Consider the following 144,179-nt stretch of genomic DNA (forward strand, 5'->3'; position numbering starts at 1 on the left):
GAGGAGATATCCAAGGCGTTGATTTCAACTTCGGAAATCACTTCGATAGGAGGAGTCGGACGTTGTCCAGGATGCTGAGACAAGGCTCCGTCGAAAGAAGCTGCCATGAACGAATGATGCTCTGGCGTGGACGTCGCTTCGGGTGTCGTCGTCGTGGAAGCGGCCGCGTAGAAAATCTGCACCGGAGGTTCGTCGTGGCTCCAAGCTATCAGATCCCCTTGCGGAAGCCAAGCGACCGCCTCGTCTTCACGGTTTTCTGCCTGTACGGAAAAACACGATTTTGTTTTATGTCATGGCCAAAAAAATGGTTGCCTATTTTGTCATAGATAAAAGGGGCTCATCAGCATTATTTAAATTTCAAAACAGCTATCGATTACACCAGGGGTCCTTAACCTATGGGGCATGAACAAATTTGGGTCTCAAGGGCTTCCGATATGGGTCTTATAAACGCAATTACCAACGAGTATTCCTGAGCTATGGGTCACGACGGAAATTTTATTCGCAATGTCTTTCCAAAATGAATCGTACTAATCTACTTTCAGCCGGAGATTCTTGAGCTATGGGTCATGATCCAAACTTGATGCCAAATGGCTTTCGAAATGGGTAGCACAAACCCCTCTTAAAGCCAGGGATTCTTGAGTCGGGCCATGAAAATTTATTTGCACTAACATTCAAAATGGGTCGTATAAACTCACCCATAGCTGAGTATTTTTGAACTATAAGTCGTGACCCAAACTTAATCCGCAATGGCTTCCAAAAAGGATCGTACGAACTCTCTTACAGCCAAGGATTCTTGAGCTATGGGTCACGACCCAAAATTGATCTGCAGGGACATCCGAAATGGGTTGTAAAACCCTCTTATAGTGGAGTATACTTGAGCTATGGGTGACGGTGAAAATTTTATTCCGAAATGGGTCGTACAAATCTATTTACAGCCAAGGATTTCTGAGCTTCGAGTCACGACTCAAACTTTATTTGCAGGTGCTTTTAAAATGAGTCGTACAAACCATCTTATGGCCTAGGATTCTTGCACTATGAGTCATGATCCAAATTGATTCGCAGGTGTGTAAGAGATGGATCGTATAAACCCACTTACAGCAAAGTATTCATTATTCATGAGCTCATTTCATACCACCAAGGTTCTATCGACCATTGTCAATTTTGGCCGTTATCCTGAATGAGAGGGCTATGGGTCACAATCAGAACTTAATTCGCAGGGGCATTCGAGATGGGTCATACAAATCCACTTATAGCCGAGTATTCTTGAGCAATGGGTCATTACCCAAACTTGATTCGCAGGAGCTTAATAGATGAGTCATTCGAATTCGATTATAGCGTGTTATAAGTGTACTTATTGTGTTCACTCATTTCGAAAAACAAATAGTCCCATGGGTCACGAAGCTGATCTTGTTGTTGATTTCGGGTAGCGGCTGAGAAAGGTTAAGTTCCCCTGGATTACACCGACTTGTGAATAGCAACTGACCTTTGACGAGTAGAGCTCCATAGATGGACTTTCCTGCTGTTGTTCTTGCAAGATGCGACGATGGTGATTATCCAGATACCACACGTGGCTGCGGCCCCTTGATTCGCCCTTCCTGAACTGGGAGCGTATGGACAAGTTGTGCCTTATTGCGTTCTGTAACACAACAACTGCCATCAAAAGACGGAAACACATCACGAAAAAAAAATGATACATAATCGCAATATCATACATCTCCTCCTTTTTTTATTCAAAGTGGAAAGAATTCCAGACTAAACCAATGCGAGTTATTAAATAACGGTCATTATTACGCCAAAAACCAATGGGGATGCGTAGCCCATAGTACATACTGATGGCAAAATACCGAGTCAAACGTCTTGCAATGTTTGCATACCAAAGCAAATCCCCACTGGAATTTTTACTTCTCGTGGAAAAAAAACACAAGATGTTAATAGTACATCCTGCATTTTATAGGACTCTGATTTGCATTTTTCCAGTGATTTGCTTTCGGGAAGCGCCCTCTAGGCTCATCCTGATTATAAAAACTTTGAAACGTTAAGTTCTTTAAGAATAATGTCAGTACTCACCTTCCATTTTCCGTCTTTGTTTCTGAAGAAAGGATACCTTTCACTAAAAATAAGAAAACAATTAACGAAGTGCTTCTCAAATATGGAATAATGATATATTTTCTAGCTTAATTAGTTACATATGGTGGGGGAAAAAATATAACCTATTGGAAAATGTATGTATATATAAAATGAATCGTGAAAAAAAATTGTCTGTGACTATAGAAAGAAGATAATTTCCCTGTCGCTTCCTCATGATGTGAGCAGGTTTGATATATTTGGGTGACTTACTAATGAAGTGGGGCAATGTGCACGTATCCCCCCGAATAAAAGGGTTGCGTTCCCGGGTTCTTTCCGAAAAACTGTTTTCAAAAATTTGCGGTCGAATCACAATAGCAAAGGCAGTAGAGGTTTTTGTTAGAGAGTGCACACAACAACCAGGGGCGTCGGAAGTGTTTGGAACTTGTGGGTGCGCGTCTCGATCTTTAAATAGGAAATTTTGACGTCTGAATCAATTCAGGATGCTCAGACCGATGCCATAAATCACCATGGGTGCTCCTGCACCACAAGAATCGAAGCCACCGTTCCCAGGTTACTTCTTTTGGTCATTCATATGCAAGGGTATCGATGCCATAAGCAATATAATATAAGTGGGTTGGGCCTTTACGTACAAAATTTTTACTTCTGAATCTTCTCTGGGGGTGCCGAGACCCATGTCACAAATTACCGTGGGTGCTCGAGCACCCACAGCACCCCCGGCTCCGACGCCACTGACAATAACACTTTACTAGAAGTAAATATCATATTTTTCTGACAGATTTGCTGCAACCATTCGAGGGTGCAGGGTATTGGTAGGCCTTCTCCTATGGTGCAACCTAGGTAACGCAAATTCTGCCACACGTTATTATACCGCTTGATCATTGTTTGGCGAAGTATAACCTTGATGGACCTTGCACCAATAAAACACAAACTCTGAAGATGCCTATACATCCCCGAATGGCTGATAGCACATATCGCAGCAAATCCGCCAGAAAAATGTATTTGTTTTGGTGAAGAGTGTTCCTCCGCACTCTCCAAAAACATCCTTTGCTGTTGCGATTAGACAGCACATTCTATGATCAAAAATGCTTGTTTAGGTGTCTTATATCACCCCTTAAAGTTTGTCCAATAAATTTCGAATCGCCTTGTTTACACCATTGCTACACTAGTTGGGTCATAGAGTGGGGGAGCTGCAAACCACGACCCCGACCAACACCTTCTATAGCAGAAAGACTCCGCGCGAAGCTTTGACGTCACTGAAGTCGTCCATTTTACCTGTAACCATTGGATATAGCAGTCTGACGTATGCGAAATCTTTACCTTTTTTGCAGTATCCAATGACTATAGGTGAAATTAAGACGACTAGAATAAAGACAATTTCTAATGACAATGGACAATTTCTATAGGTTAAATGGACGACTTTAGTGATGTCACGAGCTTCGCGTGGAGGCTTTTTGCTGTCGAAGGTGTTGCCCGACCGAGTTCACCGCTGTTTTCCTCAGTCAGATGTATTTTAACAAAGCTTGAAAAAGGCTTTCCGCACACGCGTCGCGTTTTTAGAGAGAAATGTTTCCAAGAGGGGGGGGGGGGGGGGGAGTCGCATCAAAAAAAAAAATCGAGAAGTTAAGAAAGAATGAAGGAAATATGTATTTTTTTTATGCGTCCCTTCTCCTTCTGAGGAGGGTGGGGCATTTGCATTGGAAAATTCCTCATGGAAGTTACGTTTTCTCCGACTTGTCGGTCACACACATGGGACGAATTAGTGGCGTAAGTCGGCGTATCACTGTTATGCCATGGCGAAGAAATAATGTTGGAAACGTTTTTCTTTTAACTTACTGAAGCCATCGGTAAATGCCGTGCACAGTCAGACCGCCGTTCTCTCCAAGACATTTCTCGATCAGCTGTGGGTACGTCATGGGCGGCTTTTTATTGGTCCCTGGTCGATTCGCCATCCGATTCGAGATAACCGAGTCTGCCTGACGTTTTTGGATGACGCCGCATTTGCCGCGGTTGAAGATCGGCCGAACTCCTAAATAAGTTAAAGACACGTTGAATTAGGACTTATAGATTGTGATACAATAAGTGCATACGTTATGAAAACATTGTTTGCAACCAACCAACTGATTACCGAACTTCAAGGGAGGCATGCAAACGCATGGGGGCAGTCAGGCGCGGTTCCAGGACGATGCGTCGGAAGGAACGGCTTATTGTGCAAGTTCATTAAATCATCCAGAATTTATGAAAAAGTCAAATTTTTCCCCATAATCACTACCCCCTCCCCTCCCCCGCGATCGGCGCTTGGGTGCAGTTGACGGCAACACAGATTCTTCCACTATGGAAGAATCCCAGAGAACGGTCTGTGTACACCAGAGAGATTCCTAATTTTTTTCAGATACAACCCAAAACCAACAAGATTAGCTTCACACTACCCATGGGACTGTTTGGTTTTCGAAATTAGTGAAATCAGTGACGCAATAAGTGCAATTACAACAGATCTAAGTGGATTTGTACTACTTATTTAGGAAGCCGCTGTTAATCGAGTTTGAGTCGTGACCCATAGCTCAAAAATCCATGAGTGTAAGTGAATTTGTACGAAACATTTCGGAAGCCCCTGCGATTCAGGCTTGGGTCATGACCGATAGCTTGAGAATCCCTAGTTGTGGATTTGTACGACCCATTTCGAAGGTCTAGCGAATACAGTTTCGGAAGGACCCATAGCTCAATAATCCCTGTCTGTAAGTGGATTTGTACGACCCATATTTAAAATCCCCGCGAATCACGTTAGGGCCACGACCCATTGCTCAAGAATCCCTGGCTATGAGTGGATTTGTACGACATATCTCAAAAGCCTTAAAAAACCCTGGTCTACACTATCTGTCTGCTGGCAAGCCCAAACTGCCCTGGGACAAATAACTCATCCGTACCAGAGGGCCAGGCTCTTATCCGGCCAAATGAACGTGATCTGGAGATCACAGACCGTAACTCACTAACGGCCAATGCCATACTATCATAAGAGATACCATCATGTTTTGTTTTTTTATGTTATAAATTCATTATAGAAGGACCCCGTGAAATGTCTGGCTTGGGACCCGCCAAAGATCCCAGGATGTGATCTTTGGCGTGCCCACTACATTGCCTATTGAACAGTGAAGGTGTGCATTTCGCTGCTCAGGGACCACCCTTTCCAACACAGCAGCTACTGCACCAACTTGAGGGCAGCTCCGTCTTAAGAGCATCATGTTATTTATTTATTCATCATCCAACGACAGAAAATATCCAGTTACACAGTTGGAGAAAGTAAAAAAAAAAAAACCATTGCACAAAAAATAAGTAAATAAAGCATAAAAGAATGCGTAAACTAAGCAAATAAAAATATAAAGGATCGTACGCCCAGGTAGACTAAAAAAAACTAACCGACGAAAAATTAATCATGGGCCCCCCGGGCCAAATGATTTTTCTGAGGCTCTTACCAGGCAAATTCTCGAAAATTTCAACCAAAACCTCATTTTTGTGAGGCCCCCTTTTCTTTTGAGGCCCACCCGGGAACAGCCCTGGGGGCCCATACGCCCCAGCATTCCTCTCCCACCCTCCCCCCTCCAATTAATATTTTCCATCATTATATTCCATAATACAGTAAAACCTCTCTTAATGGATACCCCTCAGATGCGGTCACCCTCCCTTTTTTTACGGATTAATTCCTTTGTCCCGCTGGTGTCCGCAAAAGAAAGGTTTTACTGTATTTATAGAAATATTGGGTTTGAACCATCCCACTATTTACAATAACTTTACACCTATGAAGGGACATAAGCGAATGCAGACTCCTTGTAAGGAAATGGGAGGGGGGGGGGTAGAATGTCCATCTCCGCCCTATCACCTGTGCCAATAGGAAGTACATCCAGGGTTGTCTAACGCGTAGACCCAATCGGAGTGGGGGGGGGAAGACCCATGATAGTACGGACTACGTAGGCGTACGCAGGAATTTCTCGGTGGGGGGAGGGGCGGGGAAGAAGGGATTTCTTCGTTTTTTTCTTCTGGGGGGGGGTACGTTTTTTCCCTGAAAAATAACACTATAATTTCGGGTCGATGGGGGAGGGGGTATGCTTGAGTACGACGATCTGATACTACGATGTCTAACGCGCGTGGAATCAACCAAAACTTCTTTGGTAGGCCGATAACAGTCCAGCACTGAGACTGGAAAAAGCTTAATTTATAAGACAAAAAATTAGACAACGTAGCTTGGGCCACCTCAGGTTTGACAATGATGATTGGTGGCGGTGGTAGTAGGCTGGTATTCCGAGATGGCAAAGGAAGCTTCACACCAATACTTTTCCCCGAGCTTCACCCCCCCCCCCCATGATGTTGTTGAGTCGGCCCTGCTTCAACCATTCACTCACACTAGAGATAGATTAGGAGGTGCTGGGTATAAACTCTATTTTGCTCCTCTTACTAGAGGGAACCATGGTCCCCCCCACATCCTACAGCAGGGGTTCCTTGGCTGGAATCTTTGACGAGCACTAGGGTAGCCTTTTCACTGCTCTCTATAGTGTACACTGAATTCATAGTGTGAAGAACAAAAAATGGTAAGAATCCCCCCCCCCCCCAGGCTAAAGCCCTGTCAGCCCTCATCCATGTGGAGGGCATGCAGGGATTTCCTGGTCTACTTCACAGCCACTCGCTTCATTGTTATCACAGTAAAAGTCTCTTAACGGACACCACTCAAATGCGGTAACCCCTCTTTTACGGCAAAATAATATTTTCCCCTTATACAACAAAAGTAAGCATTTCAAATCCCTCATTAACGGTCACCCCTCTTTTACGGACGAATTTTTTCTCCCGCAAAAGTGAGGTTTTGCAAAACAAATTGTCTAATTTGTTTTGGAATTTGTTGTTCCGTCGGACCACTTGACAACCTCTCGTGGGCCACGGGATCTGCGAACCCCTTTTTGAAAACCGTTGTTTAAGGATGCTCAACTTTTTTGAGACTGTGTGCCACTTCATTGGCCTGAAAAACTGTCGCGGGCCACTTGAGGGATCTGGTCACCGTAGATCAAGTGATACTGTAAATGTGCCGCGGGTCGCTTAAGTGATCTGGAACTGCGCCGCGGGTAAATAAGTGATATGGAACTGCACCAAGGGCCACTTGAATGCTTTGAAACCGTAAAGCAGTCAGTTCACTCAAGTGATCTGCAAATATGCCACGGGTTCTTTAAATGATCTGGAACTATGTCGCGGACTATTTAGACACTCTGGAACTGTGCCCGTGTTACTCAAGTGATCTATGAATGTGCTGCGGACCACTTAAGCGATGAGGAACTGCACCACGGGCCACTAAAGTGATGAGGCACTGCACCACGGGCCACTAAAGTGATGAGGAACTGCACCGCGAGCCATTTAAATGATAAGGGACTGCACCGCGGGTGACTTGAGCGATGTGCAACTGAACCACAGGCCACCAAAGTGATGCGATATTGCACAGCGGGCCACGTAATTGATGGGGAACTGCACCGCGAGAAATTTAAATGATGTGGAACTGCACCGCGGGTCACTTTTTCTTACCCGTCAGCTATTTTTCGGTGTCGATAACATTTTGGACCATCCGTCCTCTTTGCTGTTCCCTCCGTCCCGTCCCGCTAGAATGAACCCGCTGTAAATGAGTCACGCTTAGCTCATTTTAAAAAATTAGGTTTGAGATCATGGACCCACATCAGATGAATCCGAGGGCCACATTCGGCCTGCGGGCAATGTGGGTTGAGCATGTATGCTCTACAGCAACATTGCCAATATTTTAAAAAAAAAACTCGTATATTCAGAAGCTACATAATTCTACAAGAAAATGCAAATAAATCGGTTCATAATTTTTTTTTTTATCGAGGAGGGACACGGTACTTACCAGGCTTGCGTGCGGATTTGCCATCATTACAGGACTGAACAGGATTACGTCGCTTGATGGGGCGGTGGTGATGATGGTGCCGTCCATTCTCTGGACGGTGACTGGTGCGATCTTCTTCTTCGTCGTCCAAAGTGTAAGGGAACAAAGATCCAACTGGGAAGTTTATCAGCCATTCCAAATTATCGAGGAGCGTTAGGTCGTCGCCGTCGAAATCGGTCGATCCTGGACCCATATTGGACTTGATGCTGGATTCCTCAAGGACCTTTGGTTTTTCGTACCGTTCGATGACGGTGGTGGTCCCGTCATTGCCGTCGTCGTCGTCATGCATCGCGACACCGGGGTTCATGGTGGTGGTAGCGACGTCGACGGCGCCTTTGCTACGAAGCCGGACGACAATAGGCTGTTTCAGGCGATGTCTAGGCGCGGCGGACGACGCTGGAGACGACGAAGGCCGCGGCCTGGAACTCGAGTCACTTTCAACTCGAGGAATTAGTTTGAGGAAGTGGTCACTTCGTTGACATTCCATGTCACTGATCATCGCGTAGAAAGACACGATTCCTTACCCGTCAGCTATTTTTCGGTGACGATAACATTTTGGACCATCCGTCCGCTTTACTGTTCCCTCCGTCCCGTCCCTCTGTAATATTCATTTCATTAAAACACTCGAAGCGAATATGTTAACTCTCGGCTTCTCGAACTGTTCACTTCGAAAACAGGCACTGTGTAAATAAACATACTATAAATGCCCAGGTGAATCGTATTGGAACGTTACAGACAACATGGTGGGCGAAAGGGATCGGTCAAGCCAACATTGACATTGATATTGTGCTCGTCGATTTCATTTCTGCCGGTTTCGGTTTGAACTGCGCGTTACGATATCATTTGTTGATTCAATTAGAGCGGGAAATTTGAAATACGATTTTTATATTTTGCGAGTATTCACATGCTGGATTCCTTTACCGATGCAAGTTAACGATACCTGGTTAGGGTTACCAGATTCCAAACTCCAAAATGAGAACGCATGCCTGCGCCGCCTTGATGAAGTTACTCATATATATCTGTTCGTAACAGATGGCGCCACCTCCTTAAAAAATCTAATAGTTTTCCAATCAAAAAAGAATTTTTTTTCCTCTCTCTCTCTCTTTCTTTCTTTCCGCCTTCAGTCTCAGGCTAAATGCCACTCATCCATTTTGGAGCAGGAGTAAAAACGGACTATATCTGCAATAAAAGACTTTCAGCATCCCTAAAATGCTGAAAGTTTTGCCAAAAGTGTGGCTAGAACAGATAATTCTGAAGTTTTCTAAACATACGCCGCTTTTTTTCCTACATACGCCCTTTCGGGTCGTATTTTCGATCATCTGGAAACCCTAGATCCAGGGACATAGCGTGCCTAATCGGGACCCCGGACAGACTTTTCCTTGGGCCCTCCTTGAAAAGGTTATGAAAGATTGCAAATGCGAAATGAGTACATTTTCTGTGAGGGGAGCCCCCATTCTGCTCGTCAGCTACGTCGAAGCTTTCCGAAACTAGCTCCTCGGGCACGTCCGTTGAAAATTCGTCCCGCGCATGAAAAACTACTAAACACACTATTGATCAGTATTAACAAGGGTCCCCACAGGTCCCACTGTGCGGCAATAGTGGGCTCAAATCAGAGCAGAAGAGCCTATAACAGGGGGTTTCTCAAACTTTTCCAGCCTCGGAGCCCCTTCCTCTTATCAACGCTTAAACGCGGCACCCCAAAGCGGTTCAGCAAAGGATTTCTTCAATAAAACTTTGTCAGGAGCACCGCAGAATGGCAGCGCACAGTTTGAGAATCCCTGGCCTATAACAGCGTTAAACGGAGCGAGGTGTGAGTGATCCAGTACTTTGTTTCTCGTGGAGCGCATGCTAGTCAGCGATCGTATATGGGTGGAGGCCCATATACAATCGTGCAACAAATCGCTCGATTCGTCGAATGACGTCGCAGAACACGTGTTGAGCGACTTTGTATATCAGTGTGGGCGTGTTCTGCAACTTAGACTTGCAACTTTTATCTATGAAAAGTCGCAGAGCATCCGATTGGTTCTGCAACTTTGTATATGAGTGTGGACGTACCCGAACGTGAGTCGAAACCGTCGTGTGTGAGAGTACAAACATAGGGGCCGTTCAAATATTACGTAAGCAAATTTTTAGCCATTTTTGACACCCCCCCCCCCTGTCAGAAAAATTTCGTCATCTGCTCTGCCCCTCTGAATCCCAACTCATATTTTCATAAAGGGTGGTTGATGCCGTAAGCATTATCCAAACCCCCCTCCCCCCTGTCATCAAAAGTCAGCAAATCAGAAACCCCCCGCCCCTATCGATGATGACGTAATACTTGAACGGCCCCATATTGCAAGATGATTTTCTGATTCCGACAGCCAGAGCACCGTTTACCAGCGCAGCGGGGTGAACCCAGTAGATGGGTACACAGCAAGAATATTTTGAAAAGCACTCATTTTCATACTTTGATCGGCACCTACTATCGGACAGGCGTGGATTCAGGAAGGGCGTTCCATTTTGTGTCGATTCCTTCGATTGCAAAGTATTTTACGATCCAGACCAATTTTTCCCATATTATTCGGCTCTTGGGTGGGGGTGATAGCATCTCCCTGCATCTGCTGTCGGAATCAGAAAAGTTGTCTGCACTTTTGAAACGACCCGCACCACAAACCGGAACTGGCACAAATGCGCAGAAATTTGCCACAACTTGTAGAGTTGAACAAAGAACCATTTGCGCCAAAGAACCATTTTGGCGCAATTTGGAGGAGCTCTTGCATCCTTGTAGTCTGGTTCTTGAAAGAAACACCATTGAACTGGTGCCCCATGCTGCCATCAATCATATAAAAACGCACCTGATATAATTCTTCAATTAAAATTGGTGACCGGTTTCCGACTGATTGTGACGTGTGAAAAGGGGCATTATGGTTATATACTGTATATTATGGGCAAAGTAAGTTTGAGTGTGCCGCGGAATGTAAACAGTTTTTGACAAAATACCGTAAAACTACGGATATTTTTCAGGTAAACAACCCACGTGCATTTTTTTTCCACATTTCATAGATGGCAGCAGGGTTTCTAATGTAACGTTATTTACTTATGTATGCGAGACTGCGTTGAATATATTAGGTTCCAAGACTGAGGACACATGTGCACGCATCCTTGGTCACTTACATATGTTTAAGATAGATGGCACCATTTTGGCAACAAAGAAAAATTGCTTTGCAACTAAAAAAGTACTTCTTTTAATACTTTTTTTTTCCGTTTGCAGCGCTTTTTACAGAAGGGATTTATTAAGATTTGAGTGTGTTTCACCCACTTTGCTTCTGAATGGAAGAAGAAAGAGGTAACCCCAGGGCTATCTAAGCACATGGGCCTCGCATAAACACAGCCCAGGAAGGGCGGCCTCCTCTGGTTCATATTGGGACTCCATGGTAGCAAGCATTGGTGGCATTATTTTGAAAAGTATGTAAATTGGAAGGTTGGTATTTCCAGCCAGGTAGAAAGGGCCCTATACTGTTGATATAGCCCTGGGTAACCTTGAATTCAGTTTCCAAATGCAATCCTATAGTTTGATTACCTGATATCAGTCATACAACATATACTTTTGAATAATACATTTTATTATATTAACTTTTATTAATAATATAATTTAAGCAATAAAAAGTTCATTATTTGATTACGGAAGATACTTCATCAAATTGTTAAGTTTTTTCACTTAATAGAGAGAGGTGGTATTTCACACATAAATAGGAGGTTTTGGGCAGTACTGTACCGAAGTTTGTAATATAATTGAAGTACAGTAAGACCTGTCTCTAACGGAACCTGTATTAAGCTGAAACATGTCTTCAACGTAAAAAAATCGTGGTTCCTTAATTTCACACACACACACACACAATGCCAGAAATACACATTAAAAAACTTGGATTAAACAGAACCTGTCTAACGCGAAAACGGAAAAAAAAAATTGTACCCTTTAACGGAAAATTTCACATAAACACTGTGTTTGGCGACCAATAGATCATACAAAATGTTAAAGTGCTCCACCGTAATTATTTACGCAATCTATGATTGCAGATGTGTGAGTTCTCTACATCATCCTCCCTTAGATTAGCATAAACCATTTCTGTACTTGATGCTGTGGTTTTCATAAGCCATACGTAGTAAAGCAGTTGCTTTCTGAAATTGTAACAGAAGTTTTCGGAAAAGTAAGCTTTGCCGCGGGAGAAATCAGTGTAAGCAGGGCCGGACTTAGGCAGGTGCGAAGGGTGCGGCTGCACCGGGCCGCTAAATTCTTAAGGCAGCAAAAGGGGATAAAAATGTTTTGATTACATTTTGACTTACACTTCTTAGCAAAGCAATAGCTTAAAATTCAATCCAAGATAGATTGATAACCGCTCACGCCCAGAGCTGTTGTGCAAGGCAACTTTCTCTCTTCATCACTTAGAAGGCTAGTCCAAGATAGAGAACCACTAAAGTTGAGGGCCTGGGTAGATAATCGGTCTTCTTGCCCTGAGAGCCCCAAATCTCCAAGTGCCTGGGGGCGCACTTGCAATTTTTTCACTGGGAAGCGGACACTTTTGTCCATATTTATTGCCAAATGACATTTTTTTTATGACTACGAAGGAGTTTTACAGTCATTCTCGAACACCAGGGTGCCCATCCTGGAGTATTGGAAAATCCCTGTTCAGAGGGGCCGCAATATATATTTAAATATTGGTTTTTTTTTTTTTTGCACCGAGCCGCAAAGTACTTAAGCCCGCCCCTGAGTGAAGGGTTGAATTTCCAAATGATATGCAAGACTTACGAAATTGTATGCAAGCTGTGTTCATTTTGTGATCGCAAGGCTGAGCAGGACCGGAATCAATTAGAGACGGGCAAAGGGGGTAACTGCCCTGGGGGCAAAATTTTGGGGGTGGCAAATTTTAGTTGGGGTCAAAAACACCGTTGTATGAAATAATCGAATCAATAGTGGTAGGGGGCGGCAAAATCATGTCGCTTTTTCCCTCACAAAAATCTAAGTTACGGCCCTGATGCTGAGGATTACATAAATATAGACGATAATGTGCAAACCTGACACGGCAGATAGACACCCTAATTAAAAATTTTTGAGGGTTTTAAAAAGAACGTAAATGTCGTTATTTTAGAAAAAAGTGTATAGGTCGGAATTTTATACAGATTCTGTCAAAACCTAAAAATACAGTATTTAGTAATTATATAAACTAGTTATTTACTTTATCTTCAATTAATTTATTTCAATCACACACGAGATCGAACACGAACATTAATTACATAATTTTACACATTTGAATCTTTATGAAGCGGAAACCTGTGTACAACGGAAAAAAAATCTTGGTTCCTTGCGATTCCGTTGAAGACAGATTTTACTGTATCAGGTTTGGCGAACTGATATTATATAGGTCAGTCAGCATACATTTTTGATTTTGTGTATTTGTACGTGGGGGTTCTTCACCATGTACCATATATAAGCTACCGACATGATAAGTACACTAGTTACAAGCCTGTGAGCAGTAGCAAAATTACACATCTGGTACAGGAACAAAAAGGTTGTGCACCCGTCCTTAGGGGTCACGTTCCACACTTTCGGAACCACTAATTTGCTGAATACAAATAGCCCACTGGGTTTTTAATCAAATTAGGACACTGAGATTGCAAAAAAAGTGGGAAATATTTCATAATTCATTGATTCCACAAAACAGATTATTCGAAGGGGGAGCAAGAATGCAAATTGAAGTTCAGCGAGATTGAAAGAATTTGAATTGAAGTTAACTGGAGGTGCACAAGCACTTTGCATGAGTGGCTCTTCCCCCCAAATGAAACAACTTCAAGCCACTTTACTGCGTCATTCATCAACAGTACGATCGAGAACTTCTCCAAAATAATCTGGCTTCTATCTCTGACTGGTGTTGACTATGGCAGATGCCTATCGATATTTCAAAAACAGTTTTCATGAGAGTTACCCGCAAATTACTTCGTCTTGAATACTTTTATCTATCGCCTTCCTTGGTTCCTTGAGGTTCCACAATGCGGCTGTCGCATTACATATCCTCCCTATCCGGCTTGCACCATCTACTGGCGCGTTGTGCTATGTTTAAGCCATGGCACGTATGTAGATTAATAAAAATATGCCTCCATTTTTAATGAGGCTCACGCCCAAAGGGCAAACAAAGAAAATTTAAGAAATTACAGAAATTCAAACTACCATGACATTGTGGGATCAGACAATTTTTTAAAACAGAGTTTGTCTTGAAAATTTTCAACGTCATTACAAATCTTGAATACTTTTACTCAATCAATAATTTAACCATACATCCCGAGTTTCTCAAATTAAATACATATTCATGATCTCAGCTGACCTACGTTGGAACAAACATGCTGATTACGTCTTCAACAGAGAGAAATGTATCAACAAACTTTTCTTCCTCCGGCGCCCCTTCAAATATTCCAATCGGGATATCACTCTCTCTCTCTGCTCTGCTACCAAACTTACATCTCTCCCGTACTCGCCTACACCTCCACTAATATAGACAAACTCGAATCAATCCAAAATAATTTCACCCGTTTCATCTATTGGTCACCTTTTGTTTCCGTGTCCGAACTTAAAAATGAACATAATCTCCTCCCCCTTGCTACTCTTCGTCTCATTTCCCGATTAACCCTTTTTTTGTAAGATCTATCACGGTCATCTTAACTTTGATGCCTGTGGTATATTCTTCAACCCAAACCATCCCACATCTCCAAAAGACTCGACCATTCCCTCACAATACGACTCTGAGCCGGCTCGCGGATCGATGAAGAACGCAGCCATTTGCGAGACTTGGTGTGAATTGAAAGACGCACTGACTTTTCGAAAACGCATAGCGGCCTCGGGTTGCTGCCCGGGGCCTCTCTTGTCTGAGGGTCGGATGATGTTTGTACACGGTGTCCGAGTCCCGAACCTACGCAAGAGAGAGTTAGTTCAAGATGTGAGGCCGCCGCGCCCGATTGAGAGAGGGCGGATGCTTACACTGACTGCTTCAAATACAGCTTTTTTTCCTCATACCATTGGTGAATGGAACAAACTCCCCAGTTCTATTGACAATTCCCCCGTATCACTATTCTTTTGCACAATATCAAAATATATCTCTCTCATTCAACCGTATTGTCTGTATTCACTTGTATAAGCCTAGTGCCAAAAATATTGTATGTATAAATAAATCAAAGCCATTGTCATAAACGACTGAACATGAAAAATTTGATTGAGTGTTATTGGTTAACTATGCTAACGCAAAAACATTAATAAAAATGCAGCTAATTAAATGATAAAAACACAGTTTTTCCCATTTTGGTTCCAATTTATTTACAAAAATATAATTTTTTTTATAATTACACACATATACATATGTATGTGTTTTACATCATTCAGATATAAAAACACCTCACAAAATATGTACAATAGTACTTTCGAATCCCTGATGGAAAAAAAGAAAACCCCTGATTGAACAAATGTCTCAAATCAACCACAATTTGAAAGAAACGGTACAAAATGAAAAATGATTAAATATATGAAGAGAAAGAAAAAAAAACCTTTGGTTGGGGAAAATATGAGCATTTTCATATCAAGCATCAGTTACTCTGGCTTATATTACAGATATTTTACATATAACAATGAATAAAATGAATCAATGAATTAACGAGCAACATGTTCATGAACTGTGAGAAGAAACTAGTCAAACACCAATGTCATTGTTTATGGAAGAACTTTTTTTTTTTTTTGCCTTCCTTGCCATGTCTGGAAATTTTCAAGACAATGGTAGTACAGTAGAAAAAACCTCAGATATTTTCAAACCAACAAAATAATTTTTTACATGAACATTTTCAAACATAAGCATGGACTAAGAGGTTTTACATTATATCACTAAAGCCAAGAAATAAGCCAATGCCGACTTTTTATCTAATTTTTAAAATCTTCAAAATCATATAACACAAGCTAATGTCTCACTTATCTCTTTTTCAGCTTCAAAGCAACCCCCCCCCCCTCCCTTTTTTTCATTTAACCCTTGAAATATCCAGAGGGGAAATATTAAACAAATGAGGTTTGGTACCCCCTGAATGCTATTATATGACAAAAAAAAAAATCAATATTTAAAAAAATATGGGATGGGATGTTGAACTTAAGGCAACACTCTGTATTTATAAGTTGAAGAATTCAGTTCCCCCACATAGTATTTCCCTTCAAAATGAAAAAGTAAAAAATCATACTTGCTTGGTTTGTCAAAAAAATAGGAGACATGTACACCTTTGAGCCATTCTGCTGCTAATTATAGACACTTCATGAACAGCTCACAAGTAAAAACTGAATGTTCAGGAGTTGCTTAGAAGCATCAATGCTGAAACAGGCTCAAAATATAAAATATACGCCTTCATTCAAAAATATGAAACTCACGTTACTTAAGAGCAACACTGCCAAATAAAGGGTTAAAGTGTTATACAGATATACTATCTACCAACATTTGTATGTCTGCACACCTGTAGGTCTTATATCCGATCAGCAGTGGGTAATTTTTGCAGCTGTGTAGGCATCGTGAGGATCCATATACGAACCCTGTCTGCAGCACAGTGGTAGTCAGCTGAAGTTGGTTTTTCAACTTCGGGGCATAAATGCAAGCTGGTGTCGTTTGGAGTCAGATCTTCAACACAGTGCTTGCATAACAAGAAAATTCTGACACCACTTTCACTCCAATATGTGGAATACAGATGGCAGCACCAGAACAACAGTATGAAACATGTTTCATGTTTCAACATGTACCGATTAGAAATTCTGTACAGGAATGTATATGAAGTGCATATATAGTTTAGTAGTAGTGGGTAATTTTGCTTCGTGAAGCAGCATAAAGGCCTTGAAGGCATTGGCAAAGATGTGTTTAGCAAAATACCAAGAATATTGCCCGGTTTTTCTCCTTATACTGGGAGCAATTAAGAAGTTACAAACCACTGTAAAAGGAACATGCCTGAAACATATTTTTGGTAACCACTATAACCAAAAAAAAAAGTAAGCATTCCACAAGTGCTATTAAGGCCATCAAACCATTGTTGCCTGATAGTCTTTTGCTCATTTCAGGCATTTGCCCAGCTCTGACAAACTTTTAAAGTAGTCTATCATTCAAGTCAGGCACTGTTTGGTATATATGCAAAACTTGGTGACAATTGGTCAAAAATTGTAGATTTATATTGAAAACATGCACACAGAAATCAATTTTATATATAGATTTTAACAGTAAGAAACTTAAAGCCCCCCCCTCCTTAGAGGGAAAGAAATTTGACCCCCCATAAAATCCTGCATATGCTACTGCTTGAATGTACCATTAATTAATGCAAGCCACTTAAGTATGCTAATGTTGGAGTTTAACAGCTGGGCCATTTGAGAATAACAAAGTCCAATGTCAGCTGTGACCCGTTGGCTATGACTATCGTTAATTTTACATCTGTCATGTTTGCATATTTTTTCAATGTAGATGTAAATAAAGCTTCCTCCAGTGGTTTCATAAGGGCAGCGTGCCAATATTTCTACAAAGGGATGCAGTCTGAGTACCTCTCAGCTTCAAAGGAGGGTAACTTTAGTTTGATATTATTTTAGATCGATCTTCGGCTGGCACAAGAACTATTTATTGTTTCATACTACCACAAATTGTACCAACTTTTCAAGAGTAATAAATAAATGTTTGAGAAGCCAAAGTAAGACCAGACCTCAATATTCTTTTGAATTCATCCCACATCTGCTTGATTTGCTTGACATTAAGACAGCTGAATGGGCCATGACAACCGTTTCATAACCATAAGCGTTCATACCGCTTTTATAAAAGCTTGATTTCTGTGATACGTTACATTGCCATCCGGGTAAGGACAATTGTTACTTCTGAAGTAGTGAAATAGAGTAGAAAAAATGTGGCTCAAGAAAAGATAAAAGTGTTCATCTCAAGTCATGGTAGTAAAAATAACACCCACTTGGTCACAGACCATGCTACCAAAAAATACCCAGACCAAAAACTACCTACTGCTGATATACCTGGGTTTCCATACTCTTATCAGTTGATAGTATACATTTCCCCCACATACGAGATGGGTTCAGGCCCCCCCCCCCGCGTTTTTTTTACAGCCAATCAGTCATAAAATTTTAAACAAACCACCAAGAATATTTCACAACCTGTGACCACTAATCACTCATGCAGTAATGTTACCAACAGAAACCATTCATGAAGAATGATATTACATAATACATCAACATATGCAAATTGAAATAAAGATATCCTATGCATGCAAACAGAAACTGCGCATGCACATTCTGAATAGTGCAGTGCACATTTCCCATCAGTCACCTTAATAATAGCAAGTACAACCTTAAACAACTTATGACGATTTTAATTATGCATGACAGGGCTTGACAAATTGGAAAGAAAAACCAAAAACAATTTAGGTACCAGCCAAATGTCTTAGCTGTCAATAATTCGACTTTTTTGGGACTTTGTAACTTCTCTCCATGTCAGAAGACATGAGATAAATTCAAAACTTCACGTCCTCAGATTCCAATTTCAAGGATGCACATAGAAAATTTTAGGCGACAATAATAATTTTTCAGTTGCCATGATGGCCTGGAATTTGTCAAGCCCGCCATGCTGCAGTACAACTTTTTACCTTGAGAACACCAAGAAACATTATGACAATAATGTTAGTTTCGTTTATATTAATTTGACTAATAATTCCCTCCCCATACAAATATATATTTGACACATATAATAAATATGATGATAAACATACACTCATCAGAAATAAAGGAATTAATACAGGAAACCGACATCTACAGAAATAATACTTGTTAATTGGATAAAAATAATTTACACACAATAATCAATAACTACACTTTTCACACTGACACAAATCACTCTTTGGTGAGAAACGATGGTTCCCCAAACACTTGTGAACAATTTAAACAACCCTACGAGAACAACTTGCTAATCAATTACGTGGAAACGAACTTGAACTAATTCCCAGTCAGAAAATAAATAAATTCAATATTCCTGAAGAGAATAATTTTTTTAAATCTCTCATATGAATTTCAACAGTATAACGGTTTATATACATACAGTCGCCACCACTATATTTTGCGAATCACACTTTCTTACAAACTAGCTCTCTGATCTCAGAACAATATGCCGGCTTTCTGAAATTGTCCTCATTTACAAACTTTTGATTCTATGAACTAGTTGTTGAAATATGTTTGTAAAAGCTAGCATCGACTGTATGTATATGTTACTGCCAAAGCCTGAAATCGGCCAGTCAGCGAAGTGACCAATTTCATTGCAAATCGACCCAATCAATATAAAAATTTTGGGTGTTGGCCAACCAGTTCAGGAAGTGGTTGGAGATCCCTGGCCAAAGTCCGAAAGGAAAAGGCATGATTCAGGGTCATCGCCAAGTTAGTATTTTATTTTTTCGTGATAATTATGTCCATGTTAGCTATGGCAACCCATCGTATTGCAGTCATGATGCAGTAATAAATTTTTTTCTTTAAAGTTTGACCAAAATAAAATTGTGTCTATATTATTACACAATTTTTTCTCTCTCAAATTTCCTTTTTTTTCTCTCTCTCTCTCTCGTCACATAGAGCTAATAGAATACAAATACTATCTAGAGCCATGTATCTCACATTGGTGATGAAAAAGGTATGTGTGTGTGTGGATTTGGCACCTACCGGACCATCTCACAAACTTTGGTCAGGGATTTCCAGTCACTGCGAATTGGCAAGCCAAAGCTCAAATCCAGGACTTCACAAATTGAAAAAATATTTAGGCGCCAGCCTAATTTCTTATGGACAAAGCATGGTATTTTACTCAAGAAAAACAGTCCAAAATAATGTTTTCTTTCACTTTTCCCATGTTAAAAGACGTAGTGCAATGAAATCAGAAAATTTTGTGTTGCCCTTAGACTCCGATTTAGAAATTTACCCCAATTTAGCAATCACATTAAGAAAATTTTAGGTGCTAATGGCGATTTTCAAGTCGCCATGGTAACCTGCAATCTAGGATTTGTCCAGCCCTGCCCAAATCATTTCTGAAAATCAGACTTTGGCAGTAATACAGTCAAACCTCGTTAGTGCGTCACCCGGTTAACATGTCACTCCGCTTACCGGGTCACTTTTTGGAAGTCCCAATTGTCCTCAGGCAGGAATTGGCACAGCTATGGCTTACTCCGTTTAACAAGTCACTCCGCTTACTAAGTCATATTTTTGCTCTCCCAAGAGTGACTCATTAACGAGGTTTGACTGTATATACATATATGTATTTTTAAATATGTGATTCATTAGTTACGCCATGAGCTCTCAACATCCTCTATTTCATACAGAACTTCTAACATTTGGTTGAAAGTCCCAGCTGACTGATGGTACATACTATAGTTAAAAATAATACAGTAGGATCTCGTTTACCCAAGCCTCGATTAACTGAGTTTGAAATTATCAGATGCATTTATCATAAATTGATTTTGAAAATTAGGTGCAGTAAAACAATGTGTGCACCTTGCATCGCAAAAATATAGTTCCACATAATGCTACAGTGTGTATCAAGAGCCTTACTGATCGAGAAAGCAGAGATTCAGACTAGTTTTCTCCCAAAATGGGAAATATATTACTTGGAGGGCTGTAGAAGCTAGAAATACAACATGGGATCTTATGGGTTGGGCAAGGGGATTTTTTTTTCTTTTTCTGATAACAGTTGCAACGAAAGACATAAGTTTGGAATACATTGGACTAGACAAACATCTTAAACCGGTTTCTTGCAAGGACCATGGACTCTCTCAAGCATTCAAGAGTGTTTGATGACAGGAGATATTGACTGGATTGCTTTAAACTGTAAATAAAAATTACAGTAGTTCATGTAACTTTATATAGTACTACAAATAATCATTCTATATTTTTATAATAGTTTCAATAATTTGAGTCTTGACAGTTCAAGGTTTCTGATAATCTGAGGTGCGATGGAAATTTTCAAAATTCCTTCTGAAAACCTCACTCGTTCTGTTATTTGCAGAGAACACTTTTTTTTTTTCATTTTCTCATTTTTAGTGGGCCCCAGGCAAGATTTTTTTTTGCCAGCACTCGTATTATAGTAAATTTATAGTGTCAAAAAAACTATTTTTAAATCAGCTCCCCAAGGCTGAAGCCCACTGTTAGCCCTCGTTATAAAGAGGACATACCGCTTCAATCTAATGAATTAAATAAGTGGATCAAAAACTAAACTAAAAAGGTAAGAGTGAATAACACATACATGGTCTGAAGAAGATAAGTTAAACCGTTGAATAATATATATATATATATATATATATATTTTTTTTTTTTTTTAATTTTCTATCACCTACTTGCCATAAACTAAATTCAGGGAGATTCTTCTCCACAATCTCCCCTAAAAGTTTCCGTTATTTTTTGGATAATCCAAGTTTTCATTATAATCGGAGGTAGTCTCAGTTCTGTTCACCTTGGATTATCGAGACTCTACTGTATTGAGTTGGAAAGTAACTGAGATAAGTTTCATGTAAACATAATTTCTACCATTTATGACTTTATTCCTTTATTTAACCTTCTGTTAAATTCTGTAATATCTGTATCATTTGAGGTTTCAGTTACCCGATTTTGCTCCAGTCCACATTAGCTTGGATAATCGGAAGTCCTATATACTGCAGATTATCTTTCCTTTCATAAAACAGAGGCCAACTTTGGACAATAACACATTTTGTATAGTTGAAACAACTTTCCAACAAGAATCAATGTATAAAAGAAAGTGTCTCAAGACTTGTGAAATTCTGTAAAACCTTTAGCATGACTGACGACAACAAATGGATGCAATAAAACACATCCTTTATGCAAGGTGAATGAAAATCTGAACATCACAAAGTTTAAAGTTACTGGAAGCAAAAACCTCTACACACATCCCTTGCAATTCATTACCATCAATCAATATGTTAAACAAGATCAATCAATCAAGCTAAATAAAAAAAATTATTCTTTCAGTGGACTGTAACTACATTTTACACGTGGAAATAAGAATGACATTCACATGGTTTAAAGCAGTTCCTTAAATTAGAACTTTACCATTTCATAAACACAAAATAGTCATACAAATGAAGAAATATATAGAGCACATGCAATTTTCTTCAAAACCACTAACCCCATGCTCGCTCAATTTCGGAAAAATTAGTAGACTAAAATGACCTCGTTTGATAGTGCCAATATCATCATCTGAAATTAGTAGACACATTTCATCCGTACAATTATGGCATGAAAAAGAATGCATTTGAATGATATGACGCATAACATGTTGTGACAAAATTTTTCAGTAATGTGATGCGAATGTTGTATTATATCTAAGGGACGGAAATATCAACCTAAATAAAACAATAACATGCTACCTTATCAGTCACTTGTTATGTAATACGTTCCTTGAGTGACAGTCTCATTTAAACTCTTTTTTTCAGGCTTTAAAAAAATCTTCCTCTCTCCCGGAAATTTATGCGCACATGTATGTATACACATAATATGGGTTGTATATATATACACCATTCTTTCAAAATTTTCTCTAGAGACGAACAACAAATAATAGATTTTTTTTATTCATGGATGTTCCCCCAGACTATGGCCGAATTCATCCAGCTGTTCTTGGTGACGTTTTCTGGATAACAACGTCAAATATACTTCATGAGTCCCAGATGGCTTCAAAGTTTTTGATATTTCAATGTTTGAGTTGTTGACCTGGAATGAAGAAAAGGGGGAAAAACCATCAATTGATGAACCTATCTGGAAGATGACAGCATTATCCACATTCCACACATTTCGATAGAAAACAATAACAAAATTTCATAAGAATGCATAAATGTTAAAAATAATGCATATAATAATCAAATCCCATTACATCGACAGAAATTTTCTGCAAATGAATCCTCCATACATAGGAATAACAACATAATAATGATTCGATATAACACTGACCTTGGTATAGTACCAGAATTTTGCAAAATATATGACCACCTTATTTGAGGTTTGACTGTGTATATTTTTAATTAAAATTAAATCTTACTAACTAAAATTAACTCTTACCAATTGAAGGGATGCCAAGAAATATCTGCACACTTCCCACTTTGGTTTGTCTTTGCAGATGTCTGCAAACGGTAGCGTCTGCTTCCGGTTGTTGTTCTCAAACTGGTCTATTACTCTAGAGCCGTATTCATGGATTTTGAAAACACTTCTGCTATTCTACAAGTAAAAAATAACAATAATAACATAAATAATTTGAAAAGGTTCAAATTAATATAATGTATGGTAGAATCTATATAATTCGGCCCACCCAGTAATCTGGTGTTTTTAGGCAAGCTTTCTTCAAGAGAAGAAGAGGAAAACATGTCTGTGTTCATCTTATTTAAATGGGTTTTTTAACTACCTCCCAGTAATCTGACAATTTGGGTGATTCGGCACAACCCTGGTCCAATGTGTTTCGAATTAGTGAGAGTCTACTATACATCTAAATTAGGAATAACAGATGAAAGCCAAATAAGATGGGGATAAAACAAAACTGAATACTATGATGAATTGTTTAAACAACCTGAAGTATATTGTCTAAAGTATAAAATGTTTATTTATTTTTTTTTTCTTGTAAAGTGCTTTTATTCATGAGGGTTTCCCTTACTTTCAAAGTAAATGTCTGATGGCAACTCAGTATCACATATGGTGTATGTTTCTCGATTCATTTGATTTGATTCATTCATTCAGCATCAACTAAATGAAAAACATATTCTATTGACAAGATTGTTCCTTGTGCAATTTGTGAATGCGTTTATTAGATGTGTTTCTGATTTGCATGACATTGCTTAGCAATTTAGACATTTTTATTCTTTCACAGATTTAATTAGTTTCGTTAAAAAACTCTAGGCTTTTTCACTTTTTGAATAGAAATTTCAAGTCCAAGGGTATTTAAGTTGGTACAACACCTATTATCATTAATGAATCAGCAATCAGGGCATAGAATTCAAAGCTTTATACGGCAAGAACTAATTTTTTTCAGGGGAACCCTACTGTTCCATAGTAATGCATTGCAAGTGCTTGGTGCAGTTATATCGAGGGGTTTAGCTCCTTATATTTTTTTTACAATTTCTTCCAGACAGAAAATCTAGAAATAGAACAGCTATCTTTCTGCACTGTATCTACGGATTAGAACATTAACAAGTCTATATTTACCGGATCTTTTGTATATTTCTTTTAGCCTAGAACCCATACTCAAAAGTCACATTTTAATAACATACATACCATACTAAGTTACCTTTACTTTAATATCATTAACCTTTTAATGGTCAATGTTTGCAATTGGATACATCAGTTCTATTAACTGTTTAAAGGCGAATGTTCCATAAATGAAACAGTTTTTATTTACAAAAATCAGATAAAAATTGATTCAAACATTTCTGGGTTTTTAATGTATATAGAAGAGAGTTCAAAGTATTTTTTGAAATAAATTCGGAAACTTCAGGTTGATATAAACATTTTTGGCAGAAATTGGACGTTTTTTGTGTGGGCATTTTGCCCCCATTTTGATTAAAATTTGCCAAAATTTCAATTTTGAAGTAAATTTAAAATTATTTTGTGTTTCTATCACTTAATATATCGTGATCAAGGTAAATCAATTAATTTCTTTGTACTGTCAAATGTAAAAGAGCTACGCGCGTTGACAAATGCATGTTCCATTTATGGAACATTGGCCTTTCAAGAGAGCGGGATTCTAGGGATATCTAATGTGCAGTGCGCTGCTTCGATTTTTCCCGTTCGAACCCCAGGGTGGGTTGTCATCATTCTACAAGTGTACAGGGGCTAATTCTGGGTAATGACACAGAGGAATGTGCTTTCTGGGGTGGATTGTTTGCATATATATTGGGTGAGTACTTTTTTATTCTTGCATTCTTAGAAATACATGTTTTTGTGTGACGCAGACTAATCAAACCGAGTTTGACAATCTTGGATAGCCTTGTGTTCAGCTGAGTGTAACCATATCAAAAATATATCTCACATTAGAAGCTGTAAAATATTTTTAAAAATATTTTACAAAATTTTATAAAGAGTTTATACTCTTTCAGATTCCAAATTAGAATGCGTAGATATATACCAATTACGTGCTAATGAAAATGGAAACATCACAGATAAAGATGATATTGTTGAAAATGATCTAGTATCAACAGTGCCAACTGATGTATGTGAAATGCTAGATAATTTTGCAACAACGAGGATGAGGTGTTAGAAAACTCCCGAAACGTGTTCTTCAAAAGATGTAGAACCGAAAAAAGGAGCAAAACATAAGGGCAACACTCAAGTTTCAAGAAAAAGCAAGACAGTTTTGAGCAACACGAAAAAAAAAAAAAATTATTGCATGGGATAAAAAATATTCTTTCTAGAATCTGATCAAAACCTCGGCTCTGGATTCCATTAGAAAATATTTGTCATATGACCATTATAGCACGTTGGATAATTCATTCAAAGTTATGAGAAGCGGATCTTATTTTGCATTTGAAATTCCAAAGAGAAGTGACAATGGACCTTCTACAAATGAAGGAGGGGTTAATTATTTGTCCACATCCACGTTGTCAACTGCAAAAAAGATGTCAGGTCATTTGATAGCCATTATATTGTGTCTGCAACGCAAGGACGACGTGCGGTTTGCCAAAAAAACACTACTCATAAATGCTACTAATGTGACAAACGGGTCCATCAATGATGTTTTCCTTCTTTCATCACGGACATTAGAAAAAAATTTGAATTTTCTGTGCCTTCATTTTTATCTTAAAAAAAACCAGTATATGTTACGAATTTGAATTCGTAAAAGAAAATAGAAACTTTCGTATGATAAATGTACTCCAGAAACAAATAGTTGTGATAATATAGGCGATACCAGTTTTCGCTTTCAACTCTCCCCAAATGCCAATGTTCCATTTACGAAACATTGTGAAAAACAAAGAAAAAAAATTTTTTTCTTCAAATTTCAAAGTTGATTTATGTATAGGCATGCAAAAGGACCTCCAATTCCAAATTTCAAAACAATAAGTGACTTTTGTTCATAGTTCGGTCTTTAAACGGTTAATCAGAAAAAATATGTTTTGTTAATGAAAAAAAGCACTTGATTTTTTTCCAATAAGGTTTAAGATTCCAAACCTAATCAACAAAACAAAAATTTCAATCATTTCAACAAACATGCTATCAATTTATTTTTTTTAAAATCGGCTATTTTTAAGGAGTAATAAAATTTAGTTTTTTTTTTGTTTTCAATTTTAATGCTGTTTCTTATAGACACAGGCAAGTCCAAAAAACATACAGGGACATTTTTTCCATTAATTTTTTGATTGATATGTTTAAACTGAAAAATCAAAAAGAGGAAACATAAGGGAAAAAAAGAGTAAAAATCAATGTAAATCTGAATTCGGCCAGTAAAAGGTTAAATGAAGGAAAAATTAAATTTAAATTTTCTGATTTAAATCAATGATTTAAAAAAAATTAAGTGGATTAATTCATGATTTTAATCATGACACTCATTCAGATTATCAGAGGAGAGAGATTTGGCAATGATTTAATGTTGTGTTTTTAACAATATACGAGATATTTTGTGACAGTGTTTCTCGAATGATAGGCCTTTACACTACTCATTTTAAGAAAAGAAAATAACATATTACAGGTAAACCCTTCCCCCAGCTCAATGTAACTGATATAAGGGTTTATAGCAAATGTGGACTCCTGAGGGTAAACTCATTTGATTTGCTCAGCAGTGAAATTCTACTAGACATACACACAAGAATTTTGACATTTTTCTTTCGAACTGTGCATCACTTCAGTTTGTTTTCCACTTTCGAAACTATACAGTAATTCCCATTGTCATTGTTTACAAGTGTTTTTGATCAAGCATTCAACTAAATTTCTGAAACTCGTCAATCCCTCCATAAGATAAAATTTCAATGGGAAAAAACAGCTTATGCTGTACACATGCATTAGGGAAATTTCACAAAATGTGAATTGATTTAAGTAATTGTAAATTCAAACACAACTAACAAATTTAAAAATAAATACGATAAACATGTTGGCATAAATCGCGAATAATGATAAATATTTTTATGGGCATTGTATAATATTTCATCATGTGTTCATAGTGTTTAGTTTTTATAATTGAATTTTTAATTGGGTTGCTGCATTTTAGAAGTACAGTCAAACCTTGTTAGTGCGTCACCCAGTTAACACGTCACTCCACTTACCGGGTCACTTTTTGAAGTCCCTGTTGTCCTCAGACAGGAATTGGCACAGCTATGACTTACTCCGTTTAACGAGTCACTCCTCTTACTAAGTCATATTTTTGCTCTCCCAAGAGAGACTCATTAACGAGGTTTGACTGTATATGACAACACATCCGTATTTGTTATGGACATCTTTTTCTCAGCCGCCTCGTTGGGCATTTTGCCTGTAGTGGTCTTGTATCTGTATTTGATTGTCAATGCTGTCATGTGTTTTTCAAACTATGAGTGAAGTGTAATGATCAATTATTTCTACCATTGTAGGCTTGTGCAGTGTTATCTGAAAAAATAACTTTGAAGAATAATTTTGTTCCTCTCAAAAATTTTAAGGGCCATAAAGTTTTTTGGAGAACACAAATTTTATTTATTCTTTGCACTGGGTCATGAGATTCCTAAGCGCAGCCCTACTTACCAACTTCATATGGGAATTTTTTATCGTTGTCACATATAAAAGTGATAAATATTATGAAATTTTTTGTTGCGAAACACTGTTCTGAAATACCTTGTATATCATTAAAAAAGGCAATTTCAAATCCTTCTCATTTAATAATTTCATTGTGTGTTAAGCTACATAATGAAATTTCTCAGAAGAAAAATGTCACTGTATTAATAACTAATACAAAAATAAGTTTTGTACCAGCTTCAGAACCACCACCAACAAAGTTTGAAACTAAAAATAATTCTTAAAAACAGTACCTGTTCATCAAGAACCGGTTTGATCCTTTGCTCCCATTTGCTGACCCTTTCATACAGTTCGTTCGTGGAACAATGTTCACGAACCTCACTAGCAAACTCGTCAATGTGCCGCCTCACACATTCTTCATAACTATTATTCAGGCCTTCGCCTGGAACAGGACTTGGAAAACCATCACTGTTTCCATTAACTGAAAATAGAGAGGGGGAAGAAAAAAGATTTGGAACTATACATAATTGTGAACATCATTTAAATATGATCTGTCATTGATTATGTCATCAAATTTTCCATCCGACTGTTCTGTATAATCAATTAAGTTAATTACTTTCTTTAGGAGTATTAATATTCTAAGAGTGGAAAAAATTAATAGACCTCGATTATTATACATGAGAAATTTTCTAAGAGATATGTTTTCCCAAGATGAGAGTAAAGTTCAGAAGAAAATTAAATTTCATAACTTGAGTTACTACTTCAGTGATACCTTGTCTAATAAATGCCTCCCATACAAATTTTTTGGCTAAAGAAAAGTTTTTCTACATTTTTCTGCCTCAGTTAAGGAATACCGGTTCGGCTAATAAACATTTTAGTTAATACGGAAGCATGCACTAACACAAAAATGAGTCCAATGAAGAATAACTGTCACTTGAGCCAGATTAATTTATTTCTACTTCAGAATCACTTTCCAGATAACCTCTTCGACTTTCCCTTTCAGAAATATTTTGAGCCATTTCATGTAAAATATATGATTAAGCTAAGAGAAAATGCATTAAAAAAATAATAATAAAAGCCTTAGACTTGAAAGGTTTCAGTGGATAAGGTAAGATTCTTAATACCAAACTAAGCAGTCTGAATATCCTTAAGAACTTATCTTTCCATCTGTATGTGTGAAAGAGAAATGGGATAAGTATATCTAACAATGTTTCTTAACCTTTTTATACCCAAGGACCAGTGAACTCTGTTTGAAACAATTCAACAGACCCACTAATTTTAACAAGAGTAAGGTGAGTACATGTCCCGTATTTAATGGGACATTTTTATTTCCACATATTTTCCGCTATTCCGGCTTTCTTTATTTCCCATTTTTTCAATGAAGCTCATTTCAATTTATTATGTTCACTGAAACCCTTAATGAAAATAGTTTTCATGACTTATAGATTATATTATAATTATGGCTATAATTTATAAATTCTCATCTCATATATTTGTCACATGTTCCACATTTTTGCAGTTAAATACATCTGAATTGAATGTGATTTCGAAAAGCCCTTCATTTTTGCACCCACATTGGCAATTTCTAAGTCCTTTTATCAATACTTTGTGATTTTGCTGACTTTTCATTCAATTAGAATTAAATTATCAAGTCTGCTCGTGGACCACCTGTGCTATCATGGACCATAGATTGAGAGACACTAGCATAGCATACCACTTCACATACTTCTTTAACTATGGCTTACAAGCCTGACTGCATAGTGCACAGTGTAAAATAAAAAAAATGTTCAGTTTTTAACTGTCCTTTAAAATTTTCTTCATTCAACTGTGAAGTTGTTTATCTCGGTCTTCTGTCAATATTTTTCTTTCTTTATAGTGCTTCTTAGTGTTTTATGAAAGTTACTTTGAAGTTTAGAACAGTTCTTGGAACGAATTACATAAATTTCCATAGAAACCTATGGAAAAATCATATTTTGGCTAATGAATTTCATTATGGAACAAATTATCTTCATTAGCAAAGGTATCACTATATATTAAAAATGAACTAAAACTGAATACATGATTTTTAAGAAGCTAGACTAGAAAAGAGATCCCCTAGAGCAGAGAGCAATACAAAAGTCAAACCTCTTTGAAAGACCTCTAATCATACTAAATACCACTTAACCTGTCAGCATGAGTCTATTTACCTTGGAGATCATCCAAATCATTGTCCAATGATGGTAAAATATCACAGGCATCATCACAATCATCTGGAAGAACTTCTGCCCCAAGATCATTGTCACCTGTATTATCTAAAACGTACGAGAAATACAGCACAAATATTGTCATCTTTTGAGCAGCATATTTTATTTAAATGCAGACAAATTCAATACAAATTTTGATCGATCAAAATCCTAATATAATAACTTGTACTACATTTTTATTTAAAACTTATCACTATGGTGACCAATGAGAAATTAATTGATACTTATGACCACCAAGACAATGTTTTGCTTTATTCTGCAACAAGCCCTCGGCAGGCAGAAAATGTTAAAATTGCCATAATATATTCTCAACACAGAAAAATTTTCTTAAAATTCTTCATGAGATTCTTCTACAACATACATCACAATTTTCAGCATGCTCTGCTTTGAGGCTCATGTCTCAGATCAAACATGATAGATAGCAATCTAAAAAAGCATCCATTATTATTTTTTTCTTCTTTACCGTAACGACAAGAAAGAAGTTTAATTTATTAAGGACAATGGTAAAATTTATGAAAGAGTTTCACTGCTTTCTACTATACAGCAAAAATTTAGAGATGACTGAATCTCTAATGTAACTTCCTTATCCGAGGAAATATCACAATTGTGGCAATGATTTTGTTTTTTCAAACAAAATTATATAAAAATCTAAAATATATCTTTCAAAATATTATTTTGTAATTAAAGGGAATTCAAAGTTCATCTGAAACTTTCAAATGTAATAATTTGATAAATCGCCTGCATTCAGAACATTTATTTATTAAAGACTCATTACATTTATTACTTTAACCAATGTGGTCACGTATCAAATAAAGCCTTCAATATTTTGAATTAAAGACTTTCAAAATGGTGAAATGCATATTGCCAAAACTTTTAACATCAGTGAAAAAAAATTGAAACAGCCTGTAAATAATTTTTAGAAACACAGTGGACTCTCGATAATCCAACCCCATCCAGTAATCTTGTGTTTTTAAGAAGGTTTTCTTCAAGCACAGAGGAGGAAAACGTGTCTATGCACATCTGTGTGCTGAAGTTTATATTATTCAAATGAGCTTCTTCAATTAACTTCCAGTAATATGGTGATTTTCATAATCTGGCACACCCTGGTCCGATATGTGCTAAATTAGCAAGAGTCTACTGTACACAAAATATACATTGCATTGGAATCATTACACAATAGTAACAAGAATGAGGTTCTAATTTATAAAGAAAAAATTCACCAATGCATGTATAGCCATATAACAAAGCAATGATCTTCAAAAACTACTATATAGCTGCTACAAGCCAAATAAATTTGAATAGAAATTTATTTTCCCCATCGAGAGAAATGCAACAAAACTTGCAACTCATATAATTAAATTGGTAATATATAATAACTCACGATTCCTTTCACAAGAAAAAAAAAATCATTTACAAGTCAAAAATTGAATTTATAGAGAGAAATGTCAATACAATTTTTAGGATTCACACAAAGTAACAGTAGACACATATCACTTCATGAAAAGCAAAAGTACTGCTTTTCATAAATAAGAGAATGGTACTGAGAAAAGCCACTTGGATAACTTTGTTAAAGTACTCATTTGAATCACTACATTTATTCAAAAATTTTGTTGATAATTTCAAAATACACTACAGAAATAAACATGATAGAAACGTTGATGTGCCAAAATTTCTATAAAACAAATATAGATAGATCTAACAGTAGAGATGAAATATGTGAATTATTCATTTTTAGAACACAAAAATACCACAAAATGCAGCGATTTTCTCGTGCTACCCTAAAGAAATTAAAGACATAAGAAGCTGCATAGATACAATAGAAGTCTGTTATAACGACGAATCACAATTTTCGGAAAGAATGTCCTTATAACTGGCTTTTTGTTATAAAAGCAATTCTTCACCCTCAGCTCATCAAACAATCAACAGCAAAACACTAATGACGCAGTGAGATTCTTGTTTTATCAGACTTTAAATGAATATTATGAAATAAAAAGAACCAATACATCACTGAGCAAATTTTCACTTTTTGTGTTTATCATCTGGTCGGATTCCTCATTTTGCTAAGTTTTGCCAGAAACGTAAATATGTAACCCCGATTAAAACTAATGTTAGAAAGCATTTCAGAAAAATGAAACTCCTAGAATAAACATTCAAACGTCATTTCTCAAATTTTGGAAATTCACACATTTTATGTTTCTGGCATGAAGGGGATGATATGTGAATGCTTATTTTTAAATCATAAATATAAAGGTGAAGTAGCTGCATCTACTACAATATAATACGGCTTATACTATAAACTAATGTTCTTGATATCATACATAAGGTGGCTGAAAAAAGATGCCCATAACAAATATGGATATCGAATACATATCTAAATTATATAAAAAATACAGCAACCCAATAAGAGCAATAAAAAACCAATAATTATGATAAAATATAAATATACTGCCCACATAAAAAATTGTAGTTGTATCCCCTAAGTATGGATAGCCGATCGATTTATCCTAAATTTTATCACATTTCTTTTTAAGCGTGTCAATCGTGTTAGAATTCACGACCCCTATTCCATTTATTCACAATTCTATTAGAGAAAAACTCCCTGCCACACTTTGACCTAGAATTGTCTATTACCAATCGATGCATCAAGAGCATGTGTGACTCTTCTCTAAACCCTTTTGACCAAGTCAATGTCCCTCCGCAAGTATGGTCTCCAAAACCTAATGGCATACTCCAATCCAGGACGAACTAAGCCTCAGAAAAGCGGAAAAATCACTTTAGGAAAATGTGAAAAGACCTTTTTAAGAATGAAACCAAGCATTGCATTTGCTTTTCAACCACCATCGAACAGTGTTCAGAAAACTTAAACCACTCGTCGACAAAAATACCCAGACTGGTGTTACTAGTTTGCATCCGGAATAACAATACCCTTCGATTCGTACCAAATATTTAGCATTTTCCCGTGGGGAGATGAAATTTTTCATTTCCCCTGACTTTTCAGGTTGCTAGGAACCCTGTACTATAAAGGAATCTAAGAGAGAAATAGAATTCACATATAAATAAATGCATCTTGAGGAAAGTACTACAATATCTCTCATTTCTTTATCACATTTGCATCTATAAATATGCAAATATGCGCAAGTAAAATACAAATAGTTAATAGTACCTTCGGTTTGTTCTTCATCTCTAGGTTCTTCCTTGCATACAATGTCACTACCTAAATTCTGTAAGAAGAACATTTAATAGAATCTGAAGCAGAGTGTATGAGTTGTTTTTACTTTTAGCTTGACTATCAGAAATGAGAATTATTCAACAAGAAAAATTAATTTCACTTCAAGAATAAAGTATGGGTGTCCCTCACTTTGCACTATTAATTTATTTTGCAAAATACTCGTGTAAAGAAAGTTGAATTTAGCATGGATGATACAGGGATGGGGGGTGTTCTCTTCTCACCGGGGTTTAAGCTGGATAAAAAATTCCTTTCGCAAAAAAGCGAAAATGGGAGTAAAAAAGGAAAATGGAGGGAAAAGCTTTAGCAAAATGCTGCAATTCTAATGTAATGTTCGTTGGTTGGACGTCTCGTTCCGTACCTCCTGTACGCATTTTTGCGAAAGTGGCTGCTACTTTTTGTGCATTCTACGATTTTCTTTCGCATTTTGCAAAAAAATTCGACCGTAGCTTAAACCCTGCTTCTCACACACAAAGACAAGCAAAAATATAACTCCCAGCACCAAAATCTTTTTTTTTCAATCAAGCTGATTAACTTTAACGTCTGAATGCCCTCAATCAGGTGATTAAAAGACAGGTTCTGGTGAGTGTGTAATTTCCCCTCCCCTAAAGAACCTGGTATGATGATACACTCGTAACTTTTCCCAATGAAACAGCTGAGGTTCAGCTGACATCCAGCAATCTTTGTCTTTATAGAAAATCTTAAAGAAAGCCACAGATTTGTAAATATTCCATTGACCACTGAGCGTGCAACTGTGGCCATTCTAGTCTAATTACGATAATTTTTTTTTTGGTTGAAATTCTTGGGGCATTGTCAATGTGTCACCAAAAGATGGTCATTAGTGAGCTCTGGAGAGCTAGATTTGAGCGACTCACCCACAATTGCCTGAAATTGAGCTTGTAAATGAAATTTTCAAAAAAGGTTGCAATGTCTTAAAATAACTTTTCAAAAATTATGATATAGCAAAATTACATAGAGAGATGAATACTTGTATTATTCTGCCGAATGCAAGATTCCTGTGATATAATACCCCCCCAAAACATGAAGCTCATTACTAACGCTCTACTCTTTGATTGTCGTTTTACAAGAATGAAATAATCACAGCTCAATTTCAATCCTTCTGTTGATATTTTTGGATATTCTGCTGCAATTCAGAAACCACAGAATTTGTTTTCTATTTGTGAAATTGAGAAACACCCTGTATATATATTTATTTATTTATAGAAAAATTTACATTATGTAAAATTAATTTTTGTCGAAACTCACTAATACCAGCACCATAGGCAGCTGTAATATGCAGTGTAGTGGAAAAAACATTGTTTAAGTTTCATTGTTTATATAGGAAAAACTGAAAACAAATTAATTATGTAAACTGGAAATTGAAAGCAATATATATATAAACATTGAAAATTTTAAAAATCTTAGAATAAAATTAATCAAAGGATTCGAAAATGAAAAAGTCGTAGCCAATGTCTAGGGGCCTCTCGTATTTTTATATTTTTATTTTTATATATTTTTATATCTTGACTGCAACTTTGCTTTTATTTCCAACTTGACAAAAAAACATTCCTTTTGGGTATTTTATTTTTCTATATTTTTTAATTCAATACTACAGCAGAAAATGTCAGGAAATCGAGCATTTAGGCTTTAGAGAAGGCCAAGGGATGCTCTCAGAAATGTTCTCTCCTCCCCCCCTCCTGGGATGAGAGTCCTAGACATTGGCTACGACTTTTTCATTTTTGAATTCGTTGATTAATTTAATTCTAAAATTTTTGAAATTTTCAATGTTCAGATATATTGCTTTCAATTTCCAGTTCACATAATTAATTTGTTTTCAGTTTATCATATATAAACAATGAAACTTTAACAATATATATACATATATATACTTAAAATCAAATTATTTGAAGAAAAAATGAGTACAAGATGAAATTTTATGAGAGTGAAATAGAACCTATGCAGTGGGGGAATCCCATGCATGGTTTGAAAAGAGTAGGCATTTCTGAAGGGTGGCTATGCCTGATTGCATTAAAAATGCCAACCCTTGTTCCCCGATGACTGCCTTCTCAACAAACACAGACAAAAAAATGACTATGAAAATAATATGTTGAAGAAATACAATACTAGAAAAAGTATATACAAATTATAAGCAAAATGAAGCATGAGAAAAATAGTGGTTTCTGTGGTTTTTTTGTGACATTTTTTGTAATCTCTAAAATATTCCCTGTAATTTTTGTATTCTTGAATAACTTTGTATTTATTTTTCTCATGCTTCATTTTGCTTATAATCTGAAGCTCTGTAGCCACCCTTCAGAAACACCTACTCTTTTAGAACCATGCATGGGGTTCCCCCTGATGACGACCCACTGCATAGGTTATATTTCACTCTCATAAGATTTTCCATCTTGTATTCATTTTTTCTTCAAATAATTTCCTTAAGATTAAGTATATATTTTTGAATGAAAAATTGAGCAGCATTAGCGCTTTAGTCATTTGGAAAGCTATATATATTTTTGCTTTTTCTTCATTCTATATATTCATATCCCTTAATTTTTGTTCCTACTATATATATATATTAACAAATAAGAAATAACTTAAACTTAATGAGAGTGATTTAAATGATATAATGCAGGGTTGTATGTTCAACCACATTTTCAGATTTTATCAGAGGGCCTGCCCAAAGAGTATGTACTAATTTGAAAAAATTGTTCAGACGGGAAATTTCATTTTCTCTAATTTGAATGTATGAGAGAAAAATGGTCTGATCACCTGAATATAACAAACTTCAACAGTTAAACAGAAGTTGAACAGCATTCAGGAGAATTACTATTAAAAAGACAAGCAGCATTAATAACAACATTATTAAATGCAACCAAGCTAATTAGAGGATGATATGCTCCAAAACAGCTTTGACCTAGAGCTCAAACTCAAGCAGTTGATTGGTGAACTGCTTACTCTTCTTAAGTGAGTATGTGGCTCTAAAGCTGTGTATTATGTATAATAAATACACTGGGAACCTATTTTTAATCACGAACAGTCAATAGCTGTTCAAAGTTTGATTTCAAATATTCTTATTTGTATATTAATTATAATTTATAGGGGAACAGGATTTGCGCTGCTGATTGCCATAGCGCGAAATGATGATAAAATACTTCACTTGGCAAATAAATAAAAGATCAAATTAGTCAAATTGAGAGTGCCCATTCGGCCTCATGGTCGAATCAGATAGTTGTTTTGGAATTCACATTTTATGACACGTCACACACACAGACAATTTGGCTAAAGTTCTCTCTCTTTTTTTTGTGGAAAAACATCATTTTCCACCTGATTAGCCAAATTTCTGCAATTGATAAAAAGTCAGGAGGAACACTGTAGGGGGACTTCAGTATCTCAGAGGGGAAAAAAAGTAAATGAAAGAAAAATGAATTAATTTGTTAAATTAATTAGAAAAAGGAAAAAATACAAATACAGCATTCAGAAATAAAATTATACTAAAACAAAATGTTGCATGCAAAAATTAGAGAAATAAACAAAACAAAAGGGAACTCCATCTTACCAATTTTTTACAACAATTTTGCATCAATTTCTGCTGCTCTTTAAGGCGCTCAAAAATCATTTGTTCGAATGCGGTATTTACTGTCAATTTATTGACACCAATGCGCATTTTCTTGGAATACTTATATTCAACACTAAAGACTGTGAAAAAACAGTGAAGAGTGATATTAGTTAACGTGATTGTTAAAACAAAGGGATAAATAAATAAACTTTGAATGCAAGTATTGAATCATGCAGGATTGTAATTGCAACATAAGCTGAGGAGAGGTTAGAAGAAAATTATACGTTTCACAGTGAAACGCAGAATTTAAAAATTTTCACTTGATTTTTATTACACAAACGTTTTAGTTTTCTGCTTGTTTGGTCTAGAAGTCAATTCATAATGAAATCATCAAGATCATGTTTTTTGATGTTTTCAAAAATTATTCTGATTTTTAAAACTATTTTGTCAGTCATTTACCAGCATGTCTATCATGTGTTTGAAACAAAAGTGAAAATATTTTGAAAATCTCAGAGATTTTTTTAGACTCTTTAAGCAACATTAATAAGACATCTCGCCTTCTTAAAAGTCTCACATTTCAGAATTGTCAAGCCCAGATGTTTTGTGAAGTTAATATCTAAATCAGGGTTCCCAAGCAAATCTACTTGATCATTTTCTCGACTTTCTCTGATCAAAACTCCAAAAGAAAAAAAACCAACCATAAAAACAAAAAAAAATTCAATTTTTTCCTCCACGTTTTTCTCCTTTACAGAACTTTGCCCTGACTTTTATCAAATATTTACATATTTCACTGACTTTTTCAAATATTTTACATTTTCTCTGATCATTTTTCATTTCCCTTGACTTTCCAGGTTAATGTGAACCCTGTCAATAAAACATTTTTTTGCACCTGCAACAAACTCGGACAAAAGCCTACTTCATTTAAAAAAATACGACATTTTCAAGGGTTTTTTAGTGATTTTTGCAGCGCTGCTTAACCACTTAAGTGATGCCAGGGATATTTTTTGATTCATAGCTATGTGATACAGGATACAAAGTGACAGAGGTGACTAAAATTGAATAAAGTGATGGTGGGAAGAGCAGAGAGAGAGAAAAATTATGACGACACCTGACTATGTGTCTCTTGTAGTCAGGTGTAAATGTCGTTAGTTTGTTTTAAAGTTGTAAAATATCAAATAAATAGCCGAGAAACAAACTAAAAACTCATCTAATGAAAGAAAAAAAGTGAAGTCTATATCACAAAATGCTAATAACACCATTTAGAAATGATAAAAAAATCAAAGATGTTACAAATTATCAAGCAACACACACATCTTGCACTTTTTCTAGAAGATTTCACATGAATTGACCCGGTAATATCGCCCATATATTTACATAGAGATTTCAAAAGACAAAAATAAATTACATATTTGAAGAGGTGCTCTTTCAGCTTCAAATCTATTATTTTTCATGCAAAAAATTACTATCACTGTCTGTGTACTATAGCCCTGCTCATAAAATTCTAGAACTGCGGGATTCATCTGTCATGCTTGGCTTTTTCAAATGTGTTCAGTCATTCAATTCATTATGACCATTCTTACAACAGAAAACCCATCTTCTCACTATGTATTAATGGCATTGACTGTTCATTCTATTTAGCAATCGACAGTGAATATGAATCGGTTGTTGAATGTTTTTGGCACAGAAGAATCCAAATACACACCTTTGTCTCATATGCACATCAGCAGTTCACTTTATTTCAATTAAGTTACTGTACATCAAATATTAATATATGTAGCTAACTATATTTTAGCAGGAAAGTTCACACTTTGATAGCGAGTCATGAAAATCCACCTCAGACATAATGGGTGGATTGAATTTTCTATAATTTAGCTGGCACTTGCTTTTAGGTCAGTTAACAGAGAATCTTTCTTTTAAATAACAAATTCAAGACTCCCACTCAAAAAATTAGAAAAAGTAAGACGCCCCCCCCCCCCACACACACAACATAATCATAGAATAATATTTAAAAAACCTAAATTTTTTTTCATAGCACACTATTTCAGTATCCTGCAAGATTAACTTGAACCAAAGCAAAATGACAGAAATAACTTGGTAACAAAAACAATTTTTGGCCAAAATAGGGTACTGGCAACCACAGATAGTTTTTTCTCCCCTCACAATATATATATCTCCACAGTCTGCTTGTGACGTCAGTAAGTAGTCCATTTTCCCTCAGAATATTCAGGGGAAAAAATTCCCTGCTCACGCTAGTATCATCGTTGTGAGAAAAAGAAATGATTAGGCTCAGAATTGGCGATTTCTATGCTCCACATCCAACTACTATGTGGTATTTGTGAGTCAATCAGGAAACTTCTACGCCAAAATAAGATGAAATGAAATAGGATGATGTGTTTCAAAATGTGGCAAACTTGCTAAGTAGTCTGAATGATGTTTACAGCAAACAGTGCAGAGGCCTTCTATCTCTAGGAGGTGCTGCCAGAACACCCCATTTCTCTAGGTTAAGTCTGGCACTCCCCAGTATTCTGTCCTCTCGCCATTATTATTTTTGATCTATATAAACGATCTTCCTCATTCCATCAACTGCCATATCAGACTCTTTGCAGATGATTGTGTCATCTACCAAACAGTGTGCAACAAATCCGACCAGGCATCTCCCCAAAATAACCTCAACATTGTATCGGAATGTGGTGCTCGTCCTGGCACAATTACCCCTTAATTCTTCAAAAACAGTTTTTTAATCACTTGAAAATTACTGGCAAAGACTTTCCCAAATTCTTCTTACACTATCAATAACTTTTCAATCGCTGAAGTTTCTAATTATAAATATCTGAATGTAATTATTTCTGCCGACCCCCAAAGCAGAATGTTTTTCATTGTTCTGCAACGAAACTTCAGCTGAGTGGAAATGTTCTGCGGTAAAAATCCCCATAATAGTGTTTTTTACACCTTTTTCTTAACATTTTTCCAAATTGTTCTGCGACGTACGTCGCAGATTTCAGCATATTCTGCTTGTTTTTAATCACTACTCTATTTGTTGAGCCCTCAAACTAAGTGAATGAAAAATTAATAAACCAGTTAATGGTCCACATACACCCCCAAATAACTTTAAAAACAATACAATTTCTGCTCTGGCAGAATCATTAATTGCAATCTACATTTGTATTATTTGAGATTATATTTCTGATTCCCTCCTCAATTAGAATCAATTATATGAATTTTGTTGATAGGTTTTGGTAAAAAAGTAGGATGAGTGGGAGCCCAGCAAATTTTTAAATGCAGGGAATTTTCAATATAACGACACTCTGCGGAGCAAGAAAAAAAATTATTATCGAAAAGCAGCGGTTAAACATTAGACCAGGGGCTCTCAAACTATGCCCCACAACACCCTGGTGTGTCTCGTACCTTTGTTAGGGGTGCAGTGGAGCGGCGACTCTAACAAAGGTTTTTCGAAGAGATTCTTTGTTAAACAGCTCTGGGGAACTCGCGGATAAGCATTAAATAGGGAAAGGGGGGCACTGCGGGTGGGAAAATTTTGAGAACCCATGCATTAGACTATAGAAATTTTCAATCAAGACGAAAAAATATTGTTGCAGAGGGATTTATTGTTATAATCAAGCATCGTTGTTGTGAGATTTCAATGTACTAAACTCAGCTGGTCATGTGATACTGAAAACTACAATTAAAAAACACATCACACGTGAAACATTCAAAACACTCGCAGCTACAGCATGCATTTGTTAGTAAAGCATAATGGATTAAAGTATCAGCATGTTAGTTCAAAGCTCCCTCTATACAATTTCATATGTGTATACATTTGAAAAACATTTGGAAAGAAAAGAACATTCAGCTAAAATGAATAAAAGCATTCATAGAAAAAAAATATATAGTCTGGTTTAATTATTGTTTCATTAACTTATGTTAACACAAATCGTTTCTAGAATTATTCAAGCGCAGTAAAAATTAGAAATTAGACTTGAATGTGCATTGAATAGGCATATCAATAGATTCACTGACCTTCAATACAGTTATGATACAAAAGAACTGTCAAATGTTCTTTGCTTTCTCTGAATGATACACGAGTTAAATGAACAGATGTTTAATTATAAAAGGAAAGATATTACTTACCTTAACATATATGATCCTAAAGAATAATAATCTGGTCATGATATGCCATGGTCAACAAACATAACAAATGTATTACAATACGGGAACAAATTAACATTGAAGCAAACAAACAGACCTTTTTGAAGACACACAGACGCTGTTATTCTTATCGTGAACGCATGGTTACAAAAATGTTCCAGCATGCATCTATAACTATGGCTTAGAGTTTGTGAAGTTATACATAACTGAAGAAGTCAAAGTGTCATTTATATTAGACACTATTAATGTCTCATTTGCCAACTTAATTTGTCTTTTTTGCCTTACCAATATCTGACTTTTAAAAAAGAAAAGAAATGCTCACACTCCCAATTAATAAACACACATCATTTTAGATTTCTCTCATTTTAGTAATTAAATTAAATTAAAATACCTTAGAGTCTCAGTCTTACTTCATTTTCTTTTTCTTTTAAGTAATCATTGCTTTCTCAGGAATATACATAAAAACAAGTGTCTTTTTCCTTCAAACTCACCTTTATGTTAAAAATTTTGAATAGTCTTAAATCTACCATTTGATTGATCAACCATTTCTAATATTGGATCTCTTAACTACACGAAAAAACAAATATAAGCAAAAGAAAAAAAAACACATTAGCACTCATTCAAATCATGAACAGCCAAAATAGAAAGAAGTTTGATCTCAAAGTTTAACTGGAACTCATTTGAATGGTCGAGCTCTTTATTGGAATGTTTCAGTTTCAAAACAATGTCTGTATCATGAGAAAATAAATGCAAATTGAAAAAAGTCCAGTTTCTGCACAAAGAAATCATTGTCTTACTTATGAACTGTAATAAAATAACATAAATACACCATCACCAGATAACACGTGATCAATCAGTATTATAAACCCTAAAAAAAATATTTGTTAGTTGAAAAAACAAAAATGCCCACAAGCCACATAAAACCCACACCAAAGAAAATTAACACCTATAAAAAAACCGAAATGCCCCATGATACACCCAGCAGCCAAACATTTTCATTTTTAAAGATCATTGCTTGAAATGAAATTTCACATTTTCAATAATGGTGTTTACTAAATTTCTCAGATTTTGTGTACGTAAAAATTATAATAATGCACAGTCCCAACTTACTTTTATCGGTAACAAAGTCTAATGCAGATTTTTCACTTCCTGTTGTCTTGCTGATGGGACGTTTTCGTAATTTTTTAGGCATTTTACGCACATTTTTCTTTTGTATCGGTTTAGCCTCTTTGTTATCAGAATCAGCGGTTGTAACAGCCCAGGCTGCCTTCTGAAATAAAAAGCAAAATGAAATTAAATGCCTCCATTATTCATCAGTAGAGCCCGGATTATGTGCATATGCATTTGCATATTTTGGCTTTTAAGATTAATGCATATAAATGCATAAAATCAAAGAATTTTCTGCATAAGTGCATATTTTTGAAGGTTTATTTAAGCTCACTAAATTTTTTTTAATGATATTTCAAATACATATCATTCATAATATTTTCATAATATCGGTTTTTTTCCGATTATTATTTTATGAATATTAGCCATTTTATTGTAAGGCTATTTTCTAGAGATATGTCAAAGTGTTCAATTTTTTTTTAGAAATAGTATCGAAATTCTTTTGTTACTGCCATTTTCATTATTTGAGCAGCTACAACAAACTGAAAATTAAAAAATGCCTGAATAAAAATATGCAGAAGTTATTTGCATATATGGTATATATATATATATTTTTTTTTTGTAAATGAATACATATACACTAAAAAATAGAAAAGATGAATTTTAAAAATACATCTGCTTTTTTTTGCATGGTGATTTTTTTAATGCATATTTTCTCATTTTTTGTACATATTTCAGAATTTTTGACATTTTCTAAGATTTCTACTGCTACTATTCTGGAGTGTTTAATGCATATTTTGGGATTTTCAGTGCATATTTTGCATTTTAAGTGCTTACTTTTGTACTTTTAAGTGCATATTTGCATATTTTTAGAGCATATTGTTACGATCTGTAGGCGATAAATGGCGCGATTTATTCGATGGCTCTCAGAAATATCGAAATCGGTTGATGCCGGTTTCGGTTCATCGGAGGAAGATGCTATTGGTGAGAACATTCCAGAAAGTCCCGCCCCTCCAGACATTGGTTCAACCCCCTCCGTACGGTAGCGCCGCTGACTAGGAAACTGTAAAATAGAATTTTGTGGAATGTTCTTTTTCTCGAAGTTTCTTCAGGGTTATAAATAGTGCGGCACTCACAAGACAGGCTAGAGGCAGACACAAGGAAATTCAGTCAATTGTGTTTAAACTTTGCGAGAAAGTTGTTAGCTCTCTGATTAACTTGTAAATACGTGTAAATTGCTGTTCTGTAAATAAATCTGTGTTTGTCTGCCGAACCGCTTCTTGTTTTGCAATCTCGAAGTCTTGTGGAAAATTATCCGGAACAATATTTTGTGCCACTTTTTTTGTGCATATAATACGGGCTCTATTCATCAGACTATAAAATGTATTCACGGGCATACAAATAGCTACATTCTAAGGGTAAACATTCTTTGAAAAATTTTATGCGGAAAAAGCAATACAGTAGACTCTTACTAATTCGGCATATATCAGACCAAGAAGTGCCGGATTATCGAAATCACTGGATTACTAGAAGTCAATTGAAAAAGCCCATTCGAATAATATAAACTTCTGTGCACAGATGCAGTGGCATGTTTTCCTCTTCTATGCTCGAAGAAAACCCACCTAAAAACCGCCAGATTACTGGATGGGCCGGATTATCAAGAGTCTACTGTACCACTAATGTGCCTAAGTAGAAAATACATAAACATCAAAATTTAATTCATTAAATGAATTAAAAAAATATTCCCATGGTTGTTTTGTAGTTTGTACAGTAAAGATACAAGACAGCTACTGTGTTATTTAAGCAAATAATAAACTTACAAAACATCCAGATAACGAAAAAAAAGCATACATTACAAGGTTATAGAACGCAACTAGGTAAGCAAAAATCACCATACAACCAATGCCCGGAACTCAAGTGGTTAGGTGCTGGGGGGGAGGGGGGCTACGTGCTGTGTCATGAAAAGATGAGAAACAAGACAGACAGAGAGAAATGTAAAAGACATCAATGAATTTAAGGAAAATGTTTCATTAACAAACTTCCAATTCCACAGAAGCATCACAGCAACTGTTCAAAATTGCGGTCACCAACAGTGATGCAGGCTTCTGGCACCTGGGTCATTCCATTTCACATCACCCGGCAAAATGCCAAAATGACGCCCATAGTCTCAGATTTCAATGATTTTTTTTTATTTGTTGCTTTTACCATCCTTATTAACCGTGTGAAATATTATTTGCATATCTCTAAAACTTTTTGAGAAATAAAATGTTGAAATTTATCAAAAAATGATGCAGACGACTTTTCCGAAGCTCAATTTTTAAGTGGAATTGTTTGAGAAAATAAATCATAACTTTTTCATACTTCTTTGAGATAAAAACTCTATGATGCGTACACACAGTCGATAAATGTTCAGAACTTCTCCACTCCTCAAGATCAAAAGATTGTTGTCCGATGGGTCCAATGATGTAATGGGTAACAGATTTTTCACTTTTGCGTAACACTTTTTATGACAGTCAGACCCAGTTTCTTTTCCAACACTATAAATTTCAAGTGTCTTTTCTGGCATTTTGCTTTGAATTCCAAAATGATACTAAATATTTAGCTGAAATGTAAATTATGTTATCATAAGAAATTTGCTAACCCTGGAGGCTACTTTATAGAGCACATTCTCTGTCAAGATCTACAAGATCATACTTGAGACTTAGGCAGACCTACATCATTTGATGGGTGAAAGACAGTTTAGTTCTAACACTTTTGTTTTAGTTTTCTCAATGAAGCAGCAGCAGTGACTTTATCATCACCTGCTAGGATGATAGTCTTGTAATTAAATAAGACACCAGCCGCCCTCTGAAGGACAAAGACCAGTGTGCCATAGTTTATATCTTCACAGAAGCTATTATTTTTTACAATCATCATCACATCAAGAAACATCACATCTAATATATCACCACCAAGCATTATATACATTAGGTTTTAATTCTACTCTCTTCCATCTGCCTCAGCTACAACAATCAGGTTGTATCTGATAATTATTTCATTCTTTGTGATTTGATGCCTCATATTCTGGCTTTTTATCAGTAATTTTAAATTATTTCTTGGGAAAAGACTATAGGCCTGCATTAAATATTATAATGTAGAATTTTTTGCCACACAAGTATAACCATTTCATATTTATCATACATATTAAATATATGTTTATTAAAATATATGCTGTAAAAATCAAATTTAAAAAAAAAATTTAACACTGTTTTGGTAAAATAACTTTATAATTAAAGTTAAAAAAACTTCAAAATACATCTATATATATGATTAATAATATTATCTGGATTTATCAAATACAAAATAATTCTTTATGCACAAATATAATATCATATTGCAAAAGTTCACCTTTGTTGCATCATAAGAAATATTTATACATCAATTAAAAGTGAAATTAATTATTCTTTTAATTATTTGGAATTTGAACACTTTTCTAGGAATCTGAACATGGTTTAATTTAAAAAATTATTTTATTCAACAATAAATGAATTTATCGCAAGTATGAATTTAAACGAAAACCTTTTTTTTCACCAACTCTGATCTGACACATTACATTAACATTTCTAATTATTTCATGAATCCATTTAATCCTAGAATTTTAAAATTTATTACTTGTTTTGAATTATTTGCATTAACTACTCATCAAACTGAATTTAGTGAACTGTAATAACTATATAAAAGTACATGAAAAATAAAATGTAAATTTCTTTTTATTAAGCATGAATCATTAAGTCAAAATGTACAAATTAATTAGACATATAAGTACAATTGTGTTTTGTTACTCAAATGTATTAACAGTCAAAATAATGTTTGCTCTTCTAAAGTCTTCTTTCTTAATATATTAACACAATTAAATTTTTAAAAAATTTCAAATTCATGCTGTGCATCCAAAAAAGTGTTTAAAAAATTGTGTTAAAAATAAAAAAATTAATTATTAATACAAAAATGAAATTTAAATGACTTTTTTCCTCTAAGGTTTACATTTTCTTTTTTATTCATAATCTGCTTTTTTTGTGAGCATTTTCGTGAAAATTTCTTTTGAATGTATTGAAAATCTGCAGTTCTGATATATTTTCATAAATAATATTGTTTGAATAGTTAGCCTTAGAGACGTCATTTGTGAGGTTAGAAAACATTTTTTTTCTCAAAAAGTTTTTGAGATATGGACATGAAATTTTGCATGGTCAACAAGGATGGTAGAAGTAATAAACAAAAAATAATAATTGGAATCTGGGATGATGGGTTGCATTTCAGTATCTAGTTGAATGATTTGAAATCGGAACGATCCAGTCTTATTTAGATGAATTTTGTGTTGAGAGCCAGAATAAACATATTAACGGTCAAAAAGCCATTATTTTTTTTCTCCAGTATTTTACTTCATATATTTAGGAGAAATTTAAAATAAAAGTTCTTTTGGTAACAGCTGTGCCTCTGGTCTAAAAATAAGTTAGAAAAATTGTATTTTTTCTGATGAAAAATTACACAAAAACAAAGTTTACATAATTTTTTTGCATGTAAATTTCAAATGTAAGTGTATGAATTATTTTCATTCATATTCTGTATGTTTTTGTGAACACTTTAGTGAAAATTTCACTTGAATATATTAAAAATTGAAAAAGTTACGATTTATTTTCTCAAACATGTCCACTTTAAAATTGAGCTTCGGAAAAGTCATCTGCATCATTTTTTGATAAATTTCGACAATTTTCTCAAAAAGTTTTAAAGATATGCAAATAATATTTCACACGGTTAATAAGGATGGTAAAAGCAACAAATAAAAAAAAAATCATTGAAATCTGAGACTATGGGTGTCATGGCCGGGTGATTTGACATGGAATAACCCACCTGTCTTGTAAGAAAACGTTGTTGGTACAATCTTTGGGCTTCCCTTGCATTGTCGTCTGCAGTCCTGTATGGGTACTGCAAATTCGTCTGTGCATACGCCGTGATACTGCGATGATCCACATCACAATGCTGATGGCTGCTGTGAACAGCATATTTATTATATTCGCTGAAAAACACCCTCTACAGTTTTACCCCTTGAGCTCTGCACAAGGGTTGTATGGTGATTTGTGCATGTTTAGTTGTGTTCTATCATCTCCTAACGTATGTGCTATGAGTTTTGAAATACCCTGTATATCAAAACAAACAAAAACTAAAAAGTCATACAAGTTCTTTTCATAAAGGTGGCTATACTTGAAACTGCAATTTTGTCAAAATTGTGGTTTGATCTTTTTTGTACAGACATGCTTGAGCATTTGAAGGAAGATTGAATGAATTTTGATTATGAATGCTTGCCCAAGCTGCACTTACAAAAGCAAAACTGAAGGTGTGTATAATGCAAATAGTTTGTGGCCAATATCAGCCGTCACACTTCAGTAAGCTCGGCTTGGGTACCTATACACAAGGACAAAACATTTTTTTTAACAAAGCGTTACGCAAATGCAACGTCCATCAAAAATGGTTTAAGTGTGTAAAACAATCACGTAATCATTGCAGAAAGCGTATCACACCATTGCAGTGCATAACAGAAAAACTGTCTTACCGCTTCTTCCTCGCGCTTTAATCTTTCTGCTTCTTCCTTTTTTGCTTTCTCTTCTTCCAGTTTTTGCGCTTTTACAGCTTGTCTCATGGACCTACGTCTCCCATTTGGAGCATCATTCTCAATAATCACAGATTGATTTGGTGTTTCTCTGGTACTACTGGGCACCTCTTCTGATCCACCCAAAGCAGCCACATTAGAGTCACCTGCTTCACTACCGCAAGGTCCTTCAGAAGCTTGAGTATCTATCTGAATTAAATTTGTGGACGACAATCCATTATTGCTGCATACCCCATTTAAGCTGAAGGGACTGTCAGAGTGATTAGGAGCTGTAATATTGAATAAAAATTTATTTAAAACTGGTGAGTAGAAATTAGAATAAATTTAGTTATTGATGTAGAAAAATAGGACAAAAATACAGTACAGTTTTAAGCTGAACTGCGGCAGAACCTCAGTTAACCAAGCTTCTATCAGCAAAGAGGGGTGCAGCCAGATTAAGGATGATTGATAATATGTTCGAATGAATGAATGAACAGCTGGCGGGGTCTGAACTGATCATGTGTTCAAGAAATGGAAACAAAATACACATTTAGTTAACAAAACAAGCAATTGGTAAGGGGAATTCAATGAATAACAAATTTATTAAACTGAATAATATCAAAAACTTGTTTTATCCAGCATGCTGAAAATCACTACACATTCAAAATCGAATAACTAGTCCTTCAATTATTCCAGCATGCCAGATTATGTATGGGAATACAGTAGCTAGATTATTATAACTTTTTCAATATACATGTATTCTCAAGTTTTCCTGTTTCAATTCAAAATATAGATTAGATATCTTACAAGAATCATACAATCTCAGTAACAGAATAACTAAAACTGAAATCTTGAAAAAATCGACACACAAAAAATTTTAATAAACCATATATCGCTGCAAATTTTGGCGAATACAGACATGCCAACATTGGCTTGAAGCTTGTCAGTAGTGATGAATGTTTAGCTTTGCCATTTTTGGGGGGGGGGGGGACAACAATCATAGTACAATAAAAAATAATCACTCAAAAACTCAATGTTTTTTAAAATTTTAATTAAAAGTTCATTAAATACAGCATCTCATTGGCACTGGAACGCAGAAGGCTCAGACCACATGAGCCCCTCCCCAACCTCTCGAAGCAACTTTCCGAGGTCGCCAAGTCCCTTAGTATAAATCATGAATATTCAATACAATCCTAACCTGCATACACTCTTGTGGACCATCTGTATATGGATGTCTATCAACCCCAGACCCCCCTCCATTTTCTTCGTATCAGAGCTCCTTCAGCGCCTAGGACAAAGAATTCTTTCCAACACAAGTTCAGCGAGGTCGACCATGCACTAAGCAGCAAATGAGGCTGGGTCTGGACCTGCCGCACCGAGAACTACTCAATAACCTGTTTTTAGCCCACAGCATGGGCGGTTTTGGCGGAAAACGGGTTTTTGCACATTTGGGCCATAGGCGGAGATTGACTTGGAAATCTGGGGGGAGGGGGGGCAAGGTCATTATTGCTGGAGGGGCACGATGATGATGATGATGTCAGCTCATATATACATTAGATCAGTCGACTCCACCTGTGACACTGGGCCCCCCCCCCATATCTCTGCCCATGATTTGGGCTCAAGTAGAGTGGCGGGTTTAGATGCAGCTTTACAGATTACATTCCGTGCACCGACAAAGCAGATCAGCTTAGATTTTGTCTTCTCTCTAACTCTCTCACATGGGTATTCATTATCATGGCAAAGATAAAGATATAAGAATAATAGATATAAGAATTTTTTAAGAATATAGGAGATGGAGTAGAAATTTGGAAGACTTAGTAGCTATGATAGACCAAATGAATGAATGCCAGAACTCTTCCATTGGACATTCCTGTTGCCGAAGCTATGATATACTGTAAATGTATTTTCAGGCTCCCTGTTATGATTCCAAACATAGGTCAGATTTTATGAAACTAATAAAATCTCATTAATAAAAAACCTAAAATTGAAATCTATGCAAAAAAAATCTTAATTAGGCATGCATAATCAAATATGAAGTTATCGTTTTAACTAACATGCACAACAGCCATCATCCTCCATCATAGAATCATCATGATCAGGTGTGGACTCCATGTCTGTATCTTCTGTTGCTGGATTCACACTGTTTCCGGTCATTGCTAGAAGATAATCAATGGTAGGAAGTAGAAGGCATCCCCTGCTGTGCATCGTACAAATGTTCATCTGGAAATCTCTCTTCTTTCCAAGTACATCCCCGTTCGCACTATGTTGAGAAATTATTTCAGAGAAATTAATTGGTGAATGTAAATTCATCAACTATGATGATTGCAAGCATACAGTAAAAGTTTGTTACTATGGACTTCAAAGTTGTAAGCCAATTTTGATCTTTTGCTCTGTCATGTCTTTTATTAGCAGAATACTTTGACTGTATGTATCTATATTTTATTATATATTATATTTTTGTAATCATTTCATTATTATATTCACAAATGAACAAGATTTCAATTGTGAAATTGAATTCTGGCTCCCACAACTGATTCCCTGAAACGTTTTTCGCATAAAATTCTGTATATTCATCAAAATGGAAAAATATGTGAAAAAGCATGATTCTGTTTTGAGTAGAAAGCTATGTATACCTGGGACAAGAAATTACCATGGACAAAGGAATCATTAATGAAATAAACAGAAGAATCAGGATCAGATGGAGTAATTTTGGCAAAAACTATAATTCTGAAGAGCCCCATATCATTATACCTTAAAAGAAAAGTGTTTAACCAGTGTGTGCTTCCAGCATTGACTTAAGGAGCTGAAACATGGACACTCACAAGCAAGACGATACTAAGACTACAGACTGCACAAAGGAGCATGGAAAGATGTATGCCAGGTATCACAAGGAGCTGCTGTGGTGGTTGAGTGGTCAGTGACAGACTCGCATCGCAAGGTCCCGGGTTCGAACCCCAGAAGGTGAATGTGGTGGCCATAGTGGTGGTTGGCTGAAGTTGGTTTTCTGTGGTTTCCAACTTTGAGGTGTGAATGCAAGCCGATCTCCCTCATTAAAAAGTCTCGCCGCAGAGAGCAACAGGCCTACAACAGTTAAAATCATCAAAAACATTAGACTTCAATCATAGTTCAAAAATATGCGGTAGATGGCAGCACTATACCAATCATCAAACAGAAACAAGTTTCACAACACGGACATGCACATTCCAACATGTGCCAATTCGTTAGAAGTTCCGCAGAGGAATATGGGTGGTTTAGTAGTAGTAGGTATCACAAGGAGAGATGGAAAATGAATAACACTGATGCGACCAAACAAAAGCAGCATTATAATTGGAAAATAATAGTCACTGGTCCGCTAAACAAAATATGTTCTGAATAATAATAATTTATTTTCCTAAATATATTATCATTTAGAAGAATTATAACCAACAACGGGTGCAAAAAGCCATAAAAAACAATTATAACTGCCAATGCTGATTCTGTGTCTTTATCGACAAAATAAAAAGTGTGAAGGTTTAAAGAGCCATTCCTTTTTGAATAACATTTTCAAAAAATATCTTGCAAAAGATGTATATGAATAGATGTTGGCTTCTGAAAAAGTATATTTTGAATGGTTTGATAAGATTCAAAGAGCAACCTTAATTAAGAAATAATTAAAATAAAATATCTTCATAAATATGAACATCTTTATGTTTTAGCTTACTCAGAAAAAAGAAGACATTTTCAGGTGTCAAAGCTTCCAAGACAAACAAAAAAAACTCTGGTATAATATGACCCTCTGGTGGGCGATGGAAAGGTCCGGGGGGATAGAAGCTACGGGTATAACATGGGATCCTGTGGGTTCGCTTGAATTGGGAGGGGGGGGGGCAATAAAAGAAACAAAATTCCTGAAGAGGGGGAGATTGGAACAAAAAGTTTGGGAAACTATGTTCTAGCGCAATGTTATTTTTAAAAAAAAATTCAATGCAGTAAAAATACTTTTTTGTTTCAAACATAATAAAATTTAAGTGACACATAAACAGTATACAAATACAAATACAACGCCACAACAGGCGAATTGCCCAACGAGGTGGCTGACTTAAGAACATCATGGATCCCCGAGCCATTTTTTGGAGGCCCTACCTACTACTGCTACACCCCAAATGCACCCCCCCACACGGAACCCCCCAACGAATCGGTACATGCGGGAATGTGCGTGTACGTGTAGTAAAACCTGACGTAAAGTTTGTTTCTGTGTAATGTTTGTTATGTGTAGTGCTGCCATCTGCTACCAGTTTTTTTTTTCTAACTATGAGTGTAGTGTTATGATTGAATGATTTATCGTTGTAGGACTGTTGCTCTCTGCGGCGAGACTTTTTAACAGGGAGATCGGCTCGCATTTGCGCCTTGAAGTTGGGAACCACAGAAAACCAACTTCAGCCGACCACCACTGTGGGGTTCGAACCCGGATCCTTGCATCGCGAGTCCGTCACTATAACCACTCGACCACCACAGCGGCATATGCACAGTAACATATGCACAGGATTTTCTTGGGAGAAGGGGTAATCTTTTACTCCCAGGAAGGGGAGTTAATTTTTCACTTCATGAAAACATGTTGATCTTGGTTCAGGGGTCCCCCCCCCCCGATCTTATTCCTGGGCACGCAAATATCGGAAAAATGATGGTTCTCATTATAGAAAGATATGAATTGCATGAATTGAGAACTCTATTTTTGGTACAAGATTCATTTCAAAAATTCATCCTGAATTAGAAAAAGAAGTTGTTTAATTTGTAGAAACATAAATGATTAGAATGGCATGCAAATGTCGGAAAAATGCTGATAAATTGAGTGGATGCTAAAGGATTGAGGCACCATTTAGTAAGCATACTGTATAATATGCAACATATCAAAACCAATTTTGTTTATAAATTTTTGAACTTCAGCAGAGAACACAGTTTTCAAAATATTTTTTACAGAAAAAAACATCTATCAGTTGACATTTAAATAACTGAGACAATATAAAATGACTGCATATAGGTGATTTTCTCATAAGAGATTTTTCCACAATCAATGTACCACTGGGGGAGGGGGGGCGCAAAGTTTTTCCCTACTAGTCCCAATTGCCACCACAATTTTTTCTGTGATTTGATTGTTTAATCAGTGGTCTCAGACCATCAATAATTTCCAACACCAAAAATTATATGATATCATGGAAAGAACCAAACATCTAAAATAGAAATATACTGGGACATATTGCAAAAAGGACAACAGACGACCATGAGTATTCTGGACTGGTACCCCCTGCTGTGTTAAATGTCAGAGAAGATGTTCTCAAACAAGATGAAGCACTGAGATCCGAAAAGTGGCTAGAGTCAACTGGATGGAAAGCATCAGACAAAGTAAAATGAAAAATTTAGAGACCTACATCCAGCAGTGGATTGAAAATGGTTGATAATGCTCAAAATAATGTATCCAACCGACAGACCAACTGAAATTCAGTTATCTCACTGCTCAATTCTATGGCTTTATGAACTCGTTAACATCCTTATGCTAAATGCTACATGATTAACTTTACAGAACAGCTATTTAAACGTATTCACAAGCACCGATTTAATTATACACATAAAAGTTGGCTTCTAACTAATACAAACAAGAGTTTGTCTTTTCTCTCAACTACTCAGTTTTGCTTTAGTGACGCTTTTATACAAGCAAGGAAAAGTCTAGACGTTTCTGCACCATTCTCATGAGATCCCATTTTTCCCTTTCAATAAATTTCTCCCTGCTATGATGTTGATAAATCATCTGAGTTGTCACTAAACTCGCCAATTTGCCACCAATCTAGCACGATTTACAGAGAAATGTGTTAATTTTCATTTTTACTTAAGATAATCACTATTTGAATAGCTTACCCCCGGAGGTAGTAAATTGTAACACAATTGACACGTTAAAATTAGCAGACAAAAAGAAATACGATAAACATGTTGGGGTAAATCGAGAAACTATCCATACTTAGAATAAGACAACCATAAGTATTCTTTATGGGCATTGTATAATATTTTATCATGTGTATATATTGTTTATAATTTTTGTTAATTGCATTTTTAATTGGGTTGCTGTATTTTTGAAATATATTACATCCATATTTTTATGGGCATCTTTTTCTCAGCCACCTCATTGGGCATTTTGCCTGTTGTGCCGTTGTATTTGTATTTGTATATATACACTATTTACAGGCAAAAAATGACATAACAAACGATAAATTAGGACTATTTACATAATTTTCATAACAATATTGTCACCTGAAATTTTATATGTGAGGTCACTAAAATAGTTTTCTGAGGATAACACAAAATTTTCAGAATTTGTGTCAGCATGTGCACTAACATAAAAAGGGGGTCAGTAAGCCCAGAAAAGAAGAAAAAATTATTTTAGGCTGTTTTTTGGCTCCTGGAAAATCTTACTGTGTGGGGTACCTAATTTTTGCACTATTATTTTTTTAAATTTGCCAAGACAACCATAGTGTTTTTTTATGGGCAGTGTATTATATTATATCATGTATATATAGTTTTTGGTCTATATAATTGCACTTTCAATTTAGTTGCTATATTTTAGAAATATGTGACAGTCATATTTGTTATGGACATCTTTTTTCAGCCACCTTGTTGGGATTTTGTTTGTCTTTCTATTATTGGTATGTCTTTTCACAACAAAAGACATTGAATTATTTTACCCCAAATGAAAGATACACAAGCACTTGCTGATTGGACACCCAATTGGTGCCTGCCACACGCCTAAAGGAAAATTCTATGGCTTTTGCTTGATTTATTCAGAGACATTTCATTTAACACTCGTTATTTGGTGACATCACGGGCAATTCAACACTCATTTTCTTGGTGACCTCTACGATCTATCACTTATTTTGTGTAATAGCTCTTTGGATTGCAAAATGAAATTGATCCTTAAAAAAATCAGTGACCCTCTTCTCGAATTGTGTGACCCTTTTCCCATTTCATGACTTTCCCCTGATGGTAGACACGAATAGAAAATAAATCAAAACAAACCAATTTGAAAAAGAGTATTATTTTCCACAGAGTATTTGCACTTCAATTTCAATGTATACAAAAACGTTCTTCATAAAGAATACATTCACTCACAGAGCTCAGAAGTAGTAAGATAAGACAAAAGAGGGGTTCAATTACCAATAGATCACCATGTCACCCTTTTCAATACTGTCCAGCGGTATCAAAGCCAAAGGAGTTGCAGGTAATTTTTTAATTTTTTTATCATCCGAATCTATGCTTTCGTTCAAGTCAATGTTGTTACATTTTCGGATGTTGTCCAAAGATACAAACTGAAAATAGAAAATGTTTGATTTGAAAAAAATAATTTTTTTTTTCCAAACAAGAGTACACTGTTTATCATTTTTATTACTTCTGTTTTTCAGAATGTCATTTCAGATTATGGGAAACAAGAATTCTATAAAATTAAAGAATATTCTACCTCCACATTCCTTCCCGCATGAATATTTTCTCGTCGTCTTGTTGTTGTTGGCTCTGATTGTTCTGATGAGGTTGATGCTAAAGCAGATCTGCTGAAATTTTAAATTTTAATTATAAATAACACCTTATAAAACAAGAACTAATTAACACTGAATCCAATTTCGATTTTTTTTTTTTTTTTTATGGCACAATGGTCTATCATGCTACAATTGTTTCATCACATAAGTTTAAAACGAGACCGATGAATCTTACCTTTAATAATTTGGTTAGGCAACTCTTGTTTTTGTATAATGGGGAATTTTTAGCAACACTATCACCAGTTCCACAATGACTGTTTTTTCAGAAGTTTTTTTTTGTTTTTATCCCCTTTAATCATTTGATAATTTTTGTCGCACCATAGTCATTTTCTGCACATGAGGGCAAAATAGGCTAATTTTTTTCATTTATGACCATGTGAATATATAAAACATAGCATATACCCACTTCTCCACCTCTGTTGACTTATACAAATGCAAATTGCCCAATGAGTTGGCTGAAAAAAAATGCCCATAAAAAATATGGATGCCAAATATAGCCAAAATACAGCAACCCAATATCAAAGTATATATCACAAAAGAAAGAACTAATAATACTATATAATACACTGCCCATAAAAAAATTATGGTTGTCTCATCCAAGTATGGATAGCTCCTTGATTTACCCCAATATGTTTAGCGTATTTCTTTTTCAAACGTGTCAGTTGTGTTAGAATTCACACAACCCCTGGAGGTAAGCTATTCTATTTATTGACAACCCTATTAGAGAAAAACTCCTTGTGACACCACGACATGGAACTGGTGTCCCCTTGTCAAGGCAGTAGAGATTGACGATGTATAAATAACTCATGGTCCATAAATAATCATGGTGAGTTACGTGGGAAAAATTTAAATGAATGGTGGCTGTGCAGCACATTCATAGTTCTATTCATTCACATGATTTGAAGAAAACATTATCAACAATCATAACATATTATTTTGTTACAGATCAAGTAATTTGAATCACTCATGTCATTGCGACATACATACACACTAAATCCTGAAGCACCCTTTCTGTTTTTGCATGCATGATACTGGAAAGAAGATAGTTTTCTTCTTGTAGCCACAGCTGTTTTATCTGAAGATGTCACTCTGCTATTTATACAAAGGTTTTTAACAAATGGCTAATGAGAAAATGAATACAGGAAAAAAAATTCAACTGCTTTCACGAGAAAATCGAACCATGTCTTCTTGCATGTGGGGCAAGCACACTAGACCACTTCTCTATGAACGCAACAAACTTCTTTTGGTGAAAATTCTTTCATGAAAATTTTGGTGTTACGAAATGAAAAGGAAGAAAACTGTTTTATGAAGCCCACTAAATGTATTTTAATGTGATTGCGGAAAATATTTAAAGCATGTATTGGTAGAGGGGAAAAAATTTTCAATTTTTACAGAATAATTAACATGTAATATAAATAGCAACATTATATGTATGAATAAAACAATCAAATGGAATAAAAAATTTAAACAATCTATTTATAGTCAATGAAATCACTCAGTTACCTGTTGGTATAACACAGCGGTTCTCAACCTTTTTTGACTCGCGAAGCCCTTTTTGACATACCATTTCTAAGGCGGATCCCCTTAGGCCTCATTTTTTGTTTATTTATCAAATTTACTGATTTATTCTATTTTCCTCAAGCTGCCGCTGTAATGTATAACCCCTGGGCCTCATGTTACCTTATTCCGATGTTTCGTCACCCACTATAACCTCCCTTGTTGACAAGCTAAAACTAGGTCCTTCCCCCGAATGAGACCTGGTTATGTCATTACGATTTTTTTTTTTATTCATTATGTCTCTTGTATGTATGATTATTCATTTATGAAATAATTATATTCAAATACCTTGTCTAATTAGCGGAGGGCCATAGACTTCCGCTAGTTCCGAACATCCTTTCTCTTGGTCTCACCAACAATAAGCCTACCGAAACTGTGGGGAAAGTCCGGCCGTCTTATTGCACTGATCTGTTGCCATCCAGAATTAGAGTACTCGAAGTAATGGTTTCTATGTGCTGATATGCAAATAAAAGAAATGACGTGACAGTTTTCTTGATGTGCCGGAAGAAATGCGTTCTTCCACTGTTCTCGGCTAGTATAAATGGGCTAGGATAAACCAAAAGCGTGGCATTCAATCTTCTAACTTCATTCAGTTCTGTCTATACTTACTCCACTCTTCGGAGCTGATGGGTGAATAACCTCTACTAACAACTAGCTGTTGTTGTTGTTGTAATGTTACTAATGTCGTAAAAAGGTGACCTTGAGCTAGGCTACTCTTGCTGGTTTGGGTAGAAACAGAATCTTCTAGTCAACTAATAGTTATTTACCATGCATTCTAGTCAGTTGGAAAATGTTTTTTTGAAAGAGCCAGGTGATCCATAAAATACTACATCAATCTGTAGGTATGTTCTACCAAGGTCTACAACATTGTATTGATGATCGTTAGCATGCTTCGTCGGTGGACGTGATTCAGCGAATTATAATAATTGTACAACTTCGGAAAGGTGCTCTGACTCCTATATGTACCCGAGGTGAACTTTCTCAAGTCATCAACATTATTTGTCTCACTTGAAAACTGGATACAACGTTCTCGACGTAGGACTTACAAGTTGTTCTATAATGCCTCACTGATAATAGGAGATGACCCTCAGCTGTATTGGGTGAGACCCTTCATGTTATTTTGCGAATCAGTTGTTGCCAATGTTGATTTTGGAACTAACATGTTTTATATTGGACTCTAACATGTAACTTGTTTAAAATGTTGTAACAATAAATGTTTTGATTTGGAACTTGCCTATTTCACTTATTATTGCCTGATGAATTAATTGGATCCTTGAATCATGGGAAGGTAGCATGTAATACGCTACACCGTGGGGGCTCCAGTTGAGAACAGCTGGTCTAACAAGCCAATAAACTTTCACATAAAACCAAAAGATGAGAAAAATTTAATTTGTATTTATAACTGAAGACCACAAAATTATCCAAAATTATGTCAGCATGTCTGTTAACATAGAAAGGGGCCCCTAAGTCAAAGAATACACTATTTTGGTCCTATTTTGTACAGCAAAAAAAATGCTCCAAGAAATTTTGTTAGCTAATTTATTTTTATAATTTGTCAAGCCCTGGCAGTCACATCAATTGAAAAATGTGTGGTACAAAAACTACCGAAAAAGCTAATTGTGAAGGGTTCTGAAAACACAGATGCACACCATGAGCCGCTGTGGTGGTCGAGTGGTTATAGTGACGGACTCACATCGCGAGGATCCGGGTTCGAACCGCCACAGTGGTGGTCGGCTGAAGTTGGTTTTCTATGGTTTCCAACTTCAAGGCGTGAATGTGAGCCGATCTCCCCGTTAAAAAGTCTCGCCACAGAGAGCAACAGACCTACAACGTAACAAATATTCAATCATTACACTTCACTCACAGGTTGAAGTACAGATGGCAGCACTGAAATATCAAGCACAACACTAGCTACACACTCAGACTGTTAGGTGCACTCACTTTGTTCCAGACTCTGCCACGAAACTGGGCTGGAAGAGATCTCGGCAACGGGATAAGTCCAGTGGCAGAGCCCCTGGCGTTCATTCAGATGGATTTCATATAGCCACCTTCTCTAAATTATGCTCCCAAACCAGGGTTGGGTTTTTGACGTCAAAAACTGGTTTTTGACATGACAAGTGTCAAAAACTGGTTTAAACTGTCAAAAACTGGTTTAAACTGTCAAAAACTGGTTTAAACTGTCAAAAACTGGTTTAAACCATCAAAAACTGTCGAAAACCGTCAAAAACCTAAATGAATGCCTTTTGATAATGTTTTGAACATAATAGGTGTACAACATGATGAAAAACTTACTTTTTGGCATATTACAATGCTTTATTTTTAAACATTAATTTATTACAATAATTAAAACAAAATATTAATTATAATTTGCACTTTTGAATTTTTCAACATATCTAGTCTAGAACATATAAAATATAATTTTATGGTTTATTTATCTAAGCTACTCATTACCTGTGTTCAATTTGTTAAGTGGATTAGAGCTGCTTATTCAAAATATGTATGATAGGGCATCAGGGTTAGGTTTTTGACCCCAGAAACTAACTCGGTATTAAAACTATCAAAATCTTACTGTCAATGATGTCAAATAGTTTTTGTTAACTTGATAGATATGTTAAATAACAAAATACTTACTTTTATTTAGATTAAAGGGTTTTATATTCAGAATTATAATTACTGAGGAAAAATATATATTTTGATATTTTAAATTTTCTGATCTGCCCAAAATTTTATTCCATATAAAATTTCTGACGCAGCATCTGTTAATGCACTAACTGAACTCATTTATTTTCGCCTGAAAATTTCTTAGATCAGTGTGTATAAATTCACACAGCTTTAAAGAGTATTTTCAACCAAAGCAGAGCTGACAAGACTTGATACCCAAAGCATTTGTTTTGCACGTTTGAATACAGCTTCAATTGGAAAACCATTGCATTATAAATACTAGTAAATGTACCATATCATAGTAAAAAAGTAAGAATAAACCAAGTTTGACATATACAAGCTAGCATTGCCAAATTAAATGACATTTTAGTCCTACAATTTAGTATTTTGATCGCTAGATATATTTCAATGTTATGTGCAATAAGAGCATTGTTTTAAGTATCAGTGGTTATCTAGATAATTTAATAATAACAGAAATCAACATTACATACATGATGTAATAAACTTTTTTAAACACTTATCTGTTGTAAAAAGAGTACAGCAGATAGTTTATATCAATGCATATATATAAGCAGTTGAAGAAATTTTGGAAGGTCAAGAATCATCTTGAATCAAAGAATGTCAAATCGTTCCACAGTTTTCCATTCAATGTTCATGTTATGCTTTATTCAAATTTTATAAGAAAAAAAACCATATATTGTCCAAAATAATTCTGTCGGGAGTAGAAAATTATTTTAGAATCTTATTAAATATTTATTCTTTGTATAACATAGTCACTTTAAACATTACATGCAATTAACGTGTGCATTTTCAATGGGAATTTTTATATCGAAAAGCAATATTTGAGGTTTTTGACAAAGGTTTTTGACGGAGGGTTTTTGACGTGACAGTTTAAACTGCGGTTTAAACCGTCAAAAACTGCCATGTGTCAAAAACCTGCCAACCCTGCAAACTAATCTCATAAAAATCATAACAAGCCTTGACTGTATTGAGGATTTTTGGTTGTTATAACGAGCCTTGACTGTATTGAGGATTTTTGGTTGTTATAACGAGCCTTGACTGTATTGAGGATTTTTGGTTGTTATAACGAGCCTTGACTGTATTGAGGATTTTTGGTTGTTATAACGAGCCTTGACTGTATTGAGGTTTATCAAATGATTTTGGGTTGTTATAACGAGCCTAGACTAATGAGTTTATCAAAAAACAACCCCCCCATCATTCCACGGAAACAAATGTTTTATTGAAAGGTATGGTATATTGAAGGTGTTATATGAAAAGTTCTGAAAAAAAAATTACCATCTTAAGAGAATTCTGTATTTGAATGGGATAAAAAAACTACATAAATTTTGATTAACTATTTTGTCATAATGTAATCAGTTGAAATGAAAATGCATGCAGACCTATGTATGAATGTTTGGAGATGTAATAAAACTTCTCTTTTGCAGACACCAGTGGGACAAAAGAAATTGTCCGTAAAAGAGGGGACTTATTAAAGTGTTTGAAACAAAACTTATGATTCACCTGCAAAACAGGGGTGACTGTTAAGAGGAAGTTTTGTTTTATATCAAGGAACCAAAGCAGAATAGGCTGAAATCTGTGACGTACGTCATAGAACAATTAGTGTTACTGCAGTACAAGCTGGGAGAATTTTAAGAAAACAAACTGTTGGATTTTTACCACAGAACATTTCCAGTCAGCCAAGGGCTCATTGCAGAACAATACAAGACATTCTGCTTTGAGGTATATCAAGGGTAATTGTACATTATATCACCTTAGAGCAGTGATGGGCAAACTTTTTTAGAAGAAAAACAAAAGAAAAAAATTTTGGCAGAACATACATATTCGCACATTGATTCATACCTTATTCCCCCTGCATTAGTCGGCATGCCATAAAACTCGAGGGACATCAGTTTTTCTAATGTTAGGGTCTAGTCCGTTCCTGTCGCACCAGGAAAAGAAAGGTTTAATACGGGTCACCATATGCATTTAGACAATTCAATGGATTTTTAAAATAAAGATACAGTAACTAAGGAATTCCCAGAATCTGTGACTCCAATTTCCTGGCATGCTGGTCTCGCTCTTTGTTTCCCGGCATGCCAGGTGCAGAGGGGAAATACAAATTGGAATTTTATTCTTAGAAATGAAGTGGCAGAATGTGTTGTATACTTTGAAGATTACCACGGTTTCATTGCAAATGAGACAATGGATTATCCTTTACAACTGTGAAAAAATAAATGCAGTAAGTACATTTTAACAACTTTAGATGCATATTTATTGCATTGCATGTATGTTCCATTTGTCAGAACTATATTTTCCATATGCAAAAAAGGAATCACTCTCCTTAAATGAGTTCTTTTTAAACAGTTAAATTAAACATTTCTACACCATTATTTTGAAAACTGTAGCAGACCGAATAAAACCTCTAAGCCATAGTTTGCCCATCACTACTCGAGAGGATGGATTCAGTTTACTTCCTTGCAAAGAAAAAGACAGGCAGTAGAGTTTGGATTGAATGATTTCTGTGTTCATTATAATGAAAAAAATAATACCATATCAGATGAAAAATAAAAAATTTGGGACTTATCATAACTCTCGTTACAATGGAATGGTCACAATATTGCATGGTCATTATATCAAGTGTCAACTGTAGTGATAACTGATACGATTTTAATAACAAAAGGAATTCAAAATCATAAAAATGAATAACAATTTCAAACAAAGACAGTGCATTATTTGCTAAAACAGATCAATTTACTTACTTTTCTTGAATTAATTGATTGTACAGCCGTTGCGCTAGATTATACAAATATTCCACCTAAAATTGAAAAAATAAGACAAAACTGAAACTAAGTAAAATGAAATAAATATAAAATTAACATTCAATGTTCAAATAAACAACAACTTAATCAATTTGAATAATGGTCCCAAAATCAAATTGGTCACCTTAATCAATCTGAATTGAATATGCTGTCCCATAAATTTGGACTGATATAAAAAAGCAACAACAAATAGCATACCATGCTGCGGTTTGTGCCACTGGACTTGTCTAAGAATAAGATTTTTTTGGGCACAATATAAAACAAAGTCAAAATTCTAGTGACAGATAATTCTATTTAGAAAAACCTTACAAAATATATGAGAAATATCTATATTACAACAACTTGGCATTACAGAATGGCAATAGATAGATGAATATCCATAAGGAACCAATTCTGTGTGCGTTATCAAATGGTGTGGTAAAGTTATCCATGTCAATACTATTGACACATTAGATTCATCACATATTACTTTACTGCACATCAACTCGTGTCATATATAGCCATACTGCAATTTCCAACCAATGGAGTTGGGTGGGAAATGAAGGCGCCATCTACCGGTAGTTGCTCCAGGCTTGGTAGATAAAGAATTTGTTTCCGACGTTTCAAAAAAAGTGAGATTTTAATGTATTCGCACAGCTGAAGGACCAATCAACTTTGTGCAATTAATGTATAAGTACGTAACATTGACAGTTCAGGTGGTATTTTTTCACAAATACAGATTTGAAATGCATTAAATTTACATTTCAATTTTTATATAATTCTAAAATGTATTTTACCAGATTTGAGTGGAACTGAGTACCAAAATAAATATGCATAAATGATTATTACACTTCCAAGAAAAAATATATTTCTCACCTTTTTACCAAATACGGATGTGGAACCCTGTATGAGAAGAGCTGCTTCAGCAAAATTAAATGGAACTCCAGCTTGAAGCTGTAGGCTTGCTGTCGCCAACTAAGGAAATAAATAAAAAAGAAACCCTCATCAAATGGGAAAACCAAATAAAAACTAAGTATGCTTCTGTATGAGGTTTTGAATTTTCTGCAAAGAAAACAAAGTTTTAAATTTTTTTAAAGTTCACTACAATAAAGAATTATACATTTATTAGCGCAAATTATTGGCCAATGAATCTTATGAGTGATTTTTTTTCCCTTCTCAGATTGAAAAAAAATGATTTTTTTTTTTAAATAACCTATTAAAAAATTGATTTTTAATGTTCACTCTCAAGCAGTTTGTTTATATGGTGATGCGAAACAGTCAAATTGCTTCATTACAGTAATTCACAGTAGATAATTCATTCTGGAATCACATCTATTAACTGAAACACTATTTCCCCATAGGTTTTTAATGTAAACTAGGTAATGTATAGAAGTAACTATCATTTTCCCCAGCATTCCGAGAAACAGCAAAAACCAGCATGTCAAAAATACTTTATTTTCGGGCATATTAGGAAATTTAAGTCACTGATTTTGGAAAATTCTTAAATGTATATATTTGAAGATCTATTTATTGAATTGGCTGAATGCATATTGTAATCTTTATTAAATCTTACTTTTCCCAGTATGCCGGGAATGGACCAAACACCAACATTAAGAAAACTGGTATCCCTCGAGTTTTAAAGCATGCCAGCCATGGGGAATGCAAACTGACCCAGGGATGTAGTCTAGACCTTTCTCATAGAATTGTGTTTTTATGAATAATTTTCCTTATTTTTGGTCATCAGGGTTCATACTCATTTTCGCAAAAAAATTTCTCTTGACAATTCCAGGTTTTCCAGTCAAATTTTCAAGAAATTCCAGGTAATTTTTAAATCCAAAATTTAATATACATTAATCATAAAATTATTTGAATCAATTAATTACAATTGTTTTATCATATAATTGTAGATTATTAATTATTAAATTTTTTTTCAATATGCACATGTATGCTTTTTGAATAGACCTGATGGAAAAATGGAACATAATCAAAGAATTCAAGATTTCACTTTTCCGCAATGTCAGTGTACTTTACTGCACATCAACTCCAGTCACATATTGCCATGAATATCAGTGTCTGGAAACATTGCTTTAAAAATTTCTCCAACATCCTTGAATCCATCATAGGATGAGTGGGACATCACTAATTTCAATACCCACAAGATTCAAGACTTCACTGTTGTTTCCTTTGTGATATAATTAGTCAAAGATGTGGTTAGTTTTGTTACATCACAATTCTTTGCAGTTGGCTTACACTCCACACTCACGTTAGCACCACAACCGAAAATTTACTAATATGAGGTTGTTTACAAAACTCTTCTAACTTCATATGCTTCGCTTGGCTCTGAATAGCTTGTCTGTCCATGTTGCTCAAAGCCGACATGACCTCTTTATACAGGTCAATTTCGACTGCTTCAATCCAATCGGCACTGAAGATTCAAGTTTTTATCAGCCCATTCTAGATTGGAAACAGTTTTCTTACCACTCATCATTTTAAAATAAAATATATATATAAATCATAATATACACATGCTTCATCTGGAGTCGCTAACTAACGTGAACCTACGAAATTATCGCAACCAAGCTTTCCTAATACTTTTTATGCACGTCTACGATGCACAGTCAGGATAGGTTTTCAGAAACACTGTATGCACTTATGACAAAGTCAGCACAAGTCACTTCTCCGAAGATTTACAAAATTCTAATTTCACCTCTGCAGTTTCTATGGTGTGCCCCCCCCCCCTTCTGTGCTCTATTGCAGGATTTATGGATTATCAATATTAATGATGGTTACGTTCTCGATTTCTCTTTGTAAAGATAAAAAAATGTGGTTTTTTCATTATTTGCCAAATATTTCTGTTCATAACTAAAAAAGTAATGAGTAAGTTGGGTAGTGGCTGTGTATAATTGATATGAACAACAGGTTGATTAGCCTCCATGTGAACGAATTTTGAAGGTCGTCATTAGAGGACGCGTGGGAGCCAATTGGAAATAATTTGTGTTTTTCAATGTGCAGAGTGAGGACATTCTTTTTTTGAACTGCAAGTTTTGAATGCGAAGTTATGGCGCCTAAAATAAATTCATTTTGGGAAGGCTATGTTGTAGCACTTTTCCACGCGAAGTTCAGCTTCAGTGCAATCATAAAACAGTGCAAGGATCATGGACTTTCAATAAGTAAAGGTGGAATTAACATCATTAGATGGAGAAGTGATTTGGCATTCCATGTAAGAAATCTCCCACAAAGGCTGTTCCGAAGCGAACCTGTCCTAAGGTCACATCAGCCATAGAACAGGTCGTCAGGCGTTTCGCACTACAGGAAAAACCACCAACGCAAAGAACTATGGCCAGAAAGGTAGGAGTAAGCCACGCAACCATATCCCAACTCATTAAAGGCAAATTGCAGTTATGGAAAGTGCGGAAAGCTCAAGGACACCTGCTAACCCATAGAACGAAAAAGGAATGCACGAAAGTTCTATGAAAATTACCTGGCAGGTAAAACAAGTGGAAATTTGTGGCTTCCCTAGATGAAGCCTGGGTCTACCTTTCAGACAGCAATAAAATTCGAGCCATCACTTATCGTCTTGTTCATTATAAGGGTCGACCAGAGCGGGTTAGACAATGTAAGGAAGCATTTCCAAAGGGATTCATGGTGGTAGTAGGATACTCATACAGAGGAAAGCTCATGATCCGGAAAATCGGAAAAAATACAAACGTTAATGCAGCCTACTTCCAGCAATTGGTAATGACACAAATTTTCACCAAAGACATACCCACCTTTGTACGAAACTGATACAAACCAGATTCACATCCACATGGACAAGGCGTCAAGCCATACAGCTAAAAGCTCATGAGCTTTTTATGAACGGATGGCAAAATCCACAGGAGTCAAAGTTATCTCAATGAACCATGTCCCCGTCAAGTCTCCAGATGCAAGTCCGATGGATTTTTGTGGCTTTGAACTATTTAAAGGGGCACTTGCAAACCGTCGTCCAAGCACAATCAGCGATCTATGGAAAATATGCAAGGAGGAGTGGGACAGAATTCCCCTCCCACAGCTTCAGAGAAGTCTCCTTCATTGGAAATTACGATGTCGTGCCATTGTTCGAGAACAGGGTGGCCATATAGAACACAAGTGCTGGTGGAGACATGGATTTTCCTAGGTGAATTTTATTTTCAAAATCGTTCACACGGAGACTAATCAACCTGTAAAATGAATCAAACATAAAATAATATTTCATTACTTTGTCACACATGCTTAATTTTTTACGCTTAAGAGCATTTATTGTGATGTGACAAAATAAGCAATGTGCAACATTTCGGAATTATGAAAGTGACAGAAATGTTTCACATATTAAGAGTCAAATCAGCTATTCATACATTTACCCAATTGAGATACTCCCTCAGAGTCTCTGCGATTTTGATTTCCCAATTTTTGTTCGGGTCCCGACATGGGTTAAGCAAATCAGCATATCTTGCATCATCGGGAAAGCGGCTTGAACACGTGGATGATTGAGACATATCAATGATTTACATACACACCTAATGTAATAATTAAAAAAAAACTGATTGAAATACACAAATTAAACGCTATGACATAACACATTCATTAATAAACAGGTATCAAATTTTTCCACTGTCATCCAGATGCGAAACCATTGCCACATATTGAACTGACTTTTTCGTAGTGAACAAAAATTTTATAAATAAGATCGGTATCCGAACTGCTGGGCAAGAATCCAGTGAGCTTTCCTCTTGTTCTACTGATATATTCAGAGCAGGGCTTGACAAATCCCAGGCACCAGGTCGTCATGGCGATGGAAAAAATTTGTATTGGGACCTAAATTTTTTCTTGTGTGATCAATAAATTGGGATTTAAAGATACATTAAATTTTCAGAATTTATGTCAGCATGACTACTAACACGGAAATGGATTTTCACTGAGTTTAAAAAAAATTATCAAAGACCTTGACTTCTAAAAATTTTGGCTGCCGCCTAAACTTTTCTTTAATTTGTGAAGCCCTGATTAAGAGCAGTTTCAACATCATAGACACCAGGGCAAAAGCAATGTTCTTCAACACTTAGCTAGAAATAACCATCAATGAATTTCCTACTCATTCTTAAAAATCATCAGCACCAAATCTTTTTCCTGCGCTAGCCTCATGGAATTTGATAGAATGGGAGAGACACCTACTGGAAAGCAGGGCCATCTTAAGAGCATCATGGGCCCCCGAGCCAAGTGTCTGAGGCCCTACCTCGTAAATTCTAGAAAATTTCAACTGGCTTTCATTTTTGTGAGACCCCTGGCCATCGAAGCACCAGGGGAGTGTTTTTATCAGCTGCAGACTTCTATACCACGCTAGCCAATGGGAGTTCAACCTCCAAGAAAAAATGAATATGATTATGATAACTATGACCAAAACAGCTTTATACAATGCTGTATTCCTTTTGAGTACTTTTTTTTGGCAAGTTCCTAACCGGAAGGCTGGCGCTTTTTTTATCTGGTGCTTTATTGGTGCTGAGGTTGCCATTTCTTTTTTCCTTCTACACCAAAACCGTGACTTACGTCACAGAACAATCTTAGGAAAATATTTTTCCGTGTAGAAAATTTTTATCGCAGAACATTTCCAATCGTGTGAAGGCCTGTTGCAGAGCAATGCAAAACATTCTGCTTTGAGGACATTTTCAATTTTATCAATGATTTTATGCAAAAATGTGTACAGGAGGTTTGAAACGAGTACACATCCGTTCATCAATAATTAGCATTTTGCTGAAGCTTCCCCCCTCCCCACTTCCAAATTGCTAAAGGAATTTTTTATCAAGCTTAAACATGGCGTGATTGAGATTCTACACCAATTTGTATGCGTAAATTTTAAATTCATTTAAAAAAAAGTCTTATATGGTCCCGCCCCTTTCTAAGGGAATGGTGGAAATCGCCAGCGATAGAGCCAGGGCCTTGTTCAACTCAAAAGGAAAAGTACCAAATCTCATCAGGTAGGAGGCCCCTTATCAGGGACAAAAGACCCTTGGGATATACTTGGGATTTCTACGGGAGGAGCTGCTCTGCACTTTTTCCCCCCCAGCATATTCTACTTAAAAACTTCATTTTTTCCTCTCCCCCTCTATTTTTCCTCATGGTCTACCCTAAAATATATCCTAGTAATACAAAGAGAACTTAATTAAGAATCACCACTCTAATGCATCAAGACTGCCCTCCATACAGAAACCTTTCTGGCACAGAGTTTTTGATAGACCCACCTGAACCAAGGCACCCATAAACGGGTTTTGATCTCCCACCCATATGGGCTAGATACCTATCATGCATTTTACGGGGAAGGGGGTGTATAAATTGATATTGTTAAGGGACGAAAAATGTCCGAATCCGGCTGTAGGCTCTATATCAAGTGCAATACATCATTCCTACTCCCGTATATGATTCCAGAGCTGATTAACTAATGGTTCATCAACCCATAAGGACCGAAAGTAGGTCAATTTTGATCAAAATACTAATAATGGTAGCTCTTAATATAATTCTCATTTTTTACATACATATAACACAAACGGGTTGTACAAATTAATCAACTCAATAATTACCTTTCACAAGATTTAGGAGATAAAAAATACCAAAACAATTTTTCTGTTTACATAAACAATAACGGACGCACTCTAGGCCTTACACAAACTTGGCCACCATCAAACTGCACGTGCACATCAAACTAACACAGCAACACAGTTTCAAATAACTCACAGCGTTGGACGATCCACGAATCTATAAAATAATAGCTCAATGATGTGCAAAATAATTTATTTGACTACTTTTAGTTAAATCATAACCGTTGATCTAGCGGAGTGGCCATGTCAACATCTTCAAACAGTTTTTGTTTACGATACGGTGGCAACAAATATGCTTTGACATTCCGCTGACCATATAGTATCCATTTCTCTAGTGATCACCCCGTGCTTGTTCTTCAATGTGATGGTGGTGATGATTTTGACAATGAAGCCTAATTTTTCTTTAATCTCTGCCATGCCAACTTTTTTCCTTTCATGAAATTGAATTTGCTATACTTCAATTCACATTACAGCTCCGTTTCTCATCCATCAACACGGCTCAGGATCATAGGCGGAGATGATAGACTTGGAAGTCTGGGGGGGGGGGGGCACGATGATGATGATGATGTCAATTCATATATACATTTATACATCAGATCAGTCGACTCCACCTTTGGCGCTGGGGGGAGGGGACAATGCCCCCGACGCCTCCCCGTATCTCCGCCCATGCTCAGGATCCCGAGAAGGGTGAAAGATCATGCCTTCAAACAGCTAAATAATATGGTCTGAGTACAAAATATGGTTTGATACCCCATGCCTGTAAAATTTGTTGCCCTCTCCCACTGAGCTATAAGTAAATCCTTTCCTTAAGCCTGGTTTTCCCAGAAACAGGTTTCTACAGCGCGTGCAGCGTGAAAACTCTGATTGGTCAAAAAAAACCTGAATTTCAAGTTTTTAATCAATTAGCGTTTTCACGCTGCACACGGCGCAGAAGTTCTATTTCTAGGAAAATTCGACTTTAAAGCCGGGTTTTCCTAGGAGCAGGTTTCCTATGTCGCGCGCAACGTGATTCGCCCAGCGCGACACGCAGTTCACTCACCAATAAGAAAAGCAGCATGACTGTTTTCCTACAGAGTGCAATACGCCTAACGACAGCGCTTTACGTCGGGCGTGATTGGCCGATTGCTTCTGGAGGAGTCAAATGCGTCTTGCGCAGCGCGTTTTGCCGATGTTCCCTTCATTCTTTGTGTTTTCTTTCTCTTCCCTTCAAATTGGAGCATGAAGACGACAGAGTAACTAATGCCGAGGCCATATACTATAATATAGCTGCCCTGATCTGATGCGCCACGCTAGGGAAACACAAACGCGTAGCGTAATTCTGTAACACGCTTCTGCCTGCATGAAATGGTCTAATTCGGTTCACGCGGCGCAAGAAATCTATTCCTAGGAGCAGGTTACCTGCACCGTGAAAACGCTGATTAGTTAAAAAACGTGAATTTCAGGTTTTTAACCAATCAGCTTTTTCACGCTGAGCGTACCGTAGGAAACCTTTTCCTAGGAGCAGGCTTTCTCCTGCGCGTCCAGCGTGGAAACTGTGATTGGTCAAAAAAAACCCGAATTTCAAGTTTTTAACCAATCAGCGTTTTCACGCTGCATAGAGTGCAAAAGTTTTTCTTCTAGGAATACCCGGCTTTATAGCTCAGTGCCCCCTCTTGACATATCTGCTTCAATTTTAAAGCTGGTTAAAAAACTGACTCAAAGCATCTTTGTCCTAGATTCACTGGCCATAATTTTTGCAATGTTCCATATTTTTCCAAACAAAACATTTTTAAAGCACAAAAAAACCAATTAATCTCATTCGCCAATTAATTATAATGAAAATTTAAAACCAATCATTGAAATTTCTTATCATTTCAAACTTTTATCATTTAATTTTTTTTTCTTTTGATTTTGAATGTTTCGATCTGATTACACAGGTTCTGCGTCTTCAGGGTCAGTTGCTGCTCGATCAATCTATTTTTAACAAGAGTGGAAGCGATATGCAAAAAAAAAAAACTTCCTTACTGCCACTTGCCATGTTGTTTATTTAACAGCTTCAAATTTTGCTCAGTAGACTAGGTGGCTGTATAAAATATCAATATCTATAGCTGTGAATCATGAAGGAGATCAAATTAACGAGAGATTTCTTCTTGTGGTCCATGTCAGTGATGTATCTAGCGGCGTTCAGTTCTATTTACCATCAAATCCCGGGTATGTAATGCATGTGGTGTGAACATTGAAGTGTAATGATTTCATACAAATGTATAGGGTGCCTCAAAATTACGCTATAATCACTGAAGGGGGTGAACAAATCTCAAGTAAACCATTGACACGCTACCGCTGAGGTGCTAGAAAAGACGTGATACAGCAATCACGTACAATTAATCAAAATTCCCAAAGGTATACCACTCTTTCGCGACTATTTTTTTTTTTTTTTTTTTTTTGTCGCCAGACCCTATTTGGCGCTATCTACTAGGATTACAGGTGGGAAGATAGAAACACCCAATACATAGATGTATTGGGTATTTAGGCACCAGAGAGGATGATTGTTGGATAAAAAAAAGAATAGATTAAAAGGTATTGTATGCCCATACTGAGTTGGCCTCTGACCTTGATGCGTGAAGGGAGGGTTCATTTTCCAAGGAGCGGAAATGGAGGAGAAAAACTCACTAAAAAAAGACGCCAACGAAAAATACCAACCTGCTTTTTCCTGCGACCTTCTTACCGAGAAGATAAATGGAATCGCGTGTGATGTTTCATGATGTAGCTAGAGCACCAACTCAGCATGGGCGTGCAATATACCATATATTGAGAATTAAAGAAATAGGAACAGCTATAGCATAGTACCCTTTTGGCGATGTCTTGATTTTTTATCTTTAGCGAGGGGAAAACAAAAGCATGATGAGAAGTCCTCAATAAAATGGAGTCATGCTTTCGAACGTCTCTTTCGCCAATGATAAAAAATCACTGAAAAGAAATAATAATATAGCTGTTAAGACTGTTTAAATGGTGATAAAAAAACTAATAAAAACAGTTAAACAGTATTCTTAGATTAGGTTACTTCTTAATATATGGTATACCTTTCTGTCGCCAAGTTTCAGCTGCATCAAAACAGTGATATGCTGCCGAAATCATCCTCTCTGTTGTTTTCAAACCTTATTTGTTGTGTGTATCATTACACTGGTAATTCTAGCAAATACTGCCAAATTGGTTCTGTGATTTAAAAAAATTGTCGCCAAACAGCAGTATACCATGCGTTGGGAATATACCTTAGATTAAATAAGGGATCAAGATTGAAAATTAAATATGCTTAGACCAGATATATTATTAAAAATAATTGAAAACAAGGATTTTTTTTAAAATATAAATAATGCAATGGTCAGGGCAGAAAAAACTCCGGGTTTGGTCAAAAACAGTCTTTGGATTTAATAAAGTCATTATTGTGGCATTTAAATTGTAACAGCTAGTACCCAAAAAATTAGTGAAAATAGAAGTATATAAAATAAACAACCTGAGAGGATCCAAATGCAGTCCTGAGAGCAAATGAGACAGTCGAATCCCGTTTTAATGAATACCGTTATAGCAAAAATCTCGTTTTAACCAACACTTTTCCAATCCCCCAGATAAGTTAACAGGGACAATGCAAATATCTGGAATTCTTTCATAACAAAATTTCGTTTTAACGAAGTGATTTCTCCGGTCTCTTGGAGTTTGTTATACTGTGATTCGACTGTATTCAAACTACAAAAAAATAATAACCAGCAACAAACTGAGAACACAGTATGTATGTACAATACATAACAAACAAAAAAAGGCTCAAAATGCTAATGGACTTAATTAATTAAAACTTCAAATGCCATGCTATATACAAAAGCCTATTATTACGAGTAACCTCACCTTCAGATGATAATCAACAGTAAAAAAGAAATGGCAACCCCTTGAAGGCTAAGGAAATAATAATGGACAGAGAAAGAAAGAAAAAAAAACACCAGCAGTCTAGAATGGAAATACCAAAAATGTTGCCAAAGAAAAGGGATTATAAGGCATTATCTAGTGTTTTTTTTCATCGGAGTTCAGTCTGCTCGTCGACCAACATGTACCAAAAATCTCTTTCTTCTATTTCCATGTAATAAATAACCTGAAAAAGAAAGCGTGAGTTAATTCAGTCTATTTCCAAAACAATGAGACATCCACCAGCTCTTGCGTCACCATATCCTCATTTTTCTTTGCAAAAATAAAAAATCCCTCGGCCCTCGCAATCCTAGGCTGACTATGTTCACTTGACTGAAATACAGGAAGTAAGTATATCATAAATGTTTAAATTGTCTATTGCTGCCAAATATGTCAAGAATGAGTAGGGTGACCATACGTCCCGTATTTCCCGGGACAGTCCCGGTATTTTCTGTTTTTTGGCTGTCCCAACTTTTTGGCAAAAGTGTCCCGGTTTTTCCCGTATTTTGCACGAAGCCTACTTGAATTTTTATTCTTTATTGAAGTCAAAGATTGATATTATTTTTCAACTTATAAATTAAATTATGATAATTACAACTATAAATGAGAATATTAATCTCCCACATTTGTCTTAGCGAACGTTTTTTTTCGTGGAATTCATTTTAATCCACTGCAATTAGCAGTAATGCTGCATTCCCCGCCATTGTGATTTTTCCGTTATTTCAACAATATTTGGCAATTTTGTTCGGTTTTGGTGTCATTTTTGGCGATAATTGGCTATGTCCTGTATTTTCCCGTATTTTGAATCCTAATTTCCCGTATTTCTCTCGAGAAAATATGGTCACCCTAAGAATGAGTGAAGTTGCTAATTATTGCTAAAATTGACAATTAAAGTGCTACTGAAAATCACAGTGGATTAAAACAAATTATACAAAAAAAAACAAATTATACAAACAACAATTATACAAATATGCAAGATAAATATTCATGTTTATAGTTGTGATTATCATAATACAATTTATAAGTTTTAAAATAATTATATATTTTTTTTTTATTGTAGTAGAGAAGAATAAAAATTCGAGTGGGTTTTGGTGTAAAATACAGAAAAATAGACATGTTATAAGAAAAGGCAAGGTGGCCATTAATTAAGGAAAATATGGGAATGTCTTGAGGGAGAAACAGGTTCTGTGGTTACCATATGCAAAAATCCCCATTTCTCCCTTTTATTTGTATGACCTCTTTTTTTGGCAGCGAAACATTTTATCACATGAGAAACTAAAGATTTTACAGGAGTAGGAAATCAGACCTGCATATTTTCCACATTTAAATCACTAAATAAGTTTTTCAGATTCATTCTTGCTATCAAAATTACTTAGATGGGATTTGTGTCGATATTATTTTAGTGCCATCCCATTTTTCTTTTGAACTTACCTTTTGTGGTTTATTTATAGGTTTATATGGTGATAATGGAATTTTACCTGCCAGAGCAGTTGTTACTCTTGGTAAGATTGTCAAGTTTCTCGTCATTTCATTTACTTGTTGATTAACATGGTATTATTTTACAATTTGTGATAGTGTATATTGCAACAATTACTGTTTTCAGAGACGGATTAAGGTCAGTTGACACACTGGGTGCAGAAGAAAATATTGAGATTCCCTTTTGAATTAGAAAAAAAGTGTAAATTTTGGATTTTGCACACTGAGCAACGGTGGGGCACTGGTTGGATGCAACAACGGTGGATGCAACGGTGGGGCACTGGCCCACCGTTAAATCCACCTCTCTTTGTTTTAGTCTCTGATACCAGTGGTTCTCAAGAACGCTAGGAAAAACTGAAAACAAGCACCACTCTAACAACATAAATATGTTAGGGCCATGCATATACATAGTCCTACACTCACAAAATACGTTCCAACGTTTACTGATTTGTTAGAAATTCTGCAGAGGAACAATTATGAGGTGCATGTTTGGTTAAGTGGTAACAGTGGTTCCTCAAAGTATGTACTGCAACGCCTAGAAGCAAGGCAACCTTCATGGGGGTAGACGAGCATCTTACACCACATCACTCGGGCGTAACATAACTTCATAAAAATACTGGAAATTGCAATCCATATGAAATATTGCCAATTATCTGCAAGAAAAATTTTAACTTTAAAGGTAATTAAAGTTTCTAATTGTTTAACCACAAACATTGTCAAAATAAGTAAAATTATCATAAGAAAAATTGTCAGAGACAAATAAGGTTACCAACTATCACTAAAATTGCTAAAAAAAGGTTAGTGACGGGAAAGAGGGGCTACTGGAAGTTGCACAATAGGTTAAAATGGAACTCACTAAAAACACGTGTTTGACAAATTATGAGCTAAATATACTTATAAGACTATAAATAATTATGATAATTGGAGTCATAATTATCATAATATAATTTCTAAGTAATGAAAATAATACGAGTCCTTGATTTAAGCAAAGAATAAAAAATTCAAATAGACTGCGTTGAAAATACCGAGGGGAAAAAGGACATTTTATGTAATTGTAGGTATGATCAAAATTATGGAAATGTCCCATAAAATACAGATCATATGGTCACCTTATATATTCCAGTTTCTGTCTGCTAGCATCAAAAATGCAGCATATTTGGTTCATAGACTGAAAAGGTTGTACACCCTTGGTTCCAGGGCTAATGGTGTGCTCATTTGTGTACCTTTTTGCACTCTACATAAGCGTTTATATCTAAATATTTTGGTGCTAAAATTTAGTTTTCCTTACATTAGTTTTAAAAGAATGTTTTTTATTCATCATAGCTCCTTCAACAATTCCTCTCTCTGATCTTTGAAATTTTAAATGATTTCTAGTATCTGTTAGTACATTACCATTTATTTCATTATGTTTTGCAAAATTTTAAGTGTTACCAATATTTTTGTAATTACAGAAGCAGAACCAGAGATCATCCAGAAAAAGGCCAAAGAGATTCCATCGTTGCTGTGGCTTGCACCGGCTCTTGGTGTTGATGTCGCTTTCATGATGGACATTTGTGCTCTTGTCGGGATACTCATATCCTTTGGCTGCATGATATGGGGCCGTATGAGAGACATGACTAATTTTACTCTCCTTTGGATGTTGTACTTTTCTTTATATCAAGTTAGTATTCAGAAGTCTTATCTCTTTTAAACATTGGACAGAAAAAAACATTTAATACTCAAACTTATGTTGGAATGATCAGAACTTGACATGCAATGTCAAGGGTTCCTACAACTTAGAAAGTCAGGAGAAAAAATGTGGTCAGGAATCAGATAAAGGTCAGAAAAATTTCTCAGCACTGCAATATTTCTTCAAGAGATTGTAGAAAACTATGATGTACACACATTCTCGTAATCACTTGTATTTATTAATTTAGTTTAGTTTCTTTTCCATATTTACAGTACCATGTTGCTTTCTACTGAGTGATATTTTTCATGTCCTCAATTTTATCTATAACCTTTCTTTTTTCAATTGATTAAATTTTTTTCCCATTTTAGAATATTTCACAAATTTTTTTGCATACTTAAAAATCACATTACTAAATTACCCGGGCTGCAACTGGGGGGGGGGGGAGGCAGGACCAGAAGCTGGGGGGGGTGTGCTGAATCCACACTTTAACTGCTCCTTTTACATTCCACAGGCACGTCAAAATGCATGCTTGCCTTGGCTGACACAGTATCTCATTGCTGCCCTGCTCAATCTAGTCTTGCACACGTGATCTAGGAATAAAAAAATACTTTGTAGTTCTATGCCTTTCTCAGTTTAATTCATCAAACTGCATTTAATTTAGAACTTGAAAATAATTTTTTATTTAATTTTAATGAAGTAGCTTTTAATTTAGAAGTTATAGTATAGCTATATGAGAATGAATACGAAATCAATCAAGATTGCGGTAGAAGAAAAACCCTCTAAGCTAGACTTATCTGAATGAACTTGATGAAACAGATGGGACCTTAAGAGGTATAGAAACAAGGTTCAACACTTCAATTAATTCTTAGAGTCCAGATATTTAAAAATTGCTTTGAATCTATAATTCTTATTTGCTGGCTAATGCGGTAATCAAAAAAAATAAAAATTCATCTCCAAATTAAACAGTTGAATATTCCAGTACTATCATTCACACACATTGTTTTGGATAAAAGAGGTAACATTTGCTGTGTGACCTAATCAAATGCAAATCTTGATATGATGCTTTTTAAAAAAAAATCTTCTATATAAATTCAACTTTTGGAAGAGTTAATAAGCATGAATACTGTATCAATTTCATTTTTTAGAAAATATTTGGCAATTCGATAGTCAAGGAAATCTTTCAGTCAAAAGTTATAGTAACCCTGAATGTGCAGTTTTTTTGCTATAGACTTTTAGTAATCTTAATATCTTCAGTGAATGAAAAGTTTTTTATTTAAATGGAAAAATTCCAAAAAGTTACAAATTAGTTGGAATTTCTCTTCTGATTTGTGTATTAAAAGCCTAATAGACTTTTGATTAATGAGCTGAAATTTCTAATTTGAATAGATAACTTTAAATAGCATTATTGCAGTTTATCAATCTGCTGTAGGCCTCCTAGCCTATTCGTGTGAACTTTGAAGGTTTTTCTTTCAATATGGTATATATCATTGGAAGATCCCAAAATTAAAAAATTATAATTTTTTTTTTGCAACAAATCAACAGCCGCTATGCGGTCATATAGGCATCATGCTTGGCTCTCATCATGAGGATCCATGTTTGAATCCCCCCATGAGCAGCACTGGGGTCAGCTGAAGTTAATATTGTGAAAAATTAAGTTTTAATGCTTTCAGACCTGCCAACTCTCCCGATTTTTTATCCTTTCTCCCGCTCTCCGAATTTGTTAAAATTTCTACAGATTTTGGCAGAAAATTAATTTTACCCAAGCTTTCACGTTGTGGCGTCAATGATTACCGTCATTGTTAGGGAGAACACCCATAGAGGACAGCCGTGGCTGTCCATCGAGTTCCATCGAGCAGTCTTAAAAACAGTCTCTGTGACCGCATTTAAGCAACTGGCAAAGATGCGACTTCGTTTTCGTAGCGTTTATCTGCAATCATTTATCATGGGCATGACCTTGGTTGCTGAAATTCCTGTATAATCGTTATTGTATTCCATTAACAGCGATGCGGTAAACACGTTTTTTCATCTGCAGCTTTGTAATTTGAATTTTTTTAAATTGTTTCTTCCGATTACATGTCTTCAGAAAGAAAATATAAAACTTTAAACTATATAAAGCTTTTAAGAGTTCATATACCCAAGATAGAATTACTGATAGCATTCACGAAAGCATCCACTTATATTTTATGAACAGTATGTAGATGTGATTTCTCTATTCTGCATGGAAAGACTGACATGGAATTATATTCTGCTTAAGAGCAATGCCAAACCTGCCTTGGGGGGGGGGGGAAATGTAACTTTTTCTTAATTGATTTTTTAAAAAAATCGAATGTTTTTTTTTGTTTTTTTTTGTGAATTTTTTTTCTGATCGAGTCTATGAGTGCCACCAGGAGGGCTCCACCCCCCCCCCCCCGGGAGAATCTCCGGATTTCTAGTAGATTTCGAAAGTTGACACATCTGTGCTTGCCAATTTAAGGCTTAAGTATTAGTAGTATAAATCAACAAATGGGTTAAACACTTTCTTTTCATCTATGTATTACAAGCAAATTTTTAATTAAAACAATCTATTTTATTGCCCTTCAAATTCTACATCTATAAAATATCTGCCTTGTCTCAAGCTTGAAGGTGAATGAAAGCCATTTTTATATAGAAAATTCTTTAAATACTTTTTCATTTTTATTCTAGATGGCACTCTTCTTTTTTTGTTGCATTCCATCGCAAACACGGGATACTTATTGAAATTTTTTTTCAGGTAGGTCAGACTTTCATGTGGTTCCAGTGGTAAGTTATGCGTATATAGTTTATACACAAATAAAACTTAAGTTATTTTGTTGATGTTAATATTCATATTTGGATTTCTCAATCTCTTGTATGAATTACAACCATTAAAATGGTAGTGATATATTCATGCAATAAATAATTATCTAAGTCAGTGTTTCCCCCAAAGTGGGCAATATTGGTCCCTGCGGGGTGTAGCAGCTATGGGTTTAGTATAGGATCCTATGAGTGAACTTGAGAAAGACATTTTTTGGAAAAAGGGGGGGGGGTGATATATCAAACAAAAAGTTTGGGAAGCTGCGATCTAAATGAAAAAATAAATTCTGTTATGCTGAAAACTTATAATTTTTCAATTCTACTTCAGAATTGTTTTGAACTGAGAAATTTATATGCTCATGATACACGAAGGAAAAACTTTTCTGGATATTATGCAGAGGGGTGAATTCAGAAAGAGAGTTTTCAGTCTCCTCTGGCAGTCAAACCTCAGTCCTCATACAGTCAGGGCAAATTTGCTGCCGTATATACCATGAACGACATGAAATTTTGTTTTCCTTCCCCCCCCCCCCATGCATTGGGGTATGATATGCTAAAGTATAGACTACAGTATAGCTACAATAGAGAGAGAAATATTGGACATAATATCCCGAAAAGTCTCTTTCCTTCATGTATCATGGGTTGAGAAAAATCTTTGTACTGTTGCCACCTGGGTGCCATTTGCTGCAGTTAAGTGAGGCTGCAAGATCTATACTTCTACTCGTCATGTCACAGTCCATGGAATATAAAAAGAAAGCAAAGTCACATGTCTCTCATAGTGTATACGATAATGTACTTGTTGGTACAAATTAGACCAGACATTACAATGCCTGAATTGCAAGAAGACTAGGGAGCGATTTCCGCAGAGACAGCAAACTTTTCTTCCTGAATTCGTCTCAGCATAATACAAAAAAAAAAAAAAAACTGTTTTAGAACTGTTTATGAATAAAAATGTCTGCATGCATAAACAATATCCTTATGTTGTAGAAAAGAAAAATGTGAAAGTTTGAGAAATGTATTTGTATTTCACCTTAAAACTTGAATTCATAATGACATTTATTTACTGCTTTCTCATGATACATGTACTTGTAATTCATATTGCTTTACATTTTTGCAGGGATATCTTGTTACTAGAAGCTGGGTTTATTACGATTTTAGTAGCTCCTTTAGGAATTCTACAAAGCATAATTCATACTGCTTCAATATCATCCTTGCCATATCGACCCCATGATACTGTAACCTTATGGCTTATTCGCTGGCTCTTGTTTCGTCTCATGTTTGCATCTGGAGTTGTCAAGTTGACTAGCATGTGTCCAACATGGTGGGGCTTAACAGGTAAGTCAACTAAATATAAATACAGTTGGGGACCTTGATTAACTAAATCTTGAGTTCAAGACAATTTTCATAAATTCAAAAAGACACATAAAATAGGTACCTTGCATTGTGACAAACTAGTTAATAGAATGCCGCAGCTTTTAACGAGCTGTGGGGTAGAAACTGTTTCAGAAGTGGGCGCTATCGAAAACTTTCAATGAAAAAGAAATTAATAAAATTTAAAAAAAAAAATTTTTACACATTCGTACACACACACAGATATACATTTGAAAGAAGCCAATTAATATTTCTATCAATATTGAGGTTAAAAATACTAAACACATAAGAACCTCAATATAACGAATTAAACTTTCTGTCCTTTCTGATTCCTTAAATCTGGATTTAACTATATTTGTAGTTTTCATTTTTGTCAATTTTAATTGTGTGATCTGTATTTTAACAAAAATTAACAACTTTTATACCATTTGAATCTAAGGTGCCAAAAGCAGCAGTTTCTATCTTGCTATCAAAAAAATTTGAGTTGTTTTTCTATGTGTATGTTCAAACATTCTAATTTTTACAAGATATACAGAAGACTGGATGTTGTGAAGATATTTATTATTTGAGATGTTAATTTTTTAAGGAAGGAAAAAACTCATCTCTGCCTCTACCGGGAGTCGAACCCGGGTCCCTCGATTGCCGGACGAGTGCTCTGGCCACTAAGCTACAGAGGAAATTTTTCCTTAAAAAATTAACATCTCAAATAATAAATATCTTCACAACATCCAGTCTTCTGTATATCTTGTATTAACAAGTGGAGAGCGACATTCATGTCATATTCTAATTTTTGTTATAGCTTTGCACTACCATTTTGAGAGCCAGTGCATCCCTACACCACTTGCATGGTACGCACATCACATTCCACAGTGGCTTCTGAAATTGGGTGTGGTAGGAACATATGTGATAGAAATCGGTATTCCACTACTCTTCTTTATTCCTATTCGTTCATTACGGATATTCAGCTTTTATAGCCAGGTATGTATTATTTATACAGCTAGACTTCTCTGTAATGTCAAGGGCTGGTCACCCACTGGAAGCTACTATGAGTGCAAAGAGGTCGCGTGTATGTGCAACACAGCTATAATAGTCTCACACATACATTTGACTTGTTTCGCTCCTAATAGCTTCCAGTCAATGACCGGTCTAACAATTTTATCCTTTTAGCCTTATTCACTAAACAAGCTTGCTTGTTATTATGTTACCTTGCTCATAAGTCCATTTTTATTCAGTCCATTCGAAGGAAGTTATATCAAGTATATTTTAACTATAATTTGTTATTGATTTTTTTTGAATCTTCCCTCCCTTGTGCTTTGATTTATTTAATGTTTGATATCGTTATTATTTACTTAATTAATCAAATAATAATTATTTTTCACCATAGGTTCTATTCCAGTTGATGATTATTTTGACAGGGAATTACAACTTCTTCAATTTATTAACAATCACATTATGCATCGCTTTGGTTGACGATGAATTCCTTCTTAATCTGGTTGGTCGATCATTACCAGGTGAATATTTTATGATATGAAGTTAATTTGTATTTCATTGTTTATTTTGTGTGATGGATTTGTTCTTACTGTAGTTTTTGGAGGATCAGCTATTAATGTACAATCTGCATCTTGGGAAAATTGCTGAAGAAACAAAAAATTTTATAGAATTTTAAATTCTGTACTAATTTTAATTCTACACTTGTTGCAGAAATTAAAGTAGATTCTCTTAATTTTTGAACTGAAACTTTGAACAAATTATTTCAGGAGTTTGAACACCAGACAGCTGTTTCGGTCGCTCATTTTCAGTCAAAACTGCATTCTTTTTGTAGATTACATCAACGAAATGTATAGGTTGTTTGATAAGCAAAGTTAAGAAAAATATATTTACTTTTTTCGGGAAAAATTTCTTTTCTATTTTTCAACATAAAACTCCCTCACTCGCTCCCACAATCTTCCAATTTCTAAATCTCGTCAGAAAAATTTGTTTTCTCTAAATCTTCAAAACAATCAACTACAGCTGCAGTGACTCAGACCATTAGATAAAATCTTTCCACAAAGTCACCTTTTTGAATTTAAGAACACTGAAAATACCTGCAGGGAATCGTGTGGAAAATATGGCTGATAATAGATAGGTGAAAAGCCCAATTCATGGAATTTGGTCATTGCATTGGTGTATTGGTGTGGTGGAGCACTGTGTGTAGAAAAATAACTTATTTTTTCCTTTTCCATCTTGGCCGTTTTATCCACCACAGCTGTTCCTTCAAAGTCAATCTAATTAGCCTTCATGTATGTAAAATGAGAGTGTTGTAATAAAAATATCAGACTTTTTTGTTCATGATTGGACTTTTTTTGTCAGGAACCAAAATTAATCTAATAAGGAAATATCCTGTGTGATGGGGTCAGAGTTACTTTAGCCAGGTTTGCTATAGCTGGGTGTATACTTATGACAAATTGCATCTTCCAGATTTTTCATACCAAATATAATTTTCATAACTGTCTTCCTTATGCAACAGGTGGAAAGAGTTCTTCTGGTGGTTCTGGATTTCAATTCACCAAGTTTGTTGTTGTTCAAATAGCCAAAGGTATTGTCTACGGAGGTCTAGCCTATTGGACTGTTAATTTTTTCTCCCTTCAAGTAAAACCTGATTGGACTATACACTCATCTATCAGTAAGTTGTCAGTTTTAAAAGATGTCATGTTTTATAAATGTATTTTAGCCAATTATTGGTTGTATTTCTTGCTCTCAATTACTGTATACCATTGTAGATACATATTATTTTCTTGTTGCAATGTGCGTGTGAATCTTATACATAAATGTGAAAGTATGTATGTTTGTTTTTTATGCAAATCTACAATGTTAGACTGATCGTAGCCAACTTTTGTATATATATTAAACAGGACTGGAATTGAACCATGGACTACTTTAAAGGTCCTTCAAAGCTGGGCAAATACCCTAATTGAGCGAAAAACCATTGGGCAACAATGGTTCCTGTGCCCCAATAATCCCTTTCGGAATGTTTACTTTGATTACCGCGATTCTCTAGTAATGCGTTTCAGAAATACACATGCCTTTACAATGGTTTGTCACTTTTTATTCTGCCAGTATTATGTATAACCGTTTATTCCTTTATAATGGTATGTCACTTTTTCAATCCTCCCAGTAATTGAAGAAAACCTGGCAAGCGCTAGGTATTTCTGCTAGTAAACTAAAATACAATGTACAAAAAGCTTGATACTAAGCAGAGATGAAGTACGGAGAGAAAATTCACATGCCTTTGTGGGGAATCTAACCACCAACATCTTGCAGCCAGGCGAGTGCCCAAACGTGAGCCAATCTTCCTATTAAAAAGTCTATCACAGAGAGCAACAGGCCTGCACAGTACAATTATTCAATCATTACACTTCACTTATAGTTAGAAAAAATATATGGCAGATGGTGCAGCACTACACATAACAAACGTTAAACCATAATAAACTTCACAGTAGGTTCACAACACGTACATGTGCATTCCGGCATGCACCAATTCGTTAGAAATTCCATAGAGGAATGTGTATGAGGTGCATGTATGGTTAAGTAGTAGTAGTCCAGGCGAGTGCTCTACCATTAACCTAATACTAACGGAAGAAACTGATAAAACTGCATGTTAACTGCCTATATGTCTACGTTTCTGAGACATAGAGTGAGTTTTCTAGAGTTAAACTACAGAGGACAGACATTTTCTTCCCTTGGAGAATATATGAACACCAAACAGGACCACTCATAAGCAGCCCCCTAGCTCAGCTAATAGCTGTTAATGACAATAGATCCCAGAATTTTTTATGAACAGTTTTTGGAAATTGACGTTTCTCTCTATATTTCAGCATTGGGGGGGGGGGAACTATTGTCATCAAGAGCTATTAGCTGAGCTAGGCTCCATGCACAGTCCTGTTTAGTGTTCATGTATGCTCTTCAAGAAGAAAGAAAAAAGTCTCTAGTTCAGTGGTAAAGCACTTGCCCGGACTGCGAGTGGTTGGTGGTTCGGTTCTCCACAGAAGCATGCGAATTTTTTTTACGAACTTCATCTTTGTTTGGTATCCAGTCTTTTATACTTTGTATGAACAGTGGAGAGTGACCTCACACATTTCTTTCTGCAATTAAACCCTTTAAGCAGTTCTTAAAATTTTCCTGATCCGCATTAGAATTGCCACACTGTAACTCACTAAACTTTCTAGAAATTGCCACTTATTTTCAGGAAGAATTAAGTTTTCCGATTGCGAACTCGTAAATGCTTCTCTCCTTCCCCCCCCCCCCCCCCAAACTAGAAAATTAACTCTGCCCCCATCACTTTTATTTCCCTCACTGATACAAAGACACCTGCCATGAAATGCCTGACTTTCTAATAAGAGGATTTTTATTTTTTGAAAAAAAAATTGTTTGGTATTATTTATACTAAACGTATTTCCTTACTGTGCTGAAAGAAAGGAAAAAACCGTCTCTTCCTTTCTCTTTCAGGGTATGGTGATTTAAATAAAAAAATTTAAATTTTGTTATTCCCCCTTTACATAACTTTAATCATATTCAAGTAAAAGTCCTAGTATATTAAGCATGTTATTTATTTGCGGTGACGTTCATGATTAAAAGAAATCTAGATCTTTGGGGTAATTATAGATCATCTAAACTTAATCCCTAGATACAGTGCAGAAAGAAAGCTGTTCTATTTCTAGATTTTATGCATGGAAAAAAATCCAGAAGAATTGGACTTGAAATTGTATATGTAAAGTGAAAGTCTGAAGTTTACTTGTTTTTTTTTACCAAAACTCATTAAATGTGTGAAAAAATAAAACTGTGTAAATTATTAAGCAACATCATGCCAAGTTAGAAACACGTAATAAATGCATTCATCAGTTGCGCAAGAAATCATCTTGTCAACAGAATGTTTTTCATGTAGTTGATGCTGAATGACCCTTTGGTTGTACATCGAGTGAATCTCGAGAAACACTGCACCATATGTGATTGTGATACTGAATCGCCACTACAATGTGGGGGGGGGGGGAAATGTCAGGGGCGTAGCCAGAAATTTTGTTCGGTGGGTACCGCTTTCATTTCGAGGGGGGAACCAAAGTGATAGAACAATAGATTTGGTCATCTTTTCCCCTTTTTTCTGTCATTTTCTCACACATCGGGGGCAGGGGGTGGCAGACCCCCCCAAGTCCCCCCTCCCCCTCGCTATGCCCTTAAGGGCTGTCATAAATAGAATTTCTCTACAAGAGAAATGTTAATCCATGTAGTTTAATTGTGCTCTACAACTTTTCATGTTACATAAACACAGAATTTTGGTGTTAATATTTTTTGCTTGTAGTTTGGTAATTATTCATCAATGCTGAATTACATTTGAGAGATTGCATTTTTAATGATCACCAACATTTATTTTAATTAATAAGCAGTCAGTTTATTTATATCAAAATTTTCGATTTTTTTTTTTAATCATGATTTTTTATATCCTGTTCTCTCTCCTTCTGTTATCTAACTTTTAACAAAGGCTGGCTGTGCCCAGTTGCAGTTAATCGATTGGTGGTGGGGGAGATGGAAAACATGTTTGACCACAAAAACAACTTTTAACACTTATTTGGGCTTGTCAATGCCAAAATAGAAGCACTTTAAGAACCAAAGATATTCCAGTGTGACAAAAATGAAGCAGATCAAGTTTAATTAATAAAGTAGCTCAGGCTTGCCGCTTTAAGAGTTGAGATACATTTCAGCTGTTCAGAATTGGTTCTGAGCATTTAGCAAGAAATTTCTGACACATATTTGTTTGTATTCTACAGACAAATATGTTAGAGAACAATTACATAAAAGGTGATGTGCTTACATTGACTTTTTATGCCAAGAAATATAGTTGGTCCCCCCCCCCCCCCAAATGAAATTACACACAATTCACAATATTTTTATTTATTTATAGGCTTTACTCCCGCCCAGTTTCAAAAGGCATTGTCAGCCATATTGCCAGTCACCATTGGCATAGGACTAGTTTCTTTAACAGCTAACATTTTGTTGGCTCTATACAGGTAAATACAAATTATGTAATAATTTCCTTCACCTTTATTCTCACATTCTCATAATGATAGCTACAGTGACTGTTTTTTATTACCTTTTTTTATCTTAATTTTTTTTTATTTAATCCTTCAGTTGAATCAAATGCTTGTTCCTTATCCAAAAAAAGTTGTTTGCTGTGCCTTTTTGATGCTTGTGCTGTTTTTGTGGTTTCCACACCCCTGCTCTTTAGTTATTCAAGAATTCTTAGTTTAATCATGTAATCATCTTTAATCAGTTAGAAAGAGGCAACTTTGCACAGAAAAGCCAAAATCTGGGTGTTGAGCAACATTAGTGTTAGTAGGCCATTGTTTTTTTAATGTACCGACCCCCCCTATTCTTTTAGATGTAGAAATGCAGTTGATAAAAATATTTTTTATCCAACTTGGGGTGCTCTTGAGCTCTAGAGACTGTGCTGGTGTGTGTGTGTGTGGTAAGTGTTCAATTTTATGTGTTTGGAAATTTTTTTTTTCCTTGCATAAAAATTTTGTTATAAGTGACAGTGAATATATAAACATATTCTTTATTTGTGGAATTCATTAATACTCTTGATCACAGCCAATAATTTAATTTTGTCCTCTTGATAAATTATTTGATGGCTCATATTAAAATTTCTATGCAATTACAATGAATGGACATAAATGTGTGTTTTTATGTGTGTTGTTTTTTATGTATTGTTATTTGAAGACACCATGACAAAAGCAAACTCTGGTGAGAGTTTAATTTCATGCATTCAGTGTCTCATAATCATGGAAATTTTAAATTCTGGAATGTGTCTCTGTTCAATAACTTTTTTCTTCCATTTTAGGAGTTTTAAACAGAATGGTGTATTCCAAAAGATATTTTCATTGATAGGAACAGTATGTGTCAGTGCTGCTGCTCTTTGGTTGTTCATTATCAGCTTGGTAGGTAGTTTGTTGAAGCATTGTAAACAGTTTTTGTATATATTACTGCCAAAGCCTAGCCTGAAATTGTCCAATTTGCAACGGGCCAACAACTTTGTGAATTGGCTAATTTGTTAAATATTGACCCAGCCAGTTCGCAAAGTGGCCGGTGATCCCTGGCCACAGTCTGGTAAAAAAAAGACAAGATTCAGACTTATCGTTAAGTTGGCGTATTTTTCCCATGATAATTATGTCCACGTTTTATATCCACAGCAACCCATCAAACCACAGTCACGATGCAGTAATAATTTTTCCCCAAAAATTTGGCAGAAAAACTAGATATACTTATTTTTATAGTTTTTCTCTCAAATTTCACTTTTTTTCTCGTCACATGGAGCTAATCCAGTGCAGCTGCTATATATAGGCATGTATCACATGTTGATGATTAAAAAATGGATTTAGCTCCTACCAGGCTGTCTTACATTAACACATCAAACTTTGGCCAGGGATCTCTGGCCACTTTGTGAAATGGCTGGCCAAAGTCTGAATCATTTCTGCAATTCAGACTTTGGCCAATTCATGTAGTGGCTGCACTTCAGACTTTGGCAGTAACATATATTTTGTTACTTATTGTATTACAAGATGATAAATGGCAATAAACACAGGATCTTTCAAAAACTATCTATATAAATTCGTGAATTTGTTGGAAAAGCACAAGCAGGTTTATTCAAAACAATCAATTCTTATCACTACAAGAACATTAAAAAAATGCTTTGCAAGGTTTTATGATCATGGATGACAATGGCATAATGTAAAACAGTGGAATCGCTAATTCCAAAAAGGGCTGATCTCCAAAAATTAAAATTGTTCACAAGACACAAAAAACTAAATTTCTATTCAACTTATTCAAGCAATTTTTTTTTATTACGACCACACTGTAGTCAGTAATTTCAGCAAAAAACTGTTCAAATAAGTTGAACGGTTCACCAGAATTTTTTTCAGTGTGTTTTTTTTTATCTCATGAAAAAGTTTGAGCTTCTTTTGATACCTCAAAATGTTATGAGCAGAGGTCGGATTACAAACTTTAGTGAATTGCAAGCATATCCACATCTTGACCACGACATAGTAGTTAAACAAGCATTTTTGGGCTTTCATCTCATTGCCATTTTATGGTGGATAATATATTTAACATTTCTTGAGTAAGTTGTAGTTATTTGTTTAATTACGTCATTTTTGTCATGTTTCTATGAATTATGAAATCATGCAATGCTAATTAAGTTATCATTTCGCCCTGAATGGCTATTATTCCCATTCTGCAAGAAAATTTTAGTTGGATGAGTACAGTGTCATTAATTTTCTATTTTTAAGTATTTTTTTCCTCTTTGCCACATAAAATTCCATTGCTTCAGGAATATTCATGTAAATTTTCAAGTCATTCTGACAATGGATCTTCTACAGTGTTTTAAATCAGAACTTTAATTATAATCACCCTGTATATCATAAATCATCACTAATTAATCTGTATTATTTATTCTTCATTAAATGCATTATAATCACTTAATTTTTATCATAGTTTTTGTAAAATAGCTTTCTAATTAAATATACTTTAGTTTAACTGGAGGAAAAAAAAAAAAAGATTAAACAATTTTTTTTAATTATATGGTTAATAACATTAAGAATTTTCAAACATAAAGTAATTCATTAAGCAAAAAATAATAATTAAATTGCAAAAAATGGTTTTTACTAAAATACAAGAAATATTTAGAGATTAATTAATATGTGGATAGTGTTAATTACATTAATGAACATTTTATTTCAATCAATTGTTAGTAGTCATTCTGATTTTTCAGAAATGTTATTGTTTTTAATGTTAATTCTATTTAAACCAAAAAAACCTGGTTTTTTCACCAACCCTGATTATCATTATGCTAATTGCTTGGTTGTTTCTCGATCCAACTTTTTTAAATTAACAGTAATAATAATGATTAGTCGAAGAAATTCCTTTTCGACTAATGATAACCTTAACATCCCTTGGCTAAGTCTTATAAAAGTCTCTGTTGAATTTATTTTAATTTTTTTAATCAAAGTTATCTATAAATTGAATTTTGATGTATTAAAATTAGAGTTTCCTTCTAATGCTATTTAGATTGATGTTTGTTAGTGTAACGTTTAGTTTAAGAGAAAAAAAAATTCATTTGTTCTTGATTCACATATTTTTCAGAACCATGAAAGTGGAAGAGTTGTATAATGGTGAATTCTGATTATTACCAACTAATGGTTGACTTTTGTATATGTTTAGGTGCCCCATGCATCCTTAGATCCTCGTGTTCAGCGCAGTCTCTGGCCAGTGGTACAGGAATGGTACAATAATGTTCAATATTATCATGTTGCCAATCCTTATGGTTTGTTTAGAAGGTAGATCTCTATATTTGTTTCTTTGGACAGTTTTCTCTTTCTCTTTAGTAATGATTCAGAAAAAGTTCTTATCAAACACTGAAATACTCATATATCGTGATATGAAATCAACAAACACAATTGTAATGTACGCCTTGCATTCGAAACTCATAGACTGATCAAACTTATTCGGTTTATCGGTAAGACCCATGATTTACCAAACCAAGATGGTTAAAAGCCAGGAAACTGAGAACATTTACAAGCATTTCTAGACTTATGCCAGTTTGTTTCTGCAAATAATTGCTTTAACCCCTAAAGCAGCAATTAGAAATCACTACCCCCTCCCCCCTCAAAATGCCCTATCTTTTTTTTAATAAAAGTAGGTTTTCTTCCGATTTTCAGCAGGTGCAAACTAAAGGATATAGGGAAGAGTTTTCCATTGAGAAATCATTTTTACAAAATAGCTGGGCTTGTCAATATTAAAATAAGAGGCTTTTATGAAGGTGAGATATCTCATCATTGCCAGTTAAAGGTCTTCTGTTAAAAGATATGGAGTTCCCCTTCACTTCTTGACACATGAGCTGGGATTTGTCTGGTCTATCTTTCAGGTCTTCCGACCTTTGTTGTAATGTATGCATACACAAATTGTATTGATATACTATTGGCAAAACTGATTAAAAGTAACTTGTATCACTTTACCCTGGTGGTATTCATTCTACAAGTGATGTAATAGGTATGATAAATATAATAGTGTTTAATGTGTTAATATTTAAATATAATTCATTTCAATTTAACAGTGTGAACACTGTATTTTTGGTTTTTGTAATATTTAAATTGCACAAAAATATGCCTCTTCATATGAATGAGAAAAATAATCTTCTTTCCTTCCCTTGATCGCAAGCATCAACAAGCACGTAATTCAGCAGCCTACTAAGCTTGTCATCTGTAAATATTTAAGGGTTATGTAAAATTAATGTTGATTTGATCTACTGACATCATCACCGATACTATCAGTTATAAATCAAATTTCTCACATGAAAGGGAAGAAGTTGTGTGTACATAAAATAGCCATTTGTTTACAATTAATTATTTTATCCAATTGAAAAATTTCATAATGTCTTTCGTATTTAATAAAACTGTCACACACATAAAGTGATTTATGGAAAAATAAGTAAAATTTAGAATATTTGTATGTTTGCATAAGCATACACAGTAATACCTCAGGTAATGAATGCCTTTACTATCAAATTTTTTGGCTAACAATGATTTTTTTTTTTTTTGTAACATTTTTCTGCTTTGGTTAACAAATATTTTTTATATAGATGCATGTGCTAACATAGAACAGCCGTGTCTTGAGCTAAACTTATGTGCCAATCAAAATGAATCCAACTATCACTCAAGCCAGATTAATTCATTTTCACTTTGAAATCGCTTTCCAGTTTCCACATTCATCTTTTTCTTTTTCAGAAAGATTTTGAACCCTTTCATATAAGATGAATGAATAATAATTCTATGAATGAATAAGCTAAGAAAAAGTGCATTAAAAAAAGAAAAAAGTTTTAGACTTGAATGTGTCTCTAATGAATAGGATAAAACTTTCAATACTAAACTGAGCAGTCTAGGCATTCTAGGAATATTGTAACACTTTTCCATCTGTATGTATGTGAGAGCGAAGCAAGCTGACCACATCACATAGCACACCACCTCACATGTTTTTTTTTTCACTGTGGCTCACAAAACCAACTTGCATAGTGTAACATAAAAAGGACCTGTTTTTTTATCTTCGTTAAACTCTCCTTCATCCAATCATGAAGTTATTTATCTCAGCCTTCAGTCAATTTTGTCTATTTTACATTTTGCTTTTTAGTGCTTTATGAAAGTTACTTTAGGATTTTGAAAGGTCTTAATTTAATTTTAGAAGGTCAATAGAAACCCATGAAAAAAAATGTGACTCTGAAATTAATTACTTTTATTGACTAAAATATCACTCTACTTGAACGCACTTTATGTGCCCATATTAGAAGTTTTTAGTTTGTGTGATTATAAATCAATTTTCTGACTGCTTGCTCTTTATGGGACTTTACTTTATGGACATTTATAGTAGCTTACACATGATGGAAATTCAGAATCTTTAGTCAAAACATCTGGAAACTTTTTTAAATACCCAAGCTTGGGGAATTTTTTTTATATTATTATTCATATTTGAAAAGTCCTGCAACAAAATCTGAAAGTATCTCTTTTTCCAGTTTTTTTGGTGAAATAAAATAAAAATGAATTGATTTGTGAGAGATGTCACATGGATTATTGTTTTTATTTTATTTGAATTTATTATGATTATAGAATGACTGGGGTAGATGGACGGCCTGAACTTGTGATTGAAGGTAGTAATTCGGAAACCGCTGGTTGGAAAGAATACCATTTCTTGCACAAGCCTGGTGATCTTTCTGATTCTCCACATTATTTAAGTAAGCTTCAAAAAAATAAGTTTTGGATTTTCATTAGTGTGTGTTGTTGTTTTACTGTTGGTTGTTACAAATTCAATTTCAGATGCACTTAAATCAGTAGTTCTCAAAGTGTGCATTGTGGCTTCTAGGGACATCGTGGTGAGCTAGCGATATTGATGTGTGCTTGCTTGATGCTTTCTGGGCTGTTTTTAGACTATTCTGGGGACCTGTGGATAAGCATTGAAAAAGACGTGAGTCATGGGTGGTAAAAGTTTGACAAACCCTGGCCTGAACATACAACTTAAAATACACTATATAGATTATGATCATATATGTAAAATAAAGTCAGTGGCACAGTGGTTGGTCATTGTTCCAATGATCGAAAGTTGGTTTTTCTAGTTCCCAACTTCAAGGTGTGAATGCTCACTGATCAACTCATTTATGTCTCACCACAGAGAGCAACAGGCCTATGATGGTACAGATTTCAATTATCACACTTCATTCATAGTTTGAAAATAGATGGTTAGTGCTATAAAAATTTGCATATTGATTTGCATTCAGACTGTTTAAGTACACATGCACATTTCTGACAAAACTCATTCAGTTGTAAATCACTCATGTCAATAGACCTGAGTTATGCTTGGTTTGAAAGAAAATTAAAAAGTTTCAACTCAAAATGAAAAATTATTCTTCAGTGCATGAGAGGCCAAAAGGATTACGAGGGTTTGTCTAGAATTTTTTTAGGGTCCTGCTTTGTGAAAAAAAATTTCCTTATTTGTATGGAAATGGTCATTAGTTTTGTGAAAAAGTATACTGGAAAGTGAAAGAATCTATTTAATTTATTACAAAAGAAATGAAATGTCAAATTTATGGTTCTGTTAATTTGTTTTTTGTGGTCAATTTGTTCAATTTGAAAAAAAAGAGGGGGGGGGATAGCAGACTAAAATATCAAACAAAACATTAGATACATACTCAGACTATTAGGTACATGCACTCACACTTCCGGCACAACATGCTCTGTAGTAAATTCTCCATGATGATAGGACCAAGTTGCGCTGGGTTTGAAAGAAAAGAAAGAAAGGGTTTTCAGAATTTTATGAAGGATCCAGAAAACAATCCCAAATTTTGACTGGACAAACCCCTGGATAAGTTCATCAAAGTAATAAAAATTCAATTTTGAGTTCCTGCACCTCAGTCATTAATAATGACAAATTTAGAAAAATGTAGTGATTATACTAGTATTAAATCATAATTTTTATTCTATACATTATTGTGCTATCCATAATCTAGGAAGTTAAATGTGATTAATTCTTCTATCATGCGTGTGTTGATTGCTCCTCTATTTTGCTCTTAGTCCCTCACCAACCAAGACTTGACTGGCAAATGTGGTTTGCTGCTCTGAGTAATTATGAACATAATCCTTGGTTTATCAGCTTTGCATACAGACTCTTAGAAGGTCGTAAAGAAGGTGAGAATAAGAAAAAAACATAGGAAATTCTTTTATTTTTCTTCAAATGTTAGGACTTGAATCGTACTCCATTTGACTAAATTTAAAATTCATTCATAACATTGTGGAAAAACTGCTCTTTTTTTCCTTCAATTTGTAATTTTCAAAGTGTTTAAGATTCTTCCCCCCCCCCCCTTATCTCCTGCTCATCTGAAATGTTTATTCATTCTAGTTTTGGATTTGATGGATAAAGAGAGGCTACCATTTCCGGTCCATAAGCCCCCCAAATACATCCGTGCTATTTTGTATAACTACAAATATACTCCGCTAGACAAAAACAAGTAAGTTCTCTTTCATTACATTGATTAAAAACTGGAAAAGAAAAATGCTGATATGACCATGGTAGTGCGTCATATCAAACTTACCCAGATAGATTAAATAAATTCACAAACTCATGAAAATAAAGACAGAACTAAATAATTCTACTTCGCTCATCATCATTTAATAGTGGTCCATCCACTCAAGATTGAATGATCAATTTGAATATGAGAGGCAACGGGTGATAAGGAGGAAGGAGAGATAAAGCAATTTACATCGGGGAAAGTATTTCTTGTTGGCTGTCTCAGTCTACACTAATGGCATTAGTCACTAATGCTCTCTTACCGAGAGAACTTTAGTGTAGACTGAGACAGCCAACAAGGAAGACCTATTGGTGCGAATGTCCTTTGTATGATCAGAGTCCTCTGCATCAATACTTAGCTTGTTCATAAGAGTACTGGTTGTTATCATGTGCTGTAGAACAGTGTTTCTCAATCACTGGGGCCCTGACATCATCCATACCAAGCCGCGAGTGACTGGCCATTTCCTTCCCCCCTCCCCCCCATTCATTTTCATTCATCCGTATATTTGACCAAGCCTTGCACTTACAAAAATGAATTAAACCAGGCGGTGGGCTTCCAAAGGTTGAGAACCCCTGCTGTAAAGGTTGAGAACCTCCTTTTATCTAAAATAGAGAAATCTGAACCCTTTATTGGATAAGAGAAGGTGATAATCTCTATCTCTATTATGAGATTATCACCATAATCTTTACGTTCAACTGCAAATATCTTTGTATTTCATTATTTCATGAATGTTTAATGGTTTTTTTTTGTAAAATACTTTATACAGTGAAACTTTGCTTGCAGGCAATGATAAATCCCTCCACAAAAATATTTTTTCAATTCTTCTTTAGAAATGTCTATACTCTAATGCTCAGTTGTTGCCTCTCGAATGTACCAATAATCCCTATACAACAATTATTTTCGTGGCTGCAGAGTATTGTTATATTGAGGTTTCACTGTACATTGAAAGTCTGTTACAACTAAAGTTCACAATCAGAGTGAAAGTTGTCATTATAATAGACTGTATAATCATATAAATGGGAAAAGCAAACTGGATAAAGTTACCTTTTATATTCTTTTATTTTGAACTACTTTTGCTGAAATATGCATGTAGAGTTAACTGTTTATGAGAATACACAATGTTGATGGTATAACAAAATTTTGCACTTTATTAAATGCAGCAGTTTCTGCGACCAAAGTATTCATTCAAAAAAATGATATGGTTTTCTATCTCCTATATAGATAACAAAAAGATAGTATACAACATGTACTACGAAATGATAAAGCTCTCAACTAATTATACAAAGTACATCGTTCACATTCCACTGTGGGTAATCGAATCACCAACCTTCAAACCAAGACATGTCTAGGAAAGAAAATGTCTGTCCTCTGTAGCTTAATGGTAGAGCACTGGCTTGGACAGTGAGAGGTTACCATCCTCTTCCCACTTATAAACGCCTGTGAGATGCATGAAATATTGTCACTCTTTCCAGTCTCTATTTTATGTGTGATTATTAAGAAAAGATAAAAGAAAATGTGCTTTTCGAGAATTTCCCTTGCCGGTATAGCGAATGTGTTCTGATTTTCATTCATAAATTTCGCTAAAAGCAGAAGATATTTTTTGTATCTTTAACATTAACTTTTTGACAATCACTTGCAAATTACTCCTAATAGCAAGATTCTTGTTAAGCCGTACTTGTTATAATGGACTTTTACTGTATTTTAAAAAAAATTATCCCTTGATCAACTGAAACATGGGGATAGCAATCTACTACTACTACTTAACCTTACATGCACATTCCTCTGCATAATTTCTAATTAATCAGTACATATTTGAATGTGTTTGTGAGTGTATGTGTATATATATGCATGGCCCTAAGGTGTTTATGTTATCAGAGTTGTGCTTGTTGGTACCGCCATCTGTCTTTCAAATTTTGAAGTAAAGAAAAAATGGTGAGTGTTGCACTCTACTGATTGTTTGGGATTCACAGGTTGCTGACCTATGTTTGAGGGATATCTCTTGTCATTGTTTTGATTTTGTGCGTGACATGATCTGATCGTGACATATTTTTCATATTGTAATTTAGTTCAGCATTATTTTCTTCATAAAGTACTCATATTTTATATTGAGAGATTTATTTTTGAATGAGCAATCACTATTTCAAGATTTTGTTTATTAATTTATGGAAACCAAAGTAATTTGAAAATTGTGTGTTCCTGAAAAATTTTATCATATTTTCTCTGTAGGCCATCCAGTAGCTGGTGGACGAGGCGAAGAGTGAAGGAATATTTCAACAGTGCCAATCTTGAAGGCAAACAACTAGAGGAATTCCTCAAAGCTGCTGGTATCCCTCTGGTAAGATTTTCTTTATTTTTCCAGTTTTTAAGCAATTAATACAACTAGGTTCAAAAAGATCTGAGACTTATTTTATTACAGAAGAATGAATACATATATAAAACCTGTTAACACCGGGCAGAACCTGTGATCTGGCACATTGGCATGATGGAGCACCCACAACTTGACCTTCAAAAGATCTGGTCGCTCGCATCTCAACTGAATCATCATTGAAAGGGCTCACAGGTTTCTCCTAGTGTCTGATTATTTGTCAAAACATCACATTTCGATACTTTCTTAACCAGCTTATTCCCTTGATCTCACCATATGACTTTTTCCCTTTTCTTCGTCTAAAGAATTTCCTTCTGCTGAGGAGGTTTTCACTTTTTCGGAACAGATGCAGTATGGTCCGCCACGACTGGCGACTTTTTCCTCGCGATAAGTCGCCAAGACCGTCATAATGCTTCTCTGGGTTGCCATATTTTTTAACACCTTTCTGGTTTCGTTGGGTGATACCAGATGGCTCTGGCTTCGCCAAATAGGATTTTTCTTTTGTTCACTGAGTTTTTTCAAAAATTCTAAACAGCCGTTATTCCATTTCCAGCACGTCTCTCTTTTTGATTATTATTCTTCCCTTCTGTAGCTCGCGTCATTTGGATTATCTACTGCTCAGGTTGTGTCATACCATTTTATTATTTCATTGTATTTATTAGTTACTCATACATTGCCATGCCTTCTGTTTTATCGGTTTATTATTTAAAATTAACCTACAGAATTTTTCATGCCCGGATCCATTTATTAAAAAAAGGGTCCAGGTTTTAGTTTTTAATGCACAGAATATTTATTTATTCAACATGCCCGGGTCCGTTTATTAAAAAAAGGGTCCGGGTTTTAGTTTTAATACATAGAATATTTATGCCCCGATCTTTTTATTATTAAAAAAATGGGCCAGGTGTAATTTTTTTTAACTGATATTTTTTGCTATTTTTATGCTTGGTGGTTTCTATTATGTTTTGCACGCTGGTGTTTTTTTTCCGGCGTCCGTAGTGTCTGACGGCCTTGGCGACTCTTCGTCGGGCCATCAGACATGTTTGGCACCAAAAATCGCCAAGTGACGGACCATACGACAGCTGTTCCACTTTTTCCACCCATGGCGCCCTCTTACCCTAATCAACTCTTATCCGTGACTCCCCAGAGCAGTTTAACAAAGAATCTCTTCAAAAACCCTTGTCTGGCTGCCAGTCCACAGCACCTCTGGCAAAGGTTGGCAGGGTGCCGGGACACAGTTTGAGAACCCCTGAGTTATACTGTAAATTCTCAATGAAAACTTGAAAGGTAAGTGAAGAGCCATTGTCTGAAGTCTATTTTCTCCACAGCATGGTCGGTAACTGATCGGGTACTTTGCAAAGTTAGCAGACTTTTCACTGTGACATTAACAGGGAACCCCATTCAAACGCTATAAGCTACTTTATCAAAATTTGAAGAAACCAATATTAAATTGAATATATATTTTTCCCCCTATAAATGGCGTTATTTTTATTAAATTCTCAAGATATATAAATCTGTGCATACATTCGCAAGCCAAACCACTTGCAAACTTAATAAAATTATGAATGCATAACAAAACATTCTTGCTAGTCTGGGTCTTTTTTAACCCTCTCAGCGGCTTTAGGAGAGATCTCACCTCTTCAAAAGCTTCTTATTTTAACATTGATAACTCAAGATATTTTGTGAAGTTGATTTCTCAATGGGACACTTTTCCCTTATACGCTTTACTTTGCAACTGCTGAAAATCGCAAGAAAGCATGCTTCACATTAACTCTTTAACACCCAGATAGAAAACCTGGGAGGGTCGTGAAAATACCAAGTTTTTTGTGTTCGAAGTGGACTCGTCCAAATATCGGCCACTTTCCCTCTCCCCACCCTTTCTCCATGAGTTTCTATTCATGCCACCCTTTGCATTGACGTTCACCCTTTCATTTCAATGGATTTTTGGGAGATAATTTGTCTACTGAAAACATCCCTTTCCTCACAGTATTATCTGCTTGTAAAATGCATTGAATACCCTTACTCCATTCTCAAGGAATATTCTAGTATATCAGCTTTTAAAATCCCATTGATAGGGCGTTGCAGTTCTTTTCCGTTCCCTCCTCTGACAAGAGCTTTCATCTTCTTCCCCGTTGGTGACAAAAGCCCACCAAAACATACCCATACCCCCTAGCTGGGCCGGCTTGAGGCGGTTATGGGCATTAACCTACTCGGCCGACTTCGGGCGATCTGGGCATTATAGAGTTAAATGAAGATATGGTATTTTACAAGGGAGTTTTGTGACTTCTATGCCACAGAAAGGGTTAAAAGCAACACAAAGATTTTCAATTCTTATTTGAACTGAGCTTAGGTAGATTCTTGTATTCATACTTCTCAGCTACAACCATTCCATCGTGTGTTTGTCTATTCATCACCTATCAAATGGTTTGTCAAACGTTCATCATGCTGAAAATTTCTGTGAATGCATTGCGAACAGTTATATAACAAGTGTGGCTTAGTAATGTATGCACAACTTTATATAGATTTCTCAATGTGGCAGAGTTATTGAGCAGTCCAGAAACAAAGAAATCTAGTATCGTGTGAAATGACATATAAATCACCTATTAACCCTTAGACTGCGGGAATAACCAAAGAAATGCTTCTCTCAAAACAGCAGGGTAAAAAATGTCCTTTTTTTTCCTGTCACCTTTTCTGAAAGATATATGGCACTCAAACTCATACGTTGAAAATACTGTATAACGCAATCAAAGAATAGGTGCAATACAAACAGGATCTGGGTTTGAACCCATAATCAATTATAAAATGGTAATTGGTGGCAGGCAGGCACTTCTCAACAATGTACACCAATCCTATAGTACAAGCAAATCTGTTAGAAGATATAGAAATAATAAAAAATCTAGACTATATATGCATGTGTCATCACTTTAAGAACTTCATGTTAAAAAGAAAAAATTTTAGATCATCACAGAATGATGGAGAGAGTATGCTACTACGCTGATCATCTGTGGATTATGGGAGCATTCTGAGAGTTAAAAAATTATTGTCGGTTTGCTCTTTTTCTATTGCTCAAATTTGTACAAATTATCTTGTTAGCCGCTGTGGTGGTCGAGTGGTTATAGTGACGGACTCACGATGCGAGGATCCGGGTTCGAACCCCACAGTGGTGGTCTGCTGAAGTTGGTTTTCTGTGGTTCCCAACTTCAAGGCGCAAATGCGAGCCGATCTCTCTGTTAAAAAGTCTCGCCACAGAGAGCAACAGTCCTACAACGATAAATCATTCAATCATAACACTTTACTCATAGTTAGAAAAACTGGTGGCAGATGGCAGCACTACACATAACAAGCACTACAGAGAAACAAAAAAAAACTTAACGTCAGGTTTCACTACACGTACACGCACATTCCCGCATGTACTGATTCATTGGGGGGTTCCGCAGGGGGTGGGTGGGGTGCATGTGTGGTGTAGCAGTAGTAGGTAGGGCCTCCAAAAAAAATGGCTCGGAGATCCATGATGTTCTTAAGTCAGCCACCTCGTTGGGCAATTTGCCTGTTATGGCGTTGTATTTGTATTTGTAATCATACGTTGATGCATTCTCATTAAATTAAAACTCATTTCTAACGTTCTTTTGATGTTGAATTTTCTCTGTTGGACCATTCAGTTATCACTTTTCCAGAGAAATGTTGTGTTTCTGCTGGATATAAATGGGAATGTTTGCTGGTTTTTTTTCCTCCCCTTTATATACAAAATATTGACTTATTTTTCCTTCTCTTTCTAGGAGAGGACACGTTTCATAAGAGTGACAAATGCATTTCTCAAGAAACTACTGCTCCAGGCACGGTCTTATGTGCAACAGTTGTCTGCTACTATGTTTGTGTGGTCGCTGCTCATCACTGGACTTTTCTTAAATTTCATATCTCCTATATTGAAATTATGCTGAGTGAGATTAGACATTTGTTCAATTAACCACCTTCTTGGTTTTTTTTTCCGTTGGCTTTTTGATTAACATGATTATCATTTTAATATCTTTTTTTTCCACTTTTTGAAAAAAAACTTATTTCCATATTTCTGATGTTGGATCGTTTTTACCGGATATTTGATGTGTTCTCCCCTCCGAAATTTTGATTTTTTTTTTAAATTTTTTTTTGTGAAACAATTTTTTTTAAACAATTATTTATTAGTCTTCTTTTCAAATCAAACTTGTTGATTGTTTTATTCGATGATAACTATTACTAATTTATTGTTCATTGATATTTCCTATTGAAATTATTCAATTCAATCTGATATTCGATAAATGTGAATGCCATTTTATTATTGAGTATTCAGCACTTTATTCTCAACTGCACATTGCATAGTTACATTCTCTTTCGATGATTAATTTTCTTTTTCCACGATTTTTTCCCTTTTAGCTATTATGTAAAATCTTGACATCCTGAGATGAATGAAAATGTTAATAGAGCATGTGCAAACAACTTGAGTTATTGTTCATACAGTAAACTCTCTTTATTGGAATCATGGATGATGTTATCATTCAGGAAATTGTTATCACTTTCGCAAAGTATAGAATGGACCAATATTTTAACATGTGAAAAAATTCATTAATATTTGTCAGTAGGGCTGGGATTTTTATGACATATTTTTTGTGACAAGTCATATGTTGGGCATTTTTTAGTTATTGGTCATATTTTAAGCATTTTTGAGCACTCTGTCATGTTTTGGAAATTTTGAAATACAGATGAATGAGGTGCGTATTTGGTTTAGTAAAAGTAGTAATTTCTGCAACTAGAGTATCAAAAAATGATGTTATTCCACCTCCTATATAGATAACAAACATATAGTATACAGCATGTGCTATTAAACAATAAATCTCTAAACTAGTTATACAAAGTACAATTGCCTGGATATCAAGCTGAAATGAAAATACAAAAAGAAAATTCACATTCCTCTGTGGGAAATTGAATCACCAACCTTCAAACCAAGACATGTCTAGGTAAAAAAATGTCTGTCCTCTGTAGTTTAATTCTACAGCACTGGTCCGGACAGTGAGAGTCTTGTAGTTTGATTCTTCATAAGGAATGTGAATTTCCTTTACGTATTTTCATCTTTGGTTGGTATCCTGGGTCATATTTTGGCAATTAAAAATCCAGATGTTAGTGCTAACTAACAGACAGTTAGGTACATCAAGTTCAGTAATGTATAGAACATATTTACACTTTCGGCACAACTCGCATCTCAAAGCAGATAAAATGTTAGTGAATTGCCCAATGACAGTAGACCAGAGTTGTACTCACAATAAAAACAGTGGTGTTTATCAAATTTTCTGAAAAAGAGAAAAACCTTTTGCATATATATATACAGGGTGTTGCTTTGAAGTGGCGACAAACTTTGAGGAGTAATATTCGACATCAAGGGGAACAAAAATTGCCATAGAACATGGTATCACAAACCACGTCAGTTTAAAATTACAAAAAGGCCTATGAAGAGTGTGATGTTGAGTGGGACAAAAAAGCCAATAATAAGTGGAAAAAACATTCATTTGACAGCATGATTATAACACAGCCTGTGGTGTACAAAATAAAGTGCCATAATAAGTACAAAATAAGTATGAAAAAGTAAAATAAATAAGTACAAAAACCATTTACTTGACAGCATGATTACAATACAGCCTGTGCAGCACGATTTGATGTCAGAAAGTAGATGAAGAGAAATGATTACAGGAGTTGCACGAAGGTCATTGCGCACCTGACAGCCACGGAGTAACAATTGTCAGCCATGCTCAAAGATACCGAGTGTGCTGGCAATGTCTGGCAATTTTTGTTCCTATTGATGCCTAATATCACCCCTCTGAGTTTGTCGCCACTTCAAGGCAACACCCTGTATATAGTTTTCTCAAGAATTTTTTATAAGATACTAAGCAAACTTTTTAAAACATTTGAAACTGCACCTCATAAAATTCTAGAGCGTACTGAAGGATAGTTATTTTGTGCATACGGTAAACACGTTTTCTTATTTGAATCTGCTGTGAGAATTTTAATTAAAAAAGTAAACTGATAAATTTTTTAACTTATGATAAATGATAGCTAAAAAAGAGATGAAAGAATGGAAAAATTATAAGGTAATATTTTTTTCATTTTAAGGTCATACTTCACGTTTTTAGGTCATAAATGCTTGCATATTTTTAAGATTTTTTGTCATAAAAATCTGAGCCCTATTTAAAAGGATTTCAGTTCGTATTGCCAATTCTTTTTTTCTTCGAAAGTTTTTTCACATATTTTGAAGCTAAAATTGAACCAGACTTTTCCCCTTCTAAGTTATTGTTATCAAGCAGCAAGATTATGTAGAAGGCCAGACTACATGCCATGTTTGCATTCATTTCTGTATTTAGTTCGTAACTGCCAAATGTAGGGTGAAAAAAAAAAAAATTTCATTTATTTCATTTGAGCAGATTCACAATTTTTGGCCGAAAGATTTTTCAAGGATTCTGTTGATGGTATCACACATTTAAAAAAGTATTGTAATCCACAATAAACAGTTTTGTTCTAATTCCTCAAATAGCTGAATCAAGGGAAAAGGGAATCTCAGATTAAAAAGAAAAAAAAATGTATAGTATGATTTTTTTTTTTATTAGTCAGTGCGAAGCAGTGCCACAATTTGAAATTTCAACCAGTTCTGTGTGGGAAAAAAAACAAGAGCTGCCTCGTTTTTTCACAAGAAACAAGATGTATGGTCACCAAATTTTCTTGTTTTTTTTACTACAGTTAATATGGCAATTACAAATGTCAAGTTTTGATCATACCCAAAGTTTTCTTCTTGGTGCATTAGTCTTTTTGACCAGTAGTATATTCCATCTATATATAACAATACCTTTGCAGTTCCCTGAGCATCGTTATGTAGATGTTTTGCTTTTTCTCTTTGTGTAAATCAAAGTGTTTTTTATTTTTTCAATCTGAAAGTTATATTTTTCCATCATCGCTGCAGCGTTACCATATTTTTTTTGTTTATTAACTGAAAAGCGTCTTGTATGTTATGTTTCTCAAGTATGTGTGAAGACTATCAAAGGCTTTTTTTATTCAACATTTTGGCTGGAGGATTAACAGGAATAGACTTTCATAGTGAAAAAAAAAATAGTTATATAGAATTGTTTTTTAAAAATGAAAAAATATCATAGAAAAATGACCCATAAAATATAGAAGTTCGTTTTTAATGTCTTTCAGTGGAAGACATGCATCAATTGTTATTGAAATACAGTAGTCTCAATAATCCAAGGTAAATGGGACCAATGTCTCAGATTACTGAAAACTCAGATTATCCGAAATATATAAATCGGCTTTTAGGGGAGGAGAGGCCCTTAGACTTATACTTACTCTTTATCCTCACCTATTTTGTTCTCAATTCTATGACAGGTCAGTGGTTCCAAAATGTTTCCACCCACTGCTCCCCATAATAGTCTAGAATGGTCTAGTTTTCTTCAAACACTGAACAGGCCAATCACGACATACACGCCTGCCGAGCTTTTTGATTGCATGTTTAGTATAACTTAGCAAACTGCTGGCCTGGCTAAAATTTCAAATGTGGGTAGCCCACTGTGTGTCAGTGGGTGAAGACCGCAGAACTATACCATGTCATCATGACGTTCCTGACAGAAGGTATCAACGCCCCCTAGAAGCCATGACTCACACTTTGACAACCACTGGCTCAGTTCATTAAGATTATATCTGCCAAGATGACCCCTCTTTATATGGTAGGCTGAAAGGGGTTCTCGTATCCCATGTGAATATTATTTTTTATATACTATAAATTTATTATAAAAGGGCCCTGTGATAAAAAAACTCTGGCAGGAGAGGGATCTACCGAAGACTCCAGTCTGGAGATCAAGACCCCTTGAAAAAGTGAAATTACTCGCGTTCGTTGGAATAATTGAATAAAAAAAAATGCATAAAGAGTGTTAAGAAAAGGAATTTAAAAAATCCCTGCATACCTTGGATTATCCGGAACCTCATAATTTTTGGGACTGAAATTATTGAGACTCTACTGTATCTCTTTTATTTCTAATCAGTTATTTCGTTGTTGATCGCAGTGAAAGAGCTGAAAGAAAGTGATACTCTGTTTTCGTTTAATTGTTAACTGTTTTCCTAAAATAATATGATTTTTGATCTCATCTGTATGTAAGAGGTGCTTGGTGTAGCAGCCTTAAAAAAACTACCTGATCTTGCCTTAATTTATCAAGAAGCTTCACGCTTGATAAGTGTTTTAGTGCAAACTTCACCTTTTTATCATTAATTTTTTAAATGTGTCAAAGACTTCCATGTGTCGCCCAACCTGTATTCTTCAGTGATCAGTGACTGAAAAATTAAATAGTTACATGGCATAGTAGTGTTTCCCAACCTTTATGAACCAAAGGACCTGTAAAATGTCTCGCACCCAAGTGGTGCAGTGGTAAGATGCTCGTCTTCCACTATGAAGGTTACCATCAAGTTCCGCAGGTTCAAATTTGGCCCAAAAACCTGAGAAACAAGTTCGTTACCTACCAAATCTTGTGGGTGACCACCAATAGATGGTGCCTTCATTTCCCACCCATCTCCACTAGTTGGAAATTGCTATATGGCGATATATGAGAGTTGGTGTGCAGTAAAGTAGTAAAGTATCTGAAGCAATTCCACAAACCACCAACTTACAGCAAACTGCTTACAGAGATGGGGAGGGACCAGTCGGATCTATACTAACTTAGAGCATATTTGTCCCACATTTTCAGAACACATAAATACAAAAATAAAAGTGCATATATCGTATTCCCCCACATTAGTCGGCATGTCTGGAAGCAGCAAGGGAGACCAACGTGCCAGAAAATATGGGTATTTCTGGCATGTTGGAAATTTTGAGTCACAGATTCTGAACAATTTTTAAATATCTTTGTTCTAAAAATTCATTGATCTGGTTAAATGCCATTGTGATGCTTATTAAATGTCACTGTTGCCAAGAACAGACCAGACCCCAACATTCAAAAAGCTGGTGTCCCTCGAGTTTCACAGCATGTCGGGGGAATACGATAGCATCGAAATTTCTCATATTTAATACGGCATTCTTGTACTTTTCTCCATTCCAACTTTTTTATACAATCATCCCTTTTTCTTTCGATGAAGCTTATTTAAATTTTACTAAAAAATAAGGATAATTTTCATAATTTATAAATTATAAAGTAATAATTATGGATATAAACCTAATATTCACCTTGCATATATATATATATATGTGTGTGTGTGTGTGTAATGTTCAATGTTTTCCCCCTTGAACTACACTTCAAGTAACTGTAATTTCCAGTAGCCCCTTCATTTGTCTTATTGTATTGGTAATTTATCAGCAATGTCAGCAGCAATTTGCGATTTTCCAGACTTATGGCAAGACTTTTTTTGTTGACACAATTCTTTGTGTTCTATATTTCCCTGTATACCTATTTAAGGTAATTTCTAGTATTTTTCTGAATGAAATACATTTTAATTTGTTGTGATTTTCTGTAACCTATTACTTGTCCGTCATCCAGTGATTTCAGTGATGATTAGCAAATTTGTTGTACATTGTACATTGCATTTTTTGGTTACAATTGCCAATATTCTTTATTTAATATTTTCCAGCATTTTTTGTAATTAGATAATGTTACATGAAGTATGGAGGTCTATTTTTTATTTGACACAACTAGGAATATTACTTATATAAATTACAACAGTTGACTAGTTTTTCATTCAGTCATAATTAAATTCGACTGTGACTATGGACCACCTGCGCCATCGTGAAGGACCATAGATTGAGAAGGTATATAGGTTAGCTGGTGAATAGGAACCTTTTAGCTCTGTAAAATCCGCAGGCATAAACTGGTATTAGGCCAAATGACCTAAAGCCATTTGGCCAAATCTGCCACCCGGAGGCAGATTTAACGGCGGGCGCCCCGACTTCTAAAGGACCCCGAAAAACCCAAACTTCATATTTTTCTCTAATTTAAGGGGCCAGATATTTCCTTTTGCACCCGGGGCCTCGACCGACTTTAATCCGCCACTGCTCCCACCCCTCAATATATTAGTCACCATCTCCATAATACCTACTGAAATATTGGGTCGGATACCTATGGAGATACATTTCATATTTCTCATAATGTGCTTAATTTTAAAATCTGATGGCATTCATTCCTACATTTTATTAAGTAACAACAAGTTCAGCTCAGAAAAATTACTTGACAATACAGATTCGAGTACTTCACATCAGTGGTTCTCAACCTGGAGGGGCGACAGGGGGAAATCAAGTTAAAGGGGAGCTAAATGATGGGCTACTAAGGAGGTCACAAAGCGTTGTGAAAAAAAATCAGATGTGAAGAAATGAGAGTTCGTAGTGAAATATGGTGGGGGAAAGGTGTGAATAATTTCAGAATAAAAGCAGAACTGCCCATATAAACCAGGGTCGTTTTAACACATGCGCCCACCCGGACACAACACGTGGCCTTGAGTGTGTAGGAAGGCCCAGTGATGAGATTTGATACTATTTTTTTCAAGAATATGCGAATTTTTATACAGTTACTCCCAGCCAGATAGAGGCCCACCTGATGCTGCTAAAATGACCCTGCGTAGAACAGGGCTGTCACATGGGTCCATCCATGCGTGGCCCTGAGCCTGATGTCAATAGATGGTCCTGCATGATGAGATCTGGTACCATGATTTGTGTGAGAGTTGGTAAATACGTAAGGTGTTGCTTCTCTCCAAGCAGAAAAAGCCTCCAGACATCCTTTTCTGCCGGATTGCACCTGGTGTTGAGACAGCATTGCATATCACCCCCTCCATAAAAATCCTCACTGAATCAGGGGTTGAATAAAGGGAATAACAATAATCAATAATATTTCCATGAAGGGTCTCACTCCTTCATGGGAGGAGGGGGAGCCTGGATTAGACAAAGGCGCCACAAAGAAAAAATATGGCCCAAAGGGGGGCCATGTTAAAAAAAAGGGTTAAGAAACACTGCTTTACATCTCCTTTCTTGAAAGGCATGGTCAAGTGTCATAACTTGGTTACAGAACTACAATTTGAGAAACATTTTGGAACCCATAAAGACTTGTTTCCTACAGCCGGGATTACACAACATAAAAATTTTATAAAAGATCTTTTGCAAAACTTGAAAAAAAAATACAGCCATTAATAACCATTGGTAATTTTTGCTTGAATGTAACCGATACGCTTATAGGTCACATTTTTGCAAGTTTTATAGAACACGTTTAATCAAAGTTTTATAGGTAATCCTAGTTTAAGGCTGGCATCACAAGTTCTATAAAACTTGAAAAATTCAACCACTAAGGTTTTTATCAACTACGGTTACATTCCAGGGAATTTAACCAATAGGCTTATTGATTGTTTTTCCAAGTTTTGTAAAAGATCTTTTATCAAACTCTGAAACTTTTATATTGTAATCCCGGCCTTACACATTCAAAATTTGGATGATATATTTTTCTGTTTAACAGATTCATAAACAATGCAACTTAAATGTTTTCAAGTTCTTATTTATGGTATGTTCTCTTGTTTTGCTGGATGCCATTATATCATTCAGCAAGATTTAATTGCTTTCGTGTATGTTTTTTTTTTGTTCCCCTCCTCCCATTTCGCCCATTATATTACTTATTCCATTTTCTGCTTATTTGTTTCCGAAATAAAGTGATTTTTGTTCTTATACAGATCTCGGTTCATTGTGGAAATTGTATAGAAATCTATTTTTTTCCTGAAGGTAAAAAAATGGGATTCGATGTTCAGTGCAATTAACCCTTTAAGCGGCACAGTAGAGATCACTCACCCCAAAATGTCTGATATACTATTGATATAGTGTGCTACTAAGGTTAAATTCTACTCTTCAAAATCCTATGTATTTTTTAATGAAGTAGGTTTTCTTCTGATTTTCAGCAGGTGCAAAATAAGGGGTATAGAGAAAAATGTGTTCAATTGTAAAATCAACTTTACAAAGTATCGGGACTTGTCAATGCTAAAATAAGACGATTTGGAGGAGCCGAGATATCTCGTCAGTGCCGTTTAAAGGGTTGATATGTAAAAAGTTTTAGCGTTTTCTTGCCTCAACTGTTACTCGTAAAATTTATGGAAGTTTCAGATGGCGTAATATGTTTGAGAATTCAAATGAATGCAAAGCAAGATATGCCATTGGTGGAAGAAATAAGGATGCATCAAAAAGACAGGCATCTTCAACCCGTTGCTCGAGAGCACTGCGATGCTCATGTCCGATTTCGTGATCGCTTGATCAACTTTCCAACTGAACACCCTTATCAAATTGCATTCAAGGATTTAAATCATTCTGATTTCATGCATTCGTGTTTCAAACTTACCGTAAAGGGTGCTCTTCTTTTGAGGCTGGGTACAAGCAGTGCTCGCGACTAGAAAAAAGTTGAAGACCTCTGATGTAAGATATACATGCTCAACCCATGGCCCGCGGAGTCAACTGATGTCGTCTGTGACCTCAAACCTAATTTTGTAAAAATTAACTAAGCCGCGAATAAACAGATCACTCAAGTGACTCGCTGTGCAGTTCCACATGACTTGAATGGTACATTCCTTGTCGCTTATGTGACCCGCCGCACATTCCCAGATCACTAGAGTAACGCGGCACAGTTTCAGTTCCCTTAAATTGCCCGCGGCGCAGTTATAGATCATTTAAGTAAGGTTCACACTTGTCCTACTTTTCGGTAAAATCTCAGCTACAGATAGCGTTATTGATATACTTGATTTTCGATTCTTCATTTGAAAAAGTCTGACAAAATCTGTGGTCGGCAGACCAAAAGGATTAGGTATTCTCTCTAAATAACACAGCCCAATCCCGACTGTAGCTTGATGGTAAGACTAGTCCTAAGTAGCACCGAGATCTCTCCTCCCTTCAATAACATACAGTCACTGGGTTTTTCTCCTCTAACGGCAAAAAGAACAACCATTTTGTGGGAACGAATTACAAATCGGAAGGATTGCCAGTCCCTACTCGTGAATCACACAGAATCCCTGACGGGGTTGCATCAGTGACTCGTATGGCACCCTGATTCGTTTATTCACTACACCAACCTCCATTTTAAATCACAAAATGACCATCCACCCTCCCAGTTGATTTTGCTAGACGTGCAGTTCGAGAGCATTCTGTGATTTTCGAACTACGAAGCGTGAATGCGAGCCGGTCCCCCCCACCCCGCACAGAGCAGACAGACCTTCAACACTATAATTACGGAACATGAAAATTCTGGCAGTCGCCGTTTTCTCTTCTAAACATCACAGACAGATGGCAGCACTAGTACAACATGAAACAAGCTTAACTTTAACAACATGAATACGTTAGGGTCATGCATATTTATACACACACAACACGTTCCAGCACAAACGAATTCCTTAGAACAGTGGTTCTCATGCGGAGCGAATTCGTCCGCATCTTTGGGTACTTTTTGAAGGTGATTTTTCACGGAATTTTTTTTAATTATTTGCCATAATGATAAAATGACCATCATAAAACACCATATGATGGTCCCTGCTCATTAATATAATGTACCTACATACGTCTATCCCTTTGTTTCGTTCTGAGATTGAGATATAGCAACTTTAACTGCCTTTTGTCCATACTTTACAATTTTATACAATAAAACCTGCCAACAACGGCCACTGACGGAACAAAAATGATAAGCCGTTCTGTGCATTACGAATATTTAATTGACTACATACTTTAATAACTTTTAAATTTAATTTAAAAATTTTAATTTTTTTCTTTTTAAATTTTTTAAATTATTTAAAAATATAAATATCTGAAATATTATTTTAAATATTTGTTATTTTTTTAAATTTTTAATCTGTTAATTTTTTTAAACTTTAAAAAAAATACTTTTATTAAACAACGTTATCCACGTACGACGTTCACTCAGGGCCGGATTAAGTCGTTTGAAGACCCTAGCGCTTGAATATTTTTGGTGGTTCCCCCCATACCTACAAGTATATTTTACTCGATATTCAGTCTATAAACTTAAAAAATGAAATTTTATATTTCAGAAATGACTAATCTAAGGATGGGATTTCACTATAAAAGGTTTATGAAAGTTATTTTATAAAACTTGAAAAAAGCAACTAATAAATTTATCGGTTGCATTTGCTCTAATGCAACCGATAAATTTATTAGTTGCTTTTTTTTAAATAATTGTTATAAAATTTTTATAGTGTAATCCGGCCGGGATTATACTATAAAGTTTTATAAAAGAACTTTTATGAAAGTTGAAAAATTCAACCAATAGGCGCATCGGTTGCATTCCAGAAAATGCAACCGGTGCACACACACACACACACACACACACGCACACACAGTTTGCATTCAAAAAATTCAACCAATAAGATAATATTGGTTGAAGTTTTCACGTTTTATCAAAGAGCTTTTACAAAACTTTTATAGTGTAATCCTGGCCTAAGACAGAATTGTGATGTGAATATTTCTAAGCACAGACATTTTGAACGTCCCCACCCCTCCCCTTTTTTTCTACTTGCAAATTCTTTGATATCTCCTGAATTTTTTTTTTAGGAACATATTAGTTTCGGATGTTTTTGGATTGGATTTTTCGAACATTGGATGTTTTCGGAATTTTTCTTTCATATTTTTCCGGAAAGACAGATTTGTTTTCAAAATCTTTTGAAAATATTTTAAGACATTTTCTCCCATCGACTACTTGTGAGGATCGGAATGAAGACATCTTTATTCCCATATTCTATGTGGCTCTAGACTAAACCACCAAAGAATACCTCTAGGCTGCATATGGGCACTGAATCAGGGGTGAAGGAGAAAAACAGTTACAAAAATTGCGAAAAAATAGTTTTTATGCACGAATTTCAACCTAAAGATGCGGGCGAAACACCCGCATCTTCAGTGCTCGTGTGAAAGGGTATGCGGACCCGCTTCCGCATCCGCATCCGCTCCGTGTGAAAGGGGCCTAAGTGCGGGCTCCGCATCCGCACATAGAAGTTTTGACAATAGGTTTATTCGGGCTATTCAGACGATGCGGATGCGGAGCGAATTCGTCCGCATCTTTGGGTACTTTCAACTTTCATAAAAGTTCTTTTATAAAACTTTATAGTATAATCCCGGCCGGATTACACTATAAAAATTTTATAACAATTATTTAAAAAAAAGCAACTAATAAATTTATCGGTTGCATTAGAGCAAATGCAACCGATAAATTTATTAGTTGCTTTTTTCAAGTTTTATAAAATAACTTTCATAAACCTTTTATAGTGAAATCCCATCCTTAGATGAGTCATTTCTGAAATATAAAATTTCATTTTTTCAAGTTTATAGACTGAATATTGAGTAAAATAAACTTGTAGGTATCGGGGAACCACCAAAAATATTCAAGTGATAGGGTCTTCAAACGTCTTAATCCGGCCCTGAGTGAACACCGTACGTGGATAACGTTGTTTAATAAAAGTATTTTTTTTAAAGTTTAAAAAAATTAACAGATTAAAAATTTAAAAAAATAACAAATATTTAAAATAATATTTCAGGTATTTATATTTTTAAATAATTTTAAAAATTTAAAAAGAAAAAAATTAAAATTTTTAAATTAAATTTAAAAGTTATTAAAGTATGTAGTCAATTAAATATTCGTAATGAACAGAACGGCTTATCATTTTTGTTCCGTCAGTGGCCGTTGTTGGCAGGTTTTATTGTATAAAATTGTAAAGTATGGACAAAAGGCAGTTAAAGTTGCTATATCTCAATCTCAGAACGAAACAAAGGGATAGACGTATGTAGGTACATTATATTAATGAGCAGGGACCATCATATGGTGTTTTATGATGGTCATTTTATCATTATGGCAAATAGTTAAAAAAAATTCCGTGAAAAATCACCTTCAAAAAGTACCCAAAGATGCGGACGAATTCGCTCCGCATCCGCATCGTCTGAATAGCCCCGAATAAACCTATTGTCAAAACTTCTATGTGCGGATGCGGAGCCCGCACTTAGGCCCCTTTCACACGGAGCGGATGCGGATGCGGAAGCGGGTCCGCATACCCTTTCACACGAGCACTGAAGATGCGGGTGTTTCGCCCGCATCTTTAGGTTGAAATTCGTGCATAAAAACTATTTTTTCGCAATTTTTGTAACTGTTTTTCTCCTTCACCCCTGATTCAGTGCCCATATGCAGCCTAGAGGTATTCTTTGGTGGTTTAGTCTAGAGCCACATAGAATATGGGAATAAAGATGTCTTCATTCCGATCCTCACAAGTAGTCGATGGGAGAAAATGTCTTAAAATATTTTCAAAAGATTTTGAAAACAAATCTGTCTTTCCGGAAAAATATGAAAGAAAAATTCCGAAAACATCCAATGTTCGAAAAATCCAATCCAAAAACATCCGAAACTAATATGTTCCTAAAAAAAAAATTCAGGAGATATCAAAGAATTTGCAAGTAGAAAAAAAGGGGAGGGGTGGGGACGTTCAAAATGTCTGTGCTTAGAAATATTCACATCACAATTCTGTCTTAGGCCAGGATTACACTATAAAAGTTTTGTAAAAGCTCTTTGATAAAACGTGAAAACTTCAACCAATATTATCTTATTGGTTGAATTTTTTGAATGCAAACTGTGTGTGCGTGTGTGTGTGTGTGTGTGTGCACCGGTTGCATTTTCTGGAATGCAACCGATGCGCCTATTGGTTGAATTTTTCAACTTTCATAAAAGTTCTTTTATAAAACTTTATAGTATAATCCCGGCCGGATTACACTATAAAAATTTTATAACAATTATTTAAAAAAAAGCAACTAATAAATTTATCGGTTGCATTAGAGCAAATGCAACCGATAAATTTATTAGTTGCTTTTTTCAAGTTTTATAAAATAACTTTCATAAACCTTTTATAGTGAAATCCCATCCTTAGATGAGTCATTTCTGAAATATAAAATTTCATTTTTTCAAGTTTATAGACTGAATATTGAGTAAAATAAACTTGTAGGTATCGGGGAACCACCAAAAATATTCAAGTGATAGGGTCTTCAAACGTCTTAATCCGGCCCTGAGTGAACACCGTACGTGGATAACGTTGTTTAATAAAAGTATTTTTTTTAAAGTTTAAAAAAATTAACAGATTAAAAATTTAAAAAAATAACAAATATTTAAAATAATATTTCAGGTATTTATATTTTTAAATAATTTTAAAAATTTAAAAAGAAAAAAATTAAAATTTTTAAATTAAATTTAAAAGTTATTAAAGTATGTAGTCAATTAAATATTCGTAATGAACAGAACGGCTTATCATTTTTGTTCCGTCAGTGGCCGTTGTTGGCAGGTTTTATTGTATAAAATTGTAAACTATGGACAAAAGGCAGTTACAGTTGCTATATCTCAATCTCAGAACGAAACAAAGGGATATACGTATGTAGGTACATTATATTAATGAGCAGGGACCATCATATGGTGTTTTATGATGGTCATTTTATCATTATGGCAAATAATTAAAAAAAATTCCGTGAAAAATCACCTTCAAAAAGTACCCAAAGATGCGGACGAATTCGCTCCGCATCCGCATCGTCTGAATAGCCCCGAATAAACCTATTGTCAAAACTTCTATGTGCGGATGCGGAGCCCGCACTTAGGTTTTGACACATGCGGACGACGTCCGGACCCGCATGAACATTTCCTAGGTGCGGAGATTTTTCGGCTCGTCTGAAAGGCGCAGTATATTCCAATTGTTAAAACTTCTTCCGGACCCGCATCCGCATCCGCGTCCGCATCCGCATCCGCTCCGTGTGAAAGGGCCCTTAGGTTTTGACACATGCGGACGACGTCCGGACCCGCATGAACATTTCCTAGGTGCGGAGATTTTTCGGCTCGTCTGAAAGGCGCAGTATATTCCAATTGTTAAAACTTCTTCCGGACCCGCATCCGCGTCCGCATCCGCATCCGCTCCGTGTGAAAGGGCCCTAAGTGCGGGCTCCGCATCCGCACATAGAAGTTTTGACAATAGGTTTATTCGGGGCTATTCAGACGATGCGGATGCGGAGCGAATTCGTCCGCATTTTTGGCTACTTTTTGAAGGTTATTTTTCACGGAATTTTTTTAATTATTTGCCATAAATACCCTTAAAAACACCATATGAGGGTCCCTGTTCATCAAATACGATGTACCCACATACGTTTATCCCTTTGTTTCCTTCTGAGATTGAGACATAGCAACTTTAACTGCCTTTTGTCCATATTTCACAATTTTATACAATAAAACCTGCCAACAACGGCCACTGACGGGACCAAAATGATAAGCCGTTCTGTTCATTACGAACATTTAATTGACTAAATACTTTAATAACTTTTAAATTTAATTTAAAAATTTTAATTTTTTTCTTTTTAAATTTTTAAAATTATTTAAAAAATTATAAATATTTGAAATATTATTTTAAATATTTATTATTTTTTTAAATTTTTAATGTGTAAATTTTTTTAAACTTAAAAGAGAAATACTTTTATTAAACAACGTTATCCACGTACGGTGTTCACTCAGGGCCGGATTAAGACGTTTGAAGACCCTAGCACTTGAATATTTTTGGTGGTTCCCCGATACCTACAAGTTTATTTTACTCAATATTCAGTCTATAAACTTGAAAAAATGAAATTTTATATTTCAGAAGTGAGACTAATCTAAGGATGGGATTTCACTATAAAAGGTTTATGAAAGTTATTTTATAAAACTTGAAAAAAAGCAACTAATAAATTTATCGGTTGCATTTGCTCTAATGCAACCGATAAATTTATTAGTTGCTTTTTTAAAAGAATTATTATAAAATTTTTATAGTGTAATCCGTACTTGAGGCCGGGATTATACTATAAAGTTTTATAAATGAACTTTTATGAAAGTTGAAAAATTCAACCAATAGGCGCATCGGTTGCATTCAAGAAAATGCAACCGGTGCACACACGCACACACATTTTGCATTCAAAAAATTCAACCAATAAGATAATATTGGTTGAATTTTTCACGTTTTATCAAAGAGCTTTTACAAAACTTTTATAGTGTAATCCCGGCCTAAGGCTGGTATTACACTATAAAACTTGTAACCAATAAACACATCTGTTACATTCGAGCGAACTTAACTGATCGGCCTATCGGTTGCATTTTTTAAGTTTTATAAACTAACTTTTATACTGTAATCCCGGCCTAAGACAGAATTGTGATGTGAATATTTCTAAGCACAGACATTTTGAACGTTGCCACCCCTCCCCTTTTTTTCTACTTGCAAATTCTTTGATATCTCCTGAATTTTTGTTTTAGGAACATATTAGTTTTGGATGTTTTTGGATTGGATTTTTCGAACATTGGATGTTTTTGGAATTTTTCTTTCATATTTTTCCGGAAAGACAGATTTGTTTTCAAAATCTTTGAAAATATTTGAAGACATTTTCTCCCATCGACTACTTGTGAGGATCGGAATTAAGACATCTTTATTCCCATATTCTATGTGGCTCTAGACTAAACCACCAAAGAATGCCTCTAGGCTGCCTATGGCCACTGAATCAGGGGTGAAGGAGAAAAATAATTACAAAAATTGCGAAAAAATAGTTTTTATGCACGAATTTCAACCTAAAGATGCGGGCGAAACACCCGCATCTTCAGTGCTTGTGTGAAAGGGTATGTGGACCCGCATCCGCTCCGTGTGAAAGGGGCCTAAGTTGTTCCTGAAACGCGGATGTGTATCCTTTTGAAGCGCACGTTACAAAACATCTTAGGAAAATAGCTTCCATAGAGTAACATGGCTAGAGAATCCATTCAAATGTCATTTCCCACGTTCTTTTTTTTTTGCGAGGACATTGCACATTCGTGATTCTGGCATGACGTAGCCGATACATTGGTTATTGTACAAGCAGAATTTGACAAAATTACGTTACAAAACAAATTACAGTATGATACATGGTAATTAGCTCAGCTGAATAAAGGCATTCTTTAGTTTTGACATATTTTTTAATAAAAATTTCTTATTTGTAAGTTTTTATTTTGGAGAATCTCTCGTGACCCCCCCCCCCCCCCAGTTCATTGACACGACCCACGGTTTGCGCACCACTGTGATTCGCTCTTACCATAGTTGAATGACAATGTGTTTCAACAAATGAATTCTCGCTCATTATTGAGCAACGGAATCTCCTAAAAATACATTTTGGAGGTGTTGAAAATCATTCGTGTTGGAGATTTCATTCCGGTAAGACGTGTGTTTGCGTCTAACCTCGAAGGAAGAGGCCTCTGTATGAGGCTTAATCAAGATTCAGGTAAGAATCACAGTTTTTAGGGCTTCGGTCGTGGGCATTGACACGGTTAGGTAGCTCTGGGAAGGGTTCCCAATGTCTTCGTTTGATGTTTTTGTGGTTCGTTGTTCTTTCTCCCCTGTTAGTTCGGCTTAGCTCTGTGGACCAGAGAGGTACCGAGCATCGTGATCCCCGGCAGTTTGAGTGAGCGAACCCTTTGCGTTCGTCCTCTCTGCATTTGGAGGTCAGTTGCTCAGCCACTTACACTCAACATCGTCGTGGCAATGGTATCACTGGCTCGTTGTTTCGAGTCACTGTGCCAATGGTGCCGGGTTTTGAGGTGGTGGGCTAAGGGTTCGCAGAGCTGAGCAGAAACCGTTTCATTCAAGACAACTGCAGTCAAACATAGGTATGTACACTAAACCACTGTGGTGGTCGAATGCGAGAACCCGGGTTCGAACTCTACCGTCACCACAGCGGTGGTGAAGTTGGTTCAGAAGTTATCAATACACCGTCAATCGACTGCTTCGACAAGAGGACACTAGTACCGTTTGAATTGTCTGAGCGGAATGGGGTGCTCCACCCCTCTGTCATGTAATCCTTGATCGATCATACTTTTGATTGCTCCTGTGATATGATTTTACACAACTTTCTATAATTTATTATTGGTGCCCGTTGCACTTTGACTTTCACTTGATTTATTTGATTCTTCGATTTACATAATGTTCATTACGATGCACTGCATTTAGTCTTTGGCATATCAATAAATTCTGGTTTTACCTGAGATACCCGGTTTGCCCCCTCCCCCGGGGGGGGGGGCCGAAGTGCTTACGTTGATTTTTGCGTCAGTCTGGGTGTCTCTCGTGGTTTCTCCAGTTATAACCGAAGTGACTCCACGCTGATCCAAGGAAAGCCACCCATTTGCTTAGTTTAAGAGATTTAGAACGTATTAATTTGTTTACTAGTGTAGTTTTAATGAGATGATTAAGTACAGTAAAACCTCTCTTTTGCGGTCACTGGTGGGACGGAAATAAAATTCGTCCGTAAAAAATGGGTGACCGTTTATCAAGGATTTCAATATTACACCAAGGGAAAATATTATTTTGCCGTAAAACGTAAAAGAGGGGTGACTCCATCAGTGGAGTGTCCCCGTTAAGAGGGGAAGAGGGGTTTTACCGTACTACTTAACCGCACATGTGCATCTCGTAAACATTTCTCTGGGAAATTTCTAAGGAATTTGTGCGTGCAGAACGTGTTGTGTGCATATGCGTGACTCCCAACGTACAGTCAAACTCGGTTGTAACGACACCTCGGCTGTAATTATTGACTGTTCGTACTCATTCCCATAAAGAATAATGTTAATGAACATTGCTTATAGCGTCGATAAAATGCAACTACCTCGGATATAACGACGAATTAAATTATTAAATTAATACGTATTCCCGAAGGATCGGCATGATCCGTCCAGTGACTTTGCAGGACCCAGACCTGCACAGTGAGAATCTAGCTTCCTAACGGCTCGACTGCCAGGCGGCAAGCGTCACTTTTGTTTCCATGCTGATGACGTTTTCTCAAGAAATTGTTGAGATTAGAGCTGATTACATCCAGGGAATGTTCGTCTGTTTTTTACACCTAACGTTGGGGAAAAAAGATTCATTGCATGTAAATCGTAAAATTTGTCAAACAGGCGTTTGTTATATCAAGGTCAGGTTTCAGAATTCGTCAAATACGAGCTAATTATAGGTGTTATTACGAAGATGTTCGGAAAAATTCGCTAAATCAGAGTTCATTATATCTGATTCCGATAGTCATCTGGATAATAAAATGTTATCACACGGAAATGGGACCGATTTATCCCACTTACCAATACGAAATGTCGATTAAGCATAATAACCGGCAAATGTGATGAATTCAGTACGATTCATCATGTCATGGACGACGCTTGGGTATTATGCATAATCGACGGTAAAAGTGATAAATTTAGGGAAGTTTATCAAAGTTACAAAAATGATAGGTGATTTCGCAAAATAAACGGATTTATCACATTTACCATAACTATATCACCCTAATTATTATAAAGAACACTGATTAATAGGGAAAAAGAAAGCGAGTCGCAATAACAGCGGGGTCGTTGCATTTTCATTGACAATAATGTGGGATGAATATATTTATGTGATTATAATTAATTATAGTCATACTGAGTCATAATTATCATGATATAATTTATGTCATAAGTAAATAATCTTAATTATTGATTTCAAAACTTCAACTAAGCCTTGTTGAAAATATAGAAAAATAAAAGGGGCAAGGTTCGTTAACATTATTCTCTATGAGAATTAGTTACAACCGCCACTTATTGACGTTATAACCGAGTTGTCGTAACAACCGTGGTCGTTCTAAGAAGGTCGTTGAGTGAAAAATATTGAAGTAATATTGAAAAATTATGCAAATCAGTCATTATTGAAGAATATCTTATATCCGGGAAAATTCGCCGACAGCAATTCATCTCGCCACGCAATTCACCACCGTGAAAATTTCACGGACAAACAGCTCGTCACGAGTGAGTGAGTGATTGAGCGATTGAGCAAGTAAGTGAATATGTGAGCCAGTGAATGAATGTGTGAGCGAGTGATTGAGCAAGTGAGGGAATGTGTGAGCGAGTGATCGAGCAAGTAAGTGAATGTGTGAACGAGTGATTGAGCAAGTGAATGAATGTGTGAGCGAGTGATCGAGCAAATAAGTGAATGTGCGAGCGAGTGATTGAACAAGTGAGTGAATATGTGAGCGAGTGAGGGACCGAATGAGTTGGTGAATCAGCCAGTGAACAAGCTAGTAAGTCACTAAAGTGTTCATGTGCTCGCTCACCTGCCCACTCACTCGCTCATCTACTATTTAAGTAGGGGGAAATTAGCGGTTCGGGGACAATGGGTGCTGCCCTTTGCTGCCCACCTGCTGCCCTTTGCTGCCACGCGATAAGGGAGGCTGCTGCCCCGCGATAAGAGAATGAGGGACACTAGATGGCGCTTTACTGTTTTTATTGGGGGTCATTAATAAATTAAAATTGTTAATGTCAGGGATCTTTCCTAAATTAAATTTTTTATGTCACATTTTCTAAGGTTCCAAGTTGTTATTCTAAAAGGGCTCGTCATATATTAAATTATCTTTTGGAATTTCTTATTTCTATCTCAAGTGATGAGATTTTTTTTTTTTCAAAGAGGGTGCAATTCCTAAATTATCGTTTGGAATTTTTTTTTTATCCCCATGTTCAAATCTGACTTTCAACCAAATAATGCGATTTTTCACAAGAGGGGACTCGTTCATAAATCAGCTAGTAAAAATGCATGTAAAAAGACTTTAAATCTTACGCAACAAAATATTTGAATAGTAATATATATATATATAATCACCACTTTATATTTTTGTATACGTCCTTCCAAATTAACGTTTTCACTAATACCATGATATCACAACACTCCGTGATGGGGTATTTTTCAAAGAGGGGTTGTATCGTTTGGAAATTTTTTTTTTTTTTTGTGAAATTCGTCACAACTCTGACCTCACATCCGTCCCTAATGTTCTATACCTTTTTTCTTTTTTTTTTTAAATTTCATGCCCATGACGTCGTCAGGTCATTATTCTGAAATATTTTTTTTTCACAGGGGTCGTTCTTGAATTATCGTTTACGCGTCGTTAAATTATCGTTTGGAAAACTTTTCATTCTGACATGTTTTTTACCATCGTGTAACTTCTCTTGAAATACGAGTTCGTTTACTTATCTGAGAAAATTTTCCGAGCTGTAAAATAAAAGAGTTACTACAAATGAATTGCAAAGTCTTTTTTACAAATCAAGTTTTCAATTATTCAATATTTTAAATAATTTTCTTCAATCATACATTTCAAATTTTCATAATTAATCAAATAATTCTCCGTGGCGTTATGATTTTCCACTAGAATTTCAGCGATGTCATGAAAGTCAAGGCATGATCGTAATATTTGTAATAATGTTAAGTTATCAAGCAACTGCGTGCCCAGCTGATAGCCCATGGCGCATCCACGACAACTAGATATTTTTTCCCCTACGAAATCATAACTTCTTTTAAACTTCCGACTATAGCAACGGTAATGTAGAACTTGTGTTCATCACTTTAGCTTGATTTTTTCTTTTACGCTAACTCTTCTACTATTTTTTCCAATGACATCCTCTCTAATGTTCTGGGTACAGTAACATAAAGTTAATTTTTGTTGGAAAAACTATAAATTGCGAAAGAAGGAGGGAAAGCTCCAATACAATTCTTCCATCTACCGAGATATCACACTTAGTACGAGAAGAGGTCAAAGAGAAATCGAACTAGCGCAAAAACACTCTTGATCGCTATAGTTCATTCTTTCTTAACAGTCAACCAACAGGTAGACACTTTTTGCTTTCATAAAAAATAATATATATTTTTCACATGCATTTGTTAATCTTGAAGAAACCCCCGCGACGTTTTAGTGATCTCACAGTCAAATAGTGTGATAAGACAAAATATTTTATCCGAATGTATATGATTTCCTGAAGTAACAAAAAAAAAATTAAAGGTCATCTTTCAACGAAGAGTCAAGAATCACTTACCATGGTGGATACTCATTCATCGTTTATTGAGAGCATGCAAAAGAGTTAGCTTACAGTGTTTAGTACTAGCTTCAATCTTTTACCTGCAAACTTACGCATTTGTCAACATCGGGAAAAAATAACAGCGAAGAAGAAGATGCTATAGAAACAATAAAATCAAAAATATAGTAATACCAAGAGGCTTTGAAATACTTTTAACATATATTTATTTTTATTGATTATTCTAGATAATTTCTTTGAATCGTATCATCTCCCACCCAACTCAGCATTATCATCACCGCGATTCATTACTGGATCTCCATTTGGATTTACCCACATGTTTCCTCATTCGTAAAACGTTCTGGGTGCAGCTGTGAATCTGATAATATCGGGGTGGTCGCCTTTGATGGCGAACTTGAGATGTCGATTAAAAGAAAGTCATTGGCTGATTCACGATTATTCGCCCAATCTCGAACCCGTTGTTGAGTCTAAAAATGAAACATTTGGGGGAAAAAAAAACCTTTTATTTTAAAAATAGATAAATTTAAAGAATAATTTTGCTATTTTTTGAGTTTTCCTACAAAAAAAAATTTCAATTTTAGTGATGAGGATTATATAGACAACCGAAGAAAAAACTTTTATTTTGTTTTATTTTTTTATGTCCTCCTAGTATCACAAAACAGTTTGTGAAACTATGACGTTGAAATTGGATAAATCGTGTCGATCAAAAGACGTCTCGCACTTCGATAGTATGTTTAAAATGTTGATACTAATAGGAAAGCAATATTTTGTAGCATCGATTTTATTTTTCTATTGAGCATAAAAAATAGTTTAAACAAAATAATTGAAGAATTGTGTCAGGAATATTATGTTTATTACAACTGACTACATTCGAGACACTTTTAAAAATAGAGCAGTCTGTACAAAACGTATGTTTTTAACTATAATTCAGAGATATTTTTTAGCTGTTACACATTATTTCATCGAAATTAGCTTATTTTTATACTTACGCTGAACATTTTACACTGAAAAACTAATGTATATAGTCATTTTTATACACTACGGGGCTATAGCAGTTGTCAATTCAATGAATTAGAAGTTCTAAGATATTATAAATATTTTCGGAAATATGTTAATTTTTATGAAACAATACATGAAGTTTCAAAGAAAAGAAATTCAATATTTTATATTTAAACACTTGTAAAATACAACTGAGTATATAGCCAGTTCATTGCAGTTAGTATCACCTGAAAACCACGACTAAAAAATTTCATTAAAATATCGAACATACTTTTGAGAAGATGAGTTTTGCACGCAGTGAAGTAACGAAAAACACGAATCTTCATGAACACGTTTAAAAATTAATTGAGACCTATACTCTGGTTGAATTGACTCAGCTAGAATTTTTTTCATCACTTCATATGTATAAGAATAAAATAGTTGTGTATTTCTATGAAAAAAAAAAAAAAAGAATCGCTAATTTCCATGATATTCGTCATTTGAAGATAGTCACAACCTTAAGTTCACATCGAGAAACGTTCATAACGTTATATAGATCGCTAATAAATGAGAGATGCACATCACACACTCCTTATTTTTACCTTTAAAATCGAAAACGATGTTAACTCTGTTGGATAATTTTAACCGCTTGATGGGCGTACATATTTAAAATGCAGGTTAAACACAACCCGATAAAACCGACACCACCGATAATTCTTTTCATACTCTTTTAAATTTTCAAGACAAGAGAGGACGGAACTTTTTATAATTAAAGACTAATACAATGTTGTTAGAAAGAAAGTCAAAATTAACAGGAGAACCATATAAAACAATTGTTTTATTTCACAGTAAGAATCGATAAAACGGAATAAATTGAAAACTATATCAATTTTCCTTTTTTTTCTTCGTTAATGAATTTCCCTCCTCAGGAGACCTTTTCATAGATGACTGGGCATTCCCTTCCAAGGTATCACATATCTCATGTTATGCTCTCATTCTATGCTCATTTCAAACTGAGCGAAGTCATTAAGTAAATCACACTCATGCTGCATATTGTAGAAAAGCCTAGAAAAATTCAGCTGAAATGTGAAGAAGAAAATCGCTGTCAAATTGAGGTGAGTATCCCGACACGCTCTCGCTGTTTAAACTCCCAATGACAAGTAACGCGGATAAAAAATGAATACGTACGGAAAATCGTGACGTGGAATACAACAATTTCAATTAGAGTGAAATTGATTCGAAGTATATTTTTGATAACAAAGTTGCTGTCTTTTGAAAATGTCACTATCTTCATAAATCCGTAATTGTAATAGTTCAACCTCTCATAAGAAAGTCGCAAGCAGACGTGAAAAAAATTCTTCACCTCCATTCTTCAATTGGCATATATGAAGTAGTTGCATATCACACGACACCTGCGAGAACACTATGTATCGATCACATATTCAGAGACCCTCGCGAAGAATGGTAATGAAAATTTTTACAACGTTGAACCTCAGCGTGAAGAAAATTCCTCTTCCGTGCGTCATTCAGATCACTGTATAGACTTTTTTCCCCTTCACATCTCTGCTTCTACACTCCACAAACCAATATAGCACACATTTTTTTAAATTAATTTTTTTTTCTGTTTAAAACATTTTTGTTTTTTCAATTTTTTAATATTTTAAACTCTTCCCCAGATCTAGTTCTTACATTTTAACCACTCCCGGAACGCTAAAACTTTAGCTAAAGCACAATGGCCCTGCTGCTTTGGGTGATATGAACATGAAACCAGACTTTTCGAAACATTCATCGGGGAATCCAATAGTATATAGGATGGAAGACCGAATTGTCGCTGCAAAATTTTCGCTTTTTCTTCGAATTTCACGAAAATCGTATGATAATTTTCATTTATTCGGACCAAGTCTGCTACAACCATCTCGTACGGGTTAAAACCCAAGTACCACCCAAGTTTGCGTATGTTTCCATACACCCATGAAACCTGGGAGAATTCTCCATCACTTAAATCGTGAACACTAAATGATGCCTTATAAATGTTATGATATGTCTCATCTGTTTCCAAGTTAGAAAAACTTTATTCCTTAACAATAAATTCTCGCGATCTTAACCTATAACACTCAACATCTGACACGCATGCCACAGCAAACAGGAAGAAATTTACTTACTCATAGAGTGTAGAAACAGAGATGGAAAATCTAAATACACTAGCTGGAATCGAACGAAAGAAACAAGGTGATTACAGTTTATTACACACTCGATCAAATATACTTAGATTAGGCTAAGCTGACGAGTTCCGCTTGTATAGAATTATGCTAAAATATCAAACTTCAACTAATTTGGGGGGGGGGGGGGGTGTTATGCCGCCATTGTAGCCGTAGTTAACATTTCAACCCTAAGTGGCTAAGAATAGAGGCATTAGTTAGTCAGTCACACGAGTGTTTGTCCATCCTTACGTCTCTTTTTTGATTCATATACCAATGTGTGTGATAATCAAGTGAAACCAACAGATCCGTAATATGCAACCCCTGATACGAGTTCATGAAGTGAGGGGTGCTAAACTGAGATAGTTGTAAATAGTCAAAAAAGTGGGTGATAAGAGGATCGAATGATAAGAGTGAGTTGTTATCTCGAACGTACTCATGCAAACTCATGCAACCTTCTCCTCAGATTCCATCACACATGATGTGTAGTATGTGTAGAGACAGATACATAAGCTCACTGCGAACAACCGAGAGTGCGTGATGAATTAAGTTACAAGTGTTTTTACAGAGGGGAAGGCTGGTGCGTCAATACCAAATCATTACCCCATGATAATGATAATCAGAAGAAAAAAAAAATAGTAAGAATTGTAATCGAAATCACATCAGACACTAATCAACAGTGGACACTTTTAATCGCAATATGATAGAGCACAACTTTTTTTTATTGCAATAAAAAAAGTTAAGTAAATGAAACCAAGGAAGCAAAAAAATAAATAAATAAATCTCTCTTCACACCAATTCCTTATACACTGTATTGCCTTCGCCTCATATACACGCAAGCTAGCAAAAAAAAAAAAAGGAATTCATTAAAATTCATACAATGCATTACGTCTCCATCAATCAATCAAATGATTGATCTACGTACACCTTTCAACGTTGTTTCACACAAAGAAAAGTAAAAAAAAAATCAGTTTCCTACGAACAAACTCTAGCTGTGGGGGAAAAAAAAGAATCAGCATGCATCCCTCTCTCAATTTTACTCTGCTGAATTTTGCTGAAATCACCGTTCTTTCAAAAACTTACAAATTTTACGCTAAATTCCCGAATTTTACGTAGCATTATTTTCAAATTTTTGTTAAATGTTTTGTTTGTCAAATTTTTGTTCAGCGACGTTGTACCATTAGTGCTTCTCAACGCGGAAGCCAATGGCGGAGGGGGGGCGACACCAACTAACAATCAAAGAACGGTTCTTTGATTGTTAGTTGGTGTCGCCCCCCCTCCGCCATTGGCTTCCGCGTTGAGAAGCACTAATGGTACAACGTCGCTGAACAAAAATTTGACAAACAAAACATTTAACAAAAATTTGAAAATAATGCTACGTAAAATTCGGGAATTTAGCGTAAAATTTGTAAGTTTTTGAAAGAACGGTGATTTCAGCAAAATTCAGCAGAGTAAAATTGAGAGAGGGATGCATGCTGATTCTTTTTTTTCCCCCACAGCTAGAGTTTGTTCGTAGGAAACTGATTTTTTTTTTACTTTTCTTTGTGTGAAACAACGTTGAAAGGTGTACGTAGATCAATCATTTGATTGATTGATGGAGACGTAATGCATTGTATGAATTTTAATGAATTCCTTTTTTTTTTTTTGCTAGCTTGCGTGTATATGAGGCGAAGGCAATACAGTGTATAAGGAATTGGTGTGAAGAGAGATTTATTTATTTATTTTTTTGCTTCCTTGGTTTCATTTACTTAACTTTTTTTATTGCAATAAAAAAAAGTTGTGCTCTATCATATTGCGATTAAAAGTGTCCACTGTTGATTAGTGTCTGATGTGATTTCGATTACAATTCTTACTATTTTTTTTTTCTTCTGATTATCATTATCATGGGGTAATGATTTGGTATTGACGCACCAGCCTTCCCCTCTGTAAAAACACTTGTAACTTAATTCATCACGCACTCTCGGTTGTTCGCAGTGAGCTTATGTATCTGTCTCTACACATACTACACATCATGTGTGATGGAATCTGAGGAGAAGGTTGCATGAGTTTGCATGAGTACGTTCGAGATAACAACTCACTCTTATCATTCGATCCTCTTATCACCCACTTTTTTGACTATTTACAACTATCTCAGTTTAGCACCCCTCACTTCATGAACTCGTATCAGGGGTTGCATATTACGGATCTGTTGGTTTCACTTGATTATCACACACATTGGTATATGAATCAAAAAAGAGACGTAAGGATGGACAAACACTCGTGTGACTGACTAACTAATGCCTCTATTCTTAGCCACTTAGGGTTGAAATGTTAACTACGGCTACAATGGCGGCATAACACCCCCCCCCCCCCCAAATTAGTTGAAGTTTGATATTTTAGCATAATTCTATACAAGCGGAACTCGTCAGCTTAGCCTAATCTAAGTATATTTGATCGAGTGTGTAATAAACTGTAATCACCTTGTTTCTTTCGTTCGATTCCAGCTAGTGTATTTAGATTTTCCATCTCTGTTTCTACACTCTATGAGTAAGTAAATTTCTTCCTGTTTGCTGTGGCATGCGTGTCAGATGTTGAGTGTTATAGGTTAAGATCGCGAGAATTTATTGTTAAGGAATAAAGTTTTTCTAACTTGGAAACAGATGAGACATATCATAACATTTATAAGGCATCATTTAGTGTTCACGATTTAAGTGATGGAGAATTCTCCCAGGTTTCATGGGTGTATGGAAACATACGCAAACTTGGGTGGTACTTGGGTTTTAACCCGTACGAGATGGTTGTAGCAGACTTGGTCCGAATAAATGAAAATTATCATACGATTTTCGTGAAATTCGAAGAAAAAGCGAAAATTTTGCAGCGACAATTCGGTCTTCCATCCTATATACTATTGGATTCCCCGATGAATGTTTCGAAAAGTCTGGTTTCATGTTCATATCACCCAAAGCAGCAGGGCCATTGTGCTTTAGCTAAAGTTTTAGCGTTCCGGGAGTGGTTAAAATGTAAGAACTAGATCTGGGGAAGAGTTTAAAATATTAAAAAATTGAAAAAACAAAAATGTTTTAAACAGAAAAAAAAATTAATTTAAAAAAATGTGTGCTATATTGGTTTGTGGAGTGTAGAAGCAGAGATGTGAAGGGGAAAAAAGTCTATACAGTGATCTGAATGACGCACGGAAGAGGAATTTTCTTCACGCTGAGGTTCAACGTTGTAAAAATTTTCATTACCATTCTTCGCGAGGGTCTCTGAATATGTGATCGATACATAGTGTTCTCGCAGGTGTCGTGTGATATGCAACTACTTCATATATGCCAATTGAAGAATGGAGGTGAAGAATTTTTTTCACGTCTGCTTGCGACTTTCTTATGAGAGGTTGAACTATTACAATTACGGATTTATGAAGATAGTGACATTTTCAAAAGACAGCAACTTTGTTATCAAAAATATACTTCGAATCAATTTCACTCTAATTGAAATTGTTGTATTCCACGTCACGATTTTCCGTACGTATTCATTTTTTATCCGCGTTACTTGTCATTGGGAGTTTAAACAGCGAGAGCGTGTCGGGATACTCACCTCAATTTGACAGCGATTTTCTTCTTCACATTTCAGCTGAATTTTTCTAGGCTTTTCTACAATATGCAGCATGAGTGTGATTTACTTAATGACTTCGCTCAGTTTGAAATGAGCATAGAATGAGAGCATAACATGAGATATGTGATACCTTGGAAGGGAATGCCCAGTCATCTATGAAAAGGTCTCCTGAGGAGGGAAATTCATTAACGAAGAAAAAAAAGGAAAATTGATATAGTTTTCAATTTATTCCGTTTTATCGATTCTTACTGTGAAATAAAACAATTGTTTTATATGGTTCTCCTGTTAATTTTGACTTTCTTTCTAACAACATTGTATTAGTCTTTAATTATAAAAAGTTCCGTCCTCTCTTGTCTTGAAAATTTAAAAGAGTATGAAAAGAATTATCGGTGGTGTCGGTTTTATCGGGTTGTGTTTAACCTGCATTTTAAATATGTACGCCCATCAAGCGGTTAAAATTATCCAACAGAGTTAACATCGTTTTCGATTTTAAAGGTAAAAATAAGGAGTGTGTGATGTGCATCTCTCATTTATTAGCGATCTATATAACGTTATGAACGTTTCTCGATGTGAACTTAAGGTTGTGACTATCTTCAAATGACGAATATCATGGAAATTAGCGATTCTTTTTTTTTTTTTTTCATAGAAATACACAACTATTTTATTCTTATACATATGAAGTGATGAAAAAAATTCTAGCTGAGTCAATTCAACCAGAGTATAGGTCTCAATTAATTTTTAAACGTGTTCATGAAGATTCGTGTTTTTCGTTACTTCACTGCGTGCAAAACTCATCTTCTCAAAAGTATGTTCGATATTTTAATGAAATTTTTTAGTCGTGGTTTTCAGGTGATACTAACTGCAATGAACTGGCTATATACTCAGTTGTATTTTACAAGTGTTTAAATATAAAATATTGAATTTCTTTTCTTTGAAACTTCATGTATTGTTTCATAAAAATTAACATATTTCCGAAAATATTTATAATATCTTAGAACTTCTAATTCATTGAATTGACAACTGCTATAGCCCCGTAGTGTATAAAAATGACTATATACATTAGTTTTTCAGTGTAAAATGTTCAGCGTAAGTATAAAAATAAGCTAATTTCGATGAAATAATGTGTAACAGCTAAAAAATATCTCTGAATTATAGTTAAAAACATACGTTTTGTACAGACTGCTCTATTTTTAAAAGTGTCTCGAATGTAGTCAGTTGTAATAAACATAATATTCCTGACACAATTCTTCAATTATTTTGTTTAAACTATTTTTTATGCTCAATAGAAAAATAAAATCGATGCTACAAAATATTGCTTTCCTATTAGTATCAACATTTTAAACATACTATCGAAGTGCGAGACGTCTTTTGATCGACACGATTTATCCAATTTCAACGTCATAGTTTCACAAACTGTTTTGTGATACTAGGAGGACATAAAAAAATAAAACAAAATAAAAGTTTTTTCTTCGGTTGTCTATATAATCCTCATCACTAAAATTGAAATTTTTTTTTGTAGGAAAACTCAAAAAATAGCAAAATTATTCTTTAAATTTATCTATTTTTAAAATAAAAGGTTTTTTTTTCCCCCAAATGTTTCATTTTTAGACTCAACAACGGGTTCGAGATTGGGCGAATAATCGTGAATCAGCCAATGACTTTCTTTTAATCGACATCTCAAGTTCGCCATCAAAGGCGACCACCCCGATATTATCAGATTCACAGCTGCACCCAGAACGTTTTACGAATGAGGAAACATGTGGGTAAATCCAAATGGAGATCCAGTAATGAATCGCGGTGATGATAATGCTGAGTTGGGTGGGAGATGATACGATTCAAAGAAATTATCTAGAATAATCAATAAAAATAAATATATGTTAAAAGTATTTCAAAGCCTCTTGGTATTACTATATTTTTGATTTTATTGTTTCTATAGCATCTTCTTCTTCGCTGTTATTTTTTCCCGATGTTGACAAATGCGTAAGTTTGCAGGTAAAAGATTGAAGCTAGTACTAAACACTGTAAGCTAACTCTTTTGCATGCTCTCAATAAACGATGAATGAGTATCCACCATGGTAAGTGATTCTTGACTCTTCGTTGAAAGATGACCTTTAATTTTTTTTTTGTTACTTCAGGAAATCATATACATTCGGATAAAATATTTTGTCTTATCACACTATTTGACTGTGAGATCACTAAAACGTCGCGGGGGTTTCTTCAAGATTAACAAATGCATGTGAAAAATATATATTATTTTTTATGAAAGCAAAAAGTGTCTACCTGTTGGTTGACTGTTAAGAAAGAATGAACTATAGCGATCAAGAGTGTTTTTGCGCTAGTTCGATTTCTCTTTGACCTCTTCTCGTACTAAGTGTGATATCTCGGTAGATGGAAGAATTGTATTGGAGCTTTCCCTCCTTCTTTCGCAATTTATAGTTTTTCCAACAAAAATTAACTTTATGTTACTGTACCCAGAACATTAGAGAGGATGTCATTGGAAAAAATAGTAGAAGAGTTAGCGTAAAAGAAAAAATCAAGCTAAAGTGATGAACACAAGTTCTACATTACCGTTGCTATAGTCGGAAGTTTAAAAGAAGTTATGATTTCGTAGGGGAAAAAATATCTAGTTGTCGTGGATGCGCCATGGGCTATCAGCTGGGCACGCAGTTGCTTGATAACTTAACATTATTACAAATATTACGATCATGCCTTGACTTTCATGACATCGCTGAAATTCTAGTGGAAAATCATAACGCCACGGAGAATTATTTGATTAATTATGAAAATTTGAAATGTATGATTGAAGAAAATTATTTAAAATATTGAATAATTGAAAACTTGATTTGTAAAAAAGACTTTGCAATTCATTTGTAGTAACTCTTTTATTTTACAGCTCGGAAAATTTTCTCAGATAAGTAAACGAACTCGTATTTCAAGAGAAGTTACACGATGGTAAAAAACATGTCAGAATGAAAAGTTTTCCAAACGATAATTTAACGACGCGTAAACGATAATTCAAGAACGACCCCTGTGAAAAAAAAATATTTCAGAATAATGACCTGACGACGTCATGGGCATGAAATTTAAAAAAAAAAAGAAAAAAGGTATAGAACATTAGGGACGGATGTGAGGTCAGAGTTGTGACGAATTTCACAAAAAAAAAAAAAAATTTCCAAACGATACAACCCCTCTTTGAAAAATACCCCATCACGGAGTGTTGTGATATCATGGTATTAGTGAAAACGTTAATTTGGAAGGACGTATACAAAAATATAAAGTGGTGATTATATATATATATATTACTATTCAAATATTTTGTTGCGTAAGATTTAAAGTCTTTTTACATGCATTTTTACTAGCTGATTTATGAACGAGTCCCCTCTTGTGAAAAATCGCATTATTTGGTTGAAAGTCAGATTTGAACATGGGGATAAAAAAAAAATTCCAAACGATAATTTAGGAATTGCACCCTCTTTGAAAAAAAAAAAATCTCATCACTTGAGATAGAAATAAGAAATTCCAAAAGATAATTTAATATATGACGAGCCCTTTTAGAATAACAACTTGGAACCTTAGAAAATGTGACATAAAAAATTTAATTTAGGAAAGATCCCTGACATTAACAATTTTAATTTATTAATGACCCCCAATAAAAACAGTAAAGCGCCATCTAGTGTCCCTCATTCTCTTATCGCGGGGCAGCAGCCTCCCTTATCGCGTGGCAGCAAAGGGCAGCAGGTGGGCAGCAAAGGGCAGCACCCATTGTCCCCGAACCGCTAATTTCCCCCTACTTATTTACTTACTTGCTCACCTGCTCTTTCATACGCTCATCTATTTACTTTCTTGCTCACCCACCCACTAACTCTCACTCACTTGCTCAGCACTCCTTCACTTATTCTTATTTCTCATATTAACCGTCACTCGCTCAACCGTCAGTTTCTGTTACCCGTCATCGTTTTTAAAAAAAAAAAAAATGCGCGAGTATCAACACAAACAAACAGACATCTTTAAAATTGACCACGGATAACTTTTACACCCTACTGCAGCGGTTCTCAACCGGTGCTCCGCCGTTGGGACTCCTTATGCGCTCCTCAAGGGCTCCGCGGCCACTCCAGGAAAATATAAAAAAAACAGTTATTTGAAAAAAAAATTATAATTGCTTTAGAATAATAAAAATAAATCAGTAATTTTGCTAAATAAGTAAAAACATAGGTCTGCGGGGCTCCGCCATAGAAATTATATGCCAAAAAGGGCTCCGCGAGTCAAAAAAGGTTGAGACCCTCTGCCTTAGAAGGTTGCCAGAGGTGCATGTACGGATAAGGGGCCGTTCAAGTATTACGTCATCATCGATGGGGGGGGGGGGTGGTTTCCGATTTGCTGACTTTTGATGACAAGGGGGGAGTTTGGCTTACGTCATCAACCACCTTTTATGAAAATATGAAATATTCTTAATGGCATCTTACTCGGCGCGCCAAAAACGGGAAAAACCTTTCGATAGTGTATGGGTAATTGAAGTAACATCCCTCCTATTGATAAGTGCCCTACAGAGCCACTTTAGTGATCTCTAAATGTTTCGCGGATCCAAGTGATCTGGAAATGTGTCCGGGCCGCTTAAGTGCTCTGGAACTGTGCCACGCATCACTTAAATAATCTGAGAATGTGCCGCGGTTAATTTGATGTAGAACCGCACTGGTGGCCACTTAAGTGCTCTAAAACTACGCCACATGTCACTCAAGGGATCTCTAAATATGCCACGGGCCGCTTAAATGTTCTGGAATTGTACAACGGGACACTTAAGCGATCTGTAAATGTGCCCATTTTTACAAAATTAAGTATGAAGAGGGCAGGCCGCATCAAGTAACCCCCAGGGCCATATTTGGTCCGCTGGCCAAGGAACTTTATGTGATTTATCATTATATGGGGGTAGGTATAATCATTATAAGAGGGGGGGTCGCAATGAATTTATTAAAGATAAATTTTGAGTTCATAGCCTTCAAATAACATTGAAATTCACAGAAATTGATTATAATAACATATGAAGGTATTTTCTAACGAAATTTCAATTAAAAAATAATTTTTTTGCATTAAAAAAACAAATTTTTGATCGTGGAAAGGGGGCACGAGAGAACCCCCTATGCCCCCCCCCCCGTGTACGTAAGGGAAGGGAGGGGGGTCAGCGTTTTGCTTACTTTTGCTGACAGGGGGGGGGGTCAAAAATGGCTAAAAATTTGCTTACGTAATACTTGAACGGCCCCTAAGTGTTTTAGATAAATTTCTATTTAAATTCCCACAATTATACTCTTCATATGGAAAAAAGGAAATGCCCTCTTAAATGATGATTTCGAAACTGAAAATTTCTGTACTATTATTTTTCGAAATCTGCGGCGGGTTAGACGGTGTAAGTTTGACCTATAAGCAGCCCGCATCTGGCCCATTGTAGCTCAAACGCTGGTCAATTTATCCTCCTTTTTTTTCTAAGGGCGAATTCTTCACTGCCCATGTTATCAACAAACGAAGAACCTAACAACTCAACAATGACTTTCATGCATCGTCACAGGCGAATTTTACAAGGTGTGTATCCACATAAAAAAGTCACCAAGTCCCATAAAAATCACGGAATAAGAAAAAAAAAAAGGTCACTGACTTTTTTTACGAATAAAATTTTTGGATTTTTCCCGGCAAGTTCCTGTGCTCGATTTTATGCCCCGGAAAAATCATGATTCCTTCCCCCACTATTGAGCTTCCCATCTCGAAAGCACGGTAGATACCCACGATCGTGCTGAAGGTGGTTTTCTCTGGTTTTCCGAGTTTAAAGCGCGAAAGCGTGTCTGTTTCCGTTAAAAAAAATCTACAGCGAGCAGCAGAAACAAGTTTTCTTGTGTCGATCGTCATTATGCGAAACTTCGACAAATTGTTTCATTTTGCGAACAGAAGAGCTATTCCGCGAAGTAACATTTTCTTTCATAACAATCGGCTGGTTATTTAGTGAAATCTTCACTAATAACTGAAAACTCACTAATTTCAGCAAAATAACCAGTGTTAAATCGCCATTGTTACAAATAAGTGGAGGAAAGGTCATAGCATTTTCCCTTGGGTAGGGCAGACATTGTTTTATAATTGAAGCAAGGGCGTAGCGAGGGGGGTGCCCCCCCCCCCCGAAATGTGAGAAAATGACCGAAAAAAGGGAAAAAGATGGCCAAATCCATTGTTCTGTCACTTTGGTCCCCCCCCCCCCGAACAAAATTTCTGGCTAGGCCCCTGAATTGAAGAGTTTACTGCGATGATTCTCAACCTTTTTTTCCCCTACCCATGGCTCCCTTTGTCTGGTAGTCATTTGTCCGCGACTACCCAGAGCAGTCTAACTGCTTGAAACGCACCCTTAGAGCGGCGACACACACTTTGAGAACCACTGGTTTACTGCGTTAGAGTCTCATTAGGAGGACCCTCTCCACTAGGGTAAAAAAGAAAAAAAAATTCCGTTTGACACAAATAAAATGTATGTTTTCTAAATTTGAGAGATCCGTAATGACTGATGGCTGTCCTTGACGAAAGCGTGGGAAAGGTGGGAGGACTGGAAACAGGAGCCGAGGGACGCTGGAGAGCGAGAGGGCAGACGGAGAGGAATGGAGTTCGACAATAAGAAGGGGTCGTAGTTTCTTCGGCTCTGGTTGTAGCGATGCAGGCAATTAATTGAAAGCGTTGTAACTATGGCTCGGATTTTTATATCTTGTCATATTTTTGCCATTTTCGGGCTATTGGTCCATGGGCGGAGATGCGGGGGGGGGGGGCAATGCCTCCAGTGTCAAAGGTGAAGTTGACTGATCTAATCACAGAGTAATAATACTATTTTACAGAGTAATAATACTAATTTATATCTTAAGTCTATGGATCTAATGTATATGTATGTATATGAATTGACATCATCGTCGTTCCCCCCCCCCTCAGACTACCAAGTCTATCTCCGCCTATGTATTGGTCATATTTTCGGAATATGAAGTAATAGAGACAATTTTATTTTTTGGTCATTCATCGCCGCAAATTTGGCCCTGCCTAAATTTTAGTGTTCAGAGTAAAAACGTTACAAAATTTTTTCATCACCAATTGTAGCCGCTGCGCGGTCATGAGGGTATCGTGAGGGTATTCGCATCTCAGGACCTGGGGTTGAATCCCACCGGAAGCGCAGTTGTGATTGGCTGAAGGGTTTTTTTTTTTCTGACATTTTCTAGCTTCAAGCGCAAACGTGAGTCGATGTCCCCGTGAAAAAGTTTGGCAACAGCCGCAACCAAAGACAGACATTGACACTGTTGTCCAAGGCAAAAGTACACATGTTGGCGGCGTCATCCTTGTAATTTTGAACGGACAAAAACAAACTCGACACCCTTGTTGGGTCCAGCGGCCGACCAGCACCAGACCTCTCTACAACCAGGGCCGTCTTAAGATCATCATGGGCCCCAGGGCCAAGTGTTTTTTCCGAGGCCGTACTGGCAAATTCTAGAAAATTTCAACCAAATCTAACTGTGAGGCCCCTTTTCTCTCGAGACCCCCCCGGATCGTGCGTTAAGACGGCACTGCCTACAACTGCACATATATGCAAACATTTCACTCACAATTCGAAATACAGATTACAGCACCAACTTCCCAGCCGCTGTGGTGGTCGAGGGGTCATAGTTACGGACTCGGATCCGGGTTCGAATCCCACAGTCGCCACAGTGGTAGTCGGCTGAAGTGGGTTTCTTGTGGTTCCCAGCTTCGAGGCGAAAATGGGAGCCGATCTCCCCATTTAAAGGTCTCGCCGCAGAGAGCAATAGGCCTACAACGATAAATTATTCAATCATTATACTTCACTCATTTTCAGAAAAACTGGCGGCAGATGGCAGCACTACACATAACAAGCATTACACAGGTTTCACTACTCTCGCATGCACATTCCAACATGTCCCAATTCGTTAGAGGTTCGGCAGAGGAATATGGACGAGGTGAATGTGTGGTTTAGTAGTAGCACTAACTTCACACGCAACACTAAATACGCACGCAGACGGTTAGGTATATTAGGTATCGGTTAAAGAAAATTTTAATTAAAAAGGTAAATTGATGAGTTAAAATAAGAAATGATATTGAAAGTAAAGGCGCGTATACACTATCGCGCGGATCATGCAATGAAAGCATTTGAATTGGTTGTTCGGTAATTTGTACGGTGTTGCGAACGATTCTTGAGCTGTTTTCACCGGACCCACCTAGAATCGGTTTTTTCAACGAACACGAAGGAAAGAAAGGAACACAAAGGAAGTTTGTGCACCCACGAGCTAATTAGAACCGCTGCAGGGGGTCGTGCATTGCAAGATCTGCGCGCTAGTGTATACGCTCCTTAATTCTATTTCATTGCGCAAGCTAAAACTGAAACGAACAGTTGCCCCGAAAGAACTTTTTCGGGAAAGGGCGAAAAAATAGCCAAAAACCGGGACATCTGGCAACCCAATCCCTGTCCAAAGTTCTAAGTGCGGCGGTCCCCGGTAGGCTCCAAATCCATTTTTTTCCCCATCGCCCCCTTCTTCGGAAATTTTTTTCTCCCATCGCCCCCCAACGCAATCTCACCCATAGGATACTATGTTATATCCGTAACTTCTACCGCCCCCCTGGAACATTCCATCGCCCACGTTGGGAATCATTGCTATATACAGTAGCTGCATCGGATTAGCTCCGCGTGACGAGAGAAAAAAACTACGGTATTTAAAAATCATAATCGTATTGTGTATTGTGACTGCGGTTTGACGGGTTGCCGTAGCTAACGTGGACAAAATTATCACCGAAGAATACGCCAATTTGGCAATAACTCTGAATGTCCACTACCCGAACTGGCTGGCCAAAACCCGAAATTCGGACATTGACCAGGTCAATATTCAACGGAACTGGCAGTAACGTATGCTCCCCACCGTCACCACAGTGGTGATCGGCTGTGAAGTTGGATTTCTGTGGTTCCCAACTTCAAGGTGCGAATGCGAGCCGATGTCCCCCCCCCCTCCCCCCACCAGCTTAAAAGTCTCGCAACAGGCCTACAAACGGTACAAATATTCAATCATCACACTTCACTTCTGAAATATAGAAGGCAGCACTGAAAAAAATCAGACACTACATTATAGATATGCACTCACACAGACTGTTAAGTACACACACTTACAGTTCCGACGCAACTCACTAAGTACTAAATTGCCCATAGATGATAGATGGCGGCGATAGACTTGAGTGCTCGGTTTGAAAGAAAGTAACATATACATATGAAGATCACGTGACCCGTATTTTACCAGACATGAAGGATTATGGATGAAAAACTCATGTTTTTAGAACTAATATTTTTATATATTGTTCACAGAGTTTTGCATCATTCACTTCCTCGCGTATTTTCAATACCTCGAAACTCTTTATTGTGCCAAGAAAAGACTTTTCGTAAATACAATAAGAATTTCAAATGTGAGACGTTTGTACACGTGAATACAGTAGACAATTTTATTATTTTTTTTGTAGTAATGGCTTCGGAACAGTTTGGCAGCTTCCATTTCAGCGGTGGCGGGGACCAGAATGCATTATTGGCTTGACTGAAGGTTTAAACATTTTCTTAAAGGGATTGCCTTTCGGTATAATGTTTTTGTGCCTGCCGTACAGATATCCTGCGCCGGCTAATCCGCCGATCGCGGCTGTCGTGCCGAATCCAATGGCCAATCTTTGATTGAGTTCGCGTCTGCGCCGCGCGTCCACGATCGGACACCCCACCTTAGAGATCACCTCTCTGCAATTCCCGGTGTAGTCGCACTGGCCCCTGTAGTTCTCGCGACTGCACGCGAAACCGAGGGGTAGATACGGATGGACGTCGCCGACCGGGACGATGCCCAACTCCTCCGCAGGCCTGCACCGTCCGGAACTCGAGCAGCAGACCTTGCACGCGTCATCTCCGCTGCAGACACAGTTGCCGTAGCCATTGTCCAGGCAGTACGTGCTGTTGCAGGAACCTTTGTAACAGGTGCGGTAACCTCCCGCGCACGGCGACTGCTCGGGCAAGGAGCTCTGGACGTGGCAGTCTTTGGATAGGCCGTCGCACGTACCCACGAGGCACTCGTCTTTGAGCGAGCATCGCGTACCGTTGGGAGCGATCTTGCAGTCTTGACAGCAAGGGTCCTCGTCGTCGCTGCAGGTGTAACCCTTGCTTTTACGGTAGGTGCATTCGCGATCGCCGTCTTGTCCGCCTTTCGGGGTACAGCACTTGTCGGCGATGTCGCATATACCCGGAGTGTCCCCGCAGTCGCAGTCCTCGCCCGTCTCCTTGAATGCGTTCCCGCACGTTTCGACGATCGGTTTCATGCATTTCTTAGCTTTCCTGTCGCTCATCGTTTTCGACATCTCTTCGATGCTGCAGGGCGAGAAATGGTGGCTGTTGGGGCCTGCCGACACGATCGGACTCATTATGTAATTATTCGCGCACGTGGGGTTACTGGCATCGTCGTGCTTGGCACCGAGAACGTGACCGGATTCGTGTATGAACATCATCAGCGGCAACAAGTTTCCATTGACCGTCATGGCGCCGTACCTCACTGGCGAACAAGGACCAGTCTGGTACGAGATCCCTTCGAAGTCCGTGAATTTGTGACCCGTCAGGAAGAACGTGGCGCTGAATTCGTCGCCGCGAAATTTCGCCCCGTGAGTATTTATTGCCGAATCCAGATAGCTTTGCACCAGTGGCTCATATCGACCGAAATCGTCCTCCTCGTTGTGATACAGGGTGATTTTCTGAGGGATGATGCGGACCGACACCGTACCGAAGTCTATCTTGCGGAAAACCCTATCGGCCGACCTCACCAACAGGTACATAAAGTCTATGGCCGTGTCGCTCCGCTTCTTGTACAGCTCAGCATCGCCGACCATCTCGAATCTGAAGGAGTAGTATTCGGGCGAACCGGACGTTTGCCTCTTGGCACGAGGGAACCTGGCTCGGGTAGGTGGTGAGGACACGAGAGAATGGTCATCGAATCGGCGATATCGCCGATCGATGATCGGCGGCGTCGATCTCTTCATCCGTGATCCGACTTCCGGTTGTCCCTCGTCCGGACAGATGGAACAGGTTGGCGACACTTTGGCCTTGACGTCGTTTTCGTTGTACACGATAGTCTTTTGGGACCTCACGCCGTTCGAGACAGTCCACACCTGTGTTATGTAATAAGTCGCGTTCCCGAGCTCGATCACGCCCTCGAAGGTATCCCTGTCCGTGACGTATCCGAGGACGGACGTCGTTCCGTTCTCAAGCTCGTAAAATCTACCCTTGTAGGGTCCGGTCCGAACTTGTCCGCCGCCATCGCGGATTGTCACCTCCGTCTTTCTCGACACCAAGTCCGGGGATTTGTGGAGCGTTAACTCGTGACGTTTCCCGTGGAGATCGAAACTTACCTCCAAGGTATCGCTCGGACCCGCGGCAGCCCCGACTCCTTTTTCCGATCTCTTCGCGAGTGTCACTGTCGTGAGTTCGTAATGGTTGAGGTACTGGTCGAGTTCTTCAACGGTTAAAGCCGACACAAGTCCCAAAATGTTGAGAATTATCAGAATGAGAATTTTCATTTTTGTGAACCCGACGCGCAGTTTTCTTTGTGACTAGACTAAATATGTGCAGAGAAATCGGGAACATTATACGATGAATAATTTAATTTTTGTATCGTAAATACTGTTGCTTTCGAGAACAGTGAGTGCACACGTCTTTGTTGATGCACGAACAGTTTAAAACGTTGGAGAGAAGACGTGTGAAAGCCTCTGGGTTGGTAGACTAGCAGGGACACCAAATCCGAGTTGAAGTTGCGAATAAAAAGACATAATTGGTTGGTCCCGCGCTCGGGTAGGGACTTTTTCCTCGACCCACCCAGGGGCAGCGTAAGTGAGGTTGCAAGGGTTGAGACCCGGGTGCTTATAAACAATCCCTACATTTCTAGCTACATTGTAGAAATTTAGCGCATCGTGATTGGCCGAATTGAGTGATGAACCATTACGTCACTTCTGGTGAAATTTTTGCTAGCGGCGTTTAACAATAGATACATTTAATTGTGCTTGCATCCGACATCCACCGTTGGAGTAATGGTTATACAGTATAGTACGAGACACGTACCGAAGGTTGCGTGTTCGGTTCTGTCTGAAACCCATCCAAATTTTTTTCCCCTATCCTTCCATCTTTGCTGTCATTTTTATTGATTTACTAAAAATTGTTTCCACTTTTGTTTCTGGTTTAATCAAATGCGGTTCACAAGGTTGTATCGAGAAGACAAAAATAACGGCTCGCGAAGCGAGCGCCCAGCAAAGCTGAGCCCAGCTGTCACTTAGTAATTCAATAAAAAATGCTTTCGTTTATGAACTTTGAAATTCAGTTTCGTCCAAAACTCCGCCTCTCGTGACGTCTTGCTAGCTTTTTTGCTCGCAGTAACCAATCACCTGCGTGTTAATGCTTCCTGTGTTACTAAGAGAGTAGGGATTGTAATCACGCTATCCGGGCGGCTGCATAGGCTTTTTTTTGTTTAGAGAGACTTAAATTTTTAAAATTTTGGAATAATAAAAGTTCACAAGACACCACACGCTGTCACTCTCTCTGAGAGAGTCAGCGTGAGCCATGCCTTGACAACGAAGATGTTAAGAAAACTCTGTTGAACAGACAGGGGGTCTGAGGCTGTCATATACTGGAAACAAGTATGGACTCAATCACACGCATTTTGGTGAACACCTCCCCCCCCCCCCAGTAATTTTTCTGGAGAGGGAGACGTAAGAATTCGGGTCTCCCTTGTCCAAAGCCTGGAGCACCAGAACCCCCTAGCACTCCCCCCCCCCCTCCCCCCAGTTTCTGCCCTGTTAACGCTGGAGTAGGTATTTTGGCGTTAATACTAACCCCCAGAAGGAAAAAAAATATGATGGCTCAAAGTAAAAGCTGTAATATGGAAAAAAAATTGTTTTGCGTATAATTGAGAACGGTGAAATTACTCTGCACCAAAAAACCTACAGTTTCTTATATTCTGTTCAGCCTATGCAAATTGCTAAGTTCTGGGCTGCCCAGACCCATGCTGTGGATGCTCATGCAATCCTTCCCCCCCCCCCCGCGGCTCCGACGCCACTGGCAGAAAGTCCCCCCCACGTAGGAGTTAGCACAGCAACCTCTTAACCAGACATGCCAACAGAAAAAATGTCAAACGCTGTCGTTCGGATTCACCAGTAGGTGGTCAGCTGGAGTTGGTTTTCTGAGGTTCTCAACATCGAAAATCGAATGCGAGCCGATCCCGAACGTTAAAAGGTATCGCCACAGTGAGGGCAACAGACCTACAATGGTATAAAATATTCAATCATCACACTTCACTCACAATTAGAAATATAGATGGCAGCACTAAAACAATTCACACAGAACCCAAGAAATTCAGATACTCATTCATACTGTTAAGTACACATGCAAACTTCCGGCATGGCATAACTCAGTTTAAAGTAAAATAAAGTAAATTACCCATGGTGATAGAACGGAGTTGTGCTCGGCTACAGTAAACTGTAGGTCCCAATGAAAAATATGGAAACCTTCGCACATACAAAAAAAGGCAACAGAAATTATATTTTTTTATTCCTTTGCGAATTCGTGAAACACCCTGTATAGAAACGATGATAGTAACTGTCTTGTTACTAACTAACATCAACGATTCTTCCCTCCCGGGAAAAGAGATGTTCTGAGCAGGAGGGGCAAAGGACCAGGAAGGGCACATGAATTTACTCTTTTTCTATCCAAAATAACGGGAAGGAGGGCACCAAAATACATAGGTACAAGTCCTGGGTGACAAAGTAAATTTCGTTGCCTCCCCCCTCCCTCTCTATCCAGCAGATTTCATTAGCATAGGGCCCCTTATGTACAAAGGCGCATTTATGGCTTTTGCGTGTGTGGGCTACACGATTTTTGCCGCCCTTCTCCCATTCTAGTCCTGAATTCCTAATTTTCTTGATCAATCTTTCCTCGAATTCGCCACCCAGTGTTATACCATTACCTCCTAGGAAGTAATGGTTATACTCACTTGGTCTCCCCCACCCAGCTGCTGCAAGTACACCTGTCACTCTTTTGGTCACTCCCATGCTCCCACACTTTCTAAGTCATTGTTTTGGTCATTCACATCCTTGCACACTGTTTTGCCATTCATGTGCTTGCATACTGTTCTTTGTCATTCACATCCTTGCACACTGTTTTGCCATTCATGTGCTTGCATACTGTTTTTTGTCATTCACCTGCTAGCACACCATTTTGGTCACTCACATGCTTGCACACAGTTTTTTTTCACTCACATAATTGCTCACTATTCTAGTCACTCACATGTTTGCACACAATTTTGATCACCCACATAATTGCACACTATTTTGGTCACTCACATAATTGCAAACGCTCTCGGTCACTCTTTTAGTCTCTCACTGACATGGTTCTTTGCTTTATAGGTCACTCTTCTGATCATTTACACGTTTGTACATGCTTCAGGTCATTCTTTTGATCATTTACACTTTTGTACATGCTTCAGGTCATTTTTTTGGTCATTTACATGCTTTCACATGCTCTAGGTCACTCACTGATCTGGTCCCTCGCTCTGTAGGCAGGGGCTCAGAAGTGTTATACACTTGTGGGTGATTGGCTTTAGCTCTACATGGCAAATTTTGATTACTGAATGAATCCTGGAGTACTCAGACTGGCGGTACAGAATACTGTGGGTACTAGAGAACCCACTGCACCCCCGGCTCCGATACCACTGTCTGTAGGTCACTCTTTTGCTCACTCCCGAGTTTACAAACTCTCTAGGTCACTCACTGACCTATCCCCTTACTCTCTGTGCAGAGGCGGATTTACTAAAGTTTATAAAAATTTTGCTGCGCCCTTCTCCCATTCTACTAACCTTCTTGGCTACTCATTCCTCAAATTTACCACCCGCTAAGCCAACAACTGCTATAGCAGAAAGCCTCCGCGCGAAGCTTTTACATCATTGAAGTCGTCCATTTCACCTGTAATCATTGGGTATAGCATCCCGACGTATGCCTTTATAAATTTTTACCTTCTTTTGCAGTATATCCAATGACTACAGAAGAAATGGACGACTTCAGTGACGTCACGAGCTTCGCTATAGAAGGTATAGTGAAGGTAAGCACCCCTGTAAATGCGCCACTGCCTATGTACCCAAGGCTGCTTGGGCCGCCGTGCCCTGTTAGGCATGGACGATTATTCCGCTTGCCACCGTATATCTTGTATTATCATTTAAAAAAAAATCCGTATATTTTCTTCCGGTGTAGAATGAACGGATACACTGATATAGCTTTGTATCAGTGTTTTGATTGATAATAGCTAGGTTCCGTGAAGATAGGGGGGGGGGGACAAAACGGAAGTTGCAGTCGAATTGAACCTTAATCCCTAAGATAATGAGAGAAAAACCTGACGCAATAATGACCAATTCTTTTTTCAATGTGTCGTCAATGCATATGTTGCGTGTTTGGGGAAAAGAGGTGGAGGGGATCACTTGTAAGCTGGGTTCGCAGACGTATACGCAATCGTTTTACATAGGTACGTTTATTTCATATTCTCACTCTGAATGTGAAATAGACGTAGTCATGCGAATGAATATAATATCGCCGAATGAATATAATATCGCCGAATGAGAACCTCTTGAGATTCATGTAGGAAATTTCGATTTTTGAATCAATTCTGTGGGTGCTCGGACACGTTCTACAAACTTTCGTGGGTGCTCGAGCACCCCCGGCACCGACGCCACTGCGTGGTAGTCCAGACCGTACTGGAATGTCGTTTCAAAACCGAGTTTGTGTTGCACCAAATTATTGGTTGCCGTGGGGCTTCATTTCTTTGAATATAGACGAATATGCCTTACATTTTCCTCTCGACAATTGTGGGGGGAAATGTTGGTGGAGAGACAGAATACCCGAATGGATCATGATAAGTGAATCATGATGTGAAATTCGAAACTATTTTTGGGGGTGTAACGTCACAAAAAAAGGAGTGCCAGAAAGCACACGAATGTCTTGCGTTAGCAATGTGCGTAACGAAGCAAAGGCACTTTCAAGATTCAGATCAAAAGTAGACGTCCAGGCCCTTCGAATGCGGTGATACTGAACCACAAGCCTACTGGGCTTCATATGTAGCTGCAAATTATCGGTTACCGTGGGGCTTCGGTTTTTAGATTTTTAACGTATATGCCTTACTTTTTTTTGTTTTCTCGGCAACTAAGGAGGGGGAATTGGGGAGGAGAGAATTAGAATAGATAATGATACGAACTTCAAATCGCTTAGCGCAATTTCATGTGACTTTTTGCGCTTCTCTTTAGTAACATTCTGCCCCCGTAACTAGTTTCGAAGTTGTCGTGGCAGAAATCAACTGGATGCTGGTGTAAACTTGCGCCAATGTGCGTACTGAAATGGAAGCCA

At 36.2% G+C, this 144,179-nt stretch overlaps 3 protein-coding genes and 1 pseudogene across 7 annotated transcripts; 2 read left to right on the forward strand and 2 right to left on the reverse strand.

The window, feature by feature from the left end:
• Nucleotides 1–14,781: 14,781 nt before the first annotated feature.
• Nucleotides 14,782–14,918, forward strand: LOC149078351 (5.8S ribosomal RNA; annotated as a pseudogene).
• Nucleotides 14,919–21,383: 6,465 nt separating this feature from the next.
• Nucleotides 21,384–69,101, reverse strand: LOC149078352 (condensin-2 complex subunit H2-like). 5 transcript variants are annotated; one of them, XM_089242001.1, is made up of 15 exons: nucleotides 68,810–69,099; nucleotides 66,602–66,757; nucleotides 63,099–63,197; nucleotides 62,184–62,239; nucleotides 55,131–55,221; nucleotides 54,830–54,981; nucleotides 49,708–49,913; nucleotides 47,618–47,943; nucleotides 42,037–42,196; nucleotides 36,781–36,920; nucleotides 33,162–33,219; nucleotides 29,942–30,046; nucleotides 28,049–28,236; nucleotides 23,136–23,291; nucleotides 21,384–22,790 (listed from the first exon to the last, which is right to left on the reverse strand). In XM_089242001.1, exons 2-15 carry the CDS (start codon nucleotides 66,734–66,736, stop codon nucleotides 22,653–22,655), a joined length of 2,010 nt encoding a protein of 669 aa, XP_089098127.1. In that variant the 5' UTR covers nucleotides 66,737–66,757; nucleotides 68,810–69,099; the 3' UTR covers nucleotides 21,384–22,652. The 5 variants fall into 5 exon arrangements, with proteins under 5 accessions (XP_089098127.1, XP_089098125.1, XP_089098126.1 ...); XM_089241999.1 differs by having other exon boundaries at nucleotides 21,393–22,790; nucleotides 66,596–66,757; nucleotides 68,810–69,087; XM_089242000.1 differs by having other exon boundaries at nucleotides 21,393–22,790; nucleotides 55,131–55,218; nucleotides 66,596–66,757; nucleotides 68,810–68,929.
• Nucleotides 69,102–70,750: 1,649 nt separating this feature from the next.
• On the forward strand, nucleotides 70,751–101,397 carry LOC149078353 (lipase maturation factor 2-like). Its single transcript, XM_089242004.1, has 16 exons — nucleotides 70,751–71,017; nucleotides 74,209–74,259; nucleotides 75,685–75,893; nucleotides 78,652–78,680; nucleotides 79,828–80,045; nucleotides 80,881–81,059; nucleotides 81,466–81,592; nucleotides 82,588–82,743; nucleotides 86,014–86,119; nucleotides 86,953–87,049; nucleotides 89,328–89,443; nucleotides 91,763–91,887; nucleotides 93,221–93,334; nucleotides 93,546–93,654; nucleotides 95,941–96,049; nucleotides 99,853–101,397. The coding sequence occupies exons 1-16, from the start codon at nucleotides 70,924–70,926 to the stop codon at nucleotides 100,012–100,014; spliced, it is 2,001 nt and encodes a 666-aa protein (XP_089098130.1). The 5' UTR covers nucleotides 70,751–70,923; the 3' UTR covers nucleotides 100,015–101,397.
• Nucleotides 101,398–137,276: 35,879 nt separating this feature from the next.
• On the reverse strand, nucleotides 137,277–139,322 carry LOC149078354 (disintegrin and metalloproteinase domain-containing protein 17-like). The gene has a single exon (XM_089241437.1). The coding sequence runs from the start codon at nucleotides 139,320–139,322 to the stop codon at nucleotides 137,277–137,279; it is 2,046 nt and encodes a 681-aa protein (XP_089097563.1).
• Between the last annotated feature and the right edge of the window lie 4,857 nt (nucleotides 139,323–144,179).

Source organism: Pholcus phalangioides, unplaced genomic scaffold (genome assembly GCF_987345545.1).
Source record: "Pholcus phalangioides strain wild (caught in Gottingen) unplaced genomic scaffold, Ppha-v1.0 ptg000014l_1, whole genome shotgun sequence".
In the NCBI taxonomy this organism is placed as follows: Eukaryota; Metazoa; Arthropoda; class Arachnida; order Araneae; family Pholcidae; genus Pholcus; species Pholcus phalangioides.

Bases quoted from the DNA above. Each gene is read 5' to 3' on its own strand.
- LOC149078354 (XM_089241437.1), bottom strand. From the start codon at position 139,322: ATGAAAATTCTCATTCTGATAATTCTCAACATTTTGGGACTTGTGTCG.
- LOC149078352 (XM_089241999.1), bottom strand. From the start codon at position 66,736: ATGTCTCAATCATCCACGTGTTCAAGCCGCTTTCCCGATGATGCAAGA. The intron at 54,982-55,130 runs GTAGAATATTCT...TTCTATTTTCAG, and splicing joins ATGCGGGAAGGAATGTGGAG to TTTGTATCTTTGGACAACAT. The intron at 28,237-29,941 runs GTAAATAGACTC...CTCTATTTTCAG, and splicing joins TGATTTGGATGATCTCCAAG to TTAATGGAAACAGTGATGGT.
- LOC149078353 (XM_089242004.1), top strand. From the start codon at position 70,924: ATGAAGGAGATCAAATTAACGAGAGATTTCTTCTTGTGGTCCATGTCA. The intron at 74,260-75,684 runs GTAAGATTGTCA...TTGTAATTACAG, and splicing joins CAGAGCAGTTGTTACTCTTG to AAGCAGAACCAGAGATCATC. The intron at 81,060-81,465 runs GTATGTATTATT...TTTTCACCATAG, and splicing joins TATTCAGCTTTTATAGCCAG to GTTCTATTCCAGTTGATGAT.